We start from the raw sequence: 110,630 nt of genomic DNA, 5'->3' as shown, positions 1-110,630 counted from the left end.
ACAGAAACATGCAATTGACACCAAACTTAAAATGAGACACTAGACTTAGACAAGGAATATTTTTGGTTTTTTCGAAAATTAAGTGGAAGAAGAAAATAAAGGTATCAAAATTCTTAATGAGAATTCCAGGAATCATGCAATGTTAGTCTAAAGCTTTAGTCTAAAGGAATTAGACATAACTAGCTAAGCTTCAGCAGGACATTGCATTCAAGAGCTAAATTGATGATGATCAATCAGCTTTGGTGATGATAAGAACATCACCTTGAAACACTAGAATTCATTCTTAAGAACTCTGAAGAAAAATAATACCTAATCTAAGCAACAAGATGAACCGTCAGTTGTCCATACACAAAACAATCCCCGGCAACGGCGCCAAAAACTTGGTGCACGAAATTGTGATCACTACAACTCAAATAATCCCTAGTAATGGCTCCAAAGACTTGGTGCTCAATACCATGGCATAAACACAACTTCGCACAACTAACCAGCAAGTGCACTGGGTCGTCCAAGTAATAAACCTTACGTGAGTAAGGGTCGATCCCACGGAGATTGTTACTATGAAGCAAGCTATGGTCACCTTGTAAATCTCAGTCAGGCAGACTCAAATGGGTATAGTGATAAACGAATAAAGCATAAAGATAAAGATAGAGATACTTATGTATATCATTGGTGAGAGCTTCAGATAAGCGAATGAAGATGCCTTCCCTTCCGTCTCTCTGCTTTCCTACTGTCTTCATCCAATCCTTCTTACTCCTTTCCATGGCAAGCTTATGCAAGGGTTTCACCGTTGTCAGTGGCTACCTCCCATCCTCTCAGTGAAAACGTCGCCTATGCTCTGTCACAGCATGGGTAATCAGCTGTCGGTTCTCGGTCAGGCCGGAATAAAATCCATCGATCCTTTTGCGTCTGTCACTAACGCCCCACCTGCTAGGAGTTTGAAGCACGTCACAGTCATTCAATCATTGAATCCTACTCAGAATATCACAGACAAGGTTAGACCTTCCGGATTCTCTTGAATGCCGCCATCAGTTCTCGCCTATACCACGAAGACTCTGATCTCACGGAATGGCTGGCTCGTTTGTCAGGCGAGCACTCGGTTGTCAGGCGATCAACCATGCATCGTGTATCAGGAATCCAAGAGATATTCACTAAGCCTCATATGCTTGTAGAACAAGAGTGGTTGTCAGTCACTTTGTTCATAAGTGAGAATGATGATGAGTGTCACGGATCATCACATTCATCAAGTTGAAGAACAAGTGATATCTTGGACAAAGAACAAGCGGAATTGAATAGAAGAACAATAGTAATTGCATTAATACTCGAGGTACAGCAGAGCTCCACACCTTAATCTATGGTGTATAGAAACTCCACCGTTGAAAATACATAAGAACAAGGTCTAGGCATGGCCGTGAGGCCAGCCTCCCAAATGATCTAAGAACTAGATGTCCAAAGATGATCAAAGGATCTAAAATAATCCCAAGATGTCAAATACAATAGTAAAAGGTCCTACTTATAGAAAACTAGTAGCCTAAGGTGTACAAAGATGAGTAAATGACATAAAAATCCACTTCCGGGCCCACTTGGTGTGTGCTTGGGCTGAGCAATGAAGCATTTTCGTGTAGAGACTCTTCTTGGAGTTAAACGCCAGCTTTGGTGCCAGTTTGGGCGTTTAACTCCCATTTAGGTGCCAGTTCCGGCGTTTAACGCTGGAATTTCTGTAGGTGACTTTGAACGCCGGTTTGGGCCATCAAATCTTGGGCAAAGTATAGACTATCATATATTGTTGGAAAGCCCAGGATGTCTACTTTCCAACGCCGTTGAGAGCGCACCAATTGGGCTTCTGTAGCTCCAGAAAATCCACTTCGAGTGCAGGGAGGTCAGAATCCAACAGCATCTGCAGTCCTTTTGAGTCTCTGAATCAGATTTTTGCTCAGATCCCTCAATTTCAGCCAGAAAATACCTGAAATCACAGAAAAACACACAAACTCATAGTAAAGTCCAGAAAAGTGAATTTTAGCTAAAAACTAATAAAAATATAATAAAAACTAACTAAAAGATACTAAAAATATACTAAAAACAATGCCAAAAAGCGTACAAATTATCCGCTCATCAGTCATATAATCTCTTATAGTTCCTTTAGTATGAAATCCTATGTAATTCCAAATATCTCTTCCAGACAATTCACTAAGCTTTGGATTAGTAAAAGCTTCTAATAAAAAGGAATTCAACCAATTTTCGAAAATTTATTTTTCATTCTTTTTACAGTCTAAATCAAGCATTCTTTCTCCTTCCATTTCCTGGATTTTAGGAACGTACTTTGATGGTATTTTTGTATATTTTGAATCTTTATTTATAAACCCTTTTTTGAAAGCATAATTATCAAAACCTGTTTCCCATTTATATTGAGATTGGTTATCTTTAGATGTTCCAGCTTCATTTTTTATTTGTATTGGAATTGCTGGTTCTTCGTCACTTGAATAATCTAGGATGTGTTCTTCATTTTCTATATTTTCAGAATTTACTAATTCTTCTTCTATTTGAAATCCTTGTTCCATAATATTATTTTCTTGAGCCATTTTTAATTGTTTAAAAAGCATTGTAACTTCTTCTAATTTTTCTTCAATATTCATAATTTTAGTGGTGGTTTTACTTTTAGATCTGTTATGTTGATTATATTTTGAAATTTTTCTTCTTTGGGATTCTCTTTTTCTTTATTTCTTTGAAATTTTATGGATACTAATATTTCTTCAAGCATATCTACTATAGAATTTAATTGTGGGTTAAAAGTATGATAAAGATGTGGGGAATCATTTCCATGGTAACATTTCTTAGAAATTCCGTGTGAAAAATAAGTTTTTTCAGGTTTTTGAAGTCCTTCAATAAAACTTATAGTAAAATAAATATTTTGAGAAAAATCATTTTGTATTGATTTTAAGAATTCAGTGTCATTACAGTTAACATTAGTTAAAATCATTAATTTTTGGTCTATTAATTTTGATAACTTGATTATTTCTTCTCTTAAATCTTTTAATTTACTTTTTTCCATTAGGTGACGCTTTTTTTGTGAAGAGTTACGGTTTAAAGTGTGGCTTTAAAAAGTGTGGTGTAGACAAATCTTTAAATCTGTACCAACTTTTGCTCTGTATACTAAAATTCTCCTTCATGAAAATGATAGATAAAGTATGAGAATAAAAGAGATATATAGTTATCAGTCAAAGTCTAACCAACGATTTTTATAAAAAGTTTTATTTAGCTTTAATGTAGTTCTAGTGTGAGATCAAAATTAAATAATTAATAAAATATTTTATATATCAATAATACAATAATAAAGTTGATAATCTGAAAAATAAGTACAAATCCCAAAAGTATAAAATTAATCATGGATGCATCAATACATTTATTTATTATTATTCTTCTTAATTCTATAGAAAATATTTTATTTAAATTAAAAGAAAAATAATAAATAAATGTATTGATCTGATACATCCATGATTGATTTTGTATCTCTGGAGTTTGTACTTATTCTCCAAATTATTGACCTTGTTCTTGTACTGCTGTTATGTAGGACATTTCGCTAATTATTTAATTTTGACCTCACGCGGTAGAACTACATTAAAGTTAAATAAATTTTTTTTGAATTTAAATAGGACACTTTAAACTTTAAAAACCAACAGAATTATGCCAAAATGTAGCAACTAATTTACTATTTTATCCTATAATTATTGTACGCACATAAATTGATATGTTGATATTATTGGTTACCAAAAATTGCAAAAACGAAGAGCAAAATAAAATAAAAAAGTTTACCAAAAATCTTAGAAAAGATACCATGAAATGCCAGATGATCAATTGCCAAGTAGAATTCACAAGTCAGCATTTGTGGTAGCCAGGTGATCTAAAAGTTGAATAATTATTATTATTATTATTATTATTATTATTATTATTATTATTATTATTATTATTATTATTATTATTATTATTAAAATTCAGTCTTTATTCAGTTATTATAAAAATTATTATAATTTTTAAAATTTATCTTTAGTCAGTTTTTTTTTAATTTATTATTATTTAATTAATTTAAATATCTACTTTTACGTACTAATTATTTAAAAAATTAAAAAAAATATTTATTTTTTATTTTTTATTTTTTAAAAATTAAATAAAAAATAATATTTAAAAAATACCTAATTGTACTGATTAATTATTCCCATTAAATTTTCTAGCTATAATTATAATAAGGTTTAATTATTCAGTTGGTCCTTATAGTTTCGTGAAATTTTCAATTAAATTTTTATATTTTTTTCTTTTTAATTGATCCCTGCACTAAATTTTTTTTCAATTACGTTCTTTTTAATATAGTAATTGGCTTAATTTTATAAGGATCTAACTAAAAAAAAAATTAGTATAGGGACTTAAATAAAAAAATTGTAGGAACTCCAATTAAAAAAAAAATTGGTACAAAAACTCAATTAAAAAAAAATATAAAAATCTAATTAAAAATTTCACAAAATTATAGAAACTAACAGAATAATTAAACCTTATAATAATAGTTCAGATTAACGGTATAGTGACGATATCCGATGAAGTTTGACATACATACAAACTTAATTCTCTGTCAAATTTAGAATATATATAGAACATTCAACATCATCATCATCATCATAATAATAATAATAGTAATTTTTTATCTGAAAAAGAGTTTCATCACAATTCTTTATTAGGGTGTAACCGTGTACATATATTTTGTATATAGTTAGTGGAAATATATATTTTCCAATATTATTTCATGTAATCTTATGCATATATGATGAATTGCGAGTGGATCTATCGGAGTTTAATTTTTTCAGTAAGGCTTATAGTTATTGAACTGCACTTTGCGATTGTTTGTTGGTTGTATTGGTCTCGCATTCCCACCTGGACCCTGTAACATATGTCCAAATTTCAACCATTATTATTCTATTTTTTTCAACAATTTTCTAATTCAATTTACAAGCATGTATTGATTTAGGTGTGCTATATATAAAAGTCAATTATTCGTATAAACTATATACTATAAATTTTGATGTTTATATAACATTTTCAATATTGATTATGAAGTTATTTAATATTTAGGAGTCGAAAACTTACATCATTAACGGCATTATTAAGCGTAACGATTTGTTCCCTTTTAACGCTTCTAATCTGAACAATTACACCTCCATTAGTAAAACTTCTATTATATATACACACATACATAACTAACCATATCAAAATATCTTCAAGTAAAAGGAATAAGAATTTGAGATATTTAACTAAATTACTAAATATAATATATCATTTTTATATAAAGATATTTTTAAATGAGTAATTATCAACACTACTATATATATAAAATTCCATTAAAATTAATATAATTTTAATAGAACTAAAAATCAAATCAATAGAACTAAAAATTCAAAAGTTTGAAAGGAGATAAACCGGATATAATAACATAATATATTTATATATGAAATATATAATTAAAAAAATATTTTGAACCAATTAACAAATATAAAATAAGATTGATTTAACCTATTTTTTAGTTTTCGATCCACTTCTCAAAACAATACTTCAAACTATATCCTATATAAAATAATTTATAGTAAGAATAAATTATCATTTGTATTTATGAAAGATACAGACGTTGATAAATGTAACATATAAAAATAAAACAACAATTGTAATCACAGAAGATATTTTACGTGTGCCAAAAGTACTGTAATAGATCAATTTCGTAATCAACGTCTGAGTATTTTTGGCACATGGAAGTCATATTCCATAATTACAATTATCGTTTCATTTTTATATGGATACATTTTTTAGCGTTTATATCTTTTATGAGTACAAATAGTAATTTATTTTTTATAATAATAATAAATTAATTAAAATTTTAAATTATTTTTTTTAGTTTAGTCTCTTATTTCTAACAACCTGTTTAAGGACGGTCCAAATAACACCCTCGGTACAAGGAGGAGTAGTCAAGGAACCCATGTATCTGTAATACAATTTTGTGTCATTGCCAGTAATGTCAACCACCCTTGGATCAAATACACCCACTGATACACTCGCTCCAGCACTTGATCCATTCAGTGCCTCCAAACCTTCCCTTTGCTACAAAATTGTTAACCACAATTTATAATTTATAATTTATAATTAACTACTAGGAACAAATAAATTTATTGAACACAAAAATTATTGTACCGATAACAATACTGGGTCTAATTCTGTTCCAATTTTGTAAAGTATTCCAATTACTGCTGTTTGATTAGCTGAACTTTCATGCACCAAATGTAGCTCTAGATCGAATCTGCAACAATATATATTTAATTTTACTCATAAGTAATTATTGGAAATAATTAAGGTTCTAAAAGGTTCAATTGAGATTGACCAAATTTTTTTTTATGTTTTTTTAACCGATTTATTGTTTATACGAGTCTATATACAGTGTGAAATTAAAGATCAACACAAAGAAGAAGAAAAATAAATGTGACGATGGAGTAACTTATGTATTAAGATCGGTGAAAACTCAGGTGAAGTCGACTTCACGTGAAGTTGATATTTGAGAGCCGTTAGATGAAAATTTAGTTAAATCATCTAATAGATCTCAAGTATCAACTTCACGTAAAATCGACTACACCTAAATTTTCACCATCAAAATGATGTATTTGGTATATATGTATGTCTAGTATATATGTATGTATATATGTACCTTTTTCCATTAATGGTGTGTTCAGATGGAGTGTGCCAATGTATATTGTCAAGTATATAAGAGGTTCCATTAATTTGTAGAGAGCTTGTTGGTTGACGAATGTCCAACTAGTCAAACAAATAAAACAACCAATTAGTTGAAAAAGAAAAATATTAATAAGGGAGTCAAATTTTATTTTATTTGCCTAATGATTATTATATGGTGACATTATTATATGATCAATTTTTTTTAGTAATTATGTTCAACTAAATCGATCTAATAATTAAGGATTGCTAACAAAAAATTTTAGTTGAAGAAAAAATTTTTAAAAAAAAAGAAAAACATAAAAAAAGAAAGATTTTATTAGACTTAATTATAAAAATAGTTTGTTCACTTAGTATTTTTTTTTATATACTATTTATCATGCTTGACTATTTGATTATTGAACTACAAATTCGAATTAATAGTCAAATAATAAACAAAATTATTTTAATATTTTATAACGCTAAGTTTGAATTGAATTTCAAGATGCATTTTTGGAACTAAATATTAAGAGAAAAATAATATTTACCTGCATCGAATGACCCTTATTCTTAAGGGTATTATAATTGGAGGGATTGTAGTTCAAGTTAAGGGGTCCTAGTTTAGCAAGTTGAACCTTATCATTCAAATCAATTGGTGATTGCATTCTTCCAGTTTTGCACGTCCTCCATTCTGGTTTTATGTTTCCCCATTGAGATGGTCCTCTATCACTATTTTCATCGTAATTAAACTCGGTCTCATCCTCTGTAATTAATTAGTTAAATAAATAAAAACAAATTAACACTATTTAAACACATCAAGTATATATTATATCCTAACACTAAGCCATGAAAAATAAGCCTACATTTGGTTTATATGTTTTCTTAAGATTTTATAAAAATAATAATAAAAAAATAATAATTTTTTTATTTTTATTTTATTTTTTATTTTATAAAATTTTAAAAACATAAAATATTAAAAAAATACAAAAATAAAATGTAAGGCCGGCAAAAACATCCTCATTAGTAAGGGTGGCAATGGGGCGAATAGGAGCGGGTTTTTGCTCTATCGATTCCTCCCGCCGTACCCGCATAAAATTCGCTCTGCTTCTACCCGCGGGTAGTAAAACATTGAACCATAACCCGTCCCTGTGGGTACCCTACCCGCCCCTATAATTATTAAAATCCAATAAATAAAATTAAATTTTAAAATTTATATAACCATAAATATAATACAATATTATCAATCATTTACTAATTATTTTACATATATTATAATATTATATATTAAAATTATATATATAGCGGGACGGGTAGGGTTGGGTATTACCAGAACCCGATCCCGCCTCGCCCCTCTCAAAAACCCGCCCTGCTAAAAATCCGCTCCGCACCCGCCCCGAGCGGCTAAGGGCGGAGTGGGTACTCGCAGATTCGGGTGATATTACGATTTCTACTCATTAGGAGAAGACATTAAAAATCATAAAAAAAATGAATATATATATATATATATATATATAGAAATCTTGAACTCACAATTAATCAATTAATATATGCATGCATGTTAATTAATATAATAATTAAGTACTTACCAACTTCTTGGGACCTTGCTGGGGAAGATTGCAAAACAAGTGCTGCAAATAAACTGCAAATGAAAACCTTCGCTGAAAACTTTTCCATTTGAACAACAATTTTTTTTTCTCTCCTTTGATGTGTTGTTATGTGGCAATGATCAAGATGTAGCTATCTCATATATTTATAGGGTGCTACATAAAGTTGTGAAAATTAAGAAAGTTGGATTAATTAATTAATAATAAGGAGGCCCTCATTTTTCAAACATGAGATAAGCGTTTGCTTTGACTAAATTGAAGAAACTTTTGTTAATCACAATTTCCAATTTACTATAATTATATACGAACCAATAATACAAGACTTGTTACATTTCGTTAATATGTTAGGTTTACTAATGATAACTATTAAGTTTATTAAAAATGTTATTTATATATTAAAATTAGCCACTAAAATTAGTTACTAATGTATTTATGTATAAATTAAATATATATGTAATTTAATTTATTTTTAATTTATATTTACATTTTAACATGTATTTTATATTGGTGACTAATTTTAATGACTAATTTTAGTATATATGTAACATAATCAAAATTTATACACATAAGAATTCTTCCATTTACAATGTGACAAAAAACTAACGAAAAACAAAAGCATAAGAATTGAAATTGAATAAAAAAAAATTAAAATTTAAAATAATAAATTAAAATTAAATTTTTTTTATCTTTTATTTAATTTTTTTATATAATAAAAAAATTCACTTAACTTCACTTGTCTACACTAAAATTTAAGATAAATTAAAATTAAATAAAAAATTACTCTATTTTTTATTTAATTTTTTTTATTCCACAAAAAAAAATTTACTCAACAATTTTATTTATCCACACGTTAAAAAGATTTACTCAACAAGAACAAAATTGACACTCCGTTCCACACTATTGAAAATTAAATTAAAGCTCGGATTTTTTATTTATTTATAAAGCTCAAATATATTAATTAACTAGTTTATTAACGCAACAAACAAACAAAAATTGATAAAGGTATTTCTAAACTAGCTAGGTTTGGCTACCTAACTACATTATTATAAATACCTCACTTAATCTGTTTTCACACTATAGAAATTAAGAGTTTGATTTTTATAAATTAATAGTGTAAAAGATTTTGCATAATTATTTAATTAAATACATACGTTTACATGATATTTTAAGTAATATATTTTAAAATATTTGATTTTACTAATGTAAGAATATAAAATTTATATCTATATAAAATTTTACTACACTATTATTAATACCTGAAAATAAATAAAACTCAATAATTAACCCAAGAAAAGGTTAAGCAACTTAACATATATATAATAGGGATGCTTAGCTTTAACAAGTGAGGTTATCATCAATATCAGAACACATGAGGACAAAGTCCATGGCAGACTATAAAAAAAAACTTAACAAATAAACAAAAAAAAAACTTAAATTATAGTGGTATTTACTTGCTTTAATTTTCACTTTGGTGTTCCTAGCTAAAATATTTTTGATTAATAAAACAACCCAACACAATAAAAATGGAGAAAAAGGCAAAAAACCCAAATTCCAAGGAATATTCTCGCATCAATATTCAAGATTGTACATTGATATTAGTTACTAATAATGTTCCCTCCCTATGAATTTAAATAGCGGCTGCTAATAATTTCTAGCCCTAATCACTAAAATAGTAAAATCTAAGTACTCTATATAGAGTAGTTTAATTTCTACCTAAATATTAAGAAAAAGATGCATGTCTACTACCATTTCAGTATTTTTTAGAGATTTTGAATTTTCTAAATTTTGAATTTTATTTTAGAAGATAAATGTGATCTTTTATCATTTATTTTATAGGTAGGATAAAAAAAATATGAGAGAAAAATCATTCAAAGATGAGAGATTATACTTTACCCTCTAAAATAAAAATTCAAAATTTAGAAGATCAAAATTCTTTTCGAGGCGGCTTTCACTAGGGGTGTGCATGGTCCGGCCCGACCCGAAAACTCGGCCTGATCCCGAACATTTTAGGGGCTAATGTGGTTTGATTTTATCGGGTCTAGGGCCGGGTACGGGTCTCAAAAATAGATCCGGCCATTATTTCGGGTCGGGCCCAGGCCATAGCTCGGGTCACCCGAAATCGGCCCGATGGCCCGGCCATCATACACAATTAATATTTTGTATTATTAGTGATGGATGATGGCTATTATTATGTGGAATTTAAGTATTGTAAACCTTAGTATTTTGTGTTATTAGTCATTATATATATGATTATAAGTTAATGTTTTATGTTTAAAATGCATAATATTGTGTTATTTGTATTGATTTAAATATTTGATGTTATTAGACAATATTAGTATTAATTATGGTTATATTTTAATTTTAGAGAAGAGTTGGTTCTTATTATATTTTTCTAAGTGAATTTTACCATGTCAAATAATAGTTGGAGTCTTGAAAATTTGGATATTTTTACATGCTAATTTACAAGAAGGTATTAAGGTAATATAATGTTAACGGCCCAGTTTTTATCCGGTATAATCGTGCCTCGAAAGTGTATAGGTTCCATCGGGTCTAGAGCTGGGTTCGAGTCTAACAAATAGGCCTGATATATATTTCGGATCGAATATGAGTCACATCAAACCCGGTTTCATCCGATCCATGCACACCCCTAGCATACCAATGGCCTATTTAATTGGAAAAGTACGAGTATAGAAAATTAATATTAATTCATTTTAATTAAAATTATTATACTTTTAATTTTTATTTTAAAATTTAAAATTTGTCGTTTTTAAATTTAGAATAAAAAGCCATTTTAAAAAATTAAATAATATTAAAATATCAAACTAATTAGATTTAGTCTATTTAATTCGAAATTTAAACAAATTTAACTTTTTAAATAAAATTTATTTATTTAAAGGAATAAATGAGTTGAACCAACGTTTTTAATTCATTTTTAAGGGCAGTACTACTTTTAACACTTTACCTTCAATTAGGAGTGTTTGCGGTGTGGTTTGGTTCAGTTTTAAGAAAAAAAGTCATCCGATCTGAACGCTTAATTTATGTGCGGTGCGGTTTGGATTGGATGAAATTATTTTGGAAATCCGATCCGATCCGATCCGATTACAAGCAGTTTGGATCGATTTGGATTTGCGGTTTTTTAAATAAAAAAATTAAATACATATAACAAGTCTCAACATCAAATTTTAAATAATCAACAATGACATAACAAGTCTTAACAATATCTTAAAAAGTCAACGATAACATAACAATAGAAATAAAATTACAGGTTAGTTAAAATAAATAAATAAATAATATTTTGAACATAAATATTTATTAAATAATAATAATACATGAATAATAAAATGTATAGCAAATTGAACATGTTATAAGCATAATTGTAAATATAATAATAAAATAATAATATTATAGCACATTGTGCGGTTTAGATTGGATTGGATCGGTTATAAAAAGTAGATCTGAAATCCGATCCAATCCAACAGTTTGCAAAAAATAGAATTCAATCAAATTCAAATTAGTGCGATTTTGTTCGATTTTCGGTTTAAATCGAATTAGACGAATAATTTAATTTGGATCGATTTAAATTTGAACACCTACCTTCAATTCCTTGGAGATATTAACGACCTCACAATGACTCTACATATCTGCTGTTTTTACTTTATAGATATATGTGGTAACTTAATTATTAATTAATAAATAAACTATATATGAATGATACTCCTTTTTAATATACTATAAATTACATTAAGTGGATGACGAGGGTGAAAATGGCTGAGTATGTTCATGGATAAATTTTGAGTTATTTGGTGCTGAAAATATTGTCAAAATGTTAATCATTGACCTAAATACTTATGCTTTAATAATACAAAAAAATAAATGTATGACAAGAATTTATCTATATATGATCTAATAAATTAATGTTGTTCTAGATATCTCAATATGAATTTTTTTTTATTATTTAACTAATATTTACTACATATTTTTTTTTTCTAATAAAGAAACTATGCCTTCAGCTACCAATGTTTCTATATAAATTAGCAGTATTCCTATGCTGAATGGTTCAAACTTTAAGGTTTGAAAGGATGCCATGAAAATTGTCATCGGTTATATGGAACTGGATATAGTTCTTCGAGAGGAGAAACCCACTTCCATTCCAGAAAATCTCAATGAAGTTAAAATAGAGAAGTGAGAGATATCCAATCGAATGAGCATTATGATTATGAAGCACTCAATTCCTGAGACGTTTTAGGACTCAATTTCTGAGAATAAAGATGCCGAACAGTTCTTGAAAGATAATAAAAAATTCTTTACTAAGAATGAAAAGACGGAGGCAAGTAGCCTTTTGAGCAAATTTGTCTCCATGAGGTATAAAGATAAAAGGAACATAAGAGAGTACATTATGGAAATGTCTCATCTTGCTTCAAAATTGAAAGCATTAAAGTTAGAGTTATCTGAAGACTTACTCGTGTATTTTATTTTGATCTCCCTTTCTGCACGCTTTAGGCAATTCAAAGTGAGTTATAACACTCTGAAGGACACTTAGTCCTTAAATGAGCTTATATCTCACTGTGTGCAAGAAGAAGAGAGGCTACAGTATGATAAGAATGAAAGTGCTCACACATGGCTTCATCTTTTCAGTATAAAAAAAAGTGTGATGCTACTGTATATGTGCCTTCTCAGCAGAAAAATGCTAAAAAATAGGATCAAGTTTCAACCTGTTTCTTCTGTAAGAAGGTGGGATACATGAAGAAGGATTGTACCAAATATGCCACTTGGCGTGTAAAAAATGGTATAATTCTTACTTTCATTTGTTTTTAGGCTAATTTAAGTTATGCAACTATTGATACTTGGTGGGTAGATTCTGCTGCTACCACTCATATAAGTGTTACTATGCAGGGTTGCCTGTAGAGCCGATCACCAAGTGATGCTGAAATATACATCTATGTGGCAGACGGCAATATAGTTGCAGTCGAAGTTATAGGAACCTTTAGATTATGGTCCACCAGTGAATTTTATTTGAATTTATTAGAGACATTTTATGTACCGTCATTTAGACGAAATTTGGTTTCTGTTTTTCGTTTGGACAAATCAAGTTATTTTTGTTCGTTCGAAGACAATAAAGTCAGTCTCTTTTATAATTCAAATAATATTTGCTCAGGTCATTAGGTGGATAATCTATATAGGCTTGACTTAAATTCATATAATAATGAAATACTGCAAACGGGTATAAAATAAAAACTAAATGAGAATTCGGCATCATTATGGCACAAACGCTTAGGCCACATTTCTAAACAGAGAATTCAGAGGCTTGTGTCAGATGAAATACTTGGACCCCTAAATTTGGCAAACTTTGAAGTCTGCATTGAGTGCATAAAAGGAAAAAGAACAAACGAAAGAAAATTAGGTACCGAGAGAGCTAAAGATATCTTAGAACTGATACATATCGATATACGTGGCACACTTCCTACTATCTCTTGGAATGGATAACGGTACTTTATTACGTTCATAGATGATTAATCTCGTTACGGGTATTTATATTTAATTCATGAAAAAAATTTGGAGATCATTGGGTTCTCTGATTCCGATTTTATGGCATATGGTTGCGAAAGATTGTCATTGAGCTTCGTATAGTAGATGACATTGAAAGGCCATTAAAGATATTTTGTGACAATAAGTCAGCAGTACTATACTCCAACAAGAATAAGAGCTTGACAAAATCGAAGCATACAGACATCAAGTTCTTAGTTGTCAAGGAGAAGTTTAAGAAAAACATATTTTCATAGGACATATAAGAACAGAGTATATGCTAGCAGACTCATTACCAAGGGATTGATCCCTAAAGTCTTTCATGAGCACACTGCTTAGATGGGTGTCAATATTTGTGATGTCTTGATTTAGTGGGAGTTTATTTTATGCTATATGTCCAATGACAGATATTGAATTATTTTTTTGCAGAATTAAGTTGATGGTTTATTTCATGTTATCTGAAATGTTTATTTTGCAATATTTGTATTATTGTGTTTGATCTCAATAAAGTTTTAAAGTTAGATCAGCTGGAAATAGAGATGCATGAGATCTCTTGGCATGCAATTTTCATATTACTCATCCAAATTTGATCTATGTCGTTAAGTATATTAGGATGGTGATTGTCGTGGTTTAGTCACGACATTTAATGTGATAAAAGCTACAGTGATTCCATATCTAATATATGAGACGTACCAGATTGTTAAAGTAATGAGAGAAATAACATTCAGATGCGCGCATAAAGTTTATACGATGTGATTATGTCAAGAAAGAATATATGTATAGCCCAAGTGTGAGATTTTGTTAGGAAATTATTTAATTTTTTAATTTATTTGTAGGCAATACATATATTAATTATAATCATAAATTATGTTATTTCAAATTAGATGACTTATATAATGATGATCTCATTTATTGTTATAAATACTAAATTGAATAAGTCATTATTACTCTTGATTTGGAATTAAATGAGAATAAAACCAGATATTATCTTTTGTTTTTTAGATAATTATCTTTTGGATTTTAGATATATTATCTTTTGGACTTTAGATACTATTTTATTTGGGTTTTAGGGTTTAATGGGTGTCATGCTCAAATATAAATAGTGCCTTCAAGGTTTCACTCCCCAATATACCAAAGCCGCCTTTGTTGTTCTTTTCCCATCAGAAGAGTCACAATTCAATCACCTAGGAATACATAAGGCTTTAATTTGATTGAGAAAAATCGAAAGAACCACAAAATCTAAACTTTTTCGATCATGATTCATGTTTATGAATTCAGGTACGCTTTTACATTTAGTATTTCCTTTCTTAATGATTTAACATAGATAATCTTTGGATCGAGAAAATTTCAACAAAGTTAAAAGAAATTGCTGTAAAAAAAAAAAAGATTGAATCACATGATGAATATTTTTAGGCAATATTTATTTACTTCTTTTAAAATCATAAATTAAATGTTAAGTCATCAATTATATATGCTGGTTAAATTTTATGCATTAGTTGATTTAGAGATAATGAATAGAATAAATTTTTTTTATGTTTATTTAAGACTTATTAGTTTATAACTATAAAACAGAGATAAATTAAATAATTATATATATTCCATATACAATAATATAATGGTTCATATATCCTAGCCACATGATCAGTTGCCAAGTAGAATTCACACAGAGTTTCACAATATATAGAACATTCAACATAATAATAATAATAATAACAATAATAATAATAATAATAATAATAATAATAATTTTTTATCTGAAAAAGAGTTTCACAATTCTTTATTAGAGTGTAATCGTGTACATATTTTGTATATAGTTAGTGAAAATAAATATATATTTTCCAATATTCTTTCATGTAATCTTATGCATATATATATGATGAATTGCGAGTGCCTTTATCAGAGTTTAATTTAAGGAAAAGTAAGGCGGATATTTATTGAACTGCACTATGCGATCGTTTGTTGGTTGTATTGGTCTCGCATTCCCACCTGGACCCTGTAACATATGTCCAAATTTTAACCATTATTATTCTATTTTTTTCAACAATTTTCTAATTCAATTTACAAGCATATATTGATTTATGTGTGCTATATATAAAGTCGTCAATTATTCGTATAAACTATATATTGATGCATGGTTGATTTAATAGTTAAATTTTGATGTTTATATAACATTTTTAATATTGATTATGAAATTATTCAAGAGTCGAAAACTTACATCATTAACGGCATTCTGAAGCGAAACAATTTGTTCTTCTTTAACGCTTCTAATCTGAACAATTACACCTCCATTAGTAAAACTTCTATTAATTATATATAAACTAACCATATAAAAATATCTTCAAGCAGTGACGAAACTTGAAACAAAATGTTGGGGGAGCCAAATAAAAAATAATTGTCAAAATATTTTTGATATGAACTCCATTTAAGATAAGTTCGTCTAACCTCATCTCTCTGGTTTAGGTGATATTGCCAAATTTAAAGTCGTTTTCAGAGTCTCGTTCCAAAAAATTAAGGTCAAACTCATTAGATGTAAACTTTTAAAGGTTGTATCTCACTTTCTTCGTAATTCATTAAAGTAGAAGAATTATCTACAGGTGTTGATATTGTAAAAGTTATATGTTTTCCTTCTTAAATATTAGTCTTCCTCTTAAAAAATGCATCAATTTTTTTTATTTTTTATTATTATTTTATATAAAAATTTGAATATATATCCTGTAGAATATGTAAAGAAGAAGTTAGAAGGATAAATATTAAAATTTATAATATCTATTGAATTTTTTTTATCAATTTATACAAATATAATAATATTAATACTTATTGAATATTCTATTATTTTTTATTATATAAAAAATTAGATTAAATAAATAGTAAAATATAAAATAATATTAAATTAAATAAATAAAAAATATCTAATTTTTTATATTTGAACTTAAAGATAGAAAGAATGTTGCTTATTAAATTTATTGAGTATTTTAAATCATAGTAAAGTATTTAAACCAATTGAATTATTTTTTATCTTTTGAAAAAATACTACTAATTTTTTTATAAAAAATTTGAGGAAGTCATGGCCACCCCTTATCTGAACTAAGCTCCGCCACTGTCTTCAAGTCAAAAAATAAGAATTTGACATATTTAACTAAATTACTAAATATAATACATAATCTTTATATAAAAGATATTTTTAAATGAGTAACTATCGAAATTCTATATATAAGATCTCATTAAACTTAATATATTTTAAAATATTCTTACTTATTAAAACTAAAATTCTAAAAATTAAATCAGTGATCGAACTAGTAAAACTAAAAGTTCAAAAATTTTAAAAATTCAATCGAAGTTGAACCGAGATAATAATATAATATATTTATATAAGAAATATATAATTTTTTTAAAAATATATTTTATTTTAAATCAATTAACCACCAAGGTTGATTTGACCAATTAATCAATTATTTATAATCAAATTTTATCTTAATAAATAGCACTGATTCAATAATTAGTTTTTGGTTAATCAGACATTTTTTTTTAATTTTCGATTCAATTCTCAAAATTATACTTAAAACTATATATCCTATATAAAACAATTTATAATAATAATAAGTTAGTTAAAAGGTGAAAACTCAGGTACAGTAGTCAACTTCACGTGAAGTTGATACTAAGAATTATTATATAAAAATTTAGTCAAATTATTTAACCACTTTTAACTATCAACTTTATATAAAATTGATTCTCCTAAATTTTTGAAAATTTGAATGACCTGTTTAAGGAGGGTCCAAGTAACACCCTCGGTACAAGGAGGAGTAGTCAAGGAACCCATGTATCTGTAATACAATTTTGTGTCATTGCCAATGCCAACCACCCTTGGATCAAATACACCCACTGATACAATCTTTCCAGCACTTGATCCATTCAGTGCCTCCAAAGGTTCCTTTAGCTACAAAATTATTAATTACAATTTACAATTTATAATTTAGAATTACGAGAGATAAATAACTTTATTGAGTGAAAAAATTATTGTACCGATAACAATACTGGGTCTGATCCTGTTCCAATCTTGTAAAGTATTCCAATTACTGCTATTTGATTAGTTATTGGAGTTTGATGCACCAGATGTAGCTCTAGATCGAATCTGCAACAATATATATTTAATTTTACTCATAAGTAATTATTGGAAATAATTAAGGTGGTAAAAGGTTTAATTGAGATTCAACTGGTTATAATAAAATAATATATTTATTTAAAAAAATAATTATATAGGGGTATATATTTATACGAGTCTATATATAGTTGTTGTGTGGACGAGTCTTCAAATATATTATTTTTCATGACTTAATCTTTTTATAGTTTTAGTGTGAAATTAAAGATCAACACAAAAGAAGAAGAAAAATCAATAATGTGACGATGGAGTAACTTATGTACGAAGAATAGTGAAAAATTTAGGTGAAGTCAACTTCAGGTGAAGTTGATACCTAAAAATTATTGGATGAAAATTTAGTTGAATCAGTCAAATCATTTAACGGCTCTCAGATATCAATTTCATGTGAAATCAACTTCACTTGAGTTTTCACCATCAAGATTACGTATTTGGTATTTTCAATGCAAAACAAAAAGTTAGAAGTGGTATATGCATGCATGCATGCATGTATGTCTAGTATATATGTATGTATATTACGTACCTTTGTCTATTAATGGTGTGTTCAGATGGAATATGCCAATGTAAATTGACAAGTGTATAAGAGGTTCCATTAATTTGTAGAGAGCTTGTTGGTTCATGAATGTCCAACTAGTCAAACAAATAAGTTGAAAAAGAAAAAAAATTAATAAGGGAGTCAAATTTTATTTGCTTAATGATTATTATATGGTGACACTGTATGATCAAGTTTTTTTTACTAGTTAAAAAAAAAAATAAAAATTTAGGTGTAGTCGACTTCACGTGAAATTGATGGCTGAAAACCGTTAGATGAAAATTTAGTCAAATTAATTAAATCATCTAATTAACCGTTTTCAACCATCAACTTCACGTGAAGTCAACTGTACCTGAGTTTTCACCTAAAAAAATACCTCAAAATGATATTTACCTGTATTTCATGACCCTTATTCTTAAGGGTAGCATTATTGGAGGGATTGTAGTTCAAGTTAAGGGGTCCTAGTTTAGCTACTTGAACTTTTCTGTCATTTAAATCAATTGGTGATTGCATTTTTCCAGTTTTACATGTCCTCCATTCTGGCTTTATGTCTCCCCAATGAGATGGTCCTCTATCACTATTTTCATCGTAATTAAACTCGCTCTCATCCTCTGTAATTAATTAGTTAAATAGATAAAAACAAATTAGCACTATTCAAACACATCAAATATATATCATATTCTAATAGTGAAAACTCAGGTGTAGTCGATTTTACATGAAGTTAATAGTTAAGAGTTGTTAGATAATTTAATTTATTTGACTAAATTTTTATCTAACAGCTCTCAACTATAAACTTCACGTAAAGTCGAGTACATATGAATTTCCACCAAAAATACTAAGTCATGAAAAATAAGCGTACATTTGGTTTATATATTTTTTTTAAGATTTTATAAAAAAAGTAAAATAATAAAAATAATAATTTTTTCATTTTTATTTTATTTTTTTATAAAAATTTAAAAACAGAAAATATTAAAAAAAGTACACAAAATAAAACTGTAAAGGCCGGCAAACACATCCTTATTAGGAGAAGACATTAAAAATCATTAAAAAAAACAAATTGAACATATATATGTAAATATAAATCTTGAACTCACAATTAATCAATTAATATATGCATGAATGGTAATTAATATAATAATTAAGTACTTACCAACTTCTTGGGACCTTGCTGGGGAAGACAGCAAAACAAGTGCTGCAAATAAGGTGCAAATGAAAACCTTCGCTGAAAACTTTTCCATTTGAACAACAAATTTTTTTTTTCTCTCCTTTGATGTGTTGTTATGTGGCAATGATCAAGATGTAGCTATCTCATATTTATAGGGTGCTACATACAAGTTATGAAAATTAAGAAAGTTGGATTAATTAATTAATAATAAGGTGGCCCTCATTTTTCAAACATGAGATACGCGTTTGCTTTGACTAAATTGAAGAAACTTTTGTTAACACAATTTCCAATTTTCTAGAATTATATACGAACCAATACAAGACTTGTTACATTTCGTTAATAAGTTAGGTTTACTTAGGATAACTATTAAATATATATACATATGAATCCCGTTTACAATGTGACAAAGAACTAACGAAAAACAAAAACATAATAATTGAAATTGAATAAAAAGAATAAATAAAAATTTTAAAATAATAAATTGAAATTAAATAATTTTTTTATCTTTTATTTAATTTTTTGATATAATAAAAAAGAGATTCACTCAATTTTACTTGTTTACATTAAAAATAAATTAAAATTGAATAAAAAAATTATTCTACCTTCTACTTGATTTTCTTATGCCACAAGAAAAAAATTTACTCAACAATTTTATTTATCCACACGTTAAAAAGATTGACTCAACAATTTTCTTAAAAATATAAACTAATAAATAAAAATAATATTTAATTTGTATTACTCACGTTACAAACATCTAAAATACCTATCGCAGTGAATTATATAGAGATGAGGGGCCACATTTCTATCAAGAACAAAATTGAAAATCGACACTCCGTTCCACAATATTGAAAGTTGAAACTTAGAAATATAAACTAATAAATAAAAAACGATATTTGTATTACTCACGTTACAAACATCTAAAATACCTATCACAATGAATTATAGAGATGAGGGACCACATTTCTAACAAGAACAAAATTGACACTTCGTTACACACTATTGAAAATTAAATTAAAGCTCTTTTTTTATTTATAAAGCTCAAATATATTATAAACTAATTTATTAACGCAACAAACAAAAAATTGATCAAGGTATTTCCAAATTAGGTTTGGCTGGGGTTGTACACGGATCGGATATAACCTAAAATTCTATTCGATCCGCACTATACTTATCGGATCGAATCGGATACGATATCCGCATTTTTTTAGGCCGGATCTGATCCGATCCGATTTGCATACTTGCGGATCGGATCGGATATCGGGTATATATCCGCATAATTTAAAAAAAAAAACTATTTTTAAAAAAAAATATCCAGAAAATTCATTTTTTATCTGTTTAAACCTATTTACTTCTAAAATATTATCAATAATAATTCTCTTGAATAACAAAAACAAAATAATAACACAAGATTTAAGTTTAATTATTCTAAATTGAAGTACAATATAAAAAATTAAAAACAAAATATCATAAAATTCATAAAATAACACAATAAAACTCATATCACATTAGGGTTTACTTTCTTAAACTATGCTATTTATATGTGATGTGCGAATATGCGGATTTGCGGATCGGATTTGCGGATATCACTGCCGAATCTGCAATCTGATCTGACCACATTGCGGATCCGATCCGATGGCTCTGTGGATCGGATAATATCCGCAAAATTCGGATCGGATGCGGATAATTACCGCGGATATGCGGATATTATCCGATCCATGTGCAGCCCTAGTTTTGGCTACCTAACTACATTATTATAAATACCTTACTTAATCACTCGAATCCGCGATGTCTAGATGAATATGGAGAGACTATGCTATTTAAGTTATATCTTGTTAGTTCACTTAATCTATTTTCACACTATAAAAATTTAAGAGTTTAAATTTTATCAATTAATAGTGTAAAGATTTTTATACATTAAAGTGTTAGATATGGTGCCAAAGGAGGTTTTAAAGAAAGTTTTAGAAAAGAAAAGAGTAAGAATCGCATATATTTGTGCAATTAAAGACATGCATGATGAAGGCACAATTAGTGTAAAGACTTGAGGTGGTATGACAGAGGATTTTTCTATTGTTATAGGATTATACCAGGGATCATCCTTAATAAGTCCATACCTTTTCTCACATTAGTCTTTGAAATACTCACAGAACACATCCAAGAGCCTCTGTCATAGTACATGTTTTTTGCCGATGATATCGTTCTTATGGGAGAGTCAAGGAAAGACATAATAAATAAGAAGTTGGACTTATGGAGAGAAGTTCTAGAAGTGTATGGTTTGCGCATAAGCCGTAGCAAGACAGAATATATGGAATGTAAGTTCGATCTGAGAATGAAAAACCCTAATATAAAGGTGAAGATTGGAGAAAACACCCTACGAAAAGTTAAAAGTTTTAAGTATCTTGGGTGCATCATACAGGATAATAAAGAGATTGAATAAGATGTAAATCATAGGATCCAAGCATGTTAGTCAAAATGGTGGAGTACATCTAGTTTTATATGTGACAAAAAAAGTGCATTTAAAACTTAAAAGTAAATTCTATCGCACTGCTATAAGATTGGCTATGCTTTATGGTATGGAGTGTTGGGCGGTTAAAGGGGAGTACGAACATAATAAGCTAAATGTGGCAGAGATGAAGATGTTGAGATGGATGAGCGGTCATACGATAGGATAAAATAAGGAACGAATATATAAGGGAGAGAGTTGGAGTAGCACCCATTGTGAAAAAGATGGTAGGCGATTTGGACATGTGAGAAAAAGACCGACAAAACACCCAGTTATGAGGGTGGATGAGATGAAAGATGGACAATGAGTGAAAGGCAGAGGAAAACCTAAAAAAACCATTCATGAAGTGATCAAATGAGATCTACATGTAAACGGTCTCTTTGTAGATATAATACATGATAAAGTTCAATGGAGCCGTTTGATTCATGTAACCGACTCCAACTAGTGAGACAAAACTTTGTTGTTGTATTCAATTAAATACATACGTTTACATGATATTTTAAGTAATATATTTAAAAATATTTAATTTTACTAATGTAAGAATATAAAATTTATATCTATATAAAATTTTACTACACTATTAATACCTGAAAATAAATAAAACTCATTAATTAACCCAAGAAAAGGCGGTTAACCAACTTAACATATATATAATAGGGATGCTTAGCTTTAACAAGTGAGGTTATCATCAATATCAGAGCATATGAGGACAAAGTCCATGGCAGACTATAAAAAAAGTAACAAATAAACACAAAAATACTTAAATTATAGTGGTATTTACTTGCTTTAATTTCACTTTGGTGTTCCTAGCTAAAATATTCTTTATTAATAAAACAACCCAACACAATAAAAATGGAGAAAAAGGCAAAAAAAACCCAAATTGCAAGGAATATTCTCGCATTAATATTCAAGACTGGACATTATTTGCCTTGTACTAGTTACTAATCCTAATCACTAAAATAGTAAGTACTCTATATAGAGTAGTCTCTACCTAAATATTAAGAGAAAGATGCATGTATACCATTTCAGTATTTTCTAGGCGGCTTTCACATATATATCAATGGGCAATGGCCTATTTAATTGGAAAAGTATGAGTATAGAAATTTAATTTTTAATTAATTAATATTAATTAATTTTAATTAAAATTATTAACTTTTAATTTTTATTTTAAAATTTAAAATTTGTAGTTTTAAATTTAGAATAAAAAGTCATTTCAAAAAATTAAGTAATATTGAAAGAAAGATATTAGTAGTTTAATTGAATTTATTTCAAAAGACTCAATTGGATTAATTAGACTTAGTCTATTTAACTCGAAATTTAAATAGATTTAATTTTATAAATAAAATTTATCTATTTAAATAAATAAATGAGTTGAACCGATGTTTTTAATTCAATTTTAGGTAGAAACTCAGATGCAGTCAACTTCATATGAAGTTGATAGTTGAAAACTGTTAAATAAAAATTTAGTAAAATCATCTAACCGCTCTCGATTATCAATTTCAGGTGAAGTCGATTACATCAGAATTTTTACCTCATTTTTAACAGCCCTACTTTTAACACTCTACTTTCAATTCCTCAGAAAATAATTTAAAAATAAAAGAAAAAATAGTGTTATACACACATATTATATTATGGTATGTTATACAAAATTATGGGCCTGCAAATTTATAATCCTGCAAAGCGCAACCTGCATTTTATTAGGAAAAAAAAACAAAAAATCAAAACGCAACTTACATTTTAACATAAGAAAAAAAATCTCCAACAAAGAGTTGGCTAAGCATACTAGTATTATTAATATTATTATATTATTATTATTATTGTTATTAGCCCTACAACAAATTATTATTATTATTGTTGTTGTTATTGTTGTTGTTGTTGTCGTCTATATATAGTTCTATCAAATTTTTAATTAGGTCTTATATTTTTTTTAATTATATCTCTATATTGCTTTAATTTTATAATTAAATCCTTCCTAATATAAAAAATATTAGAGTTAACTATATTTTTTTACAAATTGAAGGTATTTATAATTAAAAACTTAATTAAATCTTTAATCACATATATTTTGGCAAAAATATTATGTTAATTTTAATATTTTTAATATAAAAATGATATAATTACAAAATTAAAAATAATATAAAAATATCTAATTAAAAAATATATAAAAATTTAATTAAAAATATAATAAAATTATAAAAATTAACAAAATAATTAAATCTTATTATTATTAATTATAATTACTATTATTATTATTATTATTATTATTATTATTATTATTACACGGAATTGTATATTTATTATTGTTATGATTATTCACCGTTTTAGTTATATTATTGTTACTGTTAGTTAATATTAGGAATAATAGTACTATTAATATTATTATATTATTATTAGATTATTAGTATTAGCACTTCTGTTATTGTTATTATTATTAGTAGAACGTAACTCGTGTTTTGATTATTATGAAAAATAGCAAAATGTAAAACGCAACTTACATTTTTACAGGTTTTATTTCAAAAAAATATTTATTTTTTGAAATAAAACGTAATCTGTATTTTATGTTGTTCAAAAAAAAAAGATAAAAACATAAAATATAACTTGCGACTTGTACTAATATCGTAATAGTGTAAATATTTTATAAACATCTATTTCATCGTGTAATATTTTTTTCATATATAAAATAATGAGCCTCAATTCCTTGGAGATATTAACAACATCACTTCGCAGCAATATTCCCACGACACGACCTCACAATGACCCTCAGATCAGTTACATATCTGCTGTTTTTACTTTATAGATATATGTGGTAACTTAATTATTAATTATAAATAAATTATATATGAATGATAGTCCTTTTTAAGAATTTTTTATTTTAATATAGAAGAGTGGAGAGAGCTTTATATTAATGTTACAAAAAATAGAGATTTACAGTGTTATAGAAGTATTGTTTTGCGCAAGCACAATACGCAGAACACGTATTATACTAATAATACACAGACTGTGTATTTACAATACACAAACTATGTATTGTAATTTAATATTAAAATAATACAATACGTAGTCTGTGTATTATCTTTATAAATTAAAAAAAAATCTGGCAATTTGTACTTTACATTCAGTGGATGACGAGGGTGAAAATGGTTGACTATGTTCATGGATGAATTTTGGGTTATTTGGTGCTGAAAATATTGTCAAAATGTTAATCATTGACCTAAATACTTATGCTCTAATAATACAAAAAATAAATGTATGACAAGAATTTATCTATATATGATCCAATAAATAAATAAAAAAAGCATGTAACGATTTATTCTTTATTTCGTTTATACATAACCTATTCCTTTAAAGTTATAATATTTTTTTAATTCATAAGTTAATTCAATTTATGTTTCCAATCACGAATTCCAATAGTACGTATTACATTTTTTTTAATCAAACCTTTCTGCTTTTCCAATTTCATGAGGGTATTTATTAATAATTTTTTCAAATTATGTATAAAATCTTTTAATATTACAATAAATCCGATAGATAGCGACGAATATTCTGTGGCAGTTAAAAGAAACCGCTGCAAAAAAAAATCGTATCATATGATGAGTATTTTTAGGCAATATTTTTTTACTTGTTTTAAAATCATAAATTAAATGTTAAGTCATCAATTATATATGCTGGTTAAATTTTATGCATTAGTTGATTTAGAGATAATGAATAGAATAACTTTTTTTTATGTTTATTTGAGACTCATTAGTTTATAACTATAAAACAGAGATAAATTAAATAATTATCTATATTCCATATACAATAATATAATAATTCTCAAGAAAGTATATGTATACAATTTAATCGGATGACCACATTTGAAATAAGAAGGAGAAGAAAACAATAATTCAAAATTGCCTGGACATCTATGAAATAAGAAACGTGTCTAATTACCAAATACATACCAATACTTAATTATTGACTCTTAATAATTTATCATTTTATATTATTTATTTTTAAAGAAAAATTTATGAGTAAGCTTTATCAAAAATTAAATTTAATAAACTCACTTATTTGCCCTGTTTTAAGTGGATATCCCCTATTATTAGTGCCCACCATAGAAATTTTTGGACAAATCATCTCATCATTTTATATATTTTATCATTAATTATTTTAATGGGCATTCATCGCACTTAATCTTGCCTCATTGGTGGCAATACCCCACTATAATAATACTATTATTTGAAGTTGACTTCTTCCCATTATTCACTATCTCATATCATAACCATAACAAGAAACCATTTCCATGCTCCTATATATATATAATGCTTCTTGTGCCTTCTTTCTTCTTCATATAATTCAAATCAAATAGACAAATACAAGTTAGCACATATATAGCATATATATCCTAATCACACCAGGTTCGTTTTATATTATTACATGATATATGGAAGTTTTAATTAATAATTAGTACATATTTATTCTATGCATATATATATCTTGTTCATAACAATTTAGAGATATGTTTTGTCATTTGCTTAATTTTTCCTTAAAAATAGTACTTGTTTGATATCTTTTCAGTGTTTGTTTTTGCAATGTATGTAGTATCCAAATATACTACCTAAAAATAGATGGAGGAAGTCTATATTTAATAGTATAATTTTTAACATGTAATTATTATTGATTTAGTTGTAAGATACTACAAGAAAATCGGCAGATAGCGACGGACATTTAGCAGCGATTTTTAGAATCTGGCTGTGATTAATACGACAGATTTGGAAGAGGCTACTAAAACCGCTGCTATCTTTTCTGTAACGGTTAAAAATCGTTGCTATCTGTCGGTTTTCTTGTAGTGAGAGTTTAATTTTAAACTACTAATAATATAAAGTATTTTATACGATTATTTTTCAATTAATTAAATTCATGTGTTTAGATTATTTTTTAAGTAATATATTTAAAAATTAATTATTTTTATTAATGTGACTATATAATTAATTTGTTTATATTAAATTTTCAGACTGAAAATACATTAAAATTAATTTATAGTTATAATTATGGGACTTATATGGTCATTGGTAGTCTCTCTACTTAGATTATATTATATCTAATAAGCTTTGATATTTTTGTAACTAGAATGAGACCTGCGGTGATTATTGCAACACTATTATTATTGTTGATGGTGGAAATTAGCTCTTGTATGGCTACATATAATAATAGAAGAGCATTGGTGATGACAAATTTGCATGAAGATCATCAATTATTACCACAAAATGATGGAGTATTAAGTGATGATAATGATCACCATCAAATCCCAAGAAAGGAATATGATAATAAACCTGGCTCAGGCCAACATACAATCACTGATGAAAATGATAATGGTCACCATATGATTCCTCGCAAGGATTATCCCCCACATACTATAGCAAATGCAGGAGGAGGAAATTAATTAACTTAATTAATGTTTTATTATTTATAATATATATAAACATAGTTTGAGGGACTCCAAGTATGCACTTATTGTCCATATATATTATTATAATATGCAAAGTTTTGTGTTATATGTGTAGTCTTTTATCAGTTTATGTAACATAATTTAATGAGTATATATTTGAATAGGTTTTTAAAAATTTTTTTGTCAGATATTTTTATTTTTAAATTTTTTTATTATATTTAAGGTCTTTAAATTTTATAAAAATAAAATATATAACTCCTTACTTTAGTTAGATCTATTATTTTTATTTAGTCGTTTAGACAAATAAATTTTTAAAAGTGTGATGGAATGATATTTATATATCTTATTTTTATAAAAATTAAAAATTTTAACGTAATAAATTTTTTTAAAAATAAAAACGTCCGAACGAAATTTTTTAGAAACCTATTTAAATATATACTCTAATTTAATTTTTAAGCACTACAGAATAGTAATATATATGTGTTATGTAATTGTACAAAGGAGAGTTTTATGATGCTTAAAGAATTGATGTCTAGCTTGCTTAAAAATGAAAAAAAAAGTGTGAACTCCACTTTTTATATTTGTATTATGTAATGTAAAAATTAGACATGATAGACAATATCTTGTACAAATTATTATGTGTTAATGAATAAAATCTCGGATATATATGTTTTGCTTCAAGATTTATTAATATTAATAGTGTCTTTGAGTTAATTAACTAGCTAGCTAGTATGTAGTGTATGTATGTGTAAATTAAACATTCTGAATTTGATTTCAACTTCATCATTATTCTATTTATTGACTAATAAGAATTCTAATGGGGCATACCACTAAATCTTGCCGTTAATTGGTAGACAGAATCTCCAAATGTATTAATATTATTATTTTAATTTTATTGCTTCATCATCATATAATAACACTACTAATAATACTATTTATAGTAGGTAGGTGGCACTTCAGATATGCATAATCACATTCAGCTTTCTTGAACCTTCGTTTTTACTTTTTAGCATCAATCACACATCTGATCCTACAAGTTGGAGTCATTTTCGATTTCAGATATCTTCTTTGTCATGCATTACGTCATATAAATATACATATACATAATCAGGGGCGAAGTTAGGTTAAAGTTGAGGTTAAAGTTGAGGGAGGGGTCAAAAATTAATCCTATAATAAAAAAAATAAAATTTTTAAGGAGAACTAAAATAAATTTATACATAATTTATAAAAAAAATTTGAAGTTTAGAAGGGACATCGCAATTTTGTTATATGTGGCTCTGCTTCTGTATATAATATATTTGTTGCTAAAACCTAAAAAGACACTGTTACATTTTTTCATATATAAAAAATCGAAATATTAATAAATTTATTTACTTGAATAAACATAAAAAAATTTAAATTTTATTTTGTGTAATAAAATATTTAAACATTAGTTTTAATTATAGATAAATTTGTTAGTATTATAAAGCTTTTATAAATTATTACGAAATGTATCTGAAACAGATTGAGCAAAAATAAATTTTTTAAAAAAAGTTAGAGACCATAAAAAAGGATGAAAATGACTAAAGTGCAGATTTCACATTAATTTTAAAATGCCTAATGTTTAAATTGGCAAGAATTTAAATAAGATAAATGTAAAATAGATTAAAAAATACCTAAAATATTAAAATATTTTATAAAAAAAGATAATAAGTTGGTCATTATAAAAATGATTTTATGTAATATAATAGATAATTATTTCTCTTACTATATGAAAAATTACATCACATTGAAATAGGCTAATCTGTATACTAAAATATGCCCTTGTCATGATTTGGGCTTGTCACTTGATCGAGGCCCAAAATGATTGGGAGACCTTTATTTTAAATCTCATGATTAAATTATTTGGGTTAGAATATGAACACAAATAAATTTTAATTTGCTCATATTATAACTTTTAATTAATAAAAATATTAATTTACTCGATTGAAAATTTGAAGATATCAAAAGAAAAAAATCCAGTGAATATATGGGTAATATAATAGTTTTGTATTGTATAATAAATTAGAAGTGATATTATGTATACAAATTTTTATAAGACGGAAACAAGTTGTAGTTTGTAACATGTGACATCAAAACCCAGCAGCAATTGGTGTTCCACCTAGAATCCGCATTTTTTTTGGTGACATAAAAAAAATGTTTCATCATAATTTCGTCCTAGTTAACATGGAAAATTTCTTCTCTTTTTCTATGTTTTCTGTTTGGAAAAGTCTAAGGGCTAGTAATTCTATTGAATTTTGGCTAGCATATAACCAGCAGAAAAATGTGAGCCATTAGATAAAATTTCACACCAATCTCACACCATCAAATTATCATTGATGGCTAACAATTACAAAAGTTGCTGACCCTAACATTGCTCTTTCTTTTTTGTCTAGGGATCATGTTAACATACATAAATAAAAATGTTTACAGAAGAACACGACAACATCCAAAAATTAAGCATTACTAGCTGACTTTCATCCTAATTAGTAGTTAACCTTACCACATTCGAATTGCTTATTTGCCTTAAATGTGTTTTGTATTTCTTAATCTAATAGACTAAGATTAATTTGCCACAAATTTAAAGGTGATGCATATAATTTAGTGTTTAATTTTTATCTAATTTATTTTTTATAATAATTTTAAATATTTAATAATTATTTATTTTTATATTTTTTAAATTAAATAATAATTGTTAATTTTTTTATAAGTTAAACAAATACTTTTAAATACTATAGTAATTACAAAATTTGAATTTTATTTAAAAGTATACTGATAGCCAATAAATTACTGAATAAAAAAGTAAAATTCAAAACTTCAAGACTTGCTTAAATAAATAAATAAATTAACCACTCAACCAACTTAGTCAATTTTCAATTCTTAAAATATTCGAACAAACTTAAAAGTTTATAATTAAAAATCATAAAATTACTTATTTAAAAAATTTAAATTAATAAAAAATAAAAATTTAAATAAAAGTAAAATTCAAAACTTCAAGACTTGCTTAAATAAATAAATAAATTAACCACTCAACCAACTCAGTCAATTTTCAATTCTTAAATTCTTAAAATATTTGAACAAACTTAAAAGTTTATAATTAAAAATCATAAAATTACTTATTTAAAAAATTTAAATTAATAAAAAATAAAAATTTAAATAAATTTTTAAAATTCTTTGTTTAACTCTAAAAAAGTCCAATTATAAATTTTATACTATAATTATAAAGATATTTATTTAAAAAACTTAAACCGATAAAAAAAATCGCATCAATAATTATATCTCTAATAATAATATAACGCCCAATAAACTAGTATCTACATTACCCCTTCCATCCCTTTAATTTCTTTATCAATTAAGTAAATTAAATGTTTGTCCAATATGAGAATATAGAGGTTTTCCCATGGTCACGCGCTTGGCACGTGATGTTCCTAATTACCCTACGAAATCATGAATCATGTGCCCTCCAAAGTGGTGTCTAAGCTGCTCCTCTTGTTGTTGTTGTTGTGATCCTTCAACTCCATGCCTTAATTCCAAAGTTAGTGACACAGGTCCAAGTCCCCGAACCTCGGCGCCGACACCGACGCCGGCGCCGGTGCCGCGGAACGGCATCAAACCCATCAATGTCCCATCCATGCATTCCAATTTAGACCTCTTCTCTTGACTCCATTGCACCTCTTCATCATTGGCCAAGGATGATGATGATGAACCCATTTCCAAACACCGAATTTGCCTCTCCGAGATAGCGAGAGGTTGATCAACTAATACTTTGGCATGGTTGCTACTTTCATTGGAGGCTGAATTTCCCTCCCCCATTCTATTACTAGAAATTTGATTGGCGCCTTTTGTTTCGAGCATGTGAATTTCCTCAACCATTGGCTTCCATACCCGGACTCTAGCATTTATGAACCAATTTGATACCTACATTATATATATTCATTATTTAAATTGTTATTCTACCACTATATATATATGAACGGAAATAATGTTACATGTAGAATGAAACAAAGTAATAAATATCCAATTCATCCATGCAGAACACACAACAAAAAACATATCGGTAATATTTAATTAGGACTATTTTTTATGTCTCATACCACAAATTTAGCACTAGTTGATGATTAATACACACAAAGTATTTAGATATGAATATATTTTCATGTGAAAAAATATATCAAATTATTTAATAATTTTCAGCTATTAGTATCAATTCTTAAACAAATAATAGCTCATGTTGTGAGAATTTATTAGAAGAGTACTATCAGAATTTATTATTTTTGACTATCAGTTAGCCATCAATATTTAAAAATACGAGATAAAATATGTTGTTGGATTATTAGATTAAAATAACTAGACTAAAAAAATTGAGTTAATAACTAAGTCATGGCCAAAACTAATAAATTCTAATGGACTCTAGTATTTCTCGGAAATTTATAGTACTCTATTATTTTTTTTTTCTACCAATTTAGAGCAAATGTAAGAATTGATAAAAGAAAAATGTCTTAAGGACCCACTTAAAAGTTAAAAGCAACCAAGAAAGTATGTCAAACACGGATCAGATCAAGCAAGTAGAAATAAAGAAGATCATAGAAAAAATTATGCATTCAAAAGGACCCCCTTCCTTCTCCCAAACCTGATTTCTTGATAGACCAGTTTGAGTAGCTAGCATATGTTTATCTGTGTCCGTGGGGTACCTGAAAAGAATTTTCAACACCAAAAAAATTTAAAAAAAAATCAACAAAACTTAAAATTTTGGGGAGGAAAAAATATAATTATTCATGTGGTTTAACAAATATAGCTTAGGAACATACGGATGAAGAAAATGCTCAAACAACCATGATTTAAGGATGGCCACGGCGCGCTCCGGTAAGCCGCGCTGCGGCCTCCAAACATGTTGTTGAGGTTCAAAGTCCATATTACCCCCACCACCACCGGGTTTGTTCCTCTGTAACCTTGCCATGTTCGACTCGAATCGGTTACTAGTACTCGCGGGGGCCGGCGGCATTGTCGGATAATCCTCTCCCAAGGCTTGACATATAAGCTTGAGCTGACCGGAGATGGAGTTCTTTAGGGACTTAAAGTTCTTTGATACTAACTTGAGCGCCAAGGAAACGTATGGGGTTGCAGAATTGAGGCCTGCCACTGTCTCAAAGGATGAAACCACCATTTGCATTTGTTGATGGTATTGCTTGTATCTCCTTGTAACCTATTATCAAATTAAAATTTTAATTTCCCTAAATAAAAAAAATTTGCTTATTATTTAAAAATCATCTAAATGTATAAATCTGATTTGATAGTAAAAATTCAGTACATCAAAATTAAAAATTAGAATTTATATATTAGGCTTCATTCTTAAAAAAAAATATTAATTTGGACAAAAAATACATTATTAAAAAAAATGAGATGTCTAACATACATGATTTTTTCAAAAATTGAGAATTATTTTGAAATAACAACTCTTGTAGAGCAATGAACACAGAAAACATATGTTCATAAAATAAAATAGAACATGTAGTAGGAAACTCCATAACTAGAACAATTGCAATTATTATGGTAAAATTATTACAAGATGACAAAATCGAAAAATAATTACTCACCAAATATATACGGCAGGATATTCCTCACCTTGTAACTATTTTTTATAGAGCTTGGAACAAACATATTATTATTGGACTTTATGAAAGTGACAATGTGCAGTGTCCTTGCTTAGACTTTGAACTCCAAGTTGAATTTATAAATAATTGTGAAAAGTGAAAGCTAAGTGAACCCCAGCTAATTTGTATAAATATGAATATGACAAATGAATAATTTAAGATATTTTCAGTTAAACTAAATTATTAGCAACTCATTTTACCTACTCCAAAAATGAAAATAAAAAGACTTAGCTTGATTTAACAAGTTAAAAAGATTAATAATTAAGGATATAAATTATAAAACAAAAAGTAATTGCTATAATACCTAAAAGTATTGTTTAACTTATTATAAAAAATTAAAAATATAAAAACAAATAATTTTTAAATATTTAAAATTTATCACAATGCAAAAAATAAATTAAACAAAATTTAGACATTAAATTAATATAGGCAACACACATAGAATTCACCAACACAAAAATAACATTACCAACAATGAAAAATTAAATAGTAGGTGTGCTAGTATGGCAATAAAGTAGATGAGATCTTAATTCTTCTGCCATAGTCAACTTTAATTAGCCATTCCATTCAAAGTTTCAAACCAACAGTGAGATTATCAAGAACAGATGGATTTAGAAGGCACATTTGAAGTGAGTTACTGACACATTGGAAGAGTAACTGTACACTATTTATCTCTACTACTAAGCAATGATGCAATTTGGGTTTTTTTTTTCCCCCACATTATCTGGGTGTCACATAAATAAACCTAACTAATAGTTTGTATCTTTGTGACCTAACTTTATAGCATCCACGGTAAACTAACTGACACCAAATAAATTAAAACAGAAGCCATGCATGCTGCCTTAAAACACAGCCTTTATGTCACAACAGTTAATTCCTGACAAACACTAACCATACCAAATACATATTACACATAAAACTTTGGTCATCTCCAATAATACAATACTTCTTGAGAATTTTAAACACAAGAATTAATTTTAAATAAAATTGTTAGTAATATAATCATTAATGTTGTTTTTTTATTAACTTAAACTTTTGAAATGAGTGATTTCATAATATGATATTATATCTCTGGACTAAATCCCCATTTTGGTCCCTGAGATTCACGCGAATACTCATTTTAGTCCTCCAAATTCAAAATTACCTATACTAGTCCTCCAGATTTAAGTTTGGACACCAATATGGTCCCTCGACTCTTTCCGGTGATGATTAGGCAAATAGAGTGCTGAGATGACACTCTTCCTGTCATGTTGGACGCTGTAACGGCTAGTTGATGTGGCGAGAATTGTATTTGTATCCAATTTAGTCCCTAAAACCCTAATTATCTTGTTATTTATTTGAGTTATAATGACAAAGTTTTAACAAGGGGGGACTAAATTGAATACAAATACAACCCTCGCCACATCAGCTAGCTGTTACAGCGTCCAACATGACAGGAAGGGTGTCATCTCCGCACTCCATTTGCCTAATCATCACCGAAAAGAGTCGAGGGCCCATATTGGTGCCCAAACTTGAATCTGGAGGACCAGTATAGGTAATTTTGAATTTCGGAGACCAAAATGATTAATCGCGTGAATCTCAGGGACCAAAATGAGGATTTAGTCTATATCTCTGTCTAAAAAATCAAAAGTTCAATATTTGCTGAACCCCAAAAACTAAAAAAAATAATATAAAACAAATAAAAAAATTATATACAAAAATCAAACAAAAGTTATGTATAAAACTATGTTTATTTCTTAATAATTTAAATTAAAGCAGGTTACTACATAAAAAAATGAGGGCAGAGAAAAAACCAACCTCTTCTTGCATGAACAGTAGTTTGGCCTTATTCTTTTGGCACTCTGGCCGAGAAGGAGAAGAAGAAGAAGGGGCATGGAACATGGAAGAAGATGAAGAAGAACCTGCTGCTGCAACATTATTATTATTATTACTACTACTACCACCTCCCTTTTCAGAAACAAGTAACCCATGATCATGGTTATCATCATCATCATCATCGGCACAAGTAGTAGTAGAAGGCCATTCTGATGTTGATGGAGCGGAATGGCGGCGGCAATATTCATCTAACAACTTTTGACATGGCTTCAAGAACCTTGAACTCTTTAAGATTGTTGCATATCCCGTGAATGGACCTAGTGGACCAACACTGTTTCTGTAATAGTAACTTGATGATGCAGGAGAAGTTGATGGCTTCATCATCATCATTGGATTAGTAGTAGTAGTAGAAGATTTCACATGAACATTTAATGGTGATGATGATGAGAGTGATAAGGACAACCCCTGATGATGATTATTATTATGATTATTCCAACCACCACCACCAGCAGCAGTAGGGGTATAATTGTCAATAACATAAGGATGATGATGCATTTCTGAGTTATTAGAAGCTGGCTTAAGATTCAGAATATCTTGCAAAGCCGCATTATTATTATTACTACTACTGCTACTACTATTCTGTTGTGAAGAAGAATAATGTGCAACCGTCACTATATGGTTGTGGTTATTAGCGACACTAGGACTTAGTGTTGCAAAATTATTGACCATGCAATTACCCGAGTAATAGTAAGAGTTGTTATTAATCATACATTGTTGTGGGGATGAAGAAGAAGCATAATAGAGAGATTGTTGTTGTGGTGGTGGTTGTTCAACATCATGAAGCATGTTGTAGATTCTGGAATCTTGTTGGTGAAGTGAAATTTGTTCTTCAAGGTTTGTTGGGAAATCTTGTTGTAGATTCTGGAATCTGAGCTTGTCACGCCGAATTTGCTGTGCAACATGCAATTCAGGCCTTAAGCTACTCATTCCGATCCAACTAATCAATCCTCCTGCAATCTCAATAATATAAAGAACTCATCATTTATATTAATAATGTAAAATTAGTTAAAATAATAAATATTTTATTAATGATATATACACACGTAATTAGTATATACTTGACATCATCTCATTCGAAAAGTGTTATTACTATAAACATATATATATTTTCTTTTTCGTCTATTGTAGGTTTAAATATTCTATTAGAAAAGATTTAATTATTATAATAGTTGATTATTTATAAATTTGGTATGTGGCTATTTTTTATTATTAAATTAAAAACTAATTATTTTTATAAAATACATTGACATATATATTTATACACAAATATATATAATTAATTATTAATATCTATATAATATTTTTGTATTGTATATATTCTAATTGATTAAAAAAATACTAAATTGAAATTTTAAAAATAACAATATTTTTTACAAATATATAATAAAAAAATCTTTTAAAAAAAAATGTCACGAGGTTCGATTATATTTTTATGTTGGTTGTCGAAGACCTAATACAATCTTCCTCCTTTATCTAGGTTTGGGATCGGCTATGTACCGCAAATGTAACATAGACAGAATTCTTTTAAAAACAAAAATTGTGCCTTAATCTTTTTTTTTTACCAAAGATAGAAGATTCGAACCCGCAACCTCTTAATTTAATATGGGAAGACTATGTCATTTGAGCTATTACTCATTAGCATTTTGCCTTAATCTTTTCTCAGTGCACATTAGAGATGATAAAATCAAGAAAATGATTAAGGTAAAAACTCAGGTGAAGTTGACCTCACGAAAAGTTGATAGCTAAGAACACAAGATAAAAATTTAATCAAATCAGTCAAATCATTTAACAGTTCTCACTTATCAACTTCACGTAAAATCGATTGCAACTGAATTTTCACCATGATTGATTAATCAAAGGTGATGAAGGTCCACACACTCCCAACTAGCGGTTACAATAATGCGTTCGATAAGAGAGGGGCCAGGTTGGGAGACAGAAAAATTAACTACCATGAGAAACCAAACAACAAAAATTAATTACTACTCAACAAGTTAGGATTAGATGTTATTGAAAGGACACAAATGTGACCAACAAGGTTTTCGGTACAAACATTTCTACTATTTGAGTCTTTTCCCTTCATCTATCTGTGTCATGAGAAGACATGCAACTTGGGGGAGACAACAACATTAACTAGCCCATGAAAAATGTTACTATTTGTAATTAAAAACCACATTAGGTGTTACAAAAAGACAGATGTATGAGGCCAATTAATTAGGTTCCACATCTAATAATAAAGAAGGTAATTATTAAGAGATCCTATTAATAAAAAACATTATTATTAAATAATTAAATAAAAAAGGCAAATTGCTAATGCATTGAAGGAAAAAAAATAAAAAAGTGCAATATTTTAAAAAAATTGATATGCTATTAGAACAAACAATTGAGTAGATTTTAGACTTATTAAAAATGTAGTTAATAATTTGTATAGAATATAATAGCAAGTAAAAAATTAAAATATATTTAATTAACATATACAGTACAAGACTAAGACACTTTACTAAAGAAGTGTTTAAACATGAATCATAAAAGAACTATATGTGGTTTAATCAAATTTTCGTTTGTCTAATTATTTAATTTCTTGTTGTTGCTAGTTTTCAATTTTCATCCTCATTAATCTTTCTACTTTTAATAACTTAGCCAAAAACTAAACAAACAAAAAAAGAAAGAAAAATGAATATACCCCTATATATAATTAACAAGCTAGCCCTTCTTCCGTACTAATAAGCATCATCAATAATATTATTAAATCTTTCTCCCTTGACATATATGAAACTATTCCAACCACCAAAACAAAAACAGTGCATTATCTCAAATATTTCTGTCGGTAATAATAATAATAATAATAATAAACTATCACAAAAGAGAAGAGCTTATCAACACAGAAAATAAGAACATAGAAGAAGTAGTTGAAGAATAAGCTATCATATATCATATTAAGTAATGATAATAACTCACGCATACACTCACTGAAACCCTAGCTTTGTGATGATCTCTCTCTCTCTCTCTCTCTCTCTCCAATTGAATCTATCTATGTATCTATGTATACGTGTGATGAGGTTGGTTTTGAGTAGACTCACAAGTCCACAGAAATCTTATTATTCTCTGCTTTGAAACCCCAAAAAGAAGTGAAAACAGAAACAGTAGGAAACAAAGAAAGAAGAAAGAACAAGGAAGAAAATATATACTTGGAGACACCTTGATAAGTGTGCATATACACCTCACAAAACAAACCACGTTCAAATTTAAACACTAATTAACAATATGTATATAATATTACATACAGAAAAAAAAGAAAATACAACAAAATATATAACCTAGGAAGAAGAAGTAGTAGAGAGTTCAATGAAGAAAAAGAAAAAGGATAGAACTAACAATTAAAAAGAATAATAATTTGAAAAAAAATCATGTGATGCACAAGTCGTGATACCTTGAATTGGATGAGAAGATCAGAGATGATGGAATTAATAGAGTAGCTGCAATTTTTGGGAAGATTCTGAGAGATAGAAGAGCGTGTTGGAATAAGTGGGGAATAGAAAGTGGGAGAGTGTGAAGGTAAGCTATGAAGAAGAGAATAGTGGCACAAATGCTTAAGCTTTAATGTCACATTTTAACCTTTAAATATAAAAATATCTTTCCAAAAAATAATAATTAACATTTAATTTAACATATCTAATATAACATATAGAATAATATTATATGATTAACAAATATTATTATTTATAATAAATAATAATTTATATTCATATTTATAGATATTTTATATACAAAAAATATATAATTTAAATTTATATTTATCAAACTTTTTTTACACATATAAATTAATATAATTTATATTTATATTTTTTAGAATTTATATACATAAATTAATAAAATTTATTTATTAAAATAATTTAGTATTTATACTAACTAAATAATAAATAAAAATATTAAAAATTACTGTCCTGAAAAATTTTCCTAATATATATTAATATTTTAGATATTATTTAATTTGTATATAGATTACTATTTTAATTTTTTTATTTTTTTTCATTTTTTATTTATTTTTGTGGTGTGGTGCTCCTCCAACATTTGTGGTCCCTTGTTCCGTTACTTACATCCACACCTTGTCTTCCTCTTTACCCACTTTTTATTCTGTGCGTTTTCCAAATTCTGTCATTCTTCTGTGTCTTGCACTCATTTTCTTTCTTTTTCTCCCACAAATGGATATCATGTTTCTTGTTTTCAATATTATTATCATTGTTTGTTTGCAACTCGTTGTTTTTATGTTCCCTTCAATTGAAATTTAGCTATGAATAATAAATTCCACATATATCTTGAATCAAAATTTTATCCATTTTATATAATAGTTTCTTATTTAATTTGATCTATTAATTTAAATATCCTTTAATTTAGGGCTAAAAAATGATATAGATCTTGATTGGACAAAGTATTTAAAATTTAAATTTGAGTGTGGAACCAACTTTTGAGTACTATTCTTTGATAAAATTTTATTTATTTTCTCATAATTTTATTTCAACTAGTACTATATATACATTACATTAACATAGATATAAGCAACTAACATATAGGTTGGCAATGGGTATGATAGGGGTAGAGTTTGGACTGTATCCTAATTTTATTCGCGAGTTAAAAATTTTATTAAAACTCTACCCTATTCTATCCGTAGGTTGAGAATCTCTCAACTCTAACCCTAACCCTACCCACACTCTAAAGTTCTAAATCCTATCATACCCTATTTTATCCGTAAAAATATCAATTTTTTTCAAAGTAAATATAAAATTCAATCATTTTAAATTTTATATATACTAATAACATAAAAAAAAAAAAACTAATAGTCTAAATTATTAAATTAACTAACTAATTTGATTGTTCACTATATACCCTATCCTATCCGTAGACATACACGGACCATACCCTACCCTATCCGCAGCAGGTCGGATAACCTACTTTACCCGAACGAATTAGACTAAATTAAATACCTGCATGTAGATAGAGTATGAATTGTCAGCCCTACTAACATATTATTCTCAGATGCACATGTGTTGTTGTGTAGGTGTGTAGGGGCTACCTTTCTTTCATTCTTTCATTTGATAGAGATGAACTATTAGAATGGAAAAAAACAAAATAATATCACCAGAAAAGCTTTTATTTAGGACAATTTATTAGATACATATATAAAATAATGCAAGATGAGATATAATTGTTTATATATATTTTTTATTAGTTTAAATTTTTAAAATAAATAATTTTATAATATGATATTGAAATTTGTATGGTTGAAAAAATTAGATAAATTTCAATTTTTGTTATTCTTAAAAAAATAAATTTAAGATAAACTAACCTAAAAAAAAAGTATACACAAAATAAACAATTTTATTATATAAAAAAGGTAGATATGGAAAAATGGAGATACATTATGAATAGTGCAAGTAAAAGATGACTGCCTCCTGCAACCTGGGTTTTGAGAACCTCAAAAACTCTCACTTGTATTTCTCTTTCACACACTCACTCACTCTCTGTGCCATTGATGAGTTAAAAGGAGAGAGAGAATATGCAGGTGACGTCATCTTTCAATCACTTGCTTAGCTTCTTGTATCAATGTTGCCTCGTATGCCCAACTTCATCACTTCACCTTCCTCTTACACTCTTTTAACTTTATTCAAATATCGTAGGGTTTTTAATCAAATTAATATTGCAAAATATTCAATTATTCAATGTGCAATCCACATAATCCTCTTGTCCTTTAAGAATCATATTTGAATTTTTTAATATTCTATTTATTATAAGAGTTTAATTTTGTGTCATCAAAAAAATTATAAATAATTTAATTAAATTCATAACTTTTAGATAATTTTTTAAAAAATAAATTTAAAATTAGTTAGTTTTTTACTGATATAATAATATATAATTAATTTTTCATGTAAAATATGACAAATCAATAATTAATTTATCATAAATTTAAATTTTATTTAAAAATTTATCTCTATTCAATAAATTATTATATAAATAAAATAAAATTTAGATTCTAATACTTATTTAAGTGAACGAATAAAATAATTACTCAACCAATTTAAATTATTTTTTGCATAAATCTCTTTTTTATTATTAATAACATTGTATAAAAAAATTAAATTTTTATTATAATCACAAAATACTTCAAATGTTTATATTGCATATATTATAAACTCTTTAAATAAATGTTTTATTTTTTAATTAATAATCCTTAAGTATTATATTTTTGCAATTAAGTGTTTCAAATCAATGAAGCTAGAAAAAGAAAAGGATGTTTAGGCTTTGTTTGGATATAAGAAGGAAAATGGAAGGAAAGAAAATAAGAGGAAAGAAAATGAAAGGAAAGAAAATTGAAAGAAAAGTAGAGTTATTTGTATGTTGTTTGGATTAAGAGAAAATGGATGGAAAGAAAATAGATAGAAAATTTTCTTTTGTTTGGATTGAAAGAAAAGTGAGAAGAAAGAAAATTATGTTAGAATAAAATTACATTAATATCCTTACTTATATTATATATAAATTATAATTTATTAATTTTACAAGTAAATAATTTTACAAGTAAATAATTATTCATAAATTATATTATTAATCTTTTTAATTATATTTAAGAAAAAAATGAAGTTTGATAGTGCGTAAAATTAAGAAGAGTACAAGAGATGATTTTTAAATGTAAAAAAAATAAAATAAAATATTTTGATCTTTTTATTAAATAGAGGGTAAATTTGTAATTATATCACTATTTCCTCTCTCTTGTTAGTTTTCATCTCCCATCTGAAGAGAAAATTTTTTCGTGGGTCCCACTCCACTTTTTTCTTTTTCTCTTCATTTTCTTGGATAAACCAAACAATGAAAAACTTGATTTTCCACCCATTTTCTTTCCCTGTATTTTCCTTCCCCTTGTTTTCGTTTGAACCAAACACTGTGTTAAAGTTAAAACAAGGAAATCTTAATTGTAGTGAGGTAAGCCAATCACGTCATTACAGAAACCCTAGCTAGCTGTATGGCTGGGGCAGCTATAGCTAGCATATCACACCAAAAAATAAATAAAAAAATAATTATTATTATTAATAGAAACTCTCATAAAACCATTCCAGTTCCAGCATCTGCCTTCCCTCCCTCTCTGTGGGTCTCTGCATCACTCTTCAGTGCTTGTCAATGTCACCTTTTGTTTATTTTTTTTATTTCTTTTCCAATCTCACTACTCTCTACCTATTGTCTTCACTATTTTGCCACCCTGCTTTCTCTATATTCACGCCACTGCCACTCTCTGGACTCTACTGCCCTTGACATGAAACCCTGTCCCTTCATCAATATTTACATCATTAGCACCAATTATCATAATTACAAATACTAATAGTAACCACTTTTATTTTTTAAATACATGAAAAAATATCTTTTTATAGAAAATAGGTTAAAATAATATAATACTAAACAAAAATATTATTTTCACTTTAAAATTAGTCATTATATATTTATATAAAAATACATATATAATTTAATTTATTTTTAATATATATTTTATATTAATAACTAATTTTAATAGTTATTTTTAATTAGTATACATCTAATATTATTAAATATTAAAATATAAATAAAAAAATTTCATTAAGATAAAATAAAAAATTTTTTTTATTTATTGTTTTCATAATAAAAAATTAATGACTAAATATTGATATCTATATATTTCAACCTAGAAAGAATAGAGTTTACATAGTATAAAATAATAGAAATGTATTAAGTATTCTATACATAATAACAAGTACAAATGGCTCATGTCTATTGTCTAGTATCAAGCACTTGTGCTTTAGCACGTTTTTTAATTTGAATATGGAAGTAACAGTGGGATTGAACTTTTTTAATTTGAATATGGAAGCAATAATGGGATTGAACTGGAATATGGAAAATATATGTATTTTACAGTCGTGTGGGATCAAAGCAACAGAACTCGAATTATGCGAGTTTCTCTTAGTTAAACGGACGGTCCGAATTTTCATCTACAAAAAATACGGAGGATCCAATTTTCTCCTTTCAAAATTCAAATTTTTCCAACTTTAAATCGGACCATGCAATTTGTTCAGTAAAATTTTTAAATTAAACAACTCGCAGAGTCTGAATTCTACATCTCTACAAATTTATCTTGTACTTTATGAATCCACATCTAGGTAGATCACACACAAGGCTTCTATAACCATAAAATTGAGCCTGCTTTAGTTCCTTAGTTTTATTATCAGCTACAACAAAATAAGTTAAAATGGAAAGTAAATTAAATATTAATATAATATAAAAAAATCATTAATTGGATATGGTTTTATTATAATTATGGATCCTTGCCCTTATGTTTTATTTGAACAAGTATGAGAGTTTTTTTAATATAAAAAAATAAAGTTTTCGTTGTCTCGGTTTGCATGTGTATGTAATATACTAATATATGGACTTATGATGAGTTATTATATTTTTAATGACCTTTTTTTATTTTTTGTAAATTCTAAAAAGAGTGAACATACACATGAAATATTTTGTTTCCTAATAGAATACTGTTGTGGATAATTATATAAGCTTAAGTTAATCTTATATATATATTTCTCAACTATGTGAGTGGAGTGGCATGATTAATCACAAGTTTCTAAGCATCTATTTTAGTAAAAAGAGTGAGAAAAATAAAATAATAATAATAAAAAAAATTTGGAAAAACAAAAATTCCTTATCACTGAATGGATGTGATTCCATGTACAGCAATAGGGAAATACGGTGTACATATATATGCTCCAAAGTGAAGTGAGAATATGTATATATATGGTGACGAAATTTCACAAAGAAAGGGTACAATTGGACATGATTTATCAGTCACATTTTGACCATTCATTTGCTTAATGACATGAAAGCATATAAAGAATTTATATGTGGGGTCCCTATATACATTAGATGGAACATGTTCTGTTTTTCAACAATTCAACTTATTCATGCTAGGTACAGTCACACTTCAATTCAATTCACATAATAATTATTATAACATGCTTTCATTGGGTTCAACCTAGCTACTATATATCTTAGATACAAGGGAGAAGGAGAGAGTAGTTGAGAATCACAATCATGAAACCTTTTTTACACACATAAGATAGTAGAATAATCATTATACATTTTTTTCCTTAATTTTATGTAATTATTTTCTATCATTTTTTAGAACAATTATGTTATTTACACAACATTATTGATAAAATGTATGATTAAGTTGAACATCATATATATAGAATGTTTGTGTGTGTCAGAAAATATACAAATGCCAAAAATATTATGTACATTATATATTTATTTGTGTATTAATATATATATTATTTTATATAAATAATTAATTTAATAATTATTTTTTATATATACATAATATGGTTGATAAAAATGCTTTGGCCCAAGCTATTGTATTGGTGGAGCTTCAATTGAATTCGGATGTTTTGTAATGTTTAAGCCCAAATAAACATTGAAGTTAATCCTATTTGGGCCTACGTTGCATTATAGTAGACCCATTTAAAGTATTAGGTAATGCCCAAAAAACTAGCTCTGGCCCAAATAAAATTGACCCTATATTGGCAATAAAATTTAAAAAAAAAATAAATTAAATTAAAATTTTACAAAATATTACATCATTAATATAGTAATAGTTTTCTAGAATATTATTCTAAAATTATTTCAGGACACAGATCTAAGTATCTAACATACATAAATATAAACACTATATTTAAATGAGAGGAATGGAAATGTTGAAGTTGCAAGGAATAAGGTTGTTGCAATTTCCTTATTATAATTTTGTTCCAAAGTAGAAAGACAGTAAAGTGTAACAATATTCTGTGTGCATCCAATTATTATTATTATTATAAATTATATCTCACCATGTGATGTGATCAAAGAGAGAGAGAGGGGTTCCCTACTTAGCCTTCTTTTTTAAGTTTTCATAAGGGGACATGTATGTCATGTAATCATATCTTTCTTGTCGTATAATCTATTCTTGCCCTAATTAAAGATAGTGTAATTCATACACAATAAAAATAAAAATCAAAAGAGTATTATAGTAATTAAACTTAATTCTTTTTTACTTTTAAAATTTCTTTTCCTTGACATAATAATAATATAGGTCATTCAGATAAAAATGTTAAAAACGTCTTTTTATAAATATGTTTTTTAATAAGTAAAATTTAACATATATAATCGATTAAATCGTGTTATTTTTGTCAAAATTAGGCTAGACAAATTGATTTGACCAAAAAATAATGAATGAAATCTAAAACTGATCTAAATTAATAGTATTTTTTATAGAAAATGACTATAATACCCTATTATAAAAAATGACTAAAATACTTCTATTATATATATTAATTTTGAGAATCCTAAATTTTAGTCTTTTATTTTTTTATCCTAGGATTAGGATTTAGAATTTTTAAAATTAATATATATATATATATAAGAATATTTTAATTATTCTCTATAATAAGGGTATTGTAGTTATTTTTTTATAAAAAAATAATATTAATTTAGACTAGTTCAAGATTTGATTCACTATTTTTTCGGTTAAATCAATTTGTCTAGCCTAATTTTGAAAAAAATAATATGATTTAATTGATTATATATGTTAAATTTTAATTATTAAAAAACATATTTTTAAAAAATACGTTTTAAACATCTTTATCTAAGTGGCTCCCTATAGAAAAATATAGCTCTTCTATATTATATACTTCTCATTTAAACTATTCTCTACCCATGTCAAACTTTAAACTTGATATCTTTAGCAATCATTTATTCAAAGTAGCAAATGATATAACCATTTGTATTTTTTTTATTTTGGCTATAATTATAATTAGTAGACAAAAAATTACAACACAAATAGAAGAGAATACTAGAATAGTAGCAAATTGGTAAAATATACTTCTATATTTATTATTATTGACATTTAGATACCAAAAAAGTGCAGTCTATTAATTATAACAATTTTATATACATATTCCATCACCTTCAAATCATGTTTTGTGTTCTATAATTGACTAAAGAGCAAGCTAATAAGGAAGAGAAATGTATGTATTTTTATATTGTCAACAGATATTGGAATTCATAGTCATAGGGAATCTTGTCAACAATTGTAGAAGCCTTAACATTATTATTATTATTATTGGTTCTGAAGCAATCCACCATTGATTTCCTTAAAGTACCAGAAGTAGGTAACTGGTTACACACCCAATCCACCAATGAATCTATGTCTGATGCAAAATCATGCATGTTTCTGAGAAGTAGTTCTGGGAATCCAATCCTTTTTGTGCTTGTTGCCAAAATTGAAGCTTGAAGATAATCTAGTTTTGATTTCTCCAATTCAGATGTAACTCCTTCAGATGTGTATATCCTCACCTACATAATTAATCAATCATATGCTTTAATTGCAAAGTATTATCATTATTATTATTGATTAGTTAGAAACACTTACAGCTGGAGAAGAACGAGTTCCACAACAGAGAGCAAATGTGACATTAGGATCTATGGATTCAACTTCATAAAGTTCACCAATTTTTGACTCTTTATCTTCCCACTCACCCTTCCTCTGCACCTAAACCATCCATGGAACATGGAGACCAATTTGGGTAAACAACTTAATTAAGTTTTTTTTTTTAAAAATAGCTTAAACAATAAATGATTATATTAAAAATAGTTTATAAATAAGTTATTTTGTGTTTGAATTTTTAATTCTAAAAGTATTTATTTTATAGAAATGTGATAAAAAGTAGTAGTATTATGAAAGAAGTCTTTTTTTTTAACTTCTCTATAAACTACTAAATAGCTTCTTAGAAAGTTGCAATTTAGTTTTGAAAATTGCACCAGACATTAATACTATTACTTTTCATAAGTCAAAAACTCAAAAAAATTACTTTTGAAGCTTTCCAAACAGGCTTAATTCTTTGATTATTTTTTACTTTGTTTAAATTAAAAGTTATTTCAAACGAGTAGACTATCATTTCTATTTATAAAAATTCTGAATATTGATAAATTTACTCATGAAAGATGAGAAACTCTCATTTCTACTCATGGAAGTTTGAAATATTAACAAATTTACCTATAATCATGTTATGTGTACATTAAAATCATTCAGTAGTATAAAATATATATTAAAATATAAATACACATTAAAAATAAATTAAACTATATATGTATTTATTAATAACTAATTTTAGTGGCGAATTTTTATGTAATTAACGTTTGGATACTTTTATCACACAAAAACTATTTTTTAACAGTATAAAACTAGATTCATTGATTCATTTGTTCTGCATTCTAAATTTTGATGGATAAAGATGATAATTTCCTCTTTTATTTCAAATTGAAGAGATTGGTTGAGCCTAATTACATACCTCTTTGATATTAGAAGTAGCTCTTTTCCTCAAAATGAAATGCTCTATTTCATGAGCATTTATTATGTTGCCTCCTATATTGAGAGTTGCCTATATATATACACACAAAGATTCATTCAATTAAACATTTAATGTCTAAACTCTTATTATGTGTAAGATCTTTCTACTCTACCTTGTTCATCAATGCAAGTAGCTTTTCTGGTGTGGATGGAACTCCATATTGTATAAATCCCTAAAAGAAAAAATTAATTAATTAAAGAATCAATAATATCATATAGAGAAATTGAACATAAAATTAAAAAAAAAATTGTACCATACATGCATGATACAGGCATTGTACACATTAATCCAGAATGCTAACTTCTGTTGACAAGTAAGACATTTCAAATCAACTGTTTGAAGATTACTCATCAAGATCCTGCATATGGAAAAAAATAATGCTATTATGAATTGATAAAAAAAAGTACTAATTAATCAAAGTCATGTATGTTAATTAAGCAGACCTTAATTTCCTTAGTAATGGAATGGAGGAAGGATTTGAGATGAACTTAGGATCCATAGAAGAAGAAGTGAATATAACCAAGTTCTTGTAAGGACCAATGTCCCTTGGAATGGACTCTTCAGTATCAAAGATAGCATAAGGGTCTTGTTGCCTTGCTTCCCTTTGAAGCATTAAGTTTGATTTTGTGTTTGATGTAGTGTCCACTCTAAAGCTTCTTGAGCTTAGTGAAGAGTGCATAGACCTTAAAATTGGACCTGATTTCTCCAATTCCATTGCTCTTGATGTTCTTAGAAGCCTCACATATATGAAATTCAAACACTTCATTATGCTCTCTGATAGCTTGTTGGGTTGCCATTTTAGATCATTTTCTTCTGAAAGAAGTGGATCAAGTAGTGATCTTGTTGGAAGATCTAGGTACATCTCTGGATTACGTTCCCTAAGCTTACAATATCAAATTAGATAGTGATTCCAAATTAGTAATAATGTTCACATAATTGTTGCCAACAATAATATAAGGTACATGGCTACATGCATGTGGGTAGAGGTGAGTACGGGTCGGTTTGGTTTGGGTTTATGGTAAGATTAGAATCGAATTGATCAAAATGTAATTGGTTCAGTTTGGTTCGGATTTGTAATTTTTTGTATATGTACTTGAACCAAACCAAACCTCCGTTCAGGTAATTGGGTACTCGATGACTTTAAAATTCATAAAAAAAAAAAACTAAATTTTTATCTTAAAAATTCAACAAGTACAATAAACATGTAACATCAATAGAAATAATTCAAACATGTTAAACACCAAATACATTAAAAACTAAACTCATTAAGATCCAAACATATTAATAGTGAATAATCATTGTCTAATAGAAAAGCCATATATATTTTTAATTTTTGTTATTTAATTATATATGATCGGGTTCGCAGGTTGGTTCGAGTTTCGCACTCCAGAACCGATACCCAAATTAATTACTAACAAAGGTCATTAGTTTGGTTTGGATTGGACCCGACCTATTAGTTTCAGAACCAATTTAATTAGTTCGATTCGAATTCAGATAAGTAATTGGGTACCCGCTATCCGTGCTCAGCCTTCATGTCATGTGGGGAAAATGAATGTATAGTAAGAAAATGAAGGCTAAAAGAAGAAGAGTGAATATGTTACATACCTTAGGTGATGGATGGCGAGGGTCTCTCATAGGTGAAGGAGCTTTCACCATCCCATTATTAATTTTCCTACCAACAACTCTTTCTTGATGAAACTTGTTATTATTGTTGTTTTCTTTCTGTTCAACTGAATTCTTCATCATCATCATGAACCCTGTTTTCTCATTAAGACTACTACTAAGCTCATTATTATTACTATTAAGAGCATAGTAATCACCCTTTATAGCTTTGCTTATGAAATGCAATGCTTTGGTCTCATATGCCATTCTTTCATGAACACTGCTTCTATGATGAATAGGACTTGGAATTGGAATTGGAATTGGTGCAGAAGTGGGGAAATTATGATGATGATTATTCACATTATAAGAACCAGAATTATTGTTATTGCTCAAATTCCATGATTTTGACTTTGTTTCCTTTGTGATCTCTTGTTCATGTTTCAAACTTGTTTGAAGATGATTTATTTGGATTTCAAGTCTTGATATCTCTCCCTCAACCATTACTAATTCTGCTAACAGTTCTTTCATCTGCACAAACAATATTTCATGATTCAAATCTTATATTATCTAGTTAAATTATTTAATTTGTTGCCATATTGCTCATTAAGTTTTTTAAGATTTAATTGTTCTGTTAGTCTTTCCACCAAATTTATAGTTAGATTTTTATACTTATTTCTTTTTAATTAGATCTATACACCGTTTTTAATTTTGTAATTAGATTTTTTTCGTATCAAAAATATTAAAATTAACATGATATTCTTTTCTAAAAAATATATGATCAAAGATCTAATTGGATTTTTGATTGAAAGTGTCTTCAATATGCAGAAAAATATTCTGTTAATTTTAATATTTTTCACACTAAAAATAACTTAATTACAAAATTAAAAACAACGTAAAAATTTAATTAAAAAATTAATTATAAATTTGATGAAATTATATAAATTAATAAAATAATTAATTTTTTTTAAATGTCAAAATATGTTAACTATTGTAGAATAGTATACCTTCCTAGCGTATTCCATAAGACTCTTCAAGATCTAATCTATCTAGCTAGAAGAATATTTTTATTGTTATTTATTCTCATGAAAAGAAAAAAAAAAACCATTAGTCTATGACAGCATAGAAGGCATAAACCTCAACTGTTTGGGTGGCACTAAAACCTACTCTTCTGTTTCTTTTAATTTATCACTCTTCTTTTTCATATATATGTATATGATTGTGAGATTTTGATTAAAAAATGACCAACTACTATGAGAAATTAATCTATCTTAGCCAGAGAAAAAGAAAAATAGAATAATGGCAAATTGTGAGGTGAGGATGATTTAATTTTACCTTGGGAGGAAGAAAATTGGGAATTGATGATAAGGTTGAAACATTATTTGGTCTATTATGCACCATCTCTAAAATCTCATGAACCTTCTCTTCTTGGTCCAATAACTTTTGAAGCATAGAGACCTGTTTATTACATTCAAAATTAAAATAATCTATATAATTATTTTTCTAATTTAGGTGAAATGCTAAAATGGAATTTATTTTTTAATAAATGTTATTAGTCTTGATTAGATTTGTTTTATAATTCCCATATTTGGCCTAACTTTCTTAACAATGCTCAAATTAAAATTAATCTTTGCCATGGTACCATATGAATTTTCCAAATTTGCAATCATTGAATATAATTATATATGAAGCCACTCTGATAAAGATGTTTAAAATGTCTTTTTATAAAGATGTTTTTTAATAATTAAAATTTAATATATATAATCGATTAAATCATATTATTTTTGTTAAAATTAGGTTAGACAAATTGATTTAATCGAAAAAATAGTGAATCAAATCTTGAACTGATCTAAATTAATATTATTTTTTTTATAAAAAATGACTACAATACCTTTATTATAGAGAATAATTAAAATACTCTTATTATATATATATATATATATATATATATATATATATATATATAATTTTAAAAATTCTAAATCCTAACCTTACGATAGAAAAATAAAAGACTAAAATTTAGGATTCTCAAAATTAATATATATATATATATATATATATAATATAAGTATTTTAATCATTTTATATGATAGGATATTGTAGCTATTTTCTATAAAAAAATAATATTAATTTAGACCAGTTCAAGATTTGATTCACCATTTTTTGTTCAAATTAATTTGTCTAGCTTAATTTTGACAAAAATAACACTATTTAATCGATTATATGTGTTAAATTTTAATTATTAAAAAATATCTTTATAAAAAGACGTTTTCAACATCCTTATGTGAGTGGTGCGTTTAATTTGTGTTTTTATTTTTAGTATTTTTTGTTTTAAAATTTTAAGAAAATAATAATAATAAGATATTTTTTTAATTCTAAAACAGAAAATAAAAATACAAACATGCTTCTTAGCTTCAATCATCAAAAGGTTGAGGTTGATGAACTTTGATTATTACTAGAATAGTTAATTAATACTATATGTATAAAATTTCCAATTCAAAGGTGTTCCTTCATTTGAGGAGTATGGATCTCATTCACTGCTAGTTCTCCATGGTTTAAAATAGCAAACTTATAGCTCCAAGGTTTGTACTATTTTATTTCTATGAAGAGGAAACTGATAAATGAGTCATAGTTTTTTATCAAAAGAGAACAAACTATAAACTATATATATAGTGATCTAAGTTCATTATCACCATGATCTGATCTTTTGAATAATATGTACTTTCATAATAAATATTTGGTTATGGTTGACGTTTTATGGTGCTACTAAGTCAATTAATGGCAATAGGTGTTCCCTACAAATTAAAAGGCTACAACACATTGCTATGCTTTTCTTTCAAGGAAAGAATTAAACTAGTATATTCTATTTTTTTTAACTGATTAATCATAGCCCATGATGAAAAACTAGTTAATTAATTAAGGGTTATGCTAGGTAACTAATGATTTTCTTGAACAATATGAACAATGGTCTAAAATTAGCCCAATTTAAGTAAGACATATTACACTCCAAATTACTCACATAAATCTTAATATTAAAATAACCATCCGCACACCTAATAAATTGAACATCAGATATATCTATTGTTTATATTTTGTTTCATATTTTTATTGTCTACCTATACTTTTTCATTAATTAATTAGATCAATGATAATTGCATTTTACATTAATGTTTACCACAAATTAATTAACCTAATTTGTTCATTAATTCTTCTAAATTAACACTACCCTATGCATCAATATTATTACTACTATGGAATCAAAATATTAATCCACTTACCTCTCTTTCAAGTTCCTCTTTCTTTTGCTGCCCAGAAATTTTCTTCTTCCTCTGAAAACAAAGAATTAAAGAAGGGAAATAATAATCTTTAACTTAATTAGGAAAAAAGGGATAAATTTATACATTATTATTACTTTATCTGATGATCATAAAAATGAAGCAAGTAATTAATAATCATAATAAGTTTTATCCACCAGTATCAAATTATTAGGAATTGCAACATAATATAAATAAATAAATTTTCTTTTTACATGTAAATTTTAAAATTAATTATTTTTGTTACCTAATAGCAACTTGATTATTGAAAGTTAGGACTTAGGATAAAAGAATTTTACTAAACCATCCCTATACATATATATATATATATATTTCTTCAATAATGTTGATTAAAATCATGATAAAAGGTTAAAGATTAAAGATTGAATTGTGCTAATAATATTAGATTAAAGAGACTTACAATAATATCATTGGAGGGAGAGCGAAGCAAAGAAGAAGAGGGTGGTTCTAGTTGGCTGGCCATGGAAGAAGAAACCTCACTACACCCAACAATGTTAGTATTAGCACCCCAACGCCTTGAAGAATAGACATTAAAACAACACTGTTGTGTTGTTGTTGGAGGGCTTCCTTCATCACCTTCATTACTATTATTTTTATTATTATTATTATTATGGTTAGAAAAGGAGGTTATTGATGATGACACAAACTTGTGACCCAAGAAAGACCCATCACTTCTTCTAATACTATTATTCTTCTTCTTGTTGTTGGCTTTGTTTATTGCATGAAAAGATGAGAGGGAGCTTTCAGGGTGTTGATGAAGAAGAAGAGGGTGTTGTGGATGCTGGTGAAGGTGGGACATCATATCATACAAAATAATGAAATCAAATTATAAAATGGAAGCTATTGTGGCGGTTTTTGGTTTGCCGTCACAATTTTGGCGTAGCTTGCAATCTTGGTTTCTCTATATAGCGGTTGATGAACATGAATCATAAGAGTCTTCTAACTCTTTTTGGGTACATATTCCGAGGTATAATATAATCCAAAATTTTATATGATTTTGTTAAGCTTTGGTCATTTTTGTTGTTATTAATTAAAGAGATATATGATATATAACCTAGATAATAATAAAATTTCAAACATGAAAACTTATTATTATAGTGGAAATTCAAATACAGTCGACTTCACATAAAGTTGATAGTTAGGAGTCGTTAGATGATTTGACTAATTTGACTAAATTTTCATCTAACGGCTGTTAGTTATCAACTTCAGATAAAGTCGACTGCACCTGAGTTTTTACCTGTTATTATTATTGTTGTTTTTATTTGGTTGGTTGATGTAGTAAAAGGTGGCTTTGTACTTGGGAAACAAATTAAATAAACAAGAAATTATATGATGGGTCAAAGATGACAAAGTTTCCATATGGATTATTACTTTGCAACTCTACCGTACCAAATCTTAAATGTATGTGAATAGAAAATAATTACATTTGAAAGACAAAAAAGGAAAGGATTGTTATACCTTGGTTGGTGAATATATAAACGAGATCACTCTTTAATAAATTCCATCCACTTACGTACACTATAAGAATATTTAGTATTAGATAAAGTATAAGAAATTTATTTTAATTAATTAAAATTAGTTAACTTTAGTGTTTAGATTTATAATTTAAAATTTAAAGTTAAAAATTTATGATTTAAAATCTAAAATTTAAATTAAACAAAATAATTTTAAAAAAATTTAACTGCTATTAATTAAAAAAATTCAACTATATTTATTAAGATCTTGTGATATGGAAGAGAAAAAAAAAAAAGAGATTCCTTTAAATCTAGGTGGCCGCCATTCTCTTAATAATATTTATTGCTTCCATGAATTTATATGGACCAAGCTAAACTCTACAAAGTTTCATTTCATCATGTTGCAAGCAAAGCTTCCTAAATCCTAAGTGAATCATAGCCAATCTATCTTTTGCACAAAAAACTGATTGTAAATTATATCAAACTCATTCTATTATGATTATATCTAACAAATAACAACCACCAGAAATGAGTATTGCTGTATTGGAACAACTATAAAGTGGAATCTATAAATATTTTCAAATCTCGCTATGTATACACATTATTTTAACATTAGTATTTTTTAATAATTAATATATGTTATTTTTTTAAGCAAACATAATTTAAATATACAATAATTAACAACCGTATTGTCATGGGGATGTTAACACTTAAAAAGTATGTGATAAATCAATAGTATTATTGAAAAAAAAAAGTAGTTGAATATGTTGCATGGGCTTCAAAACCCTTAAAGCCAAAAATAGTTTATTTGGGTGTGATAATTAGATTTTTTGGAGGCCCAACAAAAGGTGAATATTTAAATAATGTTTAAATACCCAATCCATTTAAGGCCTTATTACACAACTCTAGCTATTGGGACATTACTGAGAGGGAAAAAATTTATGAATACAGAATTGGGAAATTTTTATGAAAATCCAGTTGGACCTTTGTATATTTTGATTAGGACTTACCAAGAAAAAAAACTCATAATCAGAAAAGGAAAAAAAACTAGAAATATATCAAAAAATAAAATAAAGAATAAAAAATGTTATTACATTAAAATTTTTGAATTTTACAAAAATAAATAAATACTATCACACTTTTAAAAATTTATTTATCTAAATAAAAATAACAATCTGACTAAAATAGAGACTAATGTGTTTTAATTTAATAAAACTTAAAAATTTTAATGTAATAAGATTTTTTGTGGGGCAAACTTTTGATTCGAAATTTCTTAGTAATCTATTGCTAAATACTCTAGAATAAAAAAGGAAAGAAATTGTGTGTTTAAATATTTTTTTCCCTTTTTCAGATAGAAGAAAAAAAAACATATTTTGAAAAATTAAGACACCGCTTTTGTTATTGCTCAGCTGCTTCTGCAAAGTGCAAAATCTCTAACAATGGCGGCGCTGCTTGGGCACATTCTGAAGACACAAAATCACTCTTCATTCATTCGCAGTGTTACCAGAAGAACCATTGACACTATCTTCTTCTCTTCATTGCATGAACCAACGTTCAAAATCACTCCTTTGTCTCAAGGTATTTTTCATTCTCTATCACCTTTCACAACGGATCATATGAAATCTATGATCTTTCAGTGTTTACGCGCCTGTTATGCTCTGTTTCTTTGTGGGGTTTCGGAAAAGATCGCAACTTTAGTAAAAATTAATAGCATTTGCTAGAGCTAGAGCAAGAGCATGCTTCACTTTGCAGAGGTGTTACACAGTCTAGATAGTTAAACAAAAATCAAATACATATTAGGATTTTACAACATATTGCACTTGCATGATGGACGATAAATGTGGGATAATATGCTCGGTTATTATTACAATTATTGTTATTTTGATCAGTGGCTAAGATTGTGCACTATATTTTAATAATGTAGTGAGGTTACTAGGATCTTGCACAGAAGGTGTTTGTGGATTTGACGAGATGGTGACGGGGAAGGAGAGAAAGTATTACATGCTTGGTGGGAAAGGGGGTGTGGGAAAAACAAGCTGTGCTGCCTCCCTTGCAGTGAGATTTGCAAATCATGGGCACCCCACTATGGTGGTTTCAACTGACCCTGCTCACTCCTTAAGCGACTCTTTTGCTCAGGTACCTAACGAGACCAAGAAAAATCTCTTGATTGTTTAGTTTAGTAGTTCTTCAATATGGATAAAACTTCAGAAGTGTAATGCTACAATCTCGTTAGGATTTGACAGGTGGTAGGCTTGTTCCGGTTGAAGGAGTGGAGTCACCATTATATGCTCTCGAGGTACTCATTTTGATTGAAACAAAATTGAATATTAAACTAATAGTGCTCATATGTTTCTATTTGTGAAACTGTTTCTCGCGTTCTATTGAATCTTTGTTTGGGGCAGATAAACCCTGAGAAATCTATGGAAGAGTTCCGAGCAGCTAGTCAAAAACTGGGTGATGGCATGGGTGTAAAGTCTTTAATGCAAAGCATGGGACTTGGAATGATTGCTGACCAGGTAGTTTCTGCTTTTAATTATGAGTGTTTCTTAATCTAGTGTTAAGTTCTAAGCATTTTTAGGGGCTAACAGTTTTCTGTATATTTACACCCCTATGATAATCACATGAATAAAGTACTACATAGTTAGCATAGAATATTCTTCATTACTATCAAAGTAAAACTCATATTTTGCTACTATTGACTGTCGCTAAAGGAGCAAATCAGAAATTGCTAAAACATCTTTGAAGATTCTGAAAATTGAGAAATTCTCTTAGAGTTTGGTAATCTGAATTGCATTGTTTGTCTTGTGATGGAAGTTAGCAAACCATAATACTCTTATATCCATTTTAGTCCATGTTTCTTTCTTGTCCGCATTAGGATATCAGTGACTCAATGCCGAATGTTGGCATAACATTCCTTTGTCTTCTTTAATGGAATTGCCAAAGTTAGGGGATTTGAAGCTGGAAGAGCTCCTGAGCACTCCTCCACCTGGAACAGATGAAATTGTTGCAATTTCTAAGGTAGGCTAGTTTCATGTCCCCCCCCCCCCCCCCCTTCCCTCTCCTTTCTCCTTCTTCCTTCTAAAACCAAGCACTGAGGATCGTGTGCTCGGATGATTTTTCCTGATTTTGTTGCTTTGTTCCAGGTGATGCAATTTCTTGAGTCACAAGAGTATAATATGTTCAGTCGAATAGTTTTTGATACAGCACCAACAGTATGTAACAGTTATTAGTTCACTTATTATGTATTTGGATTTATTCAGATAAAATGAAGATTTATGTCTCATAAATTCCTCAATAGGGTCATACACTTCGGCTACTGTCACTGCCCGACTTCATGGATGGATCTGTAGGCAAACTAATGAAGGTATATGATTCATGTGTGTATTAAACTCAACAAATATACACCAAGAACTAGCTCAACTAGTCATCTTCATCTATGTTAGAATTCACTAACAAAAGCAATTACGTTATCCAGTTGAAGAAAAAAATGGGTTCGGCCTTCAAATCTTTGCTTGGGAAAGAACCTCAAAATGATGGTGTAAGTTATTAAATTGTTATTGTAAAGGCTTTTTCTCCACTGTTGAAATTTTAAGTATTCCATATTTGAGCTTGCAGCCGGACAAGCTTGAAAAACTTAAGGAAAGAGTAGAAAAAATACGGGATCTCTTCCAAGATTCAGACACTACTGAATTCATAATAGTCACGATTCCTACGGTAATCCTAAGTTTCTATTCTGCTTGGGTTATTGATTTTGATATTGAAATAAGCAAAAATATTTGCCTCTTGGCATTATTTTTTGAAATAACCAATTACATTTTGATCATTTGATTATGAACTCTTCAAGGTTATGGCAATCAGTGAATCCTCAAGGTTACATGCATCCTTGAAGAAGGAAAAAATTTCTGTTAAAAGGCTTATTGTTAATCAGGTCTTGCCTCCTACATCAGACTGCAAGTTTTGTTCAATGAGAAGAAAGGTATTCATGAATGTGTATTATGTTCTTTTCATACTTTATTATTCTTGAACTTTTTTTTTTTTTGGTCATTTGCTGAGATTAATCTTTTGGGAGACAATTAGGATTTTTGCTAGTAACTCTTGCATTGAGTTGGGAATTAATAATATGTGTCTTTTTCAACATTCTTCTATCCTTTCTGATCACCAGTTCTAACAATTTGCAGGATCAAATGCGCGCAATTGAAATGATCCACAATGATTCAGAACTTGGTGGTTTGAGATTATGCCAGGCACCCTTAGTTGATATGGAGATAAGGGGTGTCCCGGCTCTCAAATACATGGGGGATAAGCTTTGGAGGTAAAAACTTACATGATCGAAAATAGATACGAGTCGAGGACTTTTAGAATGTCTTTAGCAACTTCTCTAGAATTATTTTTGCTTTATTTAAAGAATCTAATAGGTTCTTTCGAATGCTTAATGTTTGTATAACTTTGTTTTGGCTCCTTTAACTACGTGCCGATGTATTGTTTACAGAACTAGCAATTCATGCGAGCATTTATTGAAGGAATTGAAAGAATACATAAATCTACAAATTGGTTTATAGTGTCATACATACATATCATACAACTTGGCTTATCTGCTGCTCTCATCACCTCCACACCAATTGATGGAGGCATCAAAATGATTATGCTAAACTTAAATTTGATGTTTAGTCTAATGCAGAACTTGCTGTTGAAATATTCTTGGAACTAATATTTTAGTTGAAAGTTAGAAGGGTAATATCTCTCTCTAATGCTACACTATCCACAGCTAACAACTCGTATCATACTTTTTTCTCTGATCATCATCTGTTCCTATGAGGATACAACTCATGCCACATTGCTTTACAAAGTTGTTGAGCACAGGTCATGAGTTGTAGCACTAGCTAGCCAGTGTTGTTTGAATTTGCCATGTTTACTCTGTACAACAAGAATTCAGAGGGGTTGAAGAGATGAACCTACTTCTTCTGGAATGTTATCATACAAAAGAATGCAAGCACACGACTAATTACTCCAGTTGCTACAAGAAGGCCTAAACATTGATACCAACGGTTGAGATCATAGCCACTCTTATAGAGTGCACCACATCGACTTATTAACCAAACTCCAGCATATCTGCATAGCAGAGAAATCCACTTAAGAAATCAACACAAAAACTCTCTATAGATGAAAAAAAGGTTTTAAGTACTTACTATACATAGCAAGAAAAGACATTCTTATTCATTAAATACTTAGTTTCTTAATAATTGCATTAAAAATGTAGTTGTGTAACTATTAATGTTTCTTTTTATCTGTCATTGTCACATTTTAGTACATTATTAGATCAATGTATCTGAGTACGAAAATTCAAGAATATAAAAAAAAAAAGTAAGGACAAAAGGAATGGAGTAAGATATTTGAATAAAGTCCAAGTATACCTTTTGGCATTTGATATAACAAATGCTTCAAGAGCCCACCTTGCGTAGCATATGTCTGCCACAAAGCGGATGAATCCATTATTCTCAGAATTTTCATAGGTTGCGATGAGTGTCAAAACTACTGGAAGCAATGCAGACCACTGCATGATACACAAATTTTCTTGTCAACATGATAGCAAGACATTAGGAGAAACTTTTAGTGTACTTATATTGTTTCCTATAGTAAGTCAATATATACCCTTTCACTATTGGATGCGAATCTATTCTACGTGGATCCTGCATTTGGTCCAATAGTGAAAGGGTACATGTCAGTTAGGCGTACGAAGCCAGAAGAGTAAAAAGATCGTAATGCTAACCAGCTGGGCTGGACCAGGTTCAAGGAAGATTGCTAACACATAAGCTATGCCAGTAACACAGTACACCAAACATAGCAGAACAGCATAGTTGGCTTGAAAAGAAGATCTTGGATTGTTGAAGAAATAGAACATGGAGAGATACATCAGAGGTTTGATGAGTGTACTGAAATGATCAACTGTGTCCTTTGAAAGAAAATATGCAAGGCTGCTCATGCCAGAAGCACTCTCCCTCCAATAGTGCAACTTATCCAAGGAGAAGGATCTCAAAGCCGCGATCTTCGAAAGGAGTGCTGAAAGCAAAACATTATCAGATGACAAAGAAGCATTTTGGTTTGCATAACAGGTAAGGAGATTTGCTTTTGATGACACTCACATACTGCTATTACTGTGTATGTATAACCAGTTGCTCCAAATGATTCATCACTCATTTTGGCTAGTGTTCCTAGGCAAAGTCCTGCTAGAAGCAAGATCATAAAGTCCACGGCAAGTGATCTAGCTTCTCGTAGCCGCTGCTTACCAACTCTGCAGAAATAATAACAGATCAAATTCAGGTTCAATGGATGTATATTATTTCACTGAAATGTTGTTCTTCTTTTTGTAACTTACCTCCCAAGAAAGTACTTGTATTGGGTGAATGATCCAGGTGTCTTCCTATTGGACAAATCATGTGAAGTCAAGAATTTATAACTGAAATTGTCCCTCTTCATCTCAACACTGGCCTTCACATCCTGCCAAAGTTCTCCAGCAAAAGATGGACCAGCATTGTTATCTGGAGTGGAAGCTGCTACACTTGGTGAACCAGTATTGTTAGTAGACATTCCTTCAATGAGTTCAAGCATATCCATCGGCACAGGGTAGCCGTTATGAAGCATCCATCTAACAGGTAGTTGTTTCTGGCTCACTCCTGACCCTGCTGGTATCTTTATGATTCCTTCTAAAATGTCAATGTAGTAATCCGGAGGGTTGACGCGGTCAGGGACAACAATTCCCAAGCCGGAAAAGTACTCTTCCACCTTGTTCACTGGTCCATGATACACTGTAAGTCCTCCTTTAGCTAGCAATATAAAGTCATCAAACATCCTGAACAATGTGTAACTGCAGATCACCAAAAGAAAACCATAAAAAAATGAGAGTATGCAACTGTTAGAACTAATTGATTTGATTATGCAGCTCATGAACTCATAATGTTAAACTATGTTCAAACAACACTACTATTTGGCAAAGTTCTTGAGATTACCTAGGTTGGTGAAGGACCATACATATGTTAACTCCTTCAAGGGCTTCACGTCTAAGAGCTCTAAGAAGTAACTGAGATGATGAACTGTCCAAACCAGAAGTGGGTTCATCTAAAATTAGAAGTGAAGGTTCCATCACCATTTCGAGTCCAACATTTACTCTTTTCCTCTGTCCTCCGGAGATTCCTCTCTTCTCCACCGTACCAACCATAGAGTCCCTAATTGCCTGCAAACCCAGAGCCTCGATGACTCTTTCAACCACTAAGACTTTCTCCTCTTTTGGTAGATCAGCCGCGAGCCTACATTGACATTAAAATGTAGTTGGTGGAAAAAAAAAGGGAGAGAGGATGCTTCATGAGCAAGAAATGCATTCAACAAGGACCATTCAATGTAGACCTTCTAATCTGAATGGCATGTGAATAAGAACAGCTAAACAGCTGTTTCTTCATAAATTCTCGAGTTAACTCATAAATTCTTGCAGGTTCTTACAAGTTTACGTCCACAAATTGAGTATGCAGGATTTACTATTCATGGAATGCCTTTTTCTTTCCTTTTTTTTCTGATTTGTCTTCGAAAACTTTTGACTATAAGCTGTTTTGAAGAAACATCTTTAAATGCAAAAATTAATGGTAGAACTCATCACAAACTATTTTGTAATGGAATGCAATGATGAGTGGACTGATCATAATCCAACAATTTCTCAAAGATTAAAAGTGATTGATATATGATATACCTGCATCTGGCACTGAACCACAGATTTTCCTCCACTGTCAAATTTCCATGAACAATATCATCTTGTGGCACAAATCCAATGATTTTCTTGTACGACCGAATTGGCGATTCCTGGCCGTTTACAAGAACTTGACCAGTTGTGGTGCATCCAGCCGCTTTCCCAGTCAAAGCAGAAAGAAATGTTGTCTTGCCGGCCCCAGATGGTCCCATAACTGCTGAAACCCGGCCGGGAAACAATTTACCTGTCACACTTCTTAATAGGTGTTTGTTTTTTCCTTTCAAAGTGAGTGTTAAATCTTTAAATGCAACCTCAATGGTAGGCCTTTTCCTTATCTCAATCTCATTAGCCATTGAGATAACTCCAGAGAAGGTCATGTTCTTCATTTGTTCCTGTAAGGCCTTCTCTTTCTCAATCTGATTATATGCATACTTGAACACTTGACTCTGAGTATGCAATTGCTTACCCTTTGGTGCTTGCTTCTTAACATTCTTATCCCCTATCTGAATATTAAAACCTTCTTGGCTATCAGGATCTTCCTCAATGTCACTTATTATCTTGCTGAGGTTGCTCTTGTCCTTTTTCTTTGCTTTTGCAGGGGCAGAAGGTGGTAAGGTTCCTGATCCCTTGTTAGTCTTTTGGCGCGAAAATGTTCGCGACAAACTCGATTGCAGACCTACTGCGTGCTTCTTGGCTATGTCTTTTGCTGATTTCCATTTTTCTCGTGCTTGTGTTTCTCTCACGTGTGCTGCAGCCCTTTCTCTTGATTTCGCTTGTCTTCTTTCTCGAGTTGCAAGAACTTGATCAGAACAGTTATATATGATAATGAGCATGAAACACACTCCAGCCTACATTCACAATTTGAACAAGGTAAAATTCTACATCACTTTCCATAGACTCTAAATTCATTTGATGTCACATAAAGCATGCAACCAAAAGAATTCATATGATTATATGTGTAAAGTTTACTTACAAAGACCAGGACACCATATGCAGTAATATTCTGGTTTTCTGATTTAGGTTCACATGTTGCCAAAGTGAAACATCCTGGGGAAGATACAAAATCAAGAAAAAAAAGTTATATATAAAAAGAAATGGTTAGTGAATGTTCATACACACTCAGAAAATGGTAGTATCTTCAACACAATAATTAGGCATGTTGCATGCATTTACCCAACATTTTATGACACACCTAATACTACTTGAGAAAATAATGAGAATGGAACATAGAAGAACATGACTAAATATGATAACTTTAACTCAAAAGAAATGAGATCAGATAAAAAGGCAGGGAAATCATACTCTCTTGAGCAGTAGAACCTGTTCTGCAGTAATACCTGCAATTAGTACATGAAAGAATTCTCATTTTCACAACAATGTAAGAACACATATCAAAGAGAAACTATACATACACGGTTATAGAAACAGAAACCAAACAAATGGTGTAGAAAGAAAGAAGTAGAAGTTGAGTGATAATAATGAAAATATACCCCTTATTGCAATCATTTTTTATGATATTAGATGGACAGAATGCTCCTGGAGCACAAAAAACCTCTGCACTGCTTCTAATATCAGCCCAAATATCTGCTCCCCCACAAGAATGGGTTAACTTTCCAGGAGGTATCTGATAACGATATCTGCATTATTGATTCTGCTGATAAATATTAAAGTATGCCAAAAAAAAAAAGGAGAAAGAAGAAGCAGTGAAAGTGTAACTAAAAGGGAAGCACTTACGGTTGACATACTCCACTTGTTGCGTTCAGAGTTCCACGTGGACAATAAGCTCCCAATGGACAAGCTTTAAAACAAAAAATATATTAAAAAATGAAAACAAAATTAAGATAATAGAAAATAACATTGTCATAAAATTACTTTTTCCAAAAAGTGTAAGCAGGTAAGAGATGATACATACATGATTATACCTCTAATATGAATGATTATATCTTTAACAAAAATCAAATTTAATGGTTACAAACAGACAGATACATATTATGTTAAGCAGTTTAGTTTCAACCATTATTTTTATGTGAGTAGTTATGGAGAGACTTACGTATCATGCAAGTAAGACCAGGAGGGCAAAAGAAACCTTCACAACAAGGTTGGCAATCTGAATTTCTAACAGGTATGTCCTTCTGGGTGCTGTTAAGCTCTACTTTCTCATTAGCCTTACATGCCCATCCAGGCTCACACCCATTTAGCCACGTGCTCGTATTGCAGTTCACATTCGGGTTCACAAACCTTTTGTTGCTTTTAACCAGTGATGAATACATTTCAAGCTCTGAACCTATGCACATGCGCTGTGTAATATCTCCTGATGAATGGTAACAACAACATAACACACCATGCAAATCTATATATATAGAATCAAACCCAAAAAGAAAGTAGTACTTGAAACGAATCTATAAGATTAGATTCAACAATGCTACGTGTACAGCAAAATCAGCCTCCAAAACTAGCCACTAGTATAAAATATATATTGAAATACAAATACATAAATACAATGGCGACTGATTTTAGTGACTGATTTTGGCGTACAAATAACATTTTTGGATTAGATTATATTCTCACATAGACACATACCTTGTAAATTTTTGGCACAGTTGGTCAGAAAAGAGAGATCACCGGAGAAATTGAAGGCACCATCCCAATCTCGGTCCCTGAATTAATTAAGATTGTGTTACATTATTTGAATGATCAATCAAAAGAACAACACATACAGAAATGAATGAAGGTAGGAATGAGAATACAGACGCATCCACAATGCAAAATCCCAAGTGTTTCCTGATTGAATCCTTGAAGACGTTGGTGTAACTACCCATGCTTTTGTACATTTCCTGTGCAAATAACTGAACTGCAGCTTCATTGGGGAGGCCGGTGCCTCCGCCGGCCGCGGCGCCACCACCGGGGGCTGTTTGAGAAGACGCTGGCCCCACAATGCAGCTCAATACAACAACAATTGTAACAAAGTTAACCTTCTTCCCTAATATCTCTATGTTCATCATAATTCTAATTAATCACAAAAAAGGATCTATTTATTATTTGTTAGTATTGCTATTATTATTTACAATGTTGTTGTTTTTGATGATGATGATGAGATCACAACAAAAGGGTGAAGAAACTCATAGGAATTACACATTGTGAAAGTGTGTTGAGGAACAATGGAGGGAGAGAGAGAGAGAGAGAGGTATTCGCATTTTCCAAAGAAGAAATAATTAATGGCGGCGAGTGTGTGGTGGGGGAGCAGCATGCATTTGCTTTCTTTCTTGTGCCTTTAATTAAAATGGAACGTAGAAATTGGCCATGAAATAATAATGGTTGAATAATGATGAAAACAACAAACATGCATGCATGCATGCATCAATGCTTATTCTTGCATTGTAAATAGCCTTGTCTTCCAATCACGACACGTGTCAAACATTTAGTACCATGCTCTCAAAATCAAATGCCTCCAACCTCGCATAGCTTATATTTTTTTTTGGAAACTCATATACATTCGACTTTACGTGAAGTTGATAACTGAGAGCGGTTGAATAATTTGATTGATTTGACTGATTTGACTAAATTTTTATATAACGATTCTCAATTATCAACTTTACATGAAGTTGACTGCACCTGAATTTTTACTCTTTTTTTTCCCAATAATTTCATTTTTAACATTATATACTTAGGATTATTTAATAATTGTAATATATTCACAATATTAAATTTAATCAGATTTTTTCTATATATTTACCTGCTTATGAATAATAAATTATAAATCATTGTGTTTCACCATGAAAATCTAAAAACAAATATTTAGAAGTTAATTATGCGAGTGTGAATCCTTCCATTTTATTAAGATTACAAGATGTTCTTGTAAATGATGATAATACTAAATATATAGGCAGTGATTTCAAATCTAAAATTTAAGCATATTTTTTCACTAATTTATATAAGGTAGAGTTTTTTTTTCTTTTTTGAGGTGATAGTGTTAAAGCTTGTAATACATTTTATACATCTAAATTTTTTTGTTAATTAAGTCGTCTAAGACATAATATAATAAAAATCAATTATGACTACCATTATTTTAAATTTTATTGTTTAATTTAATTACACTTAATTTATAAAAGACTAATTAAATGTGTAGTATTATTCTATAAAAATATTTGATAACAAAAAAAATTACCAAAAATAGTCAGAATTTATCTTATTTAATATTTATTAATTATTGTACATTCATTAATTATTAAACAATTGATAAATACTAAATAAGATAAATTCGGATTATTTTTTATTAATTTCAACTTTAATTCCAAAAATGATTAGTTGTTTGTTTTTTAGATTCGAATTTAAGAGTACAATTAAAATTATTGAATTTATCAACGCCTTTATTTGCATGAATATTTAATCAAATAATAATTTGATGTTTTCACATATTTATATATTCTTTAAGAAAATAAAATAAAAACTATTCTATTGTTTTCTTAGTTTTAGACCATTGTCTACGAAAAACAACATTATGAATGAAAAAAGACGAGAATTCAAAGAATTATATGCAACATATAATATTGAGTGAATACTTCATCCGGCCCCTGACAATAATCTCGAAAGAACAACGAAGTTTTTAAGAAAAAAAAAACACTCAATCTGGCGTCTGTTATTTTTTTGGGACACTGATTAGCCTGTGTGAAAAAAAAAAACAACATTAACTTTTTTTTTTGACAAAGGGACCTCGTTGTTCTTTCGAAGTAATTGTCAGGGGTTGTTAAGGACTTTGTTGTTTTTTGAGGTAATTGTCAGAGGTTGTTTTGAGTTTTATTCTATAATGGGAGACACTTAGATAAAGATGTCAAAAACGTTTTTTTAATATTTTTTAAAAATTAAAATTTAACACATATAATTAATTAAATTATATTATTTTTATTAAAATTAGACTGGACAAATCAGTTTAGTAAAAAAATTAATAAATTAAATTTTAAATCGGTATAAATTAATATTTTTTATAAAAAATTACTACAATATCCCTATTATAAAACACAACTAAAATATTCCTATTTTATATATATATATATATATTAATTTTAAAAATTTTAAATTCTAACCCTATAACAATAGAGAAGAAAAGGGCTAGAATTTAGAATTCTCAAAATTAATATATAATAAGAGCATTTTAGTCATTTTATATAATAGGGGTATTGTAGTCATTTTAATAAAAATAATATTATTTTAGACGGATTCAAAATTTGATTCACTATTTTTCGGTCAAATTAATTTATTTAATCTGATTTTGATAAACATAACATAATTTAAGTGATTATAAGTATTAAACTTTAATTATTAAAAATATCTTTAAAAAAATATATTTTCTACGTCTTTATGAGAGTATCCCTTCTATAATATTCTATGATTGACCGACTTAATTTGAGTAATAAAATTAAAAAGGGATATTTACACTTGAAAAAACAATAATAAGAAGCACAAAAATAAAGATCTTTCCAAAAGTTGGAAATTAAAAGGAAAAAAAGGCTAACTTAATTTCCTTTTATATTTATTTATTTATTTTTTTAATAAATTATTACATATAAAAAATAAAATTTAATTTCTCAATATTTATTTAAACGGATAAATTGAGCCAATCACTCAACCAATACTACAGCAGATTCCAATAATACTGACAATTTTTTTTTTTTTTGCTATTTTGTGATGGTTTCGAAAACAGTCGCTAATTTTCCGCACGCTTATGTTGTAGTGCAAACAATTTACTTTTCCATTTATGTATTTGGTCTCAGCTGAAGCTCTTGATCATTGCTTGGATCACTGCAATTTCATTGGCAGAAAACCCTACACCAAGGTTTGCAAGAACATCATACTCCAACCACCCAGTGTCACCACCACCATTTTTCACACCTTGATTATCATTGGTGTTCGATGATGATGATGGTGGTGGCACTATACTTTTGCCGCCAGTTGCAGCGGCTATGGAAGGTTCGGCGTGGCGCAAGAGCCACTCAATTGTGTCACCATGAGTCTTGTGCCCTAGCTCGCGCGTGAGCTGGAACACGCGCGCAGCACATAACGGTGGCAACAGAATGCGACTTTCTCTTCCATTAACCTTTCTGTGACGATCTTTATTATTAATATTATTATTATTATTGATGCTAACCTTATGAGGGGGTGGGGTATTATTAGAAGAAAACTTCATGAATTTTGGTTTTGTTATTACTACTTTTTGTTTCTTATGTTTTTGTGTGTGTGTCCTTGGATCATTCAATATATAAAAGGGTTCTTATATAGTAGTCTTATTCTCCCTTGAAGCAACGGTTCATTAATAAATAAAAAGAACTATTTATTGTTCAAAATATTCAAAGTCAATCTGAGGTTGATCGAATACTCTAATAAATGGTAGACTCATTGATTACTGTTACATATCATGCAATGCAAGTGATTAAATGAGTATGACCAATTGAGCATATTAGGGCCATTAAAAGTAAATATATAGAGTAAACATCCAATAGGTTTTTTTTGTCTATTTTCACAAAAAATAAAACGATTTGTATCCAATAAAAAGATACTTTGGTATTATTTAACTTATTTTTTATCAGAAAAATTGTATTATCTCAAAATAAAGAGATTGATAGTCGAAATGTTTCTTTTTTTTTATAGAAATTGCTTTGTCATTCGTAAAAATGGACAATGCTTACAGATTTACCTATCTTATTCCTTAAACACACATGTTAAGTTTATAAATTAAATTTGTTTATTAAAAATATAAAAAATTAAGTTTTTAATATATTTATTAAATAAAAATATTTAAAATTTCTCATTAATAATAAATTTATCATGTAACTTAAAGACATATATTAGTTAAACCTATATTTTATTAATCAAAATCAACTAAATTAGTCTAATAGTTTATGACATAATAAAAAATAATTAAAAAAATAATAGACACATAAAAAAAAGGAAAAAAAAGACTTGATTCAATTTAATTATAAAAATAACTTATTTAACCATATTTCTATAAAATAAAATAATATACTTTATTGGTCACCAACTTAGCTATTTATATAAAATATATATTATAATATAATATAATATATATATATATATATATATATATATATATATATATATAATGACTAATCTAATAACTACTTTTTTTATTCAATAGTGTCTTTGTTTTAATTTTTTCTTCTATTTCTAGTTTTTAGTATTTCATGATTAAGCACTAAAGAAAACAAAAAGTTATAATGAAGAATAAAAATTGAAACATGACCCTAATATACTTATTACTATTTATTTAGACCAAAATATCTCTTACTCTCTTATTTAAAAAAATTACTAGTGTTTTCAAGTAAATTTGTTATTCTAATTCATATAGGAACTTGTTTGTTGAATAAATAACTAAATTAACAAAATAATAGATGAACAATAGTTAAGAATTTGAATTATTATTGTAGAAAACATTTTTAAAAATATGGATTGATTATTAACCAAAAAAGTTAATTTATACCTATCTTTCTTCATAACTAATTATTACTAATTTGATTTTTTATTGTTATAGTCTCTCTCATCTTTTATTTTGAGATTTCATAGAGTGCATTTATTTAGATTTTTTTAATTACTATTTAAAATGACCCATTCAAACACACCCTTAAATCTTTCACTAGTTTAGTAGAAATATAAATATGTTTTAGAGAAAGTGTAGATACAAAAGCAAATAATATATTTATATTGTACAATAAAATTTGAATTCTGTCTAACTACAACTAAAAATAATAAAATAAAAATAAGAGAATTTATTTTTTATTATAAATTACATAATCAAGTTAACTCTTTTTTCTTTTCCTGTTAACTAAATCTTGGACCCTATCAAATGGTAGAAGCTAATAGAAACTCAATTTAGTATAGATCAGAATAGGTTTACCAATAAAACCTTGCCTCATTGCACTTTTATCAATATGAAAATGAAGCAAGGCAGATCAAGTAGAGTGATTCCATAGTAGTCATTGCACTTTGTCAATTGCCATGAGACATATTCGGATACAATCATATATTAGTGCAAATAAATTTGACATATATTTGATATTCACAAAAAAATATTATATTAGTATAAATAAATTTAATTATTCGTTTAGTACAGGATTAATTACTATTATATATAGTAATTTAATAATTAATTTTTAGATATGATAATCGTATTTTTTAAAATTTAATTTTAATATACTGTTAGTGTAAAACAATTTTACACATATATTTAATTACGTAATATCACATTATAAAAAATAATTATTATTTTTATTAAATATGTGAATAATCATTAAAAAAAATATAATTATATAATTATATAAAATATTTTATATTTTTAGTCCATTAAAATTAAACTAATTTTTATTGGCATAATATGATGGACCCAAAAGTAAAAGGGTTGTTAATCCGAAATCCGACCCGGATGAGAAAAAGGGCCTTGGAGAAATCTGGAGAGAGAGGAATGTTCTGGAAACTGAGATTTGGTATCCATAAAGCAGCAGGCCCAAGCCCTAACTTTTGTGTTCACTTTCCAGTTTCAGACACTCTTCTTATCCATTCCTCACCCAACACACACACACACACACACACACTAAGTCGTTAGCATCAATGGCCTCCGCAAACGCTCTCTCCTCCGCCTCCCTCCTTCGCTCTTCTAACCGCCAGGTACCATACCATCTAACTAACTAACTAACTAACTATTACAACAACTCTTAACTACCTCCTCACACTTTCCAATGTGAATATTTCTTTTTCAGAGTTTAAGCAGCAACAGGAGGCTGAACCACCAAAACAATGGCAGAGTCAATTACCGTCGCTTCTCCGTCAGAGCCTCCGCCAAGGAGATTGCCTTCGACCAGAGCTCACGCGCCGCCATTCAAGCCGGTATCGATAAGCTCGCCGACGCCGTTGGTCTCACCCTCGGTCCCAGGGGTACGTACAATCCTGCTTAATTTTATTTCATTTCTCGTTCGTTTTTGCATTTTAGATTTGAATCGTGTAATTTCAAGCTCCTCTTAGAGGGACTGGTTTGATTTATAAGAATTTACAACGATGCTGAGATTTCGGAACTGTATTTGCCTATTTGGTTATTTTTGAAGGGAGGAATGTTGTGTTGGATGAGTTTGGAAACCCTAGAGTTGTTAACGATGGTGTCACCATTGCTCGCGCTATTGAGCTCCCTGATGCCATGGAGAACGCCGGAGCTGCTCTCATTAGGGAGGTATGCGAGGGATGGTTTCAATTTTTTCAATTGTAAAAATCTGATAATGGTTTGGTTATTTTGGTGTTAATGACGATGATGATTATTGATGTGTGGCGAAATTGTGTGGACAAGGTTGCTAGCAAGACTAATGACTCAGCTGGCGATGGGACAACGACTGCTTCGGTTCTTGCTAGGGAGATAATTAAGCTTGGACTGCTCAGTGTGACCTCTGGTGCTAACCCTGTGTCTCTCAAGAGAGGAATTGATAAAACTGTTCAGGGTTTGATTGAGGAGCTTGAGAAGAAGTCCAGGGCTGTCAAAGGAGGAGATGACATCAAAGGTGTTATATGCTATACCATTTCTCTAGGAATGTTTGTTTTACCTTGAGGTTTGGTAGACTAATGATGGTTTATTGGTCTGGTAATGGAACAGCCGTTGCTTCTATCTCCGCGGGAAATGATGAGTTGATTGGGCAAATGATTGCTGAGGCAATTGACAAGGTTGGACCGGATGGCGTGCTATCCATCGAGTCTTCATCTTCATTTGAGACTACTGTTGAAGTTGAAGAAGGAATGGAGGTATAACTTTTCTGCTGTGGTTAACGGATTGCTTCTTTTCCACTCTGTAGGGAATCGTGATGAATTTATATTCACGTTGTAATTCTTATTATTTTGCATTATGTGATACAGATTGACAGAGGGTATATCTCCCCTCAATTTGTTACAAACCCTGAGAAGTCGATTGTTGAATTCGAGAATGCGAGAGTCTTGATTACAGATCAGAAGATTTCGGCAATTAAGGATATAATTCCGCTGTTGGAGAAAACAACTCAATTGAGAGCTCCCTTGCTTATCATCGCCGAGGATGTCACTGGGGAGGCTTTGGCTACCCTTGTTGTGAATAAGCTGCGGGGCATTCTTAATGTTGCTGCCATCAAAGCTCCCGGTTTTGGTGAGCGCAGAAAGGCCCTACTTCAAGACATTGCTATATTGACAGGTAGGTGAAATTCTCGTCTGTACTTGATTGGATACATAGCACATCATTTGTAATGGATTTGAAATGAAATCAAATGACCAATCTCAGTTGAAAATAGGTTAATATTGTTAAAAATTTAGTCTGGTGTATGGTGTATTTGAAAAAATTTAGTCTGGTGTATGGTGTATTTGAGTGCAAGGTGTATTGATTTGTCAAGTTAATCCCCGAGTTCTATTAAATTGTTAAGTATATATGATCATGAGATGGGAATTATGACAACGATGTCGCTGACAAGTTGATTTTGTGCCTTCAATTACCAGGTGCTGAGTTCCAAGCCTCTGATCTGGGATTACTTGTTGAGAACACCTCAGTTGAGCAGCTTGGTATCGCTCGCAAAGTAACCATCTCCAAGGATTCTACAACTATGATTGCTGATGCTGCATCAAAAGATGAGTTGCAAGCTAGGGTTGCACAACTAAAGAAGGAGCTGTCAGAGACAGATTCAGTTTATGATACAGAGAAATTATCAGAGAGAATCGCCAAGTTGTCTGGTGGAGTTGCAGTCATCAAGGTCGGTGCTGCCACAGAGACTGAACTTGAGGACCGTAAGCTCCGTATTGAGGATGCCAAGAATGCAACCTTTGCTGCCATTGAGGAAGGTATTGTTCCCGGCGGAGGCACCGCATTGGTTCACCTTTCTGATTTTGTACCTGCAATCAAGGACAAGCTTGAAGATGCTGATGAAAGATTAGGAGCTGACATTGTTCAGAAGGTGAGAATGCTGACAAGCTACATACATAAAGCTATAATCTTCTTTGTCCTGCATAATGCACATGTTCCATTATTATGATAACACACCAAGTCCAACTATAAAACAGATATAGAAACCTCCTACATAAATTCCTTGTCTATTTCAGGTTACAATACACTTTAACAATAAACAATATAACCCTGAGTTTTCTCCAAGTTACAAGTTGATCTGATAACTGTTGAAAATTTTAATATTGTAGGCATTGGTAGCACCTGCATCATTGATTGCTCAAAATGCTGGTATAGAAGGTGAAGTAGTGGTGGAGAAGATAAAGAACAGTGAATGGGAGGTCGGTTACAATGCCATGACAGACAAATATGAGAATTTGGTGGAGGCTGGAGTCATTGACCCTGCAAAGGTGACAAGGTGTGCTTTGCAGAATGCTGCTTCAGTTGCTGGAATGGTTTTGACCACACAGGCCATTGTTGTTGAGAAGCCTAAGCCCAAGGCACCTGTTGCTGCTCCTCCTCAAGGCCTCACTGTTTGATTTATCTATTACTCTTTCAAGGTATTGTCATTACAATGTTACGGCAAAGAACAGTTTTGTGTAGAAAATGGTAAGAGCCCAAGTTTATGAACGAATGTTGAATTGAAAACAAAAGAATCGTAGTTGTAAGAATTATTGTTAGATTATGTTTGGATTGGCGGATAAGAGGTAGTGTTGATTGAGTTCTAAATATGTTTCACGAGTGAAATAAGAGTTATTTTCCTCCGTTAACGTCCAAGAATTAGTTCTACTTCACCATACATCGTGCTAATTTTTAACATTCATGCATGTATGAAAATTTTTCGAAAATATTGTGAACTTCATGATTGAGGCTATTCACATTGTAAAGTATAGTTCGGTTCAACATTATTGGTAATGTTAAATTGAGACATTCGCTCAGAAGTTTCTGACTCAGAACCATACTATGAAGTGCCAAAGATCTTGATTTTTTTTTACCCTTAAATAATCTAATACGCGTTAATCCAAAAAAAAAAAGAAGTCCTATACGCGGTGGAATCATATCATCATCATCACTATATATGCACGTATTACTACTTTAAATTGGTTTTTGAAATTTTTTTAATTAAATTTATTTTTTAAAAAATTTTAAATTGGTCAAATTAATTTTTGTCACTTTTTTTTTCATAGTCAAAGTTTATTTATATGGCATATTAAATAATATTATAATATATACTTAATAATTTTAATTGATTGTTAATATGATATTTATAAAATGAGGTTAAATTAATTTTAAATTGAAGTATTTTAATGTTTTAAAATTTTTTTAATTTAAAATTTTAATTTGATTTAATCGTATAAATTTATTATGTTAGTAAATTTTAACGTTCTCAGTAATAAAAATGACAAAAAAAAAACTAATATAACTAAAATTTAACTAATGTAACTAAATTATAATTTTTAAAAGAGAAATTTAATTAAAATAATATCTTTCGAAATTTTTAAAAATATCTTACTATCTTTTCACTTCTTCTCGATGTGGTAGGTTAGTTTTTCCTTCGTCTTACAAAAATCAATAAATATGCTCTATTAAGCAAAGAACTACTTTTAAAATAATAATAAACTTAAATAAGTTTTTGTTTTTATAAAATACCTCTTTGTCATTAGTTTTCTCCGAAAGTTAATTGCCGATGTGGACCAACATTAGAAACTATATTTCATAATTATCAACGACTTATTTAAATCATAATAATATTAAAAAACTACATGGCATTGCTACGGGAGTACCGGGGTTTTAACATGGGAAGCATAATAAAAAAAATTCCGCTAGCGAAATCATAGACTATTGAATTAGCAAATGAATATTTTAAAGATCAAATTTTTAACTTTTTGAATTTATAATTTTAATATTATGTCATAATACCATTTATTTCAAAAGTTTTAAATGATGAAAAAAAGTAATAGTAATGGTTATATCTCTAATATTCTCTAAACTTCTATTGTACATATTGTACAAATATTTTATTGACTACTCATATTTTTCCAATAAAAATTGACAAATAGAAAGAACCGCCATAATATGTTATCCAACTATGCTATATCCTATGTATGTATACATTAAAATAAATTATTAAAATCAGTTACTAATATATAATACATATTAAATATTAAAAATAAATTAAATTATATAATATATTTATTTATATAAATATATTAATAAGTGATTTTAATAACTAATTTCAGCTCTCTTCCTTTCCGTAAAGCAAAGTCAAATTAGCATGCTGATTCTTTTGGTGGATGAATGCATCACATATATACACATTTTCATTCTAATGAGTAATGACAAACATCTTCTAGAGGAGAATCCGAAAATTCAATATCATTATATCAACCTACTATACTTCAAAACTACTTGCCGTGCATAAAAGTTCATTGCGGGAAAAATTCCCTCTTGAGAATGACTCATACGGTAAGAAAAGAGTTGATACCTTTTAAGAGAGCTTCTCAACATGAGTCGGATTATAGATTATTCATAGAAATAGAAATAGAAATGATGTTTATACTATTTTGTTTATATATTTTTTTACATTTTTTATGGTATAAACGACTAATTTCTTTATCTTCTCTCATTTTTTATCAATTACTTTTAATATGGTGTAAAAAAAACATTAATGTATCATTCCTCGTTCAAAGATTCTTTAAATAGACATGTTTCTTTCTTTGGAAGTAGTAAACGATATACTCCTCAATAAATGTTGGTCAACCTTTTAGGTAGATCCGACTCACATGGTAAGAAGTTTAAGAAATTCTTGTTTTTTTTTTTTAAATGTATATTGTTTAATATTTACTACTTTCATTTTTTAGAAACTTAATTTTTTTGTTTAACCTTTTCAAGTTAAAAATATTATGTGTTTAAATTTATTAAATATTTATAGAAATATATTACGTACTTGCCGAAAAAAAAAGAAAAAAAAAAGCTAAAAACTACAACCATATAAACCATAGTTGTGAATGAAGGCATTAATGGTGTGCCAAAACCAAAATGCATAGTTTCTTTTTTTTTCTTTTTATTTTGTATTTTTTTATATTAAATATATTTATTTTTGGATAACAAGTTAATAATTATTAAATTTCGTTCAGATTTTTTTGTCATAGAAACTTTAATATTATGTAATAAAATCGCTTATTTTAAACATTTAAACCAATAAAAATATATGCATGAATGATTATATATCTCTAATATTTACTTTGATGCAAATTGGCAATAATGATATTTATCAGGTTTCGATTTCTTTCTATTTATTTATATGAAATTTTGAATAAAGAGCAAATTAAAGCATATATTTTTTAGCAGAAAATTGTAGGAAAAAAAGTTAGCTCAATATAATTTCTTGATCGCCACTTTAAAATTAAGGAAGGAAAAACAAAAACAAAAAAACTAGCATAGTATATGTATGCCAATAACTCAAGAATCAAAGTGAACACATGAAAAAAAAAAAAAAAAAGCATATGGGTTGTTACTTTGTTATGACTACATTATTTATTAAAGAAATGTTCAATGAGGGATACAAGTAACAAAGCTGCAAAATTCAACGGATGAAAGCTTATTGTAATGTGAATGTTTGAAAGCTTATTATAGGTTTTCAAACTTAAGAGTTAAGGTGGTGAATACTACATTCTCTACTAAAACATTCCATAAGTTATATATTTGTTGTATCTTATAATTATTGGTCCATGTGTTTTGGATTTGAATCTAAAGTTTGAATTTATTTTAGAGAATAAAGTGTGATCTTTCTATTCTTTATAGTTTTTCTTTTATATTTATTTTTTGTCCTATATATAAAATAAATGATAAGAGATCACACTTTACTCTCTAAAATGGAATTCAAACTTTAGAGGATTCATGTGTTTATATCAATTTCAGTCCTTTTATTTATCTCTATTCTCATCTTGGACCACAAAATAAACACCCTTGACCCCTTCACTACACCAAATTATATTACTTTTTACATCACTCACTAGATAGAATAGACATTTAATATGTCCATATTAGTCAACATCTAAATTGGTCTTAGAAAAATTTTGACCGAAAATTTTAATTTCTAATAAATTTTTATTTTTACAAAAATTTTGAGAATTATTTTTCTTTCAACAAATTAATTTTTTTTGGTAGCTTTTAATTAAATTTTTTAATAGGAATAAGTAAATCTCTAACAAATCTTATTATAAGATAACTAAGATAAATTAAATTCTTTTTAAAATATGTGGGATCGATTTGTTCGACAAGAATAATTTTATTTTAAAGATCTCTAAAAAATAGAAATTTATTAAAGACTAAAGTATTCAATCTAAAATTCTTTAAAATCAATTTTAACATTTATTCTAGTATTTAATTAAATACATATATAGAATTGGTAGCAACAAATATGTTATAGTCAAAATGGTTCTAAAAATTTCGTCAATTTAGTTTTTGAAAAGTTAACACATTAAATTAATCTTAAAAAAATATAATAATAAATTAAATTAATTTTTTTATTAATTAAATAATGATGTATCACGGAATAATTATATTTAGTATCATTATTTAATTGATGAAAGTATCAATCTGATACATAATTGTAAATTTTAAAAATTAATTTGAGACAATTGATAAATTAGAACAAACTTGTTCAGAGATTAATTTGACTAATGATCATATGTAAAAGTATTATTTTTAAAACAATTTAAATGAAAAAAATTAGTGAACCAATCTCAATTTCTGAATTAATAGCTCAGCCACTAGCAGTCTAGCAATCTAGCACTAGCTACTTACAACCCCCACCAATAATCATTTTCCAATCATGTATCAGATTCTTTACACTTTTTTTTTTCATTTTTGTCAATATATCCCACCATGAACGCAAAATATGCATCCACCAAATCAAATAAGGGATGATTCATAATGATGTGTAAAATGTCTTTTTGTAAAGACGTTTATGTGTTGTATTATTATTAGACGTATTAATAAATTGGTTATTTTTGAATTTTTTAACAAATTAAAATAAAACTATTTTTTTATAACAATAACAATAAATTTAATTTTTTTTTGGGGATCTAATTATATTTTTAAATTTTTAGGGATTTAAATGTTTGCAAAACAAAAAATTAGAAATATATTTGTCTTTTTATAAAAAAAATTAAAGATATTCGATTTAGATTGTGTAATTCGATTGGATCAATCGAGTCTAATAATTATAATACAGACAATTAAATTTATTATTGTTGCTATAATAAATTAATTTTTTTTTTGATTTATTAAAAAATAAATTATTAACTGACTTAATAAAAATGTCTAATAATAAAATAACATATATAAACATCTTTAAAAAAAATATTTTTAATATATTTATTATAGTGATCTCCATCAAATAAAAGCCCCTAATGCAGCGTTGAAGCATGAATATTTAATTATATATATGGCATCGAATTGAATTCCCCCCTTTCATATAAGATATAGCATCGTTGCATTTGCGAATAATAAGCTTCTTTTAACTTTAATTTAAACATTTTTATTTGTTAGTGATTGGGGTTTCACCTTTCTTGCTGCCTTGTTTGCAACTTTTTTTTTTCATTTTAATTTTGTTTATTGTTTTCATTTCCCATACTTCTTTTAGTTTTCTATTTATTAATTAGAGAAGGATCCACGTTTATGTCCTCCAATTTTAGCTGCTATTATATTTTTGCGATGGAAACATTCTTAAATTTTCAAATTTGGATTTGTCAAATGAAAAAAAGGAAAAAGTTAACATAATTGGGCAAGAATAAATTCCGAATAAATTCCGTACCAACCAATGATGGAGATTATTAATTATATGAAACACACTTTACAGTTACAAGTGGATGTATATTCTCATAAAAAGAATATATAAAAAAGCGAAAATTCACGTACAGTTATTTTTATGTAAAATTATTTATTGAGAATTATTAGATGATTTGATATATTTGACTAAATTATTATCGAACGACTCTTAAAACATATTTAAAAAGTATAGAATTAGAATTCTCTTGAGAAATTGAATTCTTATTTTTGTTTTGGAATATAAAAAAATATATAAATTTAAACTCTTTTGAGAATTTTAATTCTCATCTTCAATCCAAAAACAAATCAAATCAAAATAGACTTGATTTGTAAATCTAACCTAGTAAAATTTAAATTTAAAATTAAAATATTTAAATTAATTCTAACATAATTTAATTTTTTAAATATATCTATTTTTCTTTTTTTTTCTCTTTTCTTATTGGGAGTAGTATAGTAATATTTCATAGAAAAAGTATAGAAAATTAAGTGTGTAACAAGCTAAATATTAAACAACTCAATTAATTATAATTATTAATATACTACAAGAGAACCGGCTCTTAGCTGCGCCAAATTACCAGCGTTCTCAGAAAACACTGCAAGTCAACTGAGCTGTTGTAGTTCTTGTTACGTTCCCAGACTCCGCTCTAATTGACCTCAAATTGGTGGCTGTTTTGGACCCCAACTGCATCTAATAACCTGGTGGGGGAGGAGTTGTTCCATTAAAATACTCCCACCAAAATAATTTGGCACGTTTAACCTTTCTTCCTTTTAGTGCGAACCCTAACAGAGCAAAGGCGTCAATCGCTGGTCTCTTTTTTTCGCCGTCGTGACTCATCCCTCTGTCAGTCCCAGCCACCACGTCCGTGTCGTCGTTCTTCCCCTTGATTGGTCGCCTACCTCCGCTGTGTAGCTCCCGCGCCCGAAGATAAAGTGAAAAGGGAGTCTTCTCCTTCTTCTGTGCACATCGTGCCGTCGTCGGTGGACACTCCAACCATCCGTCTCGGTCTCATCGTTGGCAGCCCTCCCCCTTGCCCTTGCCCTGTTGTGCGTTGCCGATTGAACACTCTCTCCTCTCTCTCGTATGTTCCTCTCCCTTGTCCCCATTTAAATTCAAAATTTAAATAATTAAAAACTGATTAATTAAACCTAATTAAAAACTATAAACAACAATACACACAGATTCTCTCCCTCACCGTTAGGCCCTCTCCACCTTGGCCCTCATGCAAGACGACCTCAAGAAGTTCGCCACCGACAAAGCCATCGACTATGTCAAGTCCAGCATGGTCCTCGGCACCGGCTCCACAACCGCTTCGTCGTTGCCAAGCTCAGTCATCTCCTCTCCACAGGTCAACTCTCCAACATCATCGATCGGTGTCCCTACCTCCAACCACACTAAGAAACAGACACGATCTGTCGGAATTCCGTTCTCTGTTATCAACGACAATTCCTGCCTCGATCTCGTCATCGATGGCGCTGATGAGGTGGACCCAACCTCAACCTTGTAAAAGGCCGCGACGGTGCTCTTCTCTGTTGGAGGCCACCTTCGACAAGTTCATTGTGGTATGGTGGTCGATGAAACAAAGCTCGTGTTAGGACTCGGAGAAACGACCTTGCGATGCCGACGGAGGTGGTGCAATTTTGCGAAAAGTGGTGGAGTACGGGCTGTTTTTAAACAATTGCAAAAATATATAAAAATAAACATCCATTTAATATAAAAAAATATTCTAATACTCTACAAAAGAAATGTCCAGCTATAAGATTAAAAAAATCATATAATTCTTAAAAAATAGAAATATCCACATTTGTAATACAAAAAATTCGAATAATACATTAAAAAAACATCTATTTAGTATGAAAAAGAGAAATCATAATACTTAGCAGAAGAAACATCCATGTATATCAACTTACTTTTGTTAAAACGGGCTTCGAGATCTAATCCATTAGAAAGTTGACAGAAGTTGGCTGGACCCTAATTAGTTCCCTAGCAGAACTCTATTACATATACTTCAATCATTTTTTTCTGTTTATTTTTTTTCAAATTAAAAAATTGGTGTTAGAATTGAATTGCAAATCAATTCTTGCTAGAATTCAATTTAATTTCATCTCATCAAAATTTTTAAACATATTTTTTAATTATTAACTTCACATAAAAATAACTGTATGTGAATCTTTATCATAAAAAATAAAGCTTTTTGCTAGTGACATACATATAAAAAATAAAAATATAAAAATTATTTTAGTTAAAAAATTTTAATTACCTTTGGTATTTAAGTTTATAATTTAGAATTTAAAAATAAATATTTATTATTTAGAATTTATATTTTAAAATAAATAAAATAATTTTTAAAAAATAAACTAATATTAATTAAAAACAATTAGTTATCTAATATTATTCATAAAAAATATTTTAAAAAAGATTTTAAGGGTCAAATGTCAAGTTATATATACTCACTCTAAACTCTAAAGTATCTTTTACTTTTTTAATTTAAATTTTGAATTCTACTTCAAAAAACAGTTATTATTGGAACTATTTCAATGTTACAAGAAGATAAGGTATCTATATTTCAACATCAAAAGATTATATAAATGAATATCAATAGACTTTAATTACACTTTTGATTATTTCCAAAACCTTCCGTGTACGGTGAGTCAGTGAGTATTACTGGCACTGTCAAACTTATCAGATTTATAAAATCAGTTTTTTTTTTCCAGAAAAATATATCTTTTAAAAAATAATAGACGTTTAAAATTTTATCGTATATAGAATTTACCTTATAACAAATATACTATATTAAATTCAAAATTTGATACCATAATAAAAAACTATAATTTTATAAATTCTTAATAATTTTATTTGGATATATAGAAATTTTTACTGATTTTATATTTTGTACTGTAGTTTTTTTCATCAACTTTAATTTGTAGTTTTTTTTTTCAAAAAAAAAATTATAGAAGAGGTTCATGATTAACAAAATAAAGATTTCATAAACTGAAACGGAAGTAAAATATGGTCAGCAAAATTTGGAGTTAGGAATAAGTTGGCTTCAAAAATTGCAACAAGTTTGCAATATTTAATTTAAGATATTTTAAGTCAATTATTTGATGTGCCTAACTTTCGTAAGTCTTTTACTTTTGTTGACTAGAGGAAATGTTTACCATAACCTGTTCGAGTTTTCGTTATTCTTCCAATTTTCTTTCCTAAATTATCTTTTTTAATTTTAGAATTCTATGAAGAAATAATAAAACAAGAGACATAAGTTTTTTTTTTTTTTTAAATGTATCTTTGTTCTCAAGTTATGTATTTCCTTATTTTTAAATTAGAACAACAATAGGAACTCTTTGTGCCCTTTTTTAGATAATCATGCCACTTTTAGTTCTTTTAATAGGATTCCTAATGTGCTCTCCAAGAATTTCTATAGCCACTCTTTTAGGGTTCTTCTTTCTTTTTTCTAATCAATCTCACCCAATATATATCATTTTTTTTCTAAATCTAAATATATTATCTTATTTAAATCTAAATCTATTATCTTATCTATATTCTAATTTCATCCAAAGTCTTCGTGTTTACTATGAGTGTCCAAAATAGGAAAAAAATCTATCTTAAAGAATACTCTAATGATACTGCGACGATGGAGGGTGCCATCCTTCAAATGGTACCTATGAAGTCATGAAGCTACTAATTAAGAATTGTCAGAGTTTGGAGAGACCTCTGACAATCCACAATTTAAAAGAGATTTATAAATTCCACTCTCTTGAAGTTATTTTTCTCTGTAAAACCAAAAATCAACCTCGACAAGTGGAAGCAAAGTTTAAATCTTGTGATTTCAAATATCAGTTCATTGCGGATCCATCAGGAGTTGTCAATGGCCTTGCTTTAGTATGGAAGGAGAGATGCAATGTTTATATTATTAGTTATGACAACTTTTACATTGTGGCCTCAATGGTGAAAGTGGGCACTAATGTTTCTTGGAATATTATTGGAGTTCATTTGACCTCTCATGATTAAGGTAGGTGGGTACAGTATGAGACTCTTCAACCTATTATTCAAACATTTCAAGGACGAGTGATAATTAAGGTGGACAGGAGAGTGAAGTCAGCAGCTTCTATCGAAGCCTTTAATTCGTTTATTGATGACAGCTCTCTAATGGATATTATAATGGTAGGCAGACCATTTACATAGTCAAATCAGATGTCTAGTCCATATTTAATTCAGGAATGGCTTAACCGTGTGCTGGTTGATTCTGAGTGGCAGAAACTATTTCCTAATACTACTATTCTTCGGCTTTCTAAATCAGGTTATGATCATGCTCCTCTTCTCACTTATTTAAGCCCGAGAACAGAGAGAACTAAACGGTAATTTAAATTTTAAGAACGGTAGTGTTCTAATGATGAGGTAAGACAGATTGTGAATGAGATATGGAGGGAGAGAATAGAAGGCAGCCCCATGTTTATTTTATTTCAAAAATTTAAGAAATGTCGACACAGTCTTGTCTTATGACAGCAGTCTAATAGAACGAACTCTAAAGAGAAAAATTGATTCTCTTCAATCTCAATTAGAATAGTTTCGGACAGCAAGGGTTCATAGAGGTAATATCATCTCAGATTTACAAAGCAAACTAGAAAAGACTCTCTATAATGAAGAATTATATTGAAAGGAGAAGTCTAGGGTCAGATGGCTTCAAGCGAGAGATCAAAATACTAGTTATTTTCACCAGAAATTTTGTAACCGCACTCGTCGGAATAAAATATAGCACTTGACCAGAAACCATGGCGAATTACTTTCTTCAAATGCTGATATAGTGGCAGTGGCAGAATCTTATTTTAGAGATATTTTTTCCTCCTCTTGTCACAATGATCCAAGCCCATTATTCACTAACTTCAAGCCTAAGGTTACAACTTCCATGAATCGAAGGCTTAGACGTCCAGTTACTATAGAGGAAGTCAAACGAGCTACTTTCAGTGTTCACCCTTAGAGTACCTCAGGAGATGATGGAATAACAACTAAATTCTTTCAACATTACTGGGACATCGTTAGTGGTGATGTATTTCGGACAGTTAACGAGTTCTACCTGGGAGGTCACATATTGAAAAGTTTTAACCACACACAAATTTGTCTTATCCCAAAAGTCTCAGATGCTAAAGAAATGTCCCAGGTGAGATCCATTAGCCTTTTTTTATAGTTTATAAAATTATTTCTAAAGTCATAGTTCACAGACTTTAAAGAATGATGCATAAACTTATCATCCCTTCTCATAGTGTTTTTATTAAAGGCTGACTGATCTCTTATAATATTTTAATTGTTCATGAATGTATGCATTACCTCAAGAACAAAAAACAAGGTTTGGAACATGAGATGGTCCTTAAGTTGGATATGAGTAAGGCCTACGATAGAGTAGAGTGGAACTTTTTGTGGTTTATGTTGGAAAAAATAGGATTTGGTCCCCTTTGGATTATTTGGACTTGTGAATTAGTGATGACTGTTTCTTATTCTGTGATTGTGGAAGGACAACCCTATGATTTTTTCAAACCACAAAGAGGTCTCCGCTAAGAGATCCTCTTTCTCCCTATCTTTTCTTTTTTTGTGCAGAAGGTCTCTCTTTCTTGCTACACAAAGCAAAACAAAATAGTCTCATTGAGGACATTCAGATTAACAGGCATTGTCCTAAGGTCAATCATCTTCTATTTGCGGACGACTCTATTCTTTTTTATAAGGCTAATTCAACTGTTTATGGAAATATCTTTGATTTATTAATTACGTACGAGTGCTTCAGTGGTAAGAAAGTTAATCATGGCAAATCTGTAATTTTTTTCAGTCATAACATTCCTCTTGATTCTCGTACTTATCTAATTGTCTCCTTAAACATTTTACACATAGGAGCTCAAGATAAATATCTTGGGCTGCCATCTGTTATTAATAGATCAAAGAGAGTCACTTTTAACATGGTTAAGAAGAAGGTATGGAAAAGAATTCAAGATTGGAAGCGTAACCTATTGTCTACTGGAAAAAAAATTAGTTTTATTAAAGACAATTGGGTAGGTCATTCTGATTTATACTCTCTCCTGCTTCAAATTACCAGACAGTCTAATCTCCGATATTCACTCTTTATTGACTCAATTTTGGTGGGGTCAAAAAAGAAATGAAAGGCGACTGGCCTGGATCAGCTGGGACACTATGACCTGCCCAAGAAAGGAAGGAGGTATTGGTTTTAAAGACCTTAAGGCTCAAAATATTGCTCTGTTAGAAAAATAGTATTGGAGAATAGCAACACATTCTAATTCTCTACTGGTCAGAATTTACAGAGGTAAATATTTTAGAAACGAAAATATTCTAAATGCAGAACCTGAAACACTCCTTTCTTGGGGATGGAGAAGTGTTTTGCAAGGTAGAAATGTGGTGGAGAAGGGACTTACCTGGAGAATAGGTAACGGTATAAACATTCGTACATTCGATGACCTATGGTTGCCTCCCCCATATTCATTTGTTGTGCCAATAAATGTTCAACACTCGGCCATTGTTGCTCCCAGAGTAAAATACCTGATTATTGAAGAAAGAATTTGGAATCAACCGTTAATTATAGAGATCTTTTCAAGTGATATTTCAACTAGAATTCTATCTTTAAAAATTGAAGGTGGAGATGACACTTTCCAATGGACACTGAACAAACAAAAGAAGTATGATACAATATCAGGTTATAGAGTGGCGTACCTATTCTTACGCCCTCCGCTTGAACTATGTCCAACCCATATGCAGTAAAAAATCCTCTACATGAACCTTTGGAAGATAAAGCTCCCTCACAAAATTAAACTGTTTATTTGGAAGTGCCTCCATGGTCGGCTTCCAGTTCTAGCCCAGATTTATCAAAAATTTTCTGCAACACCGGCACGGTGTCTCCGTTGCCAAGAAGAGGACAAATCGAAATAATCTCTCACCGTCTTATGCAATGTCCAACTATAAGAGATACTTGGTCCAATAGTTCTCTGAGTTTATGCCTCCCCACCCATCCAATTACTGAATTTTGGTCTTGGTGGAACACCACGACGGATCGGAGCAGTTCGTTCAATAGGTGGTGACAATCGAAATCAACAACTACTTGCTATTTTATGTTGAAACTGTTGCAAAGCTAAGAATCTCTTTGCCTTTGAAAAAACCAACACTGTCTCAATGCAACTTCTATTCTCGATGCTTCTAGTAAACTCTTTCGATTGATTCAACATCTCCATATAACTTCTCATTGAGTTAGTTCACAAGTCTTAATTTTTGGAAAGAAATCTACTTTCACTTTTTACAATTTTCTTTCTATTTTTTACTATTAGATTTCTTTCTAAGTATAATTTATTTGAGAGATCTCCATCATTTATTATTTTTGTCCTAATATAAATTCATTATTTCGTTTATCAAATTTAATAAAATATATTTTTATCTTTTAAAAAAAATAATAAGAACTCTTTTCCAACGGATGTAACATCCTTTATTTTAATATCTTTGTTTTAATTCTCTTTTTTAACATTTTAAAATATTTTGTGAGTAATTCCATTTTTTTACCTTTAAACCAATAACTTTTGTGATCCATTTCTCATGAAATTTTTTCTATTTTTCATTGGGTTTAGCCCTAAGAATAGACATATCTTAATAAGGTTTATTAATTAAAAAAGATTTATAAAGAATAATAATTTTAAAACTTCTAGACACATATTAACCAAACTTATTTATTTCACACATTTCAAAGAATTCTTATGTTTACTACTCTGGTCTTTAATATAATATTGGATATAAATCCAAATCCAAGAAGATATTCTCTCCCACAAAACAAAACACTTGGGATAATCTCTCACAGAAAAAGAAAAAAAAAAGTTTGCATATGTTTTATTTTTTTATTTGTTTTATATTATTTTTTATTTTTGAGATTTATTATAGATCGAATTTTAATTTTTTTTATATAAAATTATGATATGAGTGTTGCTAGAGAGCCAATAGCCTAAACGTACAAAATCACTCATTCGAACTCATCTAAAAAGTTTAAGCTGATTTTGGAGTTCACCAATGATTGAACTCTTGACCTTTTGAATCTAGAATTCTAATACCATGTCATGAACCCACTCATCCCAAAAACATAACCTGACAAGACAATGTAACACTAATGGTCATATCTCTAATACTTCCTAAACCTCCATTGTACACATTATACGCTTAGACCATTAGCTCTCTATACTTTTTCTTATGATATTATATTATAAAATAATAATATTAATTATATTATAAAATAATAATATTAAAAAGACTAAAAAAGTAAAAATAATTGAAATTTTTTTAATAATTAAAAATAAATAAAATTTATCTTATTTAATATTTATTGATATTTTGACTCAAAATATAAACTCAAGTCCACTAAAAAAAATATCCTCAACTATTTATTCGACTTTTTAAAAAAGGTTGAATATAGTGACAAAGAACAATATTATTTATTTAAATAAGTAACTGCCTACTCAAATTTCTTTTATTATTTCTATTTCTTCTAAAAAAATAAATCTCAATAAATTCTCAAAAATAAAAAAATAGATATCATCAATTAAAAATAGAATTATTTTAAAAAAAAATAATCATCACACTTTACTATAAATATACTAAAATTTCTTAAGTATATTTATGTTTTAATCTATTAAAATTCTGTCTAAATTAACACAATATACTAACATAAAAATAATTTGGACACTGTTCCAAGAAGGAGTCCAGATTTTACACTCAAATTCAAATGAGCGTCTCAAGTAATTCTTAAAATAATATTTATTAAAATTAATCTCAATAGAAAGAAATAGGATGAAAATTTATTATTTTAATAATGATGAATCATAGTTAAGTTTCTTTAATGAAACCGCCAAGGTTTGGAAGAGTGATTATTAAAATGTGTGCCTAGTTTGTAGTATGCAACTCCACGTGTTGTTCTTTCTAAACCCTAAACAAATCAAAACACACGTGTTATCACCAAGACTTTCATCACCATTGCTCATGGAGGTTGCTACACCAAGTCACCAACACAATATACTAACTAATATTAACATTATTCTTAATTCACTTCCCCAATATGCCCACCATTTTTATTTTTAATTACCAAATCTACCACACTCAATTGCATTTTCATTTTCTATTTTTCATTATAAAATTATATTAAATATTTAATGTAATCAAATGAAAGTTTATTGTTTACAGACCCTACGCCCACGGTTTGCAGTCTGTTTCAAATAACTAATATTGTTTTTATAATTTTTTAGTCCTTCATTAATTATTATTGCCATATATACTTATGTTTCTATGTCCCATTCTTCCCTTTCTAGACAAAGCTTGAACTACACGTTAGTCGTAATATGAACGCAATTAATAATTAAGGGCAATAAAGTTTTAATGTTTTATTTTTAACAACGGAATATTAATGAGTCAACAATTTAGTTTATTTAAGATTTAAAATTTAGTTTATTTGTATTTTTAAAATTTTGTCAGTTTTATATTATATTATTTTGTAATTTAAAGTTTACTTTTATTAATATTTAAAAAATTTAAATTAAACTAATAATAAATTTATAATACTAACATAAAAAAACAATTAATTAATCATCAGAACATTCATTTATTCTAGGTGCATGTGCAAGAATTTCTTTGAATGACATGCATGTACTATATATATTCATCTAATTGGTTGTTGAAGTCATCATTAGATGCTATATATATGACCGCTATTGCATTGGTGTAGTGTTTCTTCATTAGTGCTCTAAGATCAAATATATAAGGTACGTATTTAATTTTATAAATAAATGATCAATATACCCATAAAAGATAAAAATATTAATATATGTATCTACACTAAATCGAAACTAAATTTGTACGATTGTATTTATGTAAGATATTTTTTGTATGACAAAAGTATCCTGTCTTTACAGAGTTGAAGTACCACGTATAGTATTTTCGTCATACAGATAACATCTTGCATGAGTACAAATTTAGTTTCGATCTAATGTGAATATATATATCAATACTTTCATCTTTTTATGAATATAAATGGTCATTTATTCTTATATAATTTTATTATTTTAAAAATAGAGAACTTACTTCTTTTTTATTTTTAGAAAAAAAAAGTTATTTCAAGTGAAAAATATTTTGTGTTATTCTCCAATTATATGTTTGTATACAATTTCATATATACTTTTTATATTTTAATTTTAATGTATTAATAATCTAAAATATTTTATAAAATCGTGCAATCATAACTATTTTTTTAAATAATTATTCACACAATTAATATAAAAAATAATTATATTTACTAATATAATATTATATAATTAAATACACATATAAAATAATTTTATATTTATAATACATTAAAATTAAATTTATATTTTTTATTGCAAAATATTTATCCAAGAATGATATGTAGGGTGGACTTCAAAGTCCACGCCCTAAAACGGAACAAAAGCAAAAATAAAAAGTCATATTCATGTAATAGAAGGTGACAAATGAAGTAAACAATATAAGAACAAAGACAAATTAAGTAGCATAGACCTGCTTCCACATATATCACTATCTTCTTCGTTCAAAATCAAGCTCTTCTTTACATGAGACATCGATGACAATAATTAACAATAAAAATTTATAATAACAACACCATTTCACACTGCAGGTTGTCTCCTTTATCCACCATGAATGCATTTTTGTTATTTGATTAATATTGTGTGGGGTTATATTAGCTAGCAGGTAGGTATGATATTTACAAAATCGATGATGCAGTTATTGAAAATATCATATATATATTCCAATACATTATTCCGGTGAATGAGATATTTAATTTGTATTTTATGGATGAAAATTGTCATTCAACCAAACATATTAGATTTTGCACAAGCAGGATTATCCTAATAATGCTTTTGGAAAAAAAAATTCTAAAACTTAAAATGTTTGATATATATAACTAAACGATAATCAATGGAATTAACTAGTATACAAAATTATCTTTAATTAATTAATATTAGTCAATTTTTTATTTTATTTTTAAAATTTAATTAACTGATATTAATTAAAATAAATTGATTTTTCAATTAAACTCTAAATGATAACAAGATTGAATTGGCTAGCTACTAATCTATCCATTTATTATTATTAATGGTTAAGATAATGTTAAGTTTAATTCATTGAATAAAGAGTGATAGATGGTTCTAACCAAAAAATAGAAAAGAGTGATAGATCATAGATGATGACACTGGCCCCTCACAATCTGGAAGGGTAATTTTTCAAGTTCTCTTTTTCAATATTAAACTTCTTCCTTAATTTAAAGGGGGAAAAAAAAGCAATTAATATAAAAAGAATAAAAGTATAATAAATTAATAATATTAAATTACAGAATCTGAATCTTTCCTTCTTTGATCCTCATTTAGGGCCCACGCTTTCTCCACAGCGTTCCAAAAATCGGAAAAAAAAATAAAATAGAATATAAAAAAATAATAATACGCGGCAAATGAAAATTCCTTAAAATCGGAGGGCAAGTTCGTCATTTTCACGCACACGCTGAAAACCGTTTATTTTTTGGAGACAAGAAAGCGGTGCAAAAATGAAACGAACCAAAAACAATCAAAGAGAGAAGAGAAAGAATGAAGGAAGGAAGGTTGATGGATTAAGATAGAACGAAGAAGAAGAAGAAGAAGAAGCGATTTACGGTTTCAAAACCTAAAACCACGACAACAACAATGGCGTGTAATTCCATCAGAAACAATTTAATTAAATTCAAATTGATCAATCCATTATTATTATTCTCCTGATTCATTGTGCTTTGTTCCGTGATCATCCTGTTTCGTTCCGAGTCGCATTGTTGCGGTTAAGGTTAGGTACCTCTACTTTTTATCGATTTCAATATCATCGCAATCGCATGAATACATTTGGCTTAGAATGGAAGTTATTATTTGTTTTTGCATGATAATGAATGAATGACGATGGCGAACGATAATTGTGTGTGCGTTCCAGGTGCAGGATAAGGAACGATGTGCGAAACTCCGAAGATATTGTACATAGTGGTGGTGGACGAGAAGGAGAAGGATTCGTTTCGATACACGCGCTCTGTTCTTCAGAGCACTCTTCAACTTATGGGATGCAAAGCTCGCCATGCCTTCAAGGTTTATTTTATTTGTATTGTTTTTAAATATTTGTTGTGAATTGGAATTTTGATTCTGCAAAATTATTTTGGTGATAATAGATTTTGAATAATTTAGTTTTAATTTCCTGAGAGCTGTGATTTGGTAACTTAGCTGGTTGATCTGGATAATTTTGTTCGAGGCTCTGGGTTTGATGTGCTTTGCTGGAAGTTTTAGTTGAAACTATGAGGTTTTCGAGTATTTTTAGTGGTGTTAGTTATTTGTTAGGTATAGGCCTGTAGTGAAGCTTTTGCAATTTGACGTGTTTGTTCTTTTGCTTTGTCATTTTATATTTTAAGCTTCTTTTAAGTCTTCGGTTGTTGTGTTTGGTCTTTGTTTTTATTTGTATTGAATTTCTTCGACGGGGTTGCATTTGCTTCCGCATCAATATTTCAATGGCGTATATATAAATTAATAAGAGTTTCGTATGCACACAGAAAACTATGTATTGTGAGTCAATTGCTTCATATCAAACAAACCTTTGATTTTTGAGTAACAAATCGTAATTAACATGGCCTGCTCTGGGATATTTTCCCCACTACAAATTATTCTGATTATCTTTTTTATTTTCCTCGTAACAGATCAGCAAAAGAGTATTTGAAGTCACAAAGGGGGAGAGTACCACTGGTACCCCACAGCCTGAAGCTGTAACGCTATCAGGTTCATACACACCAAGTGAAAATTTTGTGAATAAAGATGGTAAGAATGCTGGCTTTTGCTTGGCTAAAACAGACTTAGGAGACCGGTTATGTCGTCTGGCGAAAGAAAAAAATAACAGTGTACCATTTGAGTCGTACAAAAGGCGCACAACAGCATTTGTTCAGAGAGAAACATTTTTAGATATGGTTTGTGATGCTATGTCTGAGTACAAGTATCTCGGTCCCAATCAGAGAGCAGATTTGGTGCTAGCCTGCAGGTATGCCATTGTTTTCATACCTTGTTGGGGCCTATGTTGATTTACAATGCAGACAAATTAGAGATGATTTTTCATGGTCAAGATTTTTACAATACCACTAACCATATAGCACATCTTCAGAGACTGAAGTGTTTATGATTCTATTCAATGCCAATAAAATTTTATGGACTCATTTCCAATTTTCTTTTTGTAGTTTGTTTGGAAGAAATAAGCATATTGATATATGTAACACTAAAATTGCATGTATCTTCTATTTTTGGTTATAGGATGCGAGAAAGGAAGGAGTCTGTGACAGTGCTGTTGTGTGGCACTAGTGGCTGTGGCAAATCCACATTGTCTTCACTGCTGGTAATTTATCTTCATCTTACAAGAAATGTATCTCTTGCAAATCCAATTATGTTATCCTAGTTTGTAGTAATTGTTGGATAGGAAATATTTTGGCTTGCCATTGAAAGATGAACAGCTAAGAGCTATTTATACCTCAGTCAAATATTTTGGGTACCATTTATAACTGCAGGGTGGCAGATTGGGCCTCACCACAGTGGTATCAACCGATTCTATCAGGCACATGATGAGGAGTTTTGCTGATGAGAAGGAGAACCCCTTGTTATGGGCTTCTACTTACCATGCCGGCGAGTGTTTGGATCCAGTTTCTGTTGCAGAAGCCAAGGCCAAAAAGAAAGCAAAAAAGCTAGCAGGCGTGGCACGTTCTCTTCCCAAGGATGTAGCAAACGAGGGTGGTCATAGGAAATCCGATTCAGGGATATTGGAGATAGGCCCTAACATTACTGAACTGCCAAATCCAAAGCAAATGGCTGTTGAAGGATTTAAGGCACAGAGCGAGATGGTGATTGACAGTCTTGATAGGCTAATCACTGCCTGGGAAGAACGGAAAGAGTCTGTTGTTGTAGAGGGTGTTCATTTGAGCCTAAACTTTGTTGTATGTCGTTATTGTTTTCTTTAATATTTCTTTATGGAATTCAAGAAGTACTTCTATATTTTTCTGATTGCCTGGAAATAATAATAACTTTAATACTCATGCAGATGGGGCTTATGAAGAAACATCCTTCAATCATACCGTTCATGATATACATTTCAAACGAGGAAAAGCACCTGGAAAGATTTGCTGTACGTGCGAAGTATATGACACTTGACCCAGCTAAAAACAAGTATGTAAAGTATATTCGAAATATTAGGACAATTCAGGATTATCTCTGTAAGCGTGCCGAGAAGCATTTAGTTCCCAAAATAAACAATACAAATGTTGACAAGAGTGTAGCAGCCATCCATGCAACTGTCTTCAGCTGTCTTCGGAGGCGTGGAGCAGGGGATCAACTGTATGATCCCATTAGAAATACTGTAACGGTTGTTGATGAGGAGTACAGACATCAATGTGCAGCAAATACTTTAAGCTCGAAAGGAATGTTCCGGTTGATCCAGAGGAAAGGTTCTTCAAGGAGTCTGATGGCACTTGTTAATACCGATGGATCTGTTGCGAAAGCTTGGCCTGTTAATCGCGTTGACTCTAATGGGAAGCCTATTTGGGGCCTTGGACCAGATAATGGAATTGGAAGTCCAATGTATGGTCCCTTGCGGATTGGTAAGGCAGAACCGATAAATCTTCAGTTTGGTTTTTATGGGATCAGTGCTTGGCCCAGTGATGGTGGTACTAGTCGAGCTGGAAGTGTTGATGAGTCGAGGGCTGATGATTCTGGTAGTAGATATGATTCTGGTAGTAGATATTTATCCTCTTGCTGTAGCTCACCGACCTCGGAAGGTCCTGCAAAAGAGGTAAATTTGAACAACTCTTTTTAATTTATCTTCTTGTTCAGTGCAAAAAATTGAAGGCTCGTTATTGTTGGTGACGAAAAAGTTGGAGTATAAACTAAAGACGTTAATCTTTTTGTTGCCCCTTTTTTCATTCTGTATTTTATAGCTCAAGGAAGATTTCTCGGTGCATGGTAGTGATGAAGAGTTAGACGACGATGATCAGCTAGAGGTAGGTAGTGATGATGATTTAAGTGATGATGGTCACAAAGACGTCCATGACGAGGTAAAGTTAAAGTCTCCATATTAGTTTAAATGATACACCAATATGAACTGATTGTGTGCGTGCACGTGCATGTGTATATACTATCAATTCTTCCTAGAGAGGAATTTTAGGCCTTTCCATTGCTGTGCAGGAAGGGTCAGTTGATGAGGAATCTACAAAGTCAGATGAGGAGTACGATGATCTTGCAATGCAAGATCAAGATTATGGGTATGTGTGGCAGGATGACGAGGAGGAGTTGAAGGATAAGCTTGCCGCGGTTGCAGCGGAGTTAGAAACAAAAATGCAACCAAATAATCATAATCGGAACATGGATGTATTCCATAGAACTAGAAGTGAGCCAATCCCTGTGCCAGGTCCAGGTCCAGGTCCAGACCATCGTTCTTACTCTTCCTTTCTCGTGGAAAAGAAGAGTGAAAGGAAAATAACGCCGAGGGGCAAAGCCAAAATGAGAAAACGCTCTCTTAGTATCCCTGCATTTGGCAAGCATAGTTCAGCAATCAATGATCCCATCCTTTCTGGTGCTCCCCAAAGGTAGTAATACCATCCGTTTCTCTTTTTTGTATTTTATTCATGTCTTAAATGTACCTTAATTTGTAACTATGCCCCCCCCCCCCCCCCCCAACCACCAAAAAAAATTGTACAGCTTCCAAAACTTCCATCCTTTACTAGTTGTTTCATAACTTCCATCAGATTTTGAGGGATTATATACAATATAGTTGAAAAATAAGCAAACATGCCAGAATGGCTGGTTCCTTTTATTTATTCTTTTTCCTTTCTAACCTTTAATTGGCCAACTATGTAAATGTATGCATCGTATAGAATTTGCAAATAAAAAAATGTCTGCTATCATAACGTTAAGACTATCCAAGGAGACTCGGGTATTTTCCCCTAGTGCTCTAGAAGAGTGTTAGGAACCAGCAATTTTTGTGTCATTAATGATGTTTTTAATGGTGTGAGATTTCATCCAATGGTGTGGGATTATTCATTTTTCTTTTGCTATTTACATGTTAGTCAAAATTTAATAAAGTTGTTAGTTTCTTAGACTTTTTTTCCTACTGCTCTAATGACTTTAGACAGCAGTGATCAGGAAAAAATTCACACACTGGAATTTTAGACCATGTTTATTTATATTTTTGGTCAAGAGACAATTTTGTTTTTTCTTTACAATTTGAGATCATTAATCATTGGCAAATAAAATTTTTGGACCTTATTGGGCCTTGAAATAAATCGTTTTTATAGCCGGCACTTGTATTTTTTTTCGTCAGGGTTATTTGTGGATTTTCATATTTAAAAGATATCTATTGATCTATCTATAAATTTTGTTTTTTGTATTTTGTAGGAATAGATAGTTTTATGGCTATTATGGGATTTGTTAGAGCCATAGGTACTTTTAATCTCTTAATTAGACGTCTTGAAAGGAGATTGTTACCTTTTCTTTTTTCTATCATCGATTGGATTGAGTGACTCAATTTTTAAGAGAACCCAAATATATCGGCCCAGTGAAAAACAAGAATAATAATAATAACGATAATACCAACAAATCAGCTAGAATTATTTTTCTTATTTAATCTTGTAAAGTCACATGTTGCTAAATTTGGCATAAGTAGCTTTTTCCCTCCATTTTGTAGAAGTGACCGAAGTCCTCTTTAATTATTCAACTATCAAACCATCACATTATATTCGAAAAAGTTCGTGGAAGCTAGCTAGATTTGTACAAAAGACTGAGTCTGAAATCTTAGTAAAAATCTCAAATCTGGCAAAAATACTGGAAAATTTGCAGGTTGTATAGTTCGTACAATCACATATAGCAAATATCTTTCCATAAGAAGGTTACACTGTTATAGAACCATCTTAATTCTTAATACCAAACTAAGCCCCTGCCATTATTCTTACCAAATAATAATTTAATTGTTAATGTTTTGCACTCAATATTCGCATTTGTAAAAATGGTTAAGGCATTATATGCATAATTAAGTTAAATAAATTCATTGGTATAGTATTACATTAACCTCTCTAACTATATGCATAATTATTACCACATCCTAGTACTGAAAGAAATGCATTAATTTAGTAGAGTAAAATAATTAGGGTGTGATAATCTAATTACCCGACTAAGACCAACTTTACTTTATTATATTAGTTCTGTACCGATGAGTAATCAAGTGCAATCGAGTCAGATTGGATTCAACTTGACCTTTATTAGTTCTAGGGTCAAGAAATCTGAGCCAACCCGATTATCAGATTAGGCTTATATTAATTTAAAAAAAATATAATAGTATATATATAATTTTATTCTCTTTTAATTATGATATTTATTTAATTATAATTCTAATAATATATCACTGTTTTATTTTTTATACTATTACATATTATTTTTCATAATTTTTTTATTTTTTGTTTTATTATTTCAATTTTTTAAATTTCATTTTCAATCGAATATCTTATTATTCAAACCTATTATTCGACATGTGTTTAATCATTTTGGATTGGTTCAGGTTTAGAATCCCAAAATTTGAACCAATTAAAATTTAATCGATTCGATTATTATTTTTCTTTAAATTCGATCTGTTAAGAACCCTAAAAAGGATAAAATGTTATAAATTTGAAGGAACAGAAAAGGGTTGGATATTGGTGTACAGGGAGATCTAAGGTATGGGACCCTAACACAGTCCTTGAGTTGCATGTCTGCCATATGTACACCAAATATAATGCCACACTTTGGGTCCATATAACGTACCATACGAGGGGACCTCATAACCCTATATTTTTTAATTATTTCCTATAGTTTATATAGTAAGATCGGTGAAATTCAGCTACAATTAACTTCACGTGAAGTTGATAGTTGAAAATCGTTAAATGATTTGACTGATTTGATTAAATTTTTATCAAACGACTCTCGACTATCAATTTCATGTGAAATTGACTGCACTTGAGTTTTCACCAGTAAAATTACATATTTGCAGTTTAGTTTTCAAAAAATTAAAACATTTTAAATTGATTTTAGACATATACAATAAGAAATTAAATAAGTTTTTTTACTAATTAGATAATTACATGATTTAAAATAATTATATTATGTATCATCATCTAACTGACGATTAAAAGATTAAGAATCTGATTTACAATTATATTGTCCATAGATTAATTTATGACATTTAAACAAAAACCAAATAGACAAAAAATGCTTAATTTCTCAAAGACCATTTTAGCTATTATATTAACTCATATTTATCACTTAGCAGTTAGCATAATGATTAATTTGAAGTCTTAAAAGCTTTTCATACATAAAGCAATAATCAAAATTAAAACTAAAATGATTCTGTGAATGGAGAACTAATTAAAAATAAAAAGATAAAAAAGGTAGAAACAAAAGCAGCAGAGAAGTACCAATGTGGCGTCCACATGTCACATGAGCTTAACAGCCATCAGCATCATCTTACTCATATTCCTGCCCTATTTTCTGCATTGCAGCCACTCATACTTATTTTGTCTTGAATCATTTCCAGCTATGACTTCTTCCTCATTGATCTGTTGGATCTTTTCCTTCAATTTTAAAATATTGAATCACACATTATTTGGATGTCAACTATCATCAATGTTTAGTACTACTTTTAGATTTTAATTTTAACACTTAAATTTTCTTATTTTGGGCAAATTATGGTAACATTAATTAGTCAAATAACTCTAAAAATTGTATGTGATGACTTCAATGTAAGAGCACTAGAGTAATTTTCATGAAAATGGTATCATTATTGTTGACTAAAATAAGGCACAATATTAACATCTTGTAAGGAAAACTATATATTTTATATCTTAGCTATCAAAATTTAAATAAAATTATAATAATTTCTTGATTAAATTGCATATCAAATCATATGTTCCTGAAGCTATTAACACAGCCGGGGAGGGCTATAAATTCAAAAAGAATATTTAGTATAAACAATATTATCAATAACTAGGAATAGTTCTCGAATATGAATGAAAGTTGCATTTAATTTCATAATGACCTTTTTTTACCCCTCTCGAATTCACAGATCTGTTAATATGATAGAGTATGAAAGCTACAATTTGTAAAGTAAATACCACTAATGGATTAATGAAAATGTATGTTGTATATATTCAGAAAAAAAAAAACAAAAATATAGCATAGGAAAATTTTTAAATATATGTACCATTGTATCAGTAGTTTTTAACAGTTGATCTTAATTATATATATTATATATATTTTTTATAATTAAAATTAACGGTTAAAAATCACTAAAACACTAGTATCATGGTATATTTGAAAATTTTCTTATAGCATAAACTTCAATACTAAATCTAATCAGCCAATCACAATTTCAGTGATGATCATCAATTCACTTTTCCTAATTCCCTTCATCATAATATATAAGAGTTTGAAAGAAGCAAAATTTGGCAAAAATGTATTATTGTATTCAGTATCTATTTCCATATCTAGGAGTGGTTAGCATACATCAAATATAGTACATGGTAGCATGTGTAGTGTTGTACTATATAGGAGTATCTATTTTCTTTTCTCTCATGCATAAAATGTGTATGTGAGTGCCTCATAACATGGCATGTGGGAATCTCATCACAACAGTTTTTGTACGGAATGATGGAATCATATACATAAAATTAAATTTTAGTCAAAATATCATCAATGATTATTCATGTAGAGTGTGTTTTTGTATTAATTTGATGCTATACTGTTTTTTTTTTAAGTATCTTTTAATCTGACATATTAAAGACTAACTCATTATAAATTTAAACTTCATTTAAATATTTATCAGTCAATAAATTACTGCATGAACAAAATGAGATTTTAACTGCTAATACTTAATTAAGAACTAATGAACTAACTATTAGATTAACTTAAGTTGGTTTGATTCTATACTACTTTGAAACAATGGATTCATCATGATTTAGTTTAGACTTTAGATTAGACATACACACTGAGAAGGGAATCCTCTTCTTGCTTGCTAAAGAGAAGAAATAACCAGACATTGGATGATGGAACCAATATTGTATAGTACATATGGTAGCATGTGATTATGTCCATTTTTCACCTAAAAGGTAAAAAAAGCCCATAATTTTTATATTGTTTTCCTATGATGAATGGTTCTTACTTCTTACACCCCATCCTTCTATCTAAATTTTATTGCATAATAAGTCTATAAATATACACACTAATAAACTTAGAAGCAAGACATGCTCATTCAAGTCCTTTGGTTTAAAAAACATCAATCTTAGAATAATTTAAAATATATTTATGAGTATGTCTTCCTATCACTGTCTTTTCTTCTTAATTAATAATATATATATATATATATATATATATATATATATAAATTTCCTTAATAGACTTTCTTTTATTAAGTATGTAATTAAATAAATCTTGAATTTCAAAGAGGAAAACTCATACTAATTATAGTGTATATAATATGTAATCAATGACTATGAGCACTCACAAGGTTTGGTGATAGAAACTGGCCTCCTGAAATTAGAAGAGATTATATCTTTAAGACTTAGTTGGTTACTCCCCAACATGAAGCATGTATCTACCTCTGTCATTTTCATTCAATAGATCAATCAATATAATATATAACAAGGTAAAAACTCAGGTGTAGTCGACTTCACGTGAAGTTAATAGCTGAGAACCGTTAGATAAAAATTTAGTCAAATTAGTAAAATTATTCAACGGCTCTCAGTTATTAACTTCACATAAAGTCGACTGCACCTGAGTTTCCACTATATACTAATACCTACACTCAAAGATAAAAGATTAGAAGTTAGAAATTTCATCATCATTTGAGATACATTATTACCCAATCAATGTGTTATGATGATCATTTATTTCCACCTAATCACATTTCGGATAAAAACTAATTATGCTTAATTAGAGATAATACTCAATTTGGTCCTTGAACTTACACGTGAGTCTCAATTTAGTCCCTGAAGTTTCAATTGCCTCTATTTAGTCCCTGAAGTTTATAAATGTGCCTCATATTAGTCTCTGAGACCATTTTTTGTACAAAAACGTTAATAGAACGCTGTTGTAGACTATCACATGTCACGTTAAAACTTGTAAAATGATGCAATTTTGGTTTCGATATTTAAATAGCTCAAAAAGAGCATCGTATTACTTATTTTGTTAGGTAAAATTTTAATAAACACCATTTTGGATGTTGTTTTTGGGTTATTTGAGTGCCAAAACAAAAACGACATCATTTTACAAAGTTTAGTGTGGCATCCGACTATCACGACAATGTTCCGATAACGTTTGTAGATTGAAAATTGTTTCAAGGACTAACATGAGTTATGTTCACAAAGTTTGGGGATTAAATAGAGGCAATTGAAACTTCAAGGACTAAATTGAGACTCGCGTGTAAGTTCAGGGACCAAATTGAGTATTATATCGCTTAATTAATTAGTTGTAAGTTATAGGATTGTAATGATATTAAAGAAAATAATGCAATTAAAAGGGCAAGTTATTGACTAAGAATAAATAAGTAAAAGTAAGAAAACAAATTGCATTAATATTATATCCAAAGTGATGAAGTTTGTGAACTTTTTCTTTTTAATATTGTATTATTAGAGGTGAAATTCTTTATCATGAACCAAACTGTGTGTTGAACACAACTATGATCATTTACAAAACGTCAGTGACGTTTTGTGTTTCTTCAATTAAAATAATATATTTTTAACAAAACGTCAGTGACGTTTTGTGTTTTAATAATTAAAATAATACTTTTTATTACAAAATGTCAGTAACATTTTGTTTTTTTATAATTAAAAATTTTTTTTTATTACAAAACGTTAATGACGTTTTGTGCTATTACCACAACTATGTAAAACACTAAAATAATAAAATATTTTTGTATTTCACATTAAAATTATTCATATATAAATTTTTTAGCCGAAGTTTGTAAGAGTTATATAAGGGGGAAAAAAGATGGTAGGGATGAAGTGGGTGTGAAATAATAATGGTGATAATAAAGAAGAGTGGGCCAAAAGGGTTATATTTGGTTCTGAATCTGGGTACACACAGGATGAGATCAGAAGAAGAGTGTAACGGGAAGCAGCATTTGCAAGAATATGAGTGAAACCAACCAAGTGTTGGACAGTGATGGGTGCACACAGATTTCCATGCATACCATCATGATTCATCACTATCATCAATAATCATCATCCAACATTTTCCTTTATTTATCTCTAATAATATTATTATTATTACAATTAAGACATACACTATTACCTGCTGGTAATTTTTCAGCCTCCAACCTCTCAGATTGGTCCATCATCAACACACTGTTTTAAAAATATTCTTAAAATTTAATTTTATTTAAATATTAATGACAAAAATCACAATTTACCTTATCATATAAAATATAGTAAGTTACTACTGCCAAATCCCCTTGATCATGGAACTCATCACATAGTGTCATTGATTTTGCATAATCCAAGTTCCCAAGCCAACCCAGCTTCAATTTTCAATGATTTTTGCTTAATTTCATTGCTACATCATATGCAAACCCTCGCAATAATCCACATATACAAACATTAATATATAGTACATGTACAGTACTTAACACTATATGTATACTATTAAATTATTAATTTGTACATATATGTTATACTAAGCAATATAATCAACAAGCATGTAAATATATATTAGATTTTTAAGTTTTAGTTAAAGGTAATTAACTAAGTTAAAATTTAGAAGAAAGAATTTTGTCATCACTCAAATAGTCTTGTTTAACTAAAGTCATGTAATACTAAGCTCACTACCAAAAGAATAAGAATTATTAATCATAATTAAATTTATAACTTGTTATACTAAAACATTATTGTAAATAGAATAATATTGCAATAACAAGTACAGAACTGCTTGGGACTTATGATGACTATTGGAATTATCCATTCACATTCACAATCACAAAGTTTTAATTTCTTCATGAACTCTTAGAAGTTAGCAGTGAAATTTCAGGTGAAAAAATAAAATAAAATAAAATCATATAAGATAATTATAAAATTTAGTAGTATTACTACATATAGATATAAGTATTAATTATATATCAAGAAACAACATCACCAAATGAGTACCCTAACCTAAAATCCATTATCCATATGCTCCTTTAATTTCTCTCTCTAGATTTGTAGAATGGGATATATATATTTTTATATAATGCATGATAATCTATATTTAGAAAGTTAAAAGACGCCATGGTATGCAATTTATGAATCCCTGAAATTTGTGTTGAAAAGGAACATTCATAGATCTGTGAAGTCAGCACATAAAGAAGACCTAACAACCACATCCCCCTTCCCCTCCCAAATAACCCTATTTTGACAACCTAGGACTGTCTGCAAAATGCAAAAACACCTAATTTATTAATGTCCCTATATATTCTAATATTATATACTTATCATCCTAAATAAATTAAAACACAAAATTAAAGAAAAACATAATATTAGACATTTTGTACTAATCTGTCCAATCCAATTCAATTCAATTATATATACACACATTTGTATTATTGTTGAATTTCTAATAAAATATTGCAAGACCATACCCATATATAATTATATATCCATTGTGAATGTGGCAATTAATTAAATAAAATAAAGAAATATATAATACTAAAAAACTAAAACGAAATTAAAAAAAAACCACCTGACAACAACAGAAAGTGAATGAAAGTGGAGGAAAAAAAGGGGGTCATCACCTTCACCAGTTGCTGAAACTCAATTCTTCTGCAGATTAGATCTCTCTCTCTCTATATATATTTTTTATATATATAATAATAATAATAATGGAGACAATTATATATATATCTGATCTGTTTGTTGGGGTTAAAACAGTAACTTACTATTGAACTAACAGAGAGAGTAAATAGGAACAGCATTTTGAATGAAGAATTGAATTGAAGGCGTTTATTGCCGATGCAGCATCATCAAGATTCTCACTTCAAAAGAGAAAGTCCCACATACACAACCTTCTACATTTGCATGTGAATCTTGATGATGCTACATCTGCAAATAACGACTGTATATCTATCTATCTATCTATCTATTTATCTCCCTCTTCATGCATCAATAATAATAAAGGATTAAATTTTAAGGAGAGGAAATAGAGGTTTTATTTATGCTTTATTAGCCCAACAAAAATTATTGTATAACAATCCCTATTTTTTATTTTTTAAGATGAATAAAAAAATAAAGAAAGAAAATTGAACTTGTGCTGAAAAGACAAGAAAAATTTTATATATATTCAAAAAATTTACAAATAATGGTGATATTTTGTGAAAAAAAAAGGAAGAAAAATAATGAAAAAAGATAGATAAGATTATTCAAATCTAACTATCTCTCCTTTATTAAGATTCAAAGAACACACTTCTGAAAAAAATCATCATCACAACATCCAAGTGAAAAGTAGTTCACAAGTGAATCTAAGAATAATTATATAAGAATTAAACATAAATAATATATTTATATTTAATAAACATAGAAATTAAAATATTAACAATTATTGTTTCTTACCAAAACATATATATAAGTATAGATATAGCAAAAGGGGTGAGATCTAACTAACCCTGAAGAAAAGGAGAGAAATAGTGAGAAAAGAAGAAGCTAAAGAGAGTTTTGGTTATGGAGTTGGAGTTGGAGAGTAACAGTAAGAAGAGGGTTGGGCACACATATATAGAGAGAGAGGGGACACTACTCCTTCCTTTATTGGTACATCCATTATTATTTCTTTTTCTTTATTCTCATTGGTTCAACTTAGCTGTATATAAATATAAGTCTTTCTCCATTTAAAACCCTAGCTATATAAATATTCCAACCATATTATACCTAATAAATTCATTATTTATATAAAATATATTAAAATATAAAATATATATTTGCTAAAGTATTATTTTGCTATTTATTAATAATGTTTCAAACGTCTTATCCCAATTCAAATAAATTTTAAATGGATTTAACGTTGTTTTACAGTTAAATTTAACACTATAAATTTGTATATTTAAGAACTAATATAATATTCGATTTTAATATAAAAATAATATTGATCCATCAACTAATAATAACCTATGTAAAATCTTTTCTATCAATTATTCGAATCAAATTTAATCGTAGGATAACATTCGATCTATTTAAAATATGAGGAGTGTTAGGAGCTAGCAGAATTTGTGATATATAGCCATTAATTAGCCATCATCAATATTTTTAATGATGTGAGATGACATCTAATTAGTAATATAGGATTACTTATTTTTTTTCAATGATTAAGTGCTGGCCAAATTTTAATAAAAATACTCCCTTTAAACTTTCTCTTAAAATATTTTAGAATTGAATTTAGATATTTAAAATATTAAGAACCAAATTAAGATTTGGCTCTAATGTTGAGAACTAAAATAATATTTTATTTAATATACATGTAAATAATAACAACAACAACAACGTAACAAAGTCTTGTCCCACTAAGTGGGGTCGGGTACATGAATCAAACGACGCCATTGTTCTCTGTCATGTATCATGTCTACAGAAAGATCGTTGTAGATCTCGTTTGACCACCTCTTGGATGGTCTTCTTAGGTCTTCCTCTGCCTTTCGCCATTTGTCCATCTTCCATCTCATCCACCCTCTTGACTGGATGTTCTATCGGTCTTCTTCTCACATGTCCAAATCACCTGAGACGCGATTCAACCATATTTTTCACAATGGGTGCTACTCCAACTCTCTCTCTTATATATTCATTCCTTATTTTATCCAATCGCGTATGACCATTGATTCATCTCAACATCTTCATCTCTATCACACTCAGTTTATGTTTGTGCTCCCCTTTATATCCAATCTTCATCTTAATATACATTTAAATAAATTAAATAATACATATAATTATATATAGGTCGGTATACAATATCTGATTTTTAGTGTACACATAATATACTCAATTTATCACTATTATTATTGGCCAACATTGAAAATTTTAAGAGAGAAATAATTTGGTTCAAAAGCTAATATTTCTCTTTTTCAATTTTTTTCCTTTTGTTCTTAAATGTTTGTTTATCTATAATTTTGTTAGCCGAAGAAATTGGCTTTTTGATAAAATCGATAGTGGCTAAATTTTATTATTTTAGAAATTTAACTAATATAATTTTACTTGAATTAAAGATTGTGACTAATTTTTTTGAGATTTTGTTATTTTCAAAATTTAAACATAAGATTTCTAACATAAAAGAAGAGAGAACTTATTACCAATCATTTAATAATCAATCTAACATAGTGTAGGATACCAAATAAGAGAGGAAAAAAGAGAAAGAAAAAGTTTTTAAAAGAAGTGAGAAAGACAATACAAAAATATGAGACATTAAAAAATTATGGATATGTATAAATCTCATTTTCGTAATTGAAAGGAAGAAAGTTCAACAGTGGAGTGATGACGCAACAATGTCACAATCATTATAATTATTTCAATTATATATTTATTTTATTTTATTTTATTTTTTAAGAAATCGCCAAATAGTATAGGTCCACGTTCCTTAACTGAGGAGATTCTCATTTACATCATTTTCAAAGGCGCAGTGTGTGGGGAAAACCCCTCACTGAGTTAAAAAAATAAAATCTGTAATGTATAATTTTTTAAAAAATAATAATAAGATAAATAATTACATTCTTTTAATATAATTTTGTAACTTTTTTTAGATGCACTCATGCACCTTTGTGATGATCAAGTATGTTAATCTTAATTGTAAATGAATTTCACCCATTTACACGTTCCTTTGTTTTAAATATGAAGAGAAGGGTTTTCTACCTCTCTTAATAATTTGTTCCTTTTCTTTAAATAACGAAAATAAAATTTATTATTTATTCTGCAATATCAATCGAGGTTGAAAAATAAAAATTAATTAGTCGTAATTTTCGAACCGAATGAGATGATGATGCCTGTAAATTAAAGACTCTCATGATTAAGCTAGTTATTATTTAAGAGATATTAGAAGTAGGATATATGATATACTCTGGTGTATTTTACTTAATTAGGGTATGATAGGATTAAAATATCGACGTTTCATCTTATAAAGGAGATCAGATTAAATAGGATCGGATTTAATATTTGTAATTTTTAAGTTTGGATTCGATCTGTATATTTACAGATCGGATATATTCGAAAAATATAAAAATATTTTTTAAAGTTTATTTTTATTAAAAAAATATCAATAAATTTTTTTCTATTTTTTTAAACAGGTTTACTTTAGTCACCAAAAAAAATTTAATCACCAAAAAGAATAGGTTTACTTTTAAAATAATATTAAAAATATTTTTTTAATTAATAAAAATAAAATAATACAACATATATGATAATTATTAGTTAAAATAAAATATAAAAAAATATTTATTCATTTATTTATTGTGAATCCGTAGATATATGCGGATCGGATATGTAGATACTTATATAAAATCCGCAATCTAATATTATTAGTGTGCAGAGATATCTAATCCGTAATTTTCAAATCGAATTCGGATAAAGATCACATATACATAAATCGAATTTTATTTATAAACACCTCTATTATCCTATATATATTGTATTTTATTAGTTAGTAAAGAATATATACTTAATTTTTTTTAATTTCAAAATTTAACCGAATTTAATTTTGATCGAATATCCTATGATCCAATTATACCTCCCATAAAATGTGTTTTAGATCGAAAATATCTTAAATCCAGTTGAAAGTGTAAAACCTTAGCATCAGAATTCTTAGCAAATGTTTTAATGACATTAATTTATTCAATAAATCACTGAATACAAAAAAATAAGATTTAAATTTTTATTATTTATTTAAAAATTAATAAATTAATCATTACATTAGTTGAAATTAGTTATTCAGTGTAAGTTTATTATGATAAATTAAGTGAAAATTCAGGTACAGTCAACTTCATATAAAATTGATAGCTAAAAGTCGTTAAATCAAAATTTAATCAAATCATCTAACAATTCTCAATTATCAACCGCACGTAAAATTTATTAGACCTGCTCGAAAACTTTAATTTGCGCAGCGCGGATTGTGCATGTGGGGCTGCTAGGGAGTTGTGTGTTGAGCATGTGAATGTGAAATGAAGCTAATGATATGCTCCTTCTTTAAATAATAATTATTAATAGCAATACCAATTCTATTAGATTAGATTGTTTTGTACTAAATATTTTCTATCTTAACTACCCAATGCAAGTACATTTATAGCATCATCCAATCTTTTAAATGATTGCGTTCGTTAGTCCTTGCTACAAATATCAAATTATATATATTTCTCAAATAGGTGTTTCATCACTTTAATTTGTTTGTGCATATATAATATAATATAAAATAAAGCCATAGAACCTATAAAATCACTTTCCTTTTTTGGGTTATAATTAATGATATGAATATATCTACTCATAGATACTATATTAGAAAATTAGGAAAAAAACTCTAAACGACAATTATCTCAAAAGACGAGGTCTTTAACAAAAAAAAAAAAATATATATATATATATATATATATATATAATTTAGCTTTTAAATTTTATTTTTATGAGATTAGTTAATTCTTGTGTAAAAAAAAAGTTGATTTTTTTTGTACAAAAATTAATTAATCAGTAAAAAAAAATCAGATACTAAATTAAATATTTTTTTAAAAAAAATTTGTTATCTTTTAAAATAATTATTAGGAGTAGAATGACATATTCACTCTAAAAATTAATAAACAAAAATATACTGCATTAAAGTTAGATACTACATAAAAGAAGACTTAGTTAAATAGCTTTTATAAAAATGGCCTAATAAACATGCAATAATAATTCATTACTAGTATATATAAGAATCTTCAATTAGATCCATCTTCTCTTCCTTTGTTTCACCTAATTAAGGTATTACTATGTAGTGAGTAATGATTCCATTCCTGTGTTATTAATAAATCTCCATCGAAGTTTACGTCATCATGAATAACACAATCTTATGAATTAGAGCCACGCCAAAAATTCATTCCAAGACAAATTGACAATGATATGTTATATGTGACAGACATAACCATATGCCACACTCTCATTTGTTGCCTCATTAATTATTTGTTAAGTGATTAACACCATTATTAACTACTCAAATTAATATACTCTCAATGCATGTGACACCTAGAAGAATTATATTTATTGTGTGGAAAGTGGAAAGCATAATAATCCATGGCATCCTAAGTTTGAATCTGCTTTGCATGTGCTTTATGACTATATCTATAAAGTTAAATTTATTTAATAATCACGAGGGATCAAAGACAAATTAGAGAGCGTGTAAGTACTTTGTAGGTGCTATCTAAACTTTGCATGTGTTACTCAATTTATCTGTTAAAAATAAGAGACTAAACTAAAAAAAAAATTTGTGTATTATTAAATATATTTAAATTATCTAAAATAATATAATATAAAAAAATATTTATAAGTACTAAAAAAATCATAATAATAAAAATATAATTTTTTTATAATAAATATTCAAATATACTAAATAATACTAATTGATTCTAATTAATCCTAATTATATTCTAACATTATCATTAACCTCTCGCTCTATACAACTCCATGATTTAAGTTATCACAATTAACAGCTAATGTGTGAATGACGACTCATCATGCTTAGTTTTATATAATCATCACGTTAATGCAATATTTATTGAACTTATTTATATAATCATCATGCAATATTTAATTTTAATATCATATTATTATTGTTGATAGATATATAATTATTTATGTATTTTTTTATTAATTTAAAATTTTTTACAAAAATAATTTTATGATATGATATTAAAATTTTTAGTCTAAAAAATTTAAAATTTAAAATTTAATCTTTATTCAATCAAAATAAAAATTAATATAAGACAAGAAAAAGGAGGACAAAAAAAATCATCTATATAAAATTAAACAAATATAAAAGATGCTCTTATTTAAAAAATATATATTAAAATATAATTATTTATATTTTTTGTTAATTTAAGCTTTAAAAAAAATGATATCATACAACGATTACTATTTAAGTTGGCCTAGTGTATGTAAGATATAATTTTAAGATTATTATTGCAACTTTAAATTGAGTCATATCACTTTAAAAATTAACCTTATGTGTATATTAGGGGTGTCAAAAATTCCCAAAAAACGAAGATCTCTGCGGCGACCGCTTTAAATGGGGCTCCAATAGTGGAGAATTTTTTCTGTGAAGATGGAAATGGAGAGCGAAATTCCTTTAAGATAGGCGCGAAGATCCGAGCAGGGATCTCCGCCCCATTCCCGATAATTTTCCGAATTCTTGAACTTACTTAATAATTCTTACTTTATTCTTAATATAGGAATTTTTTTAGTAATTTCATTCATTGAAAAATCTTAACCCTATTGTTTAAGATTTTATTTTATGAACTATTATTTGTTATGTTATATTTTTGAACTTATAATTTTGGATAAAATATGTTTATGTATTTGTAATAATATTTTGTAGTTTATTTTTTGTTTTTTTTTTATTATAATTTTCATATGAATGTTAAATATAAAGAGATAAAAAATGAAGTCATGCAGAAAACACGAACAATGCAAAAAATAAAAATAAAAACAATTATTTTCTCATAACGAAAAACAGGATAAAGACAAAAATTAATTTTAAAGGCAGAAACAGAAAATGTCTCTCTTACTGTTGTCCCGCCTCATTGACATCCCTAGTGCAGATAATAACCAGGGTCGTTTAGTCTTTGTATAACTTAAAAAAATGGGTAGGTGGCGAAAAATAATGCAACTTTATTTGGGGATAGAAATTAAAGTAGATTTTGACTACTTGGGGGTTAGTTGTTGATCTAAATACCGTTGATGTCCTCCTCTAGAGTGTATGTGCATGTGCATATCATTGAAGGTCATATCATCACACAAATAATAATATGCCAACTAATGATTTATCTAACTTTGGTTAACAGTTGTACAAATGAGAAAGTACCTGGTTTTTATTTTATACAATAATAATGAGTAGTTTTCAATTTCATGGATATATATAAGCATCCAAGGACATTCACAACCCTCACTCTTTTGTCTTTACCTCATGTAACCAACAATTGCCGCTTCTTCTTTTTTATTAATTAATTAAACAATATTGCTAAAATGTCACTCAATAACAATAGATAGATAGATAAACTTAAAAAAAAAAACATTCAAATAATTTTGTTGTTGATACAAATATATTTGAGAATTTTATTATCTACAAAAATATTTTATTTAATTTAAAAATATGATAAAAATATCCATCAATATATATGTATTCTTAAAAAATATTTTAGAAATTAGATTTTAATATCGTTTTTTTAAGTATAATTAAAAAATAAAATATTTTTATAATTAAAATTTGATAATTTTTTACTAAGTATATATATTTTTTGTAATTTTTTGTCAACAACTAATAATACTTTTAAGAAAATAAAAAATCTAAAGATCAATTTTTTATTCTATTTTTTGTTTATTTTTTAAATAGTTATATAAATATTCTTATAAAATTTGGATCAAATAATGTATAAGCAGTTGGTCAATACATAAATCGTTTTCCATTTACAAAAAAAAATGATATTTTTAATTTTATAGATATTTTTGTCACATTTTAAAATTAGTTGAGAACATTTTTATTGATAATAAATTTGGATGCATTTTGTTAGCGAAAAAATATATATATATATATATATATATATATATATATATATATATATATATATATGGTAAATTCTAGCATACCCTTCCTATAATAACATGTAATTTACTCTCTGTGACATGTTATCTTTTAATTGGTTGCTATGTTAACTATGGTTAAATTATTGATAATTAAATTATAGCCCAAAGTGGGTGATTATGTAATTAAATATCTCCAAATTTAATTTCAATGCCATCCAGAAATCTCATATCATCATCACCATCA

The 110,630-nt window shown here is 28.5% G+C and overlaps 9 protein-coding genes and 1 long non-coding RNA gene across 12 annotated transcripts; 3 read left to right on the top strand and 7 right to left on the bottom strand.

Annotated features, from left to right (window-relative positions):
- Positions 1-4,700: 4,700 nt before the first annotated feature.
- Positions 4,701-8,433, bottom strand: LOC130970680 (alpha carbonic anhydrase 7-like). Its single transcript, XM_057896838.1, has 7 exons — positions 8,316-8,433; positions 7,278-7,492; positions 6,728-6,834; positions 6,220-6,325; positions 5,950-6,129; positions 5,128-5,181; positions 4,701-4,921 (listed from the first exon to the last, which is right to left on the bottom strand). The coding sequence occupies exons 1-7, from the start codon at positions 8,401-8,403 to the stop codon at positions 4,844-4,846; spliced, it is 828 nt and encodes a 275-aa protein (XP_057752821.1). The 5' UTR covers positions 8,404-8,433; the 3' UTR covers positions 4,701-4,843.
- Positions 8,434-15,580: 7,147 nt separating this feature from the next.
- Positions 15,581-19,895, bottom strand: LOC130967347 (alpha carbonic anhydrase 7-like). The gene is made up of 7 exons (XM_057892159.1): positions 19,692-19,895; positions 18,935-19,152; positions 18,533-18,639; positions 17,877-17,985; positions 17,614-17,790; positions 16,072-16,125; positions 15,581-15,849 (listed from the first exon to the last, which is right to left on the bottom strand). The coding sequence occupies exons 1-7, from the start codon at positions 19,777-19,779 to the stop codon at positions 15,760-15,762; spliced, it is 843 nt and encodes a 280-aa protein (XP_057748142.1). The 5' UTR covers positions 19,780-19,895; the 3' UTR covers positions 15,581-15,759.
- Positions 19,896-30,942: 11,047 nt separating this feature from the next.
- LOC130968079 (BEL1-like homeodomain protein 8) lies at positions 30,943-38,755 on the bottom strand. The gene is made up of 5 exons (XM_057893165.1): positions 38,606-38,755; positions 35,101-36,128; positions 32,461-32,855; positions 32,283-32,343; positions 30,943-31,570 (listed from the first exon to the last, which is right to left on the bottom strand). Exons 2-5 carry the CDS (start codon positions 36,103-36,105, stop codon positions 31,085-31,087), a joined length of 1,947 nt encoding a protein of 648 aa, XP_057749148.1. The 5' UTR covers positions 36,106-36,128; positions 38,606-38,755; the 3' UTR covers positions 30,943-31,084.
- A 7,389-nt stretch (positions 38,756-46,144) lies between these two features.
- LOC130969883 (uncharacterized) lies at positions 46,145-53,110 on the bottom strand. Its single transcript, XM_057895790.1, has 10 exons — positions 52,962-53,110; positions 52,505-52,555; positions 50,562-50,684; positions 49,233-49,757; positions 48,071-48,510; positions 47,886-47,985; positions 47,740-47,799; positions 47,568-47,657; positions 46,649-46,768; positions 46,145-46,572 (listed from the first exon to the last, which is right to left on the bottom strand). The coding sequence occupies exons 1-10, from the start codon at positions 53,022-53,024 to the stop codon at positions 46,255-46,257; spliced, it is 1,890 nt and encodes a 629-aa protein (XP_057751773.1). The 5' UTR covers positions 53,025-53,110; the 3' UTR covers positions 46,145-46,254.
- A 2,313-nt stretch (positions 53,111-55,423) lies between these two features.
- Positions 55,424-58,572, top strand: LOC130969702 (ATPase GET3B-like). Its single transcript, XM_057895554.1, has 11 exons — positions 55,424-55,593; positions 55,940-56,151; positions 56,249-56,311; positions 56,418-56,531; positions 56,959-57,033; positions 57,159-57,227; positions 57,314-57,379; positions 57,491-57,553; positions 57,631-57,729; positions 57,860-57,991; positions 58,194-58,572. Exons 1-11 carry the CDS (start codon positions 55,455-55,457, stop codon positions 58,329-58,331), a joined length of 1,170 nt encoding a protein of 389 aa, XP_057751537.1. The 5' UTR covers positions 55,424-55,454; the 3' UTR covers positions 58,332-58,572.
- A 395-nt stretch (positions 58,573-58,967) lies between these two features.
- On the bottom strand, positions 58,968-64,749 carry LOC130969042 (ABC transporter G family member 28). Its single transcript, XM_057894600.1, has 14 exons — positions 64,499-64,749; positions 64,328-64,404; positions 63,798-64,058; positions 63,482-63,545; positions 63,238-63,384; positions 63,050-63,084; positions 62,721-62,794; positions 61,751-62,595; positions 61,020-61,316; positions 60,389-60,877; positions 60,156-60,304; positions 59,783-60,072; positions 59,427-59,566; positions 58,968-59,124 (listed from the first exon to the last, which is right to left on the bottom strand). The coding sequence occupies exons 1-14, from the start codon at positions 64,747-64,749 to the stop codon at positions 58,968-58,970; spliced, it is 3,276 nt and encodes a 1,091-aa protein (XP_057750583.1).
- Positions 64,750-67,511: 2,762 nt separating this feature from the next.
- LOC130969026 (transcription factor TCP20-like) lies at positions 67,512-67,928 on the bottom strand. Its single transcript, XM_057894581.1, has one exon. It carries the CDS (start codon positions 67,926-67,928, stop codon positions 67,512-67,514), a length of 417 nt encoding a protein of 138 aa, XP_057750564.1.
- Positions 67,929-70,277: 2,349 nt separating this feature from the next.
- Positions 70,278-73,462, top strand: LOC130968666 (ruBisCO large subunit-binding protein subunit alpha). The gene is made up of 8 exons (XM_057894060.1): positions 70,278-70,420; positions 70,513-70,687; positions 70,855-70,976; positions 71,091-71,298; positions 71,391-71,536; positions 71,648-71,954; positions 72,254-72,705; positions 72,944-73,462. Exons 1-8 carry the CDS (start codon positions 70,364-70,366, stop codon positions 73,229-73,231), a joined length of 1,755 nt encoding a protein of 584 aa, XP_057750043.1. The 5' UTR covers positions 70,278-70,363; the 3' UTR covers positions 73,232-73,462.
- Positions 73,463-90,104: 16,642 nt separating this feature from the next.
- Positions 90,105-94,521, top strand: LOC130968374 (P-loop NTPase domain-containing protein LPA1 homolog 1-like). Of its 3 annotated transcripts, none has more exons than XM_057893604.1 (8): positions 90,105-90,387; positions 90,529-90,677; positions 91,277-91,611; positions 91,878-91,959; positions 92,129-92,551; positions 92,656-93,402; positions 93,548-93,664; positions 93,795-94,521. In XM_057893604.1, the coding sequence occupies exons 2-8, from the start codon at positions 90,546-90,548 to the stop codon at positions 94,197-94,199; spliced, it is 2,241 nt and encodes a 746-aa protein (XP_057749587.1). In that variant the 5' UTR covers positions 90,105-90,387; positions 90,529-90,545; the 3' UTR covers positions 94,200-94,521. The 3 variants fall into 3 exon arrangements, with proteins under 3 accessions (XP_057749587.1, XP_057749588.1, XP_057749589.1); XM_057893605.1 differs by having other exon boundaries at positions 90,105-90,392; XM_057893606.1 differs by lacking the exons at positions 90,105-90,387; positions 90,529-90,677 and adding an exon at positions 91,076-91,145 and having other exon boundaries at positions 93,795-94,520.
- Positions 93,153-103,319, bottom strand: LOC130968375 (uncharacterized). Its single transcript, XR_009081645.1, has 5 exons — positions 101,041-103,319; positions 100,923-100,975; positions 99,136-99,231; positions 97,052-97,207; positions 93,153-93,391 (listed from the first exon to the last, which is right to left on the bottom strand). It is a non-coding gene; the product is annotated as an uncharacterized LOC130968375 (long non-coding RNA).
- Between the last annotated feature and the right edge of the window lie 7,311 nt (positions 103,320-110,630).

Source organism: Arachis stenosperma, chromosome 3, assembly GCF_014773155.1.
Source record: "Arachis stenosperma cultivar V10309 chromosome 3, arast.V10309.gnm1.PFL2, whole genome shotgun sequence".
Taxonomy (NCBI): Eukaryota; Viridiplantae; Streptophyta; class Magnoliopsida; order Fabales; family Fabaceae; genus Arachis; species Arachis stenosperma.
Note: the sequence above shows the minus strand (reverse complement) of the source record. Positions and strands in the feature narration are given on the sequence as shown.

Coding starts and splice junctions, on each gene's coding strand:
- LOC130969026 (XM_057894581.1), bottom strand. CDS start 67,928: ATGAAGTTTTCTTCTAATAATACCCCACCCCCTCATAAGGTTAGCATC.
- LOC130969702 (XM_057895554.1), top strand. CDS start 55,455: ATGGCGGCGCTGCTTGGGCACATTCTGAAGACACAAAATCACTCTTCA. Junction 56,152..56,248: donor TAAGCGACTCTTTTGCTCAG/GTACCTAACGAG, acceptor CAATCTCGTTAG/GATTTGACAGGTGGTAGGCT. Junction 57,228..57,313: donor TTTTTGATACAGCACCAACA/GTATGTAACAGT, acceptor ATTCCTCAATAG/GGTCATACACTTCGGCTACT.
- LOC130968374 (XM_057893604.1), top strand. CDS start 90,546: ATGTGCGAAACTCCGAAGATATTGTACATAGTGGTGGTGGACGAGAAG. Junction 92,552..92,655: donor ATTTGAGCCTAAACTTTGTT/GTATGTCGTTAT, acceptor ATACTCATGCAG/ATGGGGCTTATGAAGAAACA. Junction 93,665..93,794: donor ACAAAGACGTCCATGACGAG/GTAAAGTTAAAG, acceptor ATTGCTGTGCAG/GAAGGGTCAGTTGATGAGGA.
- LOC130970680 (XM_057896838.1), bottom strand. CDS start 8,403: ATGGAAAAGTTTTCAGCGAAGGTTTTCATTTGCAGTTTATTTGCAGCA. Junction 6,130..6,219: donor TAGACCCAGTATTGTTATCG/GTACAATAATTT, acceptor ACAATTTTGTAG/CAAAGGGAAGGTTTGGAGGC. Junction 5,182..5,949: donor TTTGGACCGTCCTTAAACAG/GTTGTTAGAAAT, acceptor GTAATTGTTCAG/ATTAGAAGCGTTAAAAGGGA.
- LOC130967347 (XM_057892159.1), bottom strand. CDS start 19,779: ATGGAAAAGTTTTCAGCGAAGGTTTTCATTTGCACCTTATTTGCAGCA. Junction 18,640..18,934: donor ATAAGGGTCATGAAATACAG/GTAAATATCATT, acceptor TTGTTTGACTAG/TTGGACATTCATGAACCAAC. Junction 15,850..16,071: donor TTCAGAATGCCGTTAATGAT/GTAAGTTTTCGA, acceptor CATATGTTACAG/GGTCCAGGTGGGAATGCGAG.
- LOC130969883 (XM_057895790.1), bottom strand. CDS start 53,024: ATGGCCAGCCAACTAGAACCACCCTCTTCTTCTTTGCTTCGCTCTCCC. Junction 52,556..52,961: donor CTCCCTCCAATGATATTATT/GTAAGTCTCTTT, acceptor CTTTGTTTTCAG/AGGAAGAAGAAAATTTCTGG. Junction 46,573..46,648: donor GAACTCGTTCTTCTCCAGCT/GTAAGTGTTTCT, acceptor TTAATTATGTAG/GTGAGGATATACACATCTGA.
- LOC130968666 (XM_057894060.1), top strand. CDS start 70,364: ATGGCCTCCGCAAACGCTCTCTCCTCCGCCTCCCTCCTTCGCTCTTCT. Junction 70,688..70,854: donor TCTCACCCTCGGTCCCAGGG/GTACGTACAATC, acceptor TTATTTTTGAAG/GGAGGAATGTTGTGTTGGAT. Junction 71,299..71,390: donor AGGAGGAGATGACATCAAAG/GTGTTATATGCT, acceptor GTAATGGAACAG/CCGTTGCTTCTATCTCCGCG.
- LOC130968079 (XM_057893165.1), bottom strand. CDS start 36,105: ATGAGTAGCTTAAGGCCTGAATTGCATGTTGCACAGCAAATTCGGCGT. Junction 32,856..35,100: donor TACTGTTCATGCAAGAAGAG/GTTGGTTTTTTC, acceptor ATTTGATAATAG/GTTACAAGGAGATACAAGCA. Junction 31,571..32,282: donor CTGGTCTATCAAGAAATCAG/GTTTGGGAGAAG, acceptor TATATAATGTAG/GTATCAAATTGGTTCATAAA.
- LOC130969042 (XM_057894600.1), bottom strand. CDS start 64,749: ATGATGAACATAGAGATATTAGGGAAGAAGGTTAACTTTGTTACAATT. Junction 64,059..64,327: donor CTGTGCCAAAAATTTACAAG/GTATGTGTCTAT, acceptor ACCATTCATCAG/GAGATATTACACAGCGCATG. Junction 61,317..61,750: donor TGGTTCAGTGCCAGATGCAG/GTATATCATATA, acceptor ATGTCAATGTAG/GCTCGCGGCTGATCTACCAA.